A 144,179-nucleotide genomic window follows, 5' to 3' on the forward strand; every position below is an offset into this window, starting at 1 on the left:
TTCTCCCTAACCATGAAAGCAATGTCGCAGACCTTTCAATCAGCATAACTCTTCTGTCTAGACTGCGCTATGCGAAGCCGATCCTGAATCAATTTAACCTTGTCCAAAGCATCCTGAACTAAGTCAGTACCCAATAGCTTGGCCTCACCCGACTCAAACTAACCCACCAGAGACCGACACTGCCTCCCATACAAAGTCTCATATGGAGCCATCTGAATGCTCGATTGATAGTTGTTGTTGTAGGCAAACTTTGCAAGTGATAGAAATGGATCCCATAAACCCCCGAAATCTATGACACAAAAATGTGGCATATCCTCCAATATCTGAATAGTGCGCTTGAACTGTCCGTCTGTTTGAGGGTGGAATGTTGTACTCAACTCAACCTGTGTGCCCAACTCTCACTATACTTCTCTCCAAAACTGCGATGTAAAATGCGTGCCCCGATCTGAAATGATGGACACCAGCACACCGTGAATGCGAACAATCTCTTGGATGTAGATCTTATTCAACTGCTTCGAAGAATAAGTAGTCCCAACTGGAATGAAATGTGCGGACTTGGTCAGCTGATCCACAATCACCCAAATAATATCAAACTTCCTCAAAGTCCATGGGAGCCCAACTACGAAATCCATGGTGATACGCTCCCATTTTCACTCCGGAATCTCAAGACTCTGAAGCAATCTGCCCGGTCTCTGATGCTCATACTTCACCTGCTGACAATTTATGCACCGAGCTACAAAACTCACTATGTCTTTCTTTATCCTCTTCCACCAATAGTGCTGCCTCAAGTCCTGATACATCTTTGCGGTGCCCGGATGAATGGAATACCGCGAACTGTGGGCTTTTTCAAGAATCATATCATGTAGCCCATCCACATTGGGCACACAAATCCGACTCTGCATCAGCAACACCCCATCATCTTCAATAGTAACATCCTTGGCATCACCGTGTTGCACCATGTCCTTAAGGACAAATAAATGAGGATCATCATACTGACGCTCTCTGATGCGATCATATAAGGAAGACTGAGAAACCACACAAGCTAGAACTCGATTGGGCTCTGAAATATCTAATCTCACGAACTGGTTGGCCAAAGCCTGAACATCAGCTGCAAATGGTCTCTCACCAACATGAATAAATACAAGGCTACCTATACTTACCGCCTTCCTACTCAAGGCATCGGCCACCACATTGGCCTTCCCGGGATGATATAGAATGGTAATATCATAGTCCTTTAGCAACTCCAACCATCTCCGTTGCCTCAAACTTTTATCATTTTATTTGAATAAGTGTTGGAGACTCCGATGATTCGTAAATACTTCACAAGACACACCGCAGAGATAGTGCCTCCAAATCTTCAATGCATGAACGATGGCTGCCAACTCTAAATCATGAACATGGTAGTTCTTCTTATGGGGCTTCAACTAATGCGAAGAATAAGCAATCACTCTACCCTCCTGCATCAAGACACACCTAATAGCAATACGAGAAGCATCACAACGCTGTATAAGACCCAGAAGCTGAAGGCAAAAAATTGGAGTTGTGGTCAAGGAAGTCTTGAGCTTCTGAAAGCTCTCCTCACACTCATCTGACCCACTGCAAGAGACGAGAAATCATTCATAAAGCGATGACAATATCCGGCCAAGCCGAGAAAACTCTGAATCTCAGTAGCTGAAGACGGTCTAGGCCAACTCTGAACCGCCTCTATCTTCTTTGGATCCACCTTAATCCTCTCACTGGACACCATATGCCCCAAGAACGCCACCGAACTGAGCCAAAACTCACACTTAGAGAACTTGGCATAAAGTTTCTCCTCCCTCAACCGTTGTAGTACAATCCTCAAATGATGTGCATGCTCCTCTTAGCTCCGTGAGTACACCAGGATATCATCAATGAATACTATGACAAACGAATCAAGATATGGCTGAAATACACTATTCATCAGATAAATGAATGCTTTTGGGGCGTTGCCTTATTGGGGCATGTTGTATCTGCAAAAGGCATAAAGGTGGATCCTAAGAAGATTGAGGTTGTTTAGAATTGGCCTAGACCTACTTCAGTTACAGAGATCCGGAGTTTCCTAGGTTTAGCACGTTATTATCGTCGGTTCGTGGAAGGATTTTCATCTATAACAAGACCATTGACCAGATTGACCCAGAAAGGTGTCCCATTCAGATGGTCAGATGAGTGTGAGATGAGCTTTCAGAAGCTTAAGACCGCTTTGACTACGGCGCCAATGTTGGTATTACCCACAGGTTCAGGATCGTATACGGTATATTGTGACGCATCTCATATAGGGCTTGGTGCAGTATTAATACAAGATGGCAAGGTAATTGCATATGCGTCGGTGCAGTTGAAAGTTCACGAGAAGAATTATCTTGTTCATGACTTAGAATTGACAACCATTGTTCATGCGCTGAAGATTTGGAGGCATTACCTCTACAGTGTCTCGTGTGAGGTATTTACTGATCATCGCAGCCTTTAGTATATGTTCAAACAAAAAGATCTTAATTTGAGGCAGAGAAGATGGTTGGAGTTGTTGAAAGACTATGATATCACCATTTTGTATCATCCCGGAAAGGCCAATGTGGTGACCGATGCTTTGAGTAGAAAGGCTGTGAGTATGGGCAGTCTTGCATATATTTGGGTTGGTGAGAGGCCATTAGCTGCAAATGTTCAGACTTTGGCTAATCAGTTCGTGAGGTTAGATATTTCAGAACCCAGTCGGGTTCTAGCTTGCACAGTCGCTCGATCTTCTTTATATGAGCGCATCAGAGAGAGGCAATATGATGATCCTCATTTACTTGTTCTTAAGGACACGGTGCGGCACGGTGATGCCAAACAGGTTACTGTGGGGGAAGATGGGGTTCTGCGAATGCATGGGCGTATTTGTGTGCCTAATATGGATGGGCTTCGTGAATTAATTCATGAAGAAGCACACGGTTCCAGGTATTCTATTCATATAGGTACCGCCAAAATGTATCAAGATTTGCTGCAACATTATTGGTGGAGGAGAATAAAAAAGGATATAGTTGCATATGTAGCTCAGTGTCTAAATTGTCAATAAGTAAAGTACGAGCATCAGAGACCTGGTGGTTTGCTTCAGAAGTTAGAAATTCCTGAGTAGAAGTAGGAGCGTATCACTATGGATTTTGTTGTTGGGCTCCCACTAAATCAGAGAAAATTTGACGCAGTTTGGGTCATTGTGGATAGGTTGACCAAGTCAGCACATTTTATTCCAGTGGCAGTTACCTATTCTTCAGAGAGGTTAGCTGAAATTTACATTCGTGAGATTGTTCGCCTTCACGGTGTGCCCGTGTCTATTATTTCAGATCGAGGTACGCAGTTTATCTCACATTTCTGGAGGGTTGTACAACGTGAGTTCAGCACGCGGGTGGAGTCGAGTACAACATTTCATCCACAGTCAGACGGACAGTCAGAGCGCACTATCCAGATATTGGAAGATATTCTTCGCGCTTGTGTTATAAACTTTGGAGGTTATTGGGATCATTTCTTGCCACTTGTGGAGTTTGCTTATAATAATAGCTACCAGTCGAGCATTTAGATGGCTCCATAAAAGGAATTATACGGAAGGCGATGCCGATCGCCAGTTGGTTAGTTTGAACCGGGAGAGGCTCGGTTGTTGGGTACCGATTTGGCACAAGATGCCTGGGATATGGTCAAGATTATTCAGGATCGACTTCGCACAGCTCAGTCTAGGCAAAAGAATTATGCCGACCTTAAAGTTCGTGATATTGCATTCATGGTTGGAGAAAGAATATTGCTCCGGGTTTCACCTATGAAAGGTGTAATGAGGTTCGGAAAGAAGGGCAAGTTGAGCCCTAGGTATATCAGACCCTTTGAAATTCTTGAAAGGGTGGGTGAAGTAGCCTACAGGCTTGCATTACCACCTAATTTATCAGTGGTTCATCTGGTGTTCCATGTGTCTATGCTCCGAAAATACCATGGTGATCCATCCCATGTATTAGATTTCAGCTCAGTCCAATTGGACAAAGATTTGACTTACGAGGAGGAGCCGGTGGCTATTCTAGCACGGCAGGTTCGACAGTTGAAGTCTAAGAGTTATCCTTCAGTTCGGGTGCAATGGAGAGGTCAGCCAGTAGAGGCATCTACCTGGGAGTCCGAGTCGGACATGCAGAGTAAATATCCACACCTTTTCTCCAGCTCAGGTACTTTTTCTAACTCCGTTCGAGGACGAACGTTTGTTTTAGAGGTGGAGAATGTGATGACCCAAAATGTCATCTTTAAATTTAATAAGTAATTATGTGTTCTAAGACCTCGAAAAGCACCATTTTTCATTCCATAACTTGCGTGCGCAGTCCAAAAAAATTTCCGAAAAGTTTTTATGTGAAAAAAAATTAGATTAAAATGCGAAATAGAGCTTTAAAACTCAACTAAGTTGACTTTGGTCAACATTTTGAGAAAATAAACCCGGATCAGTGTTTTGACAGTTTCGGTAGCCGGTAGGTCCGTATCGTGATTTGGGACTTGGGCGGATGCCCGGAATCGAATTTCGAGGTCCCTATCCCGAGATATGGAATTTTGATGAAAAATTAAAAGCTTGAAAGCTTAATGATTTTTAAGAAATTATTGATGTTGGATTTATTGACATCGGGTTCGTATTTTGGTTCTAGAGCCCGGTAAAGGTCCACAATAATATTTATAACTTGTCTGCCGAATTTGGTAAGAATCAGAGTTGATTTGATGTGATTCGGACGTCCGGTTGTAAAAATATAAGTTTTAAAGTTTCTTGAAAACTTCTTTTGATTTGGTATCCGATTCGTAATTCTAGGTGTTATTTTGGCGATTTGATCGCGCGAGTAAGTTCGTATGATATTTTAGAACTTGTGTGCATGTTTGGTTTGGAGCCCCGAGGGCTCGGGTGAATTTCGGATAGGCTACGGGATGATTTTGAACTTAGAAAAATATGGTTTCTAGCTTCTGCTGTCATCTGGTGTTTTGTGCTTCGCGATCGCGAAGCCATTCCTGCTATCGCGAAGAGGAAATAAGGCAGAAGCTGGGGTACTCAAATTTGATCTTCGCGTTCGCATGAAACGTTCCGCGATCGCATAGGTCTATGGGGTTATGCTTCGCGTTCGCATGTGTGATGTCGCATTCGCGTAGAGCAAAGTGGCAGCATGTGCAAAAATGTGATTCGCGATCACGAAGCCATTCCCGCGATCGCGAAGAGTAAAATGAATCTGGGCAAAGTTGTTCTACGCGATCGCGAACGAATTTTCGCGATCGCGATGAATAAAAATCTGAAAAAACAGAACTTAAGTTATGTAAATGGGGTTTCGACCCATTTTCAATCATTTCCAATTTTTGAGCTCGGATAAGGCAATATTTGGGCGATTTTTACTGAAAAATATTGGGGTAAGTGTTCCTTATCCTATATTGATTATATTTCATGATTTCATACTCATTTATATCATGAATCCGTGAAAGTTTGGAAGAAAAATCAGATTTTTATAAAATTTTTCAAAAACGAAAATTTAAGATTTGAAGGTCCATTTGACATCGGAATTGGATAATTTTTATATGGTTGGACTCGTCTAGAAATGTGTGTTTGGATTTCGTAAGTTTTTTTCGGGATTTGAGATGTGGGTCCCATTGGCAGCCATTACCAAATATTTTAATGAAATTCGAATTTTTATCCGGAAAATTTATAAATTCATATGGAATTAATTCCTATGATTCGTATTGAGTATATCGAATTGTTTGTGAATAGATTTGAAACTTTTGGAGACAAATTTAAAAGGAAAAGATGTGGTCGAGTAATTGATTAGAATTTGCAAAGCGAGGTAAGTGTCGTGGTTAACCTTGATTTGAGAGAATAGAACCCTTAAATTATTTGTTATGTGAATTGCATGTGAACGACGTATAGGCGAGGTGACGAGTATCTATACGTAGTCTAATTAATTATTTGCATGCTTACTTGAAAAATCATAAATTATTTTAAATCATAAATTAATTATTATAATAATTATTTCTCTCCTATTCTTTGTTAAATATTAATTATTGAATTCCTGCATTAATTGTTACATGCTATTTGAATTATGTGTTTTAATTGTTATTTGACATTTAGCATATTAAATATTAAACTACCTATTTTTTCTATGATTTTCATAATAAATTTTTATTTGCCATTGTTTGGTTCATAAATAAATTATAATTATTGTGTGCCTTGATACTTAATAATTTCTCATTGGATGCATTATTTATTGGAGTAAGTTTTATTACATTTATGAGTTGTTTAAAATTATATTGGGGGAACGGGTTGCACGGCGCAACGGAAATAAAATCATATATATATATATATATATATATATATATATATATATATATATATATATATATATATATATATATTGGGGGATCGGGTTGCACAACGCAATAGACTTATTTAAAAGTCAATATTGGGGGATCGAATTGCACGCTGCAACATAGTTATTTAAAAGTCTATATATATACTTGATTGAAATAAAAATATGACAGACTTGATTAAAAGGATTATATTGTGAGAGCGGGTTGCACGCTGCAACAGAATTGAATGTGGATATATTGTGAGAGCGGGTAGCACGCTGCAACAAAATTGGTTGAAATAATAACGGATTATGACTGTTGAGTTGGCTTCAATTATTATAAATGAGTTACCTGATTTATTTCTATTATTTGTTGTTATTACTAATATTGCGTATATGTTAATGTAAGTGAACCGCCTTAGCCTCGTCACTACTTTGTCGAGGTTAGGCTCAGCACTTACCAGTACATGGGGTCGGTTGTACTGATACTACACTCTGCACTTCTTGTGCGAATTTTGGAGTTGGTAACGGCGTACCATAGACTTGCTCGGATTTTAGCTACCAGAGGAGACTTGAGGTATAACTGCATGGCGTCCGCAGTTCTGAAGTCTCTGTCTATTTTACATTAGCCGTGTGTTTATTTTCAGACAACTTTATTTTATTCAGACCTTTATTTGTATTTATTCTAGAAGCTCGTGCACTTGTGACACAAAATCTGAGATGGTATTTAGACACCGTTGTTTTTATAGGTTATTTTACTATATTTCAAACTTTGCTTCCGCATTTATTTCTTTGATTATTAATAATTTATTTAAAAATTGGTTAATATTATTCTAACGTTGGCTTGCCTAGCAAGTGAAATGTTAGGCGCCATCACGGTCCGAATATGGGAATTTCGGATCGTGACACATAAGTGAATAATATCCTGTGGAATATAATTAGTTGTTAATGTCGTATTCTAATTCAGCTAAAACACACGCAATACAAAGCATACATAGAGTAAAATTGATATCTAAATATTATATGTATTATGCCAGCAAAAGTTGTTCCTTGTTTAAAAGAAAATAGAAACCTCAACGATCAATAACTATCTCGAATACGAAAAAACAAATTGAGCTTATATTTCTTAGAGAATGCAACAACACTAATCCTTTTCAATTTTCACTTTTTTTTGTAAGTTATTGGGTTGTTGATGTCTTCAACTTTTTTGGTCTTCTTGATTCCTGTTTCCGTTTTTATCTCTTCATCTAGTATTTCAATTGCAGCAATTTTTTCAACTTCCTGGATCTCCTCCGCAATAAATCATCTTCCATCTCGATCGCCGCCATTTTTGGAATCAATTTTGACAAGAAAGGTGAACTCTTTTTCCCGACTCAACACCAATTTGCCAATAGTGGATTCCTTGTTGCTGGCCAGTAAAAATAGACTTGGGTGTTCGACTTTCAGGATCTCTGACCCTAACCATCTGGCTTTCCAGAAAAAAAATATGAGAATTCCCAAGCTTGAGTGATGACTTGAGTTGGAAGTCACCCCATAACTTTGAAATGTGTTTCCATGGCTTAGAACCATGTGGCAGTCTACTTTGTCTAGTACACCAGTTATTTGCTACCCCATATTTTGCTTGTATTACAACTTACAACAGCCCAGGGTTGTCCATGTTGTACCTCCGGTGCGATTTTATTAACAAACTCTTGTTGTGTAAAGTGAGATCTTTTATTCCTAGCCCTCCATGCACTCTGGGGAGGCCATTTAACCAAATGGAATTTGTGAGTTTAACTATTTTCTTCCCATAAAAAATCTCTACTTAATTGATCAAGTCTCCTCTGGACCTTTGCTGGGATTGAAAACAGGGACAAGAAGTAGGTAGGAATGCTATCCAACACACTGTTGATGAGTGTAATTCTACCACCCAAAGAGAGATACTGCATTTTCCAAGAAGCTAATTTTTTTCAAAATTTTCAATTACTTCATTCCAAATACCTAGAGCTTTGTGTCTAGCTCCCAGTGGAAGACCAAGATATGTTTTAGGGAAAGAGCCCACCTTACAACACATTACTTCCGCAAGCTCTTCCAAGTTTGGAACTGAATTGACCGGATAGATGATGCTCTTCAACATGTTCTACTAAAGATATTTGACTTGTCAAAGGAAAATGCCGGATGGGCCATGTCATATTCCTGTTCAAATGATGGTATAATATTTCTAGGATTCGAGTTATTGTCTCGTTATATTTTCTAGAAGTTGGCAGACAAAGAACTGTTGTAAATACGAGATCATATAAGATGAACATTGATCAAATACAGAGTAAAGTTTCTTTTTTGTCTATGTGGCGGTAAAACAAAATGAAAATCAGAGAGATGGTTTAATGCTTTTTCTAATACAAGTACGATCTTTGGTTGATCTCTGCTCAAGAATTGTGAACAATGTTGCTTGTCTCCCTGATTCGGAAAAGGATTAATTTTTTAATTATGAAACTTTTGATTCAACTATACTTCTTAACCTTACAGTTACGCTCAAATACTCTTTAATAATTGTAAATTGGCTAGTTCGTGGGCTGTGCTTATTGATACATCATTTAGCAAGTTCAATCTTTGATGTAGATCTGCTTAATTAAGTAGGTCGCATAGGTCGGAAATCTCCTAGTTTGCTTGAAATTAAACTGGTTAGATGATAGATAGACAATATCATGTTACTTAAAAAAAAGATGGAATCATGCAGGGTTTTGCTGCTTCGTTTCTTTCTTTTTTCTCTCTGAAATGTGTGCCATGATCTTTTTTATTGATAGATTCCCCCCCACCCCCCACCCCCCCCCTCTTTCTACTGAAAAACTAAAACTAACATCGGTAAATGATTTTTCAGGATCCTTATTTCCGAATGACTCGAGATGTCGCTCCCCGGATAGGTTATCACAAGCCTGCTTTGATTGAATCATCTTTCTTTCCTGCCCTTCAGGTTTTTTTCCTTTCTTATAGACCAGTGACTGAACAATATTAGTTCTGTTACAAATTTACAATGAAGTTTCACTACGACGATGCTTCTGTGACTTCGCCTTTTACAATTAATTAGTAATTTGTTCTATGACATTTATTTATCCGTCCTCAACTTCTTGTTGGTACAAGGTTTTAACTTTTCTGGCTGCAAGCTGGCCCAGACACTACTATAATTAAAAAAAGATATTGCGTCATCAATAATCAAACAGTTAGATAGAATCATTATCACCCATCATTCTCACATACCCATCATTCTGGAATCTAAAGCACCTGTCTGTGCCCTGTGGTATGATCTTTTTGAGCTGCGACAGTCTTTAGACCCTAATTTCTTACAAATGAAAGTTATGTTCTGCTTTGGTGCTTCATTCTGGTTATATATGAGTATTTCAGCGTCTAAGTTGGAACTGTTAACTTCTCATCTTTCTGATTGACAAAAAATTGAAGTTCACTGCATGTGCTTCGTCATAGCTTATAGACCAATAAATGTAGCATATTTTGGTCTTAGACCTGTAAAACATAAATCTAGTTTGTTAATTTATTCATTTAATTTTTGCATAGACCGAGTAATGCAGCATTCCTGAAAGCTTTATTCTCTCCCTGGAATTCTGCTTGTGCCTAGCGTCTGGATCATGATTCTTCATGCTAGAGAAGTATTTCTCGACTAGGAAAACTAGTTGCCTCCTGCATAGAATTGATGTGCAAAGAAGTTAAAAACATTTAAGCTTACCATAAGACATCAACTTCTCAATCGATATTAATCTTCTTCTTTTTTTGTTGATGAAGTAAGTAGATTCATTGCTGGCATCAAGAAGGTGCAAATTGTACAAAAGAGGTGTTGTTAGCTTCATTACATTTGTCTGTGCTATAGCAGGAAGCTAACAGTTACAAAATAAGAGAATAAGCTAATCTATTCAGAATGTTAGTTCTGGATTACAAAAAACTGTTTAATGAAAATTCCATAAAGCCTGTGTAAGACAGTCCCCAAGGAAACTCAAGAAAGAATTTCCTTGTTAGATGTTCAATTCAGTCGAGCAAAGCCCCACATCTTCAATAACCTTTTCACAAAGGACGAACACTGTTTGCTAGAACCACTGTTGTCCATATTGCAAATAGTCTCCATATAAATGTTTGTCTTCTACTAACAGATGGAAATGTGTGTTGACTAATAAATCATCTTTCACATTTCCAAAATGTCAAAATAAAATCTATATATTTTTTTTCATTTTTCCCTTTCTTTTTACCACTTTCACGCTCTTCTTAGTGGAATTTGGTTCTTAATTAGTGCAATTGTAGATGATTCTTGAGTTCCAACTTAAATGAAATGGATTACTAACTATATAACGGTTGTTTCATTTCATCTTTGTTCTTTTTCTGATGTGCCCACTTCCGTGCTTGTAATCTGTCTGATTCCAAATAAGTAGAAATACAACTGTTTCTCATCCTTGTTACTTGTCAAATTAGTTTGTGCACACATGTTTCAGCTTCTGATTTTTAATGTGTCTGCTTGTAAAAATTCTTCTGCATTGCCTTTCTGTTAATATTCTACATTTTGTTGAACATTTGCAGGGGGAGAATGGAAAAATGTCTGCTAGTGATCCAAATTCTGCCATTTATGTGACCGATTCAGCAAAAGAGATAACAAACAAGGTTGGGGTTTTTTTTTATGATGTGAACCATATTATTACACACCTTCTCAGAAAATAATTCCTTCCGAAAAAATATATTTTACACATCTCACATTCATCACCATATAATGAGTTAGCAGTTCTAGATTTGTTAGAACCCCTACATGCTTAGGAAGGATATGCTTTTTTGTGCTTTTGCTGCTCTCTTACTTTTGGTATCTAACACATTGTACAGATTTTTTTTATAAAGGTAAATAATTTCATTACAATTGGGGAAGCCCCATATACAAGCCGTATACCAAAAAGAAGAGAACCTACACCGAAATATGATCCTCAATAAAAGAGGCCCTATCCTCTATACAAGTTGGGATCTCATAAGTACCCCAAAAAAGAAACTAGAAACAAAAGACTACTTTGCAATTTTACAAAATCTTGTCCCACCCCTTCAAAAGCCCTCTTATTTCTCTCTTTCCAAATAACCCACATGATTGCTAATGGAGCAAGAATCCAAGCCCTCGGAGTTCTCTTTCCCCTCCTATGAGCCCAACTAAGCAATGCTTCCTTTACTGTGCCTGACATCACCCATTCCAGCCCAAACAAATTAAGGACCATCCTCCATAAACTAGTTGCCACTTGACAATGCAATAGGAGATGATCTGTATTTTTACCCGATCCTCTTCTTTCGCAGATTTTCCGCTGTTAAAATCACTCCCCTTGCTGCCAACCATGCCAAGAAACACACATTTCTCTATGTTGTAGGGATCCAACAGAGCAATGAGGAAAAATACATTCCTCTCTACCTAATAAACTAATAATCCACCTCTACTCTCTCGCCATCTCCATACACCCGATTAATAACCCATTTCAACGCGGGACCTTGTATAAGATGTAGATTCTCTAGTAGATTTCGTTGGTTCCTTGTAGCTGTTACAAGATTATTTTTGCAACTTTTTGGGTCTTGTAACACTGATTTCACTCCTTAGCACAATCTTTGTGCGAAGGACTTCCTTTTAATATAATGAAATCCGTTACCTTCTCAAAAGAAAATTAACCCATTTCAACATTTGGTTAGCTACTGATCAGGTTTCAGCTACCACTAATTAAACAAATAGATAAAATAAAATAATCTAAGATAGGGGAGAAGTTAAGAAGCTAGGGTGAGAACTCGGATTTAGTCAAGTTACTCTATGGTTCCAATCCTAGATGTTAAGAAGTCTCTCTGTAAATGCGAGCAATTGCTGTTGCTGTGCTTGATAGTGAATTTTGACCCTCGATGCCTTTTAGATGAAGAACCTGCACTATGTTGAGTAAAAAATGATATTTATGATGGGCACTCTTGAGAAGAATCTTGTTAGACAATTGATGATAAAGATACTTCTAAATAGTAGATGACTTTAAACAATAATTGTAATCAATGTGTTCTTTTTAAACTTCTTGTTTGTGGGGAGGTAAGAGCTGGGTTTTTTCTTCTTTTTTTGGGGGGGGGAGGGGGGGGAGGGGTGACTGTGCCCTAGCATAGGAGTCCAGTCCCACTACAGTACTTTTGAGCTAGGTAACACCGGAAACTGAGGCTACTGGAGTTTGCTTCCCTTTAGAAGTTCTTATATAGGTTTCCTAGATGGATATTATCCAGATTGATTACTCTATGCTAAATAACTTATCTCGACAAAGCAGAATAAATGATCCTTTAAATTGTAACTATGTGCAGATAAACAGATATGCATTCTCTGGTGGGCAAGACTCAATTGAGTTGCACAGAAAGTACGGAGCGAACTTGGAGGTAACCAAATTTATATGGGCCCACTAGCTAATTCCTAGGACTTGCATTTCTATCAAATAACTGTATGTGCCTGAATATAGCATCTTAAGACTGCGGGTTGTCTCTGCCTGTTCTCTTCTCGATTGGATCGCTATAATTTTGTATCATCTTTAGCCATGGGAAAAAAAGAAGAAAGCAAAGTAAAACCTCTCATCTTGGATATTGTCCAGGTTGATATACCATTTAAGTATCTTGGCTTTTTCCTGGACGATGATGCTGAGTTGGAACGCATTAGAGAGGTTAGTGTACATATTTTGTCATTTCATTTCTTTACAATTCAAAACTTTCATTGGTAGAACTCCAGCATTTGGTGTTTAATTTAGTTCACACAAGGACTAACCAGTAGTTGAAGTTACCAATAATGGTCGTATGCTCACTATCAGGAATATGGGTCTGGACGTATGCTAACATGTGAAGTGAAAAAGAGGCTTACTGAAGTTCTAACAGATCTAGTTGAAAGACATCGACGGGCTAGGGCGTTGGTGACTGATGAGGTAACTAACACTAACTTCTGGTGTAACCTGAAGTGAACTAGCTCTTCCAAATTTTAAAGTACTCATTCTCCATTTCAAATTCCCTTAGATTATCAAGTCAATTTGTCTTGACTATCTCAATTTCAAATGACATAATTTTCTCTTTAGGGGCCAAAAAATACAGCTTGGTCTGCTAGCTTAAGTGAACACAGAGATTGAAATTAGCGCCAGTTCTCCATTTTCTTTAACTACATAGGATCATTTACCTAACTCATTGTTGCTGAGTGGTGTTCACTGTTTACTCTTCCTCGGACAAGTCACTAGATATTTCAAGGGTGTGAATTGCTCCTCTTATGAGAGCATGACATTCCTTCACAGTTATTTCAACACTCAATTTGCTGCCTCTTCGATTATGTGCGCTCAGTGATAAAAAAACTAAGGGGGTTGTGAGGTTCTTCTTTTTCAAAGTGTTCTTCTTTAGTGCATCTTTTGCTGGTCCGAATTACTGTATCCCTTTTTCCTTTTTATGCTTCTCTCTCATTCGACGTGCTCTATGTTTTTCTTGCTATTTCTTTATGTTTTCAATTCCACTAATTTACTTGCTTGTTGAATGGTCTTTCCTGCAGATGGTAGATGCTTTCATGGCCGTTAGACCTCTTCCTAATATGTTCAACTGAATAGGGTAATTTTCGTCATGTCGATATGTTCTTTCTTGAGGCAACTAGTCATTGTTTCTCTCGATTTATTAAGAGGTGTTTCTTCTTTAATTGTAATTTCTTTTTTTTTGTGCATTTTTATAACTCGTAAATTTCAGTTATATTTGCAAAAACAAAGTCATGAAGGTTTCATTACTCTTCCTCTCGTTGAAATTTACACCATTTGAGGACCCTGATGGTTCAAGTTTGGTCAAGTACTATATTTTCTACCACAACCCAAGCTTGGTAGATGGATTTGTGGCAACTTTAACATGATTTATTTTCTTATCACTTGTATCTCTTTTTGTCTTGCATTTGTGGCCCTTTTCCCTATTTTTAATGAAGTCTCTTATTTTTCTGGCTAGTTTATTTAAACTCCGGAGAGCATTTTTCTGCCTTTACTTAAAGTTACTGCAATTATAAGATGCACGCCATGGGACTTCTTGAAAAATTCTTTAGCAATATAGCAAAAATAAAATATGCACAAGTTATGTGTGAATCGAGATATTATTTGGATGCAGTGTAAAATGGGGAATAATAATGAGTATTGGTAATACATGGGTTAAAATGCTAAAATGACAAAACTAACTCTCATAATGATAAAAAAAAAATTATTTTATTTGAAAGGTAACAGATATTTTAAACTAGACAAAGCATATAATGTAGATATCAAATTAGTTATTCAACTAGAATTAATTCATGCATTACTAATCCTTACAATTTATGTATTATTGATCTCTACAGTATTAATTCCTGCACAAAGACAACCCGACCCCTAAACACATTAAAATTAGATGCCCTAAAATGATCCCTTGATTATTTTAATCATTAAATCATAATACTGCATCGCAGAAATGAGAGAATATCAGTATTAATAAGAATATACACATGAAAGAAACTCCAACCATTGTATCAAATTACAAAAATATTAATACGGACTACAACTTTTTAGTTGACTGAAAAACAAAGGCAAACACTAGTTGTAAAAAAATATAAGATAAATAAAGAAGACGAATAAGATTGAAATGAATATAAAGGGGGACGATCGAGAATAACAATCTATGGGAGATTAGTAAAGGAACATTCATTTGTTGTTTCTTTTCCTCATTGTCTTTCCGGTGGCAATTTCTCTCTCTTTGGTTTTCTTCTATCGATAGCAGTAGGAGAATTACGTGAAATAATGGAAAAGTTGATCTCTGATAATGGGGTTATTGCTGGAGAGGTGTCTAACCTCAAAAGGTTGGATCAAAAAGTGCATTATTTATAGGAACAAATTGCAACTTTAGAAGAATATCGAAGTGATAAGACTTCATTGCAACAGGAGGATAAACCATTTGATGGAAACCTTAGACGGAAAAGAGCCCTGCCAGTTGCAATCACCATAATTCAAACTTCATTAGATGGTCTTGAATGGATTTTTGAGATTCTCATGTGAAGATTTAATGTCTTGGTTGTTCAAAATCGAACAATTCTTCTCCATGTAGAATGTTGCAACTGAAGAAAAAGTGGAAGTGGCTGCAATGAAGATGGAAGGAGAAGTCATTCAGTAGCATTTAGCATATATGAGGTACATATAATACCTCCAACCTGCTACATGGACTGGATATATGGTGGCTTTGGTTGAAAGGCCTTGAGTGGACTTTGATGATCCTATAGAAGAACTCAAGAAGGTTAGACATACAGGTAATGTCAAGGAGTATCAAGCTATATTTGAAAGGCATCTCACCATGGTCAATCTATCTGAAGGAAAGCCATCAGTTGTTTCCTTGATGGTTTGAAACACAAATTGAACATTGCAGTAAAAATCACACACCCCACCACATTGTCACGAGTCTATAAGAATGCCAGAACGCAAGAAGCTTATTTTGCTGCTATCAGACAACCATCACTTATGGAAAATTCACCGATAAATTTCTCCAGAAGAAGTGGAGACCAAAGGAATAGCAGTAGGGCCTTGTTACCAACTCCCAACTATAGTAACTCTACAAGCTCCAAGGGATTTAATAAGAGGACGTTGGGTTTGGAGGAAATGAATGAAAAAAGAACTAAGGGTCTCTACTACTTCTGTAATGAGAAGTATGTAGTTGGCCACAAATGTAAGAATCTGAAACAATTATACCTACTTGAATTATAAGAGTATGAGGGCGAGTAATTGCCAGTAGAAGAAGTGGTGGGTGAACTAGAGGAACAATGTTTGGAATTGAGTCAATCAAAGGAGCAAGTGGAGATATCCACCCATGCATTGAATACCACGGGGCAAGTGCCTTGAATTGAGTCAACCAAAGGAGCAAGTGCTTTAACCTGCTTCTATACAAAATAGACTTTAATAAATATCTATTATGAATTATGTTTTGTTCATGGGTTTGAATACCAAGAAAGTACCATACATTAATGTCGTAGTTGCCTTTGGCGATAGGCTTCAAGCAAGTGAGATCTACAGTTTATCTATGTGATTATCCTTATGACATGTACAAACTTTCCGTCTGCTTTCATATCATTTGTAAACAAGTTCCTATTTTGTTCAGTAGATCAGACACGAACAATTTGCTTCATCCTCTTGAGTTAGTCGTAACTTTGAAGTTAGTGTCTTATTTTCTATTTTTAGCAATTGCAGATACAAATAGCATACAAAAAATAATCACATGGTCCACAGATCAGGGGGAAAAAATCAGATGGTCCATGTAGACTTAGCTAAACATACGGCACAATGGAGACCTACAAATCCTTGGAAGTTGTCTTAAAAAACCTACAAATCTTTTGGAATCGGTGCAGACTTAGCTAGAGATAGGACACAAAGGAAGAAAAGATCTATATAGGTGATACTTACTAGTTAGGAATAGGCTTTAAATTTGTTAGAGAACTTTTAATGTTAGTACTATGTTTTATTTTTAATTCATTTATTATTATTATTTAGGTTAAAGGTTTCACCCCTAGGAGACGCACTTCCTAGTATGGGTCTTTCAGGATATACTTTTAGGAGACGCACTTCCTAAATTGAGATTTCATCCCTAGGAGACACACTTCATAGTTTGAGTCATTCAAGTTTTACCTATAGGAGATGCACTTCCTAGTTTGGTTCATTCAAGTTTTACCCCTAGGAGACGCACTTCCTGGTCTAGGTCTTTCAGGTTAATCTTTTAGGAGACGCACTTCCTAAATTGAGATTTCACCACTAGGAGACGCACTTACTAGTTTGGTCATTCAGGTTCATCCCTATGATACGCACTTCCTAGTTTGAGTCATTCAAGTTTCACCTCTAGGAGACGCACTTCCTAGTTTGGTTCAATTGAGATTTCACTCCTAGGAGACGCACTTCCTAGTATGGGTCGTTTGAGCTCATCCCTAGGAGACACACTTCCTAGTTCAGATCATTCAGGTTTTATTTTTAACAGACGCACTTGCTAGCCAAATTTTATTGGTTTTACTCACACGATACGCACATCCTAGTCGAGTCTTTAGTTTTACTCTCAACATTGCATCAATAGCATAGGAGATTTTCAGTTTTGTTAACAACGCACAAATCTTCCTAGTGTAAATTGAGGGAGAAAAATTTGTTTGTTGTGTTGTTTTGATTGCATGCACCCACCTGGAGAACGACGGGCAATATTTCAGAAATTGGTCCAAGTCAAGAAGCATCAAGAGCCCGCCTGAAGAACAGGGTCAGCATTCAGTTTTCAAGTTCAAGTTAGAGAGGCATCATGAGCCCGTCTGGAGAACACAGTCAACTTACAATTTCAAGTTCAAAGAAGCATCGGGAGACCGCTTGAAGAATAAGAAAACTTTCAATTTTCAAGTTCAAGTTAGAGAGACATCAGGAGCCCGCCTGAAGAACATGATCAACTTACAAATTCAAGTCAGGTCGGCATCAGGAGCCCGTCTGAAAAACAGGGTCAACTTTCAATTTTCAAGTTCAAGAAGCATCACAATCCCGCCAGAAGAATAGGGTCAACATTCAGTTTTCAAGTTCGAGTCTGAGAGGCACCAAGAGCCCGCCTGAAGAACATGGTCAACTTACAATTTCAAGTGAGAGAGGCATCAGGAGACCACTTGAAAAACATGGTCAACTTTCAATTTTCAAGTTCAAGAAACACAAGGATCCCGCCTGAAGAATAGGGTCAACATTCAGTTTTCGAGTTCGAGTTAGAGAAGTATCAGGAGCCCGCCTGAAGAACAAGGTCAACTTACAATTTCAAGTCAGAGAGGCATCAGGAGCTCGCCTGAAAAATAGGGTCAACTTTCAATTTACAAGTTCAAGAAGCATCAAGATCACGCCTGAAGAATAGGGTCAACATTCAGTTTTCAAGTTCGGGTAAGAAAGGCACCAGGAGCCCCGCCTGAAAAACAGGGTCAACTTTCAATTTTCAAGTTCAAGAAACATTAGGAACCCTCCTGAAAAACAGGGTCAACTTTCAATTTTCAAGTTCAAATCAGAGAGGCATAAGGAGCCCGCCTGAAGAACAGGGTCAACTTTCAATTTTCAAGATCAAGAAGCATTAGGATCCGCTTGAAAAACAGGGTCAACATTTAGTTTTCAAGTTCAAGTCATAGAAGAATCGGGAGCTCGCCTGAAGAACAGGGTCAACTTTCAGTTTTCAAGTTCAAGTTAGAAGTAGCACGATGCTCGCCTAAAGAACAGGGTCAACTTCTAGTTTTCTTCAAATTCAAGTGAGCATGATGCCCACCTGAAAAATAAGGTGAATTTTCAGTTTCATGTTGAATGATCAAGTGGAGATTCAAGGAATATTCGAGACAATAAGTAGATAGGATCTTTTATTTTTTCTTTTATTTTTGTTGTAATTTTCCCTTTTATTTTTGATGTAATGGCAGAAACCACGGATCGGAACCTCGAACGGTACCTCACTCGACTCTCTCATCATCTCCACATACTCCATCATTTTATTCACTTCTGAACTACACGTGACCTGATTCCTTTATAGCCAAGGATATGTAGGCAGCTCAAATACCAGGGCTCGGTCACAATCTATTTAGTCATCTTTATTTTCTTTTGAATAAGCGTCGGGTCATAAATCAATTACGTTGCTTATTGTTCTTTGCTCCGAAAACTCTTCGTGTTTCTAAGCAAAGAGGGGCAGTTGTAAGCACGTAATTTTTGACCCGCGCAACTTTTGGAAGCAGTATTTTAAAAATATTTACTTATCTTTATTTTAATCGGATTTCTGTCAACTTTTAATTTTAATTCTAAAACACAAGTTTAAAAACGCAAAAAATTGTTTTATAATATTTCTTCTCTTATTATATATCTTTTTATTTTATTATTTTTTATTTATTTAAGCTTATTAGTATTTTACAACGATAATATTTTAATTTTTACCATTACTTTAACATAGTTTTCTCTATCTTTTTATAACATTTAAAAACAATACCAAAAATATTTTTATTTTTATATATAGTTCACTTTAATAGTTTATTCTTATTAACTAAGATGTATATTTTAATAGTATTTTTAATTTTATTTTTGTTCATTGAGAATTGAGAGCTCATTTTTGAATTTTAGTGGCCCAACAAGACAAATACCCATTATTTATAACCCATTAGCCCACTCTTCACTTAAAATAGAAGATTTAATATTAGCCATTTATTTACTTCTAATACAATATGGCCATGGTACTTTCCCACTTCCATATAAAATACCCAATTATACCCAATTTTTCCTCCAACCTAGCAGAACTCCCCCTCGTGCCGCACACCATCAGCGCCGCACCCATCGCTCATCTTCTTCTGCGACTTTAAACTCTTCGCCTAACAAACTCACAAAGACAAAACCTTAGTTTTCTTCTTTGCAAATTCAGCAAGTTCAATTTTAGAAGAAAGAAACTCAGGAATCCCTAAATCATCACATGCATCATCACTGTTCAACAAAATGTCTAAGTCATTAATTGTAGTAGTTTCATCTACCACTTCATTTGGGACAGTACAAAGTTTTGCTTCAAAGGGGTCGAATACAGGGACACAATAAAGAAGTTGCTCTTCATTTTCATCCGCCGTGGTTGAGATGCGGTCGAGATCGAGGTTGTTCGTTGAGGTTCCAATCGCGGTCTAAAATTAGATCCGAGTTTCTGTTTGGCGAAAACCCGTGAAGATCAAATTTCTTACCTTCTTTCTTTTATTTTTTTAATATATATTTTGTGTGACTACATGATTTATTTTAATGAGTTGATGATTTCTTTTAATTTTTGTTTGCTCGAGATCAATTGAAATGAATGTTAAATGAGTTATTTGCAGATTGTACTCAACTCTTGATACTCTTCTGTTATAGTTCAAATTACATGAGTAGATAGTAAAAATTAGGAAATTAAGAATTAAAAAAGGAAGTAAGGTTTGATAAACTGGTTTGGATTACTAAACTAATTGGATCGTGGGGTTTGTAGGTAAAAATGAAAGTGTATTAGGCTAAAATGATATTGGGTTCAGTGACAATTTCAATTGGATTTTTGTTTGGTATGTGACGTTTTGAGTTGCATATTTGTTTGTTGATAGAATTTTTAAGACGCTAGGAGTATGTTTAGGTCGGCCACTTGGGTAGGCAAACCTTAGGTTTTTTATTTTATTTTTATTCGAGGTGAGAGGTTGTTCCTTTGGTTTATATTTAGGGTAATGCCTCGAAAAATCTGTAAATATTATTTTATTCAGGGAAATGGCCCGTAGTATATGTAAATAGAAGTAAAGGAGGACATCATCGAGGAAGCTTTGGTATGTGCTATTATAGAATTTGAGTATATTTTTTTTTTTATTTTTTTTTTTATTTAGGTGGGGACAACCTCGAGCCTCTTGTGTGTTTGTTTTCTCTTTTGTGCGTTTTTGCCTCAGTTTGAGTATTCTTTAAAACCAACTAGATTAAGTATGCAACCGTACTAGTTACGGGACTCGGGGAGTGCCTAACACATTCTCCCCGAGTCAAATGAATTCCCTTACTTGGAATTTCTGGTGCAGTCAGTTTTATAGTCAAATGTGTTTTGAAGGAGAATTATTTTTTTTTAAATGGTGACCCGGCACACCGAAACCAAATGTCAGGTGTCGACTCTGAAATATCTTTTAAAACACAACTTTGTCACTTTCAATTGGAAAACCCTTTTGAGCTTACAAATCTTTTTATCATTTCTAAGAGGGTTAAGTGAGGAAAAAAGGGGTGTGACAATGCCTCAACAACATGTTTTTTATCAATCATTTTTTGTAGCACTTGACCGTCTATCTCTGAGAAATCATTTCATAAGGTTACATTCTTTCTATCAACCCTGAGATTTACAATTAAATATATTAAACCATTAACATCTTAATTACGAAGAAACATTTAACATACTGAACTAAAACTTCCAACTTACATCTCGTTGATAATCACTATCTCCCTTCGTTTCTTTGAACCTTCTCCCATGAAGGGTTTAACATCCACTAAAATTTTAACTATATCTAGAAAGAATATCAAAACAAATATATGTATATTACCCAAAAATTAATAAGGCAAGTAGAAGTAATTTTTTTTTTTTGTATATTTAGTGAAAGATTACTGGATGAAATCTAAACAACTTACCAAAAATTGTTCCATTGGTGCACTTTGATGCCTCATCGAATGAAATAAAATTATTTGAAAAACCAATTGCTGAAAAGTGACTATTGCTTTCTTCAACTAAAGTATTTTCCTTAAATTCAATCTCAAGCTCCTTGTGCACTGATTGAAAATTAGGATTAGCACTATTGATGTGTCCGTTTATGATATAACAGATCTTGTTTTGTTGTAAATAATTTTTTCACAACTCAATATAACCATTGAAAAGTTTAGCGTGAATTTTTGTTCCCTGTAAAAAAGTTTCACTGTAAATTAATCTGATGGTTAAAACTATAATATGAAAAGACATGAAATAAAATATTGATATAAAATAATAATTACCTCTTCGTCAACTAATGTCACAATTTTTCGGGTGCCTTGATTTGTTTTATTGTTGAACTCTTTTACTATTCCACTCCCAAATACTAATACTCGTATTACCCAACATGAATCAGATACTCTTAGACTATTAATTGAGACACATTGGTCTAATAATTCCTTTTCACTTGCCATTGCAGGTGTACCTAAAATAAAGCATGCATAAGAGTTTTATAAGTTATCAAAGTGACTAATTCAATAATTGATTATTTTATGATATAAGGAAGATTGTTTACCTGAACGGATGTAATTGTTGAAATCTAAGTGATTCAAGCATGGCAATTGCAATAACGCAAATCATGTAGTATTAATATCACACAGAATTAAAGTAGACTATCTAATTTTTAATTCTTTTTAAAACAAGCAACTTGAGCTGGCGTAGAAATTATAAGTATTATTAATTATACAACAAAGGAAAAAATAATACTAATATTTAAGTAATAAGACTTAGATCGAATGTCTAACCGATTTTCAGTGATGAATTGCAATTGTTCAATAACCCGTATTAAATTTGTAAATTACGTGAGATGTGAAATTAGCCAAGTCCAAAACATGAAACAAAAACTATATAATAAAAATTTGTTGATGCAACAATAAAAATAAATTGTTGATGCAACACTAAAAACTGATGCATGCAAACGTGCTTGCAAAATACGAAATAGCAAAAGATGTTGCTATTAGTAAAAGAAACAACACTTGAAACACGATGTTGGAATATGACGAACTTTGACGATTAAATTGTGACATTGTAGCTTCATTTATAGAAGTATTATGGTACACAATTTGACACATGAAAGAAATTATATAAAGTAAATTTATGTGTAGGTCAAAGAGACAAGAAAAATTTACCAAATAATAAAAACTTCTACCAAAATATTTCCTTGTGTAACCACACAGAACCACTATTATGGCTTCTCACTGCATTAAAGGTCGTCCTCCTTGTCAAATTCTTTAAAAACCTTTCCTTGTGCAACGGAATCACAATTATGGCTTCCCACTGCATCGTTCTCCTAGTCAAATTCTCTAAAAAACATTCCTTGTGCAACAGTCGTGTAGAAAATATGTATTACCAAATAATTAAGGCAACATAATAACTCATTTAATACTCCAAAGAGTAAAGGGGATCTGTTACTTAATGAGAGTGAAAGTTTAGGAATTTTTTTTATTAAGTTTCCTTGTGTAAGAAACGTGAAGAAAATTTAACCAATTAATTAAGGCAAAGTTTACTAACAAATAATTGAAGAAATATTTACCAAAAAATCTCGAAAAACTAAATTAATTAAGTGAATATTTTTAAATATTTATGAAATACTTAAATTACTATATTGTCCTATGGGAACTCTATGTTTTAAAAGGCAAAAAAGACGAACGACATTTCGCTAAGGGCCTTCGTGCTTTTAATATAATATATAGACTAAAATAAAGAGAACAAAAGAACAAATATATTTATACACATACTAGTCTTAGAGTACGTGCGTTGCACGTGTTTGTTGCGTCAATAATAAAAAATTATTGATAAACTATATTCTTCTATCATATAAATAATATTAATGTCGTGTTTTAATCGAATTGAAATAGTTTTGATTAAAAATTTGAACTAAATGTTAAATAATGTGTCAGCACAAGTTGCTTCGTATTTACAAAAAATTGTAAATTTTTTGCAAAAAAAGAGTTAGAGCTTATACTATTTAAAGAATAATAATTTTACTTTCCAATTTTAATTTTTTATAAGTTATTAGGTCTTCATTGTTTCCTCTATTTTGGTCTACTTGATATGTTTTTTGCTTTCTTTCTTTTCAACTTCAATTTTTATTGCACCAACTTTTACAATTTCGTGTAACTCCTATACAATTAAACGTCTTCCAACATGATGCCCTCCATTTATTGTATTATGTTTGAAAAGAAAGATAGAAATTTTATCCACACATGACTATTTATCATATAATTTATTATTATTAAAGAAAAGCGGGTTAGGTAAAAGCAATAATATATATAACGAGGGGTATTCTTAGATCATTTTCGAGAGGCATATTTGACCCTTTGCCCGTTTATATTATAACAAAGTTTAATGACACTCCCCTTTCCCCCACAGGTTTCAGTTTGTGGCACTTAAAACCTTCTTAACTATCAGCCTTCAGCCATTCTAAGGTTTTTGCACTTTCTCTCTAAATCTCCGAACCCACTTTTGAACAACATTACAACAATGGAGAAAAGGGAGGAGGCGAAAGAGGTGGTGGAAGACGAGGAGCAAGTAGTGAACCCATGGGAAGTATCAGCAAAAGACGGCGGCAAGATTGACTACGACAAATTAATCGATAAATTCGGTTGCCAGAGGCTCGACGACTCCTTAATCCAGCGTGTTCAACGCCTCACGAATAGGCCGGCTCACGTTTTCCTCCGCCGCGGAGTTTTCTTCGCTCATCGTGATTTCAACGATATATTGGATGCTTATGAAAAAGGGCAAAAGTTCTATTTATACACAGGCAGAGGACCTTCTTCTGAAGCCTTGCATTTGGGTCACCTTATCCCCTTCATGTTCACCAAGTAATTAAATTAAACGGGAGGACGTGTTTGCAATTTTTTTTAGAAAGAAGTTTTTTTCTTTTTTTTGTGTGATTTTATTTTGTTTTTGTTGTGTTTAGATATTTGCAGGATGCATTTAAAGTGCCGCTAGTAATACAATTGACAGATGATGAGAAATGTATGTGGAAGAATTTGTCAGTGGAGGAAAGCCAAAGACTTGCTCGTGAGAATGCTAAAGATATTATAGCTTGTGGATTTGATGTTTCCAAGACTTTCATTTTCTCAGATTTCGATTATGTTGGTGGGTAAGTAACTTTGTTTTTTTCCCGATTGTGTTTGGTACTCTTACGGAAATTGTTTATCTTGAGAATCCTTTTTTGATATTTCTAAGTGTTTTGTAGGCAAGCAAGGATATATATGGTAATCATACAAGGAGTTGTATACATTATAAAGATACTGTTTTGGTGATATTTTGAGTTAAAAAGTTGAAAATAATGTCTAACAGATGATTGAAGCAATTGATAAAGCATGACATGAGAGTTGGGATGTTTTTTATGGAAAGTGTCCTCATTGTAACAATATTTTTTCTTTAGGGGGGCGGGGAGAGGAGGTGAATATGTTATTTGGTTATCATGTTTACATTTGTTGCTATGAAAGTGAATAGACTGAAAGTTGCCTTTTAGAATGATAATTTTAGCTTTACATGGTATGTCATAAGTAGAATTTAATCTTGAGCCGAGGGTCTATCGGAAACAGCCTCTCCACCTTCGTAAGGTAGAGATAAAGGTGTGCGTACATCTCCAGGAGTTGTATTTACATAGTTTTATGGTCCGTTTCTAACAAGAACTTTTTGCACAGTGCCTTTTACAAGAACATGGTGAAGGTTGCCAAATGTGTCACATACAATAAGGTGATTACTGCTTCCTTTACATCTACATGAGCATCTTATGTTAAAAGGCTATAACCTATTACGCTATGCGGTTTGTTTTTCAGGTGGTTGGCATTTTTGGTTTCACAGGTGAAGATCACATTGGGAAAGTTAGTTTTCCACCAGTTCAGGTAGCCTACTCCTCAATGTGATAGCCATAGTCTGTCTATTAACTTACTCTAACCCTTTTTTAGATTTTGTTATAATACCAAAGTTAGTGAAGTATCTGTGCCTTATGTTTCGTATTTGTTTTCTTATTTTCATGTCAAATAGATAAGTTGAGAGCCTGAAGAAGTTGGAATAGTATACCTTATCCCCCCCACCCCCACCCCAAACACGCACACCAACCCCCACCCCAAACATGCACACCAAAAAAGAAAAAGCTGAATAGTAGCCTTTGAATTTTATATGGACTTGTCCTCGGCTCAAAATTGAGGAATTTGAATTTGGTTTAGAATGATAGAGAAACTTAGACAGCTGAATTACAAAATTGCAGGCTGTTCCATCCTTCCCAAGTTCATTTCCTCATCTGTTTTCTGGCAATGATAACATTCGTTGCTTGATTCCATGTGCCATAGACCAGGTTTGTTCTTGCTCCTATATTTCTTTGTCGGATTTCTTCAATTTTTTTGACCTGTGGTTCCTTCAAATTTCTAATTATATTTGAATGATTAAGCAATTTGTTTTGCAATTATTATAAAGTGGAGCAATATGTTTTGTTGTTAATAAAATAGTTTTGGTTATATAGTCGGATGAGTGTCTTTTGTCTGAGAGTGATGGTTATTTCCCAATCATTAGAAGCAATCTTGATTGGCACAAGGATCTCCTCATAACATCCTAATTATAACCTCCACTATGAAATAAACCATTGAGCTCATGTAAAGAGTTCTTCTTTGATTTATGCGTTTTATTGAGAGGCTTTTATTGATTGTACTGTTAAGTTGGCAACATCTTTATGTGATATCTTTTTTTTTTTATGAAGTAGTAAGATAATTTCATTAAATGGCATCAAGAAGATGCATTGCAAAAAATATACAACAAAATTGTGGCTGCTCATATACAAAAACTTACTGCATAACTAAGGAGCAGACACAATCCCAAAAAAATTCAAAACTAGTTACATGGGCCTGTATGAACCAACTAAATAAATTAATTAGACAAGTTGCTTTAAGAGAGTGATTAGGAGTTGAAATCCCATCAAAATATTTACGATTTCTCTCATTGCAGATGCACCAAAAATTAGAAGCAGGCACCATGCTAAGTTTTCTTGATGGATTTCCCAACTCTCCATGAGTACCAACTCTCATAAGCATCCTTGATATTGTAAGGCATGACCCAATCAAGTCCAAAAACTGATAAAAACATGTTCCATATGTCAGCTGCTACTGTGCAATGAGAAACAGATGTCTCACACTCTCAAATTCCTCCTGGCACATAAAACATAATACATCCGTTCACTGTCGGAATGCTTCTTCTACTGAGGTTGTCTTGAGTGAGGCAGGCTTCATACAGGCTTGTCCAGATAAAACCAATTACTTTTATAGGGAGTTTGGTTCTCCATATATGCTTCCATGGCCATTTGTCAATCAGCTCTTTATTGGAGCATAGATTGTCATATCCTCTTTTGACAATATAAGTTTTATCTTTGGAATCCCCCCATTCCAGCTTGTCCTTCACCTGAGGGTTGACCTTATCATTTGATAATTTTGAAAGCAATCTCAGCAGGTCATTTTGTTCCCAGTCTTTGATATCTCTTCTGAACTGCAGTGCCCATGTGTTATCTTGCCAATACTGGATTCCTTGTTGCTGACCAGTAAAAATAGATTTGGGTGTTCGTTTTTCAGGATCTCTGTCCCTAACCATCTGGCTTTCCAGAAAGAAATATGAGACTTCCCAAGCTTGAGTGATGACTTGAGTTGGAAGTCACCCCATAACTTTGAAATGTGTTTCCATGGCTTAGAACCATGTGGCAGTCTACTCTGTCCAGTACACCAGTAAAAGACAAGAAGTAGGTAAGAATGCTATCCAACACACTGTTGATGAGTGTAATTCTACCACCCAAAGAGAGATACTGCATTTTCCAGGAAGCCAATTTTTTTCAAAATTTTCAATTACTTCATTCCAAATACCTAGAGCTTTGTGTCTAGCTCCCAGTGGAAGACCAAGATATGTTTTAGGGAAAGAGCCCACATTACAAAACATTTCTTCCGCAAGCTCTTCCAAGTTTGGAACTGAATTGACCGGATAGATGATGCTCTTCAACATGTTCTGCTAAAGATATTTGACTTGTCAAAGGAAAATGACGGATGGGCCATGTCATATTCCTGTTCAAATGATGGTATAATATTTCTAGGATTCGAGTTATTGTCTCGTTATATTTTCTTGAAGTTTGCAGACAAAGAACTGTTGTAAATACGAGATCATATAAGATGAACATTGATCAAATACAAAGTAACGTTCCTTTTCGGTCTATGTGGTGGTAAAACAAAATGAAAATCAGAGATATGGTTTAATGCTTTTTCTAATACCAGTACGATCTTTGGTTGATCTCTGCTCAAGAATTGTGAACTATGTTGCTTGTCTCCCTGATTCGGAAAAGAATTAATTTTTTAAGTATTAAACTGTTGATTCAACTATACTTCTTAACCTTACAGTTACGACCAAATACTCTTTAACAATTGTAAATTGGCTAGTTCGTGGGCTGTGCTTATTGATACATCATTTAGCAAGCTCAAGCTTTGATGTAGATCTGCTTAATTAAGTAGGTCGCATAGGTCGGAAATCTCCTAGTTTGCTTGAAATTAAACTGGTTAGATGCTAGATAGACAATATCATGTTACTTAAAAAGAAGATGGAATCATGCTGGGTTTTTGCTGCTTCATTTCTTTCTTTTTTTCTCTCTGCAATGTCTGCCATGATCTTTTTTATTGATAGATTCCCCCCCCCCCCCCCTCCTTTTCTACTGAAAAACTAAAACTAACATCGGTAAATGGTTTTTCAGGATCCTTATTTCCGAATGACTCGAGATGTCGCTCCCCGGATAGGTTATCACAAGCCTGCTTTGATTGAATCATCTTTCTTTCCTGCCCTTCAGGTTTTTTTCTTTTCTTATAGACCAGTGACTGAACAATATTAGTTCTGTTACAAATTTACAATGAAGTTTCACTACAACGATGCTTCTGTGACTTCGCCTTTTACAATTAATTAGTAATTTGTTCTATGACATTTATTTATCCGTCCTCAACTTCTTGTTGGTACAAGGTTTTAACTTTTCTGGCTGCAAGCTGGCCCAGACACTACTATAATTAAAAAAGATGTTGCGTCATCAATAATCAAACAGTTAGATAGAATCATTGTCGCCCATCATTCTCACATACCCATCATTCTGGAATCTAAAGCACCTGCCTGTGCACTGTGGTATGATCCTTTTGAGCTGCGACAGTCTTTAGACCCTAATTTCTTACAAATGAAAGTTATGTTCTGCTTTGGTGCTTCATTCTGGTTATGTATGAGTATTTCAGCGTCTAAGTTGGAACTGTTAACTTCTCATCTTTCTGATTGACAAAAAATTGAAAGTTCACTGCCTGTGCTTCGTCATAGCTTATAGACCAATAAATGTAGCATATTTTGGTCTTAGACCTGTAAAACATAAATCTAATTTGTTAATTTATTCATTTAATTTTTGTATAGACCGAGTAATGCAGCATTCCTGAAAGCTTTATTCTCTCCCTGGAATTCTGCTTGTGCCTAGCATCTGGATCATGATTCTTCATGCTAGAGAAGTAGTTCTCGACTAGGAAAACTAGTTGCCTCCTGTATAGAATTGATATGCAAAGAAGTTAAAAACATTTAAGCTTACCATAAGACATCAACTTCTCAATCAGTCAATCGATATTAATCTTCTTCTTTTTTTGTTGATGAAGTAAGTAGATTCATTGCTGGCATCAAGAAGGTGCCAATTGTACAAAAGAGGTGTTGTTAGCTTCATTACAGCTGTCTGTGCTATAGCAGGAAGCTAACAAGTTACAAAATAAATAAGAGACTAAGCTAATCTATTCAGAATGTTAGTTCTGGATTACAAAAAACTGTTTAATGAAAATTCCTTAAAGCCTGTGGAAGACAGTCCCCAAGGAAACTCAAGAAAGAATTTCCTTGTTAGATGTTCAATTCAATCGAGCAAAGCCCCACATCTTTAATAACTTTTTCACAAAGGATCCGTCCTAGTTGGAACACTGCTTGCTAGAACCATTGTTGTCCATATTGCAAATAGTCTCCATATAAATGTTTGTCTTCTACTAACAGATGGAAATGTGTGTTGACTAATAAATCATCTTTCACATTTCCAAAATGTCAAAATAAAATCTAGATATTTTTTTTCATTTTTCCCTTTCTTTTTACCACTGTCACGCTCTTCTTAGTGGAATTTGGTCTTCTTAGTGGAATTTGGTTCTTAATTAGTGCAATTGTAGATGATTCTTGAGTTCCAACTTAAATGAAATGGATTACTAACTATATAACGGTTGTTTCATTTCATCTTTGTTCTTTTTCTGATGTGCCCACTTCCGTGCTTTTAATCTGTCTGATTCCAAATAAGTAGAAATACAACTGTTTCTCATCCTTGTTACTTGTCAAATTAGTTTGTGCACACATGTTTCAGCTTCTGATTTTTAATGTGTCTTCTTGTAAAAAAAATTCTGCATTGCCTTTCTGTTAATATTCTACATTTTGCTGAACATTTGCAGGGGGAGAATGGGAAAATGTCTGCTAGTGATCCAAATTCTGCCATTTATGTAACCGATTCAGCAAAAGAGATAAAAAACAAGGTGGTTTTTTTTTATGATGTGAACTATATTATCACACACCTTCTCAGAAAATAATTCCTTCCGAAAAAATATACTTTACACATGTCACATTCATCACCATATAATGAGTTAGCAGTTCTAGATTTGTTAGAACCCCCACATGCTTAGGAAGGATATGCTTTTTTGTTCTTTTGCTGCTCTCTTATTTTTGGTGTCTAACACATTGTACAGATTTTTTTTATAAAGGTAAATAATTTCATTACAATTGGGGAAGCCCCATATACAAGCCGTATACCAAAAAGAAGAGAACCTACCGAAATATGATTCTCAATAAAAGAGGCCCTATCCTCTATACAAGTTGGGATCTCATTAGTACACCAAAAAGAAACTAGAAACAAAAGACTACTTTGCAATTTTACAAAATCTTGTTCCAAGCCCTCAGAGTTTTCTTTCCCCTCCTATGAGCCCAACTAAGCAATGCTTCCTTTACTGTGCCTGACATCTCCCATTCCAGCCCAAACAAATTAAGGACCACCCTCCATAAACGAGTTGCCACTTGACAGTGCAATAGGAGATGATCTACAATTTCACCCGAGCTTTTCCACGCGAAACACCAACTGATATATGTGATCCTCTTCTTTCGCAGATTTTCCGCTGTCAAAATCACTCCCCTTGCTGCCACACATTTCTCTGTGTTGTAGGGATCCAACAGAGCAATGAGGAAAAATACATTCCTCTCTACCTAATAAACTCTGTTAATAAGATTTAACAATTAATAATCCACCTCTACTCTCTCGCCATCTCCATACACCCGATTAATAACCCATTTCAACACGGGACCTTGTATAAGATGTAGATTCTCCAGTAGATTTCGTTGGTTCCTTGTAGCTGTTACAAGATTGTTTTTGCAACTTTTTGGGTCTTGTAACACTGATTTTACTCCTTAGCACAGTCTTTGTGCGAAGGACTACCTTTTAATATAATGAAATCCGTTACCTTCTCAAAATAAAATTAACCCATTTCAACATTTGGTTAGCTACTGATCAGGTTTCAGCTACCACTAATTAAACAAATAGATAAAATAAAATAAGCTAAGATAGGGGAGAAGTTAAGAAGCTAGAGTGAGAACTTGGATTTAGTCAAGTTACTCTATGGTTCCAATCCTAGATGTTAAGAAGTTTCCCTGTCTGTAAATGCGAGCAATTGCTGTTGCTGTGCTTGATAGTGAATTTTGACCCTCAATGCCTTTTAGATGAAGAGCCTGCACTATGTTGGAATTTTCGTTTCATTTAGCTGATACCTTGTGAGCAAATTGAAGAGATTTTGGGGAACTCACAATAGCTGTTGGACAGAGTGTGGAATGAGTGTTTTTTTTTCTGTTATTGTTATCATTGATAATTGTAATTGAGTTGCTTCCAACCTATAACAACAACAAAACAAAAAAACAGTGTAATCCCACAAGTGGGGATAAGCTTTCCAACCTATTGAGTAAAAAATGATATTTATGATGGGCACTCTTGAGAAGAATCTTGTCAGATAATTGATGATAAAGATACTTCTAAATAGTAGATGACTTTAAACAATAATTGTATTCTGTTTGCAGCCTCATATGATGTTTGAGATTATCCGATCAATATATGGGCTTTCTATTGCCGCCTTTTGCTTGTATTACTGGGACAACTGTAGCATTTTGCTGGACCATCTTGTTAAATCATCTTTGTTACCTTAGTGTCTTCAATACTTGCAGTAGTGAGAAAAAATTTCTCTAATTGCTTTTCCATACTTATTTTTCTCAGACTTCAATGTGTTCATTTTAAAATTCTTGTTTGTGGGGAGGGAAGAGCTGGGTTTTTTCTTTTTTTTTTTGGGGAGGGGGGGGGGGGGGGACTGTGCCCTAGCATAGGAGTCCAGTCCCACTACAGTACTTTTGAGCTAGGTAACACCGGAAACTGAGGCTACTGGAGTTTGCTTCCCTTTAGAAGTTCTTATATAGGTTTCCTAGATGGATATTATCCAGATTGATTACTCTATGCTAAATAACTTATCTCGACAAAGCAGAATAAATGACCCTTTAAATTGTAACTATGTGCAGATAAACAGATATGCATTCTCTGGTGGGCAAGACTCAATTGAGTTGCACAGAAAGTACGGAGCGAACTTGGAGGTAACCAAATTTATATGGGCCCACTAGCTAATTCCTAGGACTTGCATTTCTATCAAATAACTGTATGTGCCTGAATATAGCATCTTAAGACTGCGGGTTGTCTCTGCCTGTTCTCTTCTCGATTGGATCGCTATAATTTTGTATCATCTTTAGCCACGGGAAAAAAGAAGAAAGCAAAGTAAAACCTCTCATCTTGGATATTGTCCAGGTTGATATACCATTTAAGTATCTTGGCTTTTTCCTGGACGATGATGCTGAGCTGGAACGCATTAGAGAGGTTAGTGTACATATTTTGTCATCTCATTTCTTTACAATTCAAAACTTTCATTGGTAGAACTCCAGCATTTGGTGTTTAATTTAGTTCACACAAGGACTAACCAGTAGTTGAAGTTACCAATAATGGTCGTACGCTCGCTATCAGGAATATGGGTCTGGACGTATGCTAACAGGTGAAGTGAAAAAGAGGCTTATTGAAGTTCTAACAGATCTAGTTGAAAGACATCGACGGGCTAGGGCGTTGGTGACTGATGAGGTAACTAACACTAACTTCTGGTGTAACCTGAAGTGAACTAGCTCTTCCAAATTTTAAAGTACTCATTCTCCATTTCAAATTCCCTTAGATTATCAAGTCAATTTGTCCTGACTATCTCAATTTCAAATGACATAATTTTCTCTTTAGGGGCCAAAAAATACAGCTTGGTCTGCTAGCTTAAGTGAACACAGAGATTGAAATTAACGCCAGTTCTCCATTTTCTTTAACTACATAGGATCATTTACCTAACTCACTGTTTACTCTTCCTCGGACAAGTCACTAGATATTTCAAGGGTGTGAATTGCTCCTCTTATGAGAGCATGACATTCCTTCACAGTTATTTCAACACTCAATTTGCTGCCTCTTTGATTATGTGCGCTCAGGGATAAAAAACTAAGGGGGTTGTGAGGTTCTTCTTTTTCAAAGTGTTCTTCTTTAGTGCATCTTTTGCTGGTCCGAATTACTGTATCCCTTTTTCCTTTTTATGCTTCTCTCTCATTCGACGTGCTCTATGTTTTTCTTGCTATTTCTTTATGTTTTCAATTCCACTAATTTACTTGCTTGTTGAATGGTCTTTCCTGCAGATGGTAGATGCTTTCATGGCCGTTAGACCTCTTCCTAATATGTTCAACTGAATAGGGGAATTTTCGTCATGTCGATATGTTCTTTCTTGAGGCAACTAGTCATTGTTTCTCTCGATTTACTGAGAGGTGTTTCTTCTTTAATTGTAATTTCTTTTTTTCGTGCATTTTTATAACTCGTAAATTAAAAGTCATGAAGGTGTCATTACTCTTCCTCTCTCGTTGAAATTTACACCATTTGAGGACCCCTAATGGTTCAAGTTTGGTCAAGTACTAGATTTTCTACCACAACCCCAGCTTGGTAGATGTATTTGTTGTAACTTTAACATGATTTATTTTCTTATCACTTGTATCTCTTTTTGTCTTGCATTTGTGGCCCTTTTCCCTATTTTTAATGAAGTCTCTTATTTTTCTGGCTAGTTTATTTGAACTCCGGAGAGCATTTTTCTGCCTTTACTTAAAGTTACTGCAATTATAAGATGCACGCCCCGGGACTTCTTGAAAAATTCTTTAGCTATATAGCAAAAATAAAATATGCACAAGTTATGTGTGAATCCAGTTATTTTTTGGATGGGGTGTAAAATGGGGAATAATTATGAGTATTGGTAATATGTGGGTTAAAATGCTAAAATGACAAAACTAACTCATAATAGTAACAATTTTTTATTTTGTTTGAAAGGTAACATATATTTTAGACTAGACAAAGCAAATAATATAGATATCAAATTAGATATTCAACTAGAATTAATTTATGCATTACTAATCCTTACAATTTATGTATTATTGATCTCTATAGTATTAATTCCTGCACAACTTGTCTTTGGAACAGACGACCTGACCCGTAATCACATTAAAATTAGATGCCCTAAAATGATCCCCTGATTATTTTAATCATTAAATCATAATGTTGCATCGCAAAAAAGAGAGAATATCAGTGTTAATAAGAAGATACCCATGAAAGAAACTCCAACCATTGTATCAAATTACAAAAATATTAATACGGACTACAACTTCTTAGTTGACTGAAAAGCAGAGGCAAACACTGGTTGTAAAAAAAATAAATAAATAGAGAAGACGAATAAGATTGAAATGTATATGGGGGGGGGGGGGGGGGGGACGACCGAGAATAACAATCTATGAGAGGTTAGTAAAGGAACTCCTTTTCCTTTCACATATAGGAAATATATCAAGTACGAGACCAACCCCTACATCATCCAAAATAGTTTAATCTCTATAAGTAACGATTCATTCGTTGTTTCTTTCTCTATTTGTCTTTCAAGTGGCAGTTTCTCTGTCTTTGGTTTCTTCTATTCCCTTGCCATCCTCGACTACTAATTATAATAAGCAACCCAAACCTTAGCATAAAAATCGATATACTAATTACAACATGATCGCTGCCAGCTCAAGTTGGAAGCTCCAGCTCAGGAAATTCAGTTAGCAGTTAGTTAGTCTAGCTCAACTAACAGTTAGTTAGGAAGTTAGTTAGTTAGTTGGGAATAAGAATCTTCTAGAAGGAGTCGTGTATTCATTCATAAAAGGATTACAATGTATCATTTTATAATCATTAATGAAAATACAACTACAATTTCTCTCTCAATTCTTTCTTTCTTTCAATTACAATTTCTTCACTCCATATTCTGTAACGTTTGAGTTTCTCCGCAAAACTCCTAGCTTAGCTACTCAATTCTCAAATTCACTATTGAAATCTTACAATTGAGATATTAGTGATACGAGAGCAATCATTTTCTTGGCTAAAGAATGACGAAAGGAACACGATCGAACAAGAATCCTGGACATAAATAGGTGAATTACGTGAATTAATGGAGAAGTTGATCTCTGAAATTGGGGTTATTGCTGGAAAAGTGTCTAAGCTCAAAAGGTTGGATCAAAAAGTGCATGATTTACACGAACAAATTACAACTTTAGAAAAACATCGAAGAGATAAGACTTCATTGCAACAGGAGGATAAATCATTTGATGGAAGACCTCAGAGGAAAAAGAGCCATGCCAGTTGCAATCACCTTAATTCAAACTTCAATAGATGGTCTTGAATGGATTTTTGAGATTCTCAGGTGAAAATTTTATGTCTTGGTTATTCAAAATCGAACAATTCGTGTAGAATGTTGCAGCTGAAGAAAAAGTGGAAGTGGTTGCAATGCAGTTGGAAGGAGAAGTCATTTAGTAGCATTTTGCGTATATGAGGTACATATGATACCTCCAACCTGCTATTTGAGACTCTCGCATGAAGATTTAATGTCTCTACGTATTTGAATTATATTTCCAACCATATATTGTGGAGCCAAAATTGAGTTCTTAACGAAACGTTATGTTCATTTTACTAGAAAGTGCGCAATATGCCTACTCGATTCTTCGCTCGTTCTTAACTATCATCCGTTGATCCCCGAACACGATCCCGGCTTAATTCCTTGGGCTTTTACTCAGACTTCAAAGCTCCAAATCACTCGAATTCATTCCATAACATCTACATAGCTCGGAATTACTCCTACAAGGCATAAAACACACAATTAGTGCAAAACACTAGCTATTAAAGCTCAAACTCAATTAAAGTGCAGTAAATTAGAGTGTAATAAGGGACTAAAATACATAATTATAGTCTATCATCAATTATAAATTCAGCATGGCTCGATAGTTGGAGACTGATACTCCATACCAGCAGGTGGTAGAAATCACATGGAGATTGGAGGGTTTGCAAGGCTAGAAGACATGACAGGGAGGCCAAGAGTCCTCGAGATTCTGGTAGATATAGTGGTGTCCACCAGAAAGTTATATGTTGTGATATTGATACGCATGTGGTGGATTAAGGATTGGGGTCGAAATGCATATGGTGAGATAAGGTGGTCTTGATATGCTTGTTGGTAGTAGAGGAACTACTTGAAGCCACGCGGTGTGATAAGGTGGGCTAAAACACGGGAAGCTATTTCAAAAAAATAATTTTCAAAACTATACTTCCTTCCAATAAGGCATAGGAACCACCCCATATGAGGCCCTATGTAGAAGACCACCTCCTCTGCACTTACCCTATCTTCTAGGTGAATCAGCTTCAGCTGATGTAGGCAATGCTTTTATCAACAGAGAATTGAAACTACAATTGTTGCAATACCATTTGCTGAGAGCTCAGTTAAGGATGAAGCAGCATGCTAATTCTCATATGAGTGATAGAAACTTTGAAGTAGGTTATTGGGTTTACTTCAAGACTCAACTTACAAGCAAGTGAGCGTTATTGCTCAGCCATTCCATAAATTGGAACCTAAATACTATGGACCATTTCAAACTATCAATAAGGTGAGAGTTGTGGCCTACACTCTACTATTTCCTCTTTAAAGATATGCCCCATTGTACATGTGTCTCTACTAAAGAAATGCTATGAATTGCCCGAAACAATCACTTATCCTCCCAGTACTGATATTGCCAGTCCTCACTGTCCCAATCCAGAGTCTATTTTAGAGAGAGAATGGTGAAAAAAGGAAATAAAGATGTAGCTCAAGTCCAAGTTAAGTGAACAAGTTTACCTGCAGATTATACTACATGGGAATTTCTTAATGCACTAAAGATTAGGTTCCCTCGCTTTCATTCTTGCGGTCAAGGATCTACTGCAGGAGAGAGTCTTGATATACAAATTACAGCATGATCGCAGCCAGCTCAAGTTAAAAGCTCCAGCCCAGCAAATTTAGTTAGTAGTTAGTTAGTCCAAGTCAATTGAGAGTTAGCTAGAAAGTTAGTTAGTTAGTTGGGAATAAGAATCTTCCAGAATGAGCCATGTATTCATTCGTAAAAGGATTACAGTTATTTTACAATCATCAATGAAAATACAACTACAATTTCTCTCTCAATTCTCTCTTTCTCTTAATTATAGTTTCTTCACTCCGTAAGATGTGATCTACGAGTTTCTCCGCAAAACTCCTAGCTCAACTACTCAATTCTTGAATTCACTGCTCGATTCCTACAATTGAGATATCAAATATCTTGAAATTGTGTAGACCTATTCTAGTATTATAATAATGACTCATTTATTACTCTATGCTTGAGAGGTCATACACTTTTGCATACAAAAAATGTCATGGTGCGTCAATACGAGAATGTGAAAAATCTACTCGTTATGGACGAATCTACTCCTTTGTACAACTGGAAAGGACAAAAAACGAAATTGAAAAAAAGTTTCAAGATAAAAAGGAGTCGGTTGTTTTGCTAATAACCAAACCCGAAGTTTTACAACTATAGAAGCCGCGCATATTTTCCCAAAAGAAAACCCGGCAAACCATCGTCTCTCACACACCCAGAAAATCGAATTTGAGAATTTGGAACTGAGAAGAAGGAGGAGCCATGGGAGAAAGGAAAGTATTGAACAAGTATTATCCGCCGGATTTCGATCCGGCGAAGATTCCACGGCGGAGACAGCTCCCAAATCAGCTGGTGAGCTTTAATTTTTTTGTTCTGGTGCTATTTTGGTGATGCTTTTGTTTCATTAAGCTGATTTTTGAAGTGTCATGAGTATCAGATAAACCTATGCATGTCATGAGTATCAGATAAACCTATGTATGTAGTGGCAATTGGAGTTCTTGTTAGGTTTTAGAATGGATGACTGTTGGATAAAAATTGGATAATAATCATATTGCAAAACTCAATTGGATAATACATATATTGGGTGACTGTTGGTGAAAGATTCGGACTTGGCTTGGAAACGGATAGCTGAAGTAAATCAAATATGTATTGAGGTTTGGCAAATTGCTGTTAATTAGTACTAGTTTTGTCTGATTTGTTAAACACCAAGGCATTGCTTCTTCGTGCTGCTAATGCTCTTAAATTTGTATCACCACATAAGATAGAAAGCTTTGATGTGATGACATCTATGTTTTGGCCTAGAAATCCGCTGACTTCCCATCCTAGATCGCAAGCTATACGTTTCCTACCATACATTTTGATATGTTGGATGAACTTACGACTTAAAACCATAATAATATCCCCTTAAGATTACCTTAGTGTTCATACTCAGCGTCACTCTAATTAATACACCATCGGGGAGGAAATTGACCTACCCTGCACTGTGTTGTTGTTTTCCATTATCTTGGTAGCCATTTATATAGCTCTTTCCCTACACTTATCCATCATTTGGCTGAGAACCTCCATAGAGAAAATGTATAGGATAAGAGCAGATTATTTGCTGATTTAAATCTGCATTGTAATTTGAATACGTTTGGATGCAACACTATAATCAGAATCCGGAACATGAGAATGGAAATAAACAACCAGATCCCACCTTAAACTCATTTTCCCCAGCTGAATATTAAGAAAGGAGAAAAGTGCTTGGCACGTGCTTTTTACAAGTCAAGATTGCAGAGAAATTTAGAATTCCATCCTTCGCTCTTGAAAGCGGCTATTTTATCCCTTTATTTTGATAAAAATCAAAGATATTGATAGTGGCTAATTAACAATTAGAGAAGCATCTAAAATTTGTTTACAAAAAAGCAACAATAAAAATAAAGCATCTAGTGTCTGTCTTCTTGCAATGAAAACATGTTGTGTTGTGTATAAGTCCATAAGAGGCATCTTGTGAAGAAATTTATCTTTAGTTTAAGAGAGACTAGCTTGACATTAAACATACTAACTAGCCAGCCCGAAGTCCTTACTCAATATGCCCCTTTGTTTATAGAAATTTGAGCAGTAAGTTAGGCAGTGATAATTCTTTTTTTTTTGGAATGGTCAGGCAGTGATAATTCTTTCAAAAGTTACACTGTAGTAGAAACCAGTCAAATATATTCATATGTTTGTGTGGATATATATATATATCCATATGTATGTATGTTTATGTTGTTGATCTGAATTATAATCACGTCTCAAATTATGCAGACCTACTTAGGAATACAAATCTTCAGATTCTACTTCAAGTGCACAAAGTGCTCCGCAAAGATTACATATAAGACAGATCCAAAAAATTCCGATTATACTGTTGAATCAGGTGCGACTAGGAATTTTGAGCCTTGGCGTGGCCAAGATGAGGTAAGAATTTTATCAACTTAAAGTGCTATTCACCACTTTCTTCCGCAGTGGAAGGACTGCGGACCATATGTTTATATAAATTTCCAATTTTTAGGGTAGTAGGTTCCGTATCTTGTGCATTCATGTTTATATTTCTTTTTTTAAGGAGATGGAGAAGGAGAAACAAAAAAGAGATGCTGAAGAAATGGGTGATGCAATGAAGTCATTAGAAAATAGAACATTTGATGAACTGCCTTATTTGCCATATTAATGTTTGCCCTAACAGGCGAGGAAGCTGGAGGAAAAAGATGAAGCTCTCATAAGATCAGTTTTCCAGGTTGGTATATGATAGTCTAAATACCTGCTATTTGTTCATTGGTATTTCTAAGAGCTTTAATTTCTTAAGAAGTTCTGTTGGTCATGTGATTTCAAATCAGGGTTCAAGAGAGAGAATCAAAAGAATCCCTGATGAAGAGCTTGAGGAGGACGATGATGATCTAGTTATTTTTGCCCTTGAAAGTTTAGGGTCAGAAAACAACTCTCTTAAGGTACAAGTGCTTGGTCAGTTAATTCAGTTTTCCATCTTTTATGTTGCTTCAACCTGCTTCTATACAAAATAGACTTTAATAAATATCGTGTATGAATTATGCTTTGTTCATGGGTTTGAATACCAAGAAAGTACCATACATTAATGTCACAGTTGCCTTTGGCGATAGGCATCAAGCAAGTGAGATCTACAGTTTATCTATGTGATTATCCTTATGACATGTACAAATTTTCCGCCTGCTTTCATATCATTTGTAAACAAGTTCCTATTTTGTTTAGTAGATCAGACATGAACAATTTGCTACATCCTCTTGAGTTAGTCGTAACTTTGAAATTGGTGTCTTATTTTCTCTTTTTAGCATCTTGCAGATACAAATAGCATACAAACAATAATCACATGGTCCACAAATTAGAAAAAACTTAGGTGGTCCATGTAGACTTAGCTAAAAATAAGGCACAATGGAGACCTACAAATCCCTGGAAGTTGTCTTAAAAGACCTACAAATCTTTTGGAATCGGTGCAGACTTAGCTAAAGATAGGACACAAAGGAAGAAAAAGATCCATATAGGTGATACTTACTAGTTAGGAATAGGCTTTAAATTTGTTAGAGAACTTTTAATGTTAGTACTATGTTTTATTTTTAATTTATTTATTTTTTATTTTTATTATTATTATTATTATTATTATTATTATTATTATTATTATTATTATTATTATTATTATTATTATTATTATTTATCACTACTCCATCCGTTTAAAAAAGAATGAACCTATTTCCGTTTAAGGTGAGTCTTGAAGTTATTTTTTCACGTTTTTCGTGATAAATTATTTTGTGACCAAAATTTACACTTATGTATGTTTTTTTTTTTTGCACTATATTGCTGCATTTATTTATATTTTTCTGTTAGTTTCATACCTTTGATCTTCCATTTTTCCAGTCAAGACATGCAACTGTGAGTGTAGATGCAATGCTTGAAGCTTTGCAGCGGGCAGATGAGGCAATGCTATTTACTTCGGTACATATGATTTGTATGCACCTGCTTGAGGGGGGAGTGTTAGTTTACAGCATGTATATAGTGTACTATTGTCCCACATTGGTAGAATAGTAGTATGTCCTTGTATAGTATAGCTATAAATAAGGATCTCTTGTATTGTATTGTTCATCTAATATCAATAACATATTTTCTCCTGTCCTTGTATAGTATAGCTATATTATAGCTAAATCATATTAATTCAAATAAGGAACGCTTGAATAAGCAAAATTTTAGTTAGTTTTAAAGACTTAAGTATTTAATAAGTAATTTAAATTAAAATTTTGTCTATAATTATTTTTTTGGAAATATATAAAATTTATTTTTAAAGGATAAAAAAGGCACGTATCATCTTACGTATATCATTTTAAAAGAGTATATGCCAAGACAATGGATTTATAAATGCATATTACATTATAAGTACAAAAAATATATGATATTGTTTTTGTAAACGCTATACTAAAACTAAACTTATAACAGAGCGACCGCAAGGGATTTAAAAAAAATAAAATATATATATATATATATATATATATATATATATATATATATATATATATATATATATATATATATATATATATATATATATATATATATATTACTTTTTTTAGCACCAATAGTTCTGAGAAAATTTTAATTGACTTCAATGTCCAACGTATGTTGTAGTCCATTGGAAATTTAAATTTCTGTAACTTTAAAGAATGTAGGTCTTAAAGTAAATCTGTAATCGTTTCATAATAAAATATCAATTCTTCAGTGTTAAAGTACGAAAAAAAAATGTAGAAAATATTTTTATAAGTTGGTTGCTGAAAGATCTAGATAGAAATAGAGAAAATATGATGAAATCAATATTGTTAGAAACAAAAAATTTGCTACCAATTTGTCTCCTAAAGTTCTAGTTTTACAATTTTAAGGTTTTCTAATTACATCTAAATATGGTCTATATTATGTTTCATAAATCAATAGCATCCCCTTAAAATGTGATTCACATCCCTGAAGGTAACGTCCAAATTTAGCTATTTGTTCAAATAGGAACAAAATTTATACATGTAAATTTTTAATTAATTTAAACCTTAAAAATTAGAATTTTTGCATATATAATAGTTCAAATAAGGAAAGATTTAGTATGCATATTTAGTTAATTTCTACGTCCTAAATATTAGAGAAATAATTAAATAACTATACCTATATATTAGGAAAATAACTTAAATTACTATGTTGTCCAAACTGGAATTAGTTTTTCAAGGGTAAAAAAGCGAACGATATTTCGCTAAGGGCATTCATGATTTTAATATAATATGGATATAGATTAGGAGATATTTAGAATTGACCAACAAGACGATGACACGTGTCCCTCCGTTTAAATGAGGGGTATATTTGAACCCAAAGTATGATTGCAGGGTATAGATAACCCAATAGTATAACGAGGGTTATTCTTAGATTATTTTAGAAAGTAGAGGGGTATATTTGACCCTTTGCCATTTATATTATAACAAAGTTTAATGACACTCCCTTTTCCCTCCACAGGTTTCAGTTTGTGACACTTAAAACCTTCTTAACTATTAGCCTTCAGCCATTCTAAGGTTTTTCCACTTTCTCTCTAAATCTCCGAACCCACTCGAACAACATTACAACAATGGAGAAAAGGGAGGAGGCGAAAGAGGTGGTGGAAGACGAGGAGTAAGTAGTGAACCCATGGGAAGTATCAACAAAAGACGACGGCAAGATTGACTACGACAAATTAATCGATAAATTCGGTTTCCAAAGGCTCGACGACTCCTTAATCCAGCGTGTTCAACGCCTCACGAATCGACAGACTCACGTTTTCCTCCGCCGCGGAGTTTTCTTCGCTCATCGTGATTTCAACGATATATTGGATGCTTATGAAAAAAGGCAAAAGTTCTATTTATACACATGCAGAGGACCTTATTCTGAAGCCTTGCATTTGGGTCACCTTATCCCCTTCATGTTCACCAAGTAATTAAATTAAACGGGAGGACGTGTTAGCAGTTTTTTTTGGAAAGAATTTTTTTTCTTTTTTGTGTGAATTTATTTTGTTTTTGTTGTGTTTAGATATTTGCAGGATGCATTTAAAGTGCCGCTAGTAATACAATTGACAGATGATGAGAAATGTATGTGGAAAAATTTGTCAGTGGAAGAAAGCCAAAGACTTGCTCGTGAGAATGCTAAAGATATTATAGCTTGTGGATTTGATGTTTCCAAGACTTTCATTTTCTTTGATTTCGATTATGTTGGTGGGTAAGTAACTTTTGTTTTTTTCCCGATTGTGTTTGGTACTCATACAAAAATTGTTTATCTTGAGAATCCTTTTTTGATATTTCTAAGTGTTTATTAGGCAAGCAAGGATATATATGGTAATCATACAAGGAGTTGTATACAGTATAAAGATACTGGTTTGGTGATTTTTTGAGTTAAAAAAGTTGAAAATAATGTCCAACAGATGATTGAAGCAACTGATAAAGCATGACATGAGAGTTGGGATATTTTTTTTATGGAAAGTGTCCTCAATGTAACAATATTTTTTCTTTAGGGGGGCAGGGAGAGGAGGTGAATATGTTATTTGGTTATCATGTTTACATTTGTTGCTATGAAAGTGATTAGACTGAAAGTTGCCTTTTAGAATGATAATTTTAGCTTTGCATGGTATGTCATAAGTAGAATTTAATCTTGACTTACTCTAACCCTTTTTTAGATATTGTTATAATACCAAAGTTAGTGAAGTATATGTGCCTTATGTTTCGTATTTGTTTTCTTATTTTCATGTCAAATAGATAAGTTGAGAGCCTTAAGAAGTTGGAATAGTATACCTTATCCCTCCCCCCCCCAAACCCCCCCCCCCCCCCCCACACACACACACCCCACACCCCAAACACGTACACCAAAAAAGAAAAAGCTGAATAGTAGCCTTTGAATTTTATATGGACTTGTCCTTGCCTCATGATTGAGGAATTTGAATTTGGTTTAGAATGATAGAGAAACCTAGACAGCTGAATTACAAAATTGCAGGCTGTTCCATCCTTCCCAAGTTCATTTCCTCATCTGTTTTCTGGCAATGATAACTTTCGCTGCTTGATTCCATGTGCCATAGACCAGGTTTGTTCTTGCTCCTATATTTCTTTGTCGGATTTTTTCAATTTTTTTGACCTGCGGTTCCTTCAAATTTCTAATTATATTTGAATGATTAAGCATTTTGTTTTGCAATTATTATAAAGTGGAGCAATATGTTTTGTTGTCAACAAAATAGTTTTGGTTATATAGTCGGATGTGTGTCTTTTGTCTGAGAGTGATGGTTATTTCCCAATCATTAGAAGCAATCTTGATTGGCACAAGGATCTCCTCATAACATCCTAATTATAACCTCCACTATGAAATAAACCATTGAGTAACTGGTTACCGTTCTAAGAAGTCACTGCATATACTAGTGGACACTGACAGCTCTCATAATTTTATTGATTCAGAGTTAGTAGAAAAATTAAGGTGTCCTATTAAATCCACTACTCCTTAATTGGTAGTTGCAGCAAATGGAAACATAATTAGAGTTGATAAGGTGTGAAAAATCTCTTGAAGTGACAATTGAACAATTAGTCACTATTTGCAGTGACAATTGAACAATTAGTCGCTATTTGCAGTGACAATTGAACAATATTGCAGTGACAAATAGCGACTAATTGTTTAATATAATCCGGTCTAAGAGTCCGGAGTCGAATCCCACAGAGAGCTATGGTTTCGCCATAATTGTTCAATATCGCTAAGAGGACAAGCTCGAATAAATTTATAAGTTATAAAGATTAAGATTCTTATATCTAACTAAGAAACTAAGCAGTAAATTAACAACTAAAGATACTAAGGGTTGGAGAGTAAATTTAGGAGGTATAGAGATATGATTTCCCCAAATGTTGGAATCCTTCCCGCTATGTTCCCTACAATTTCGCCTATGTATTCTCTATTGATCGTGAGCACTTTAGGTGTCGTAATTCTCTCTCGAGCAACTACAACAATTTACTAGACATATTCTCTCGAACTACGCTAGTTGGCTTTATCTAACCGCTCATTATGACCACGCCAAAGCTTTGTTATTTCTAAACCTACCTTTAAACCCGTTGTATTGATTTCTCACATACGTTAGGAGTGAAGTTGTTCAACAACCACCTAAATATGTATCCTTTCTCAAGAAACACATAATAAATAGGCACAGTCAATCGATGGCCATTCAATCAACTGAAATAAGCACGTAGTTGAACAAATATAAAAATTCAAAGGTTAAATTATATTAAAACATAACAAGAATTCACCCTCCAAGAGGTTCCATCAAAACCCTAGATAACAAATTAGTTACTCATGCTAATGGATAAAAATTCACTATAACAATTCATAATCAACAATGGAAGTAAGATGAATAAGATGAAAACTCTTACGAAATTCTCCGTCTTCTCGCTCTTGTTCTTGCCTCCAAAATCTCCTAAAAACGACTCCCCTTACTTCTGGGCGAGTTTAGGTTTCATATAGGTTTAGGTTAGTCGCCTAAGAAATTACATAATTAACCCTGCGTGTTTGGCTTTCGTCCGCCCATCCGCGGCTGTGGATTTTGCCCAGTTCACTGCCTGATTTGCGCGGTCAATCCGCGGCCGCGCACTTGCCGCGCACTTTTCACCCTGTTGTGTTTGGAATTTGGAAAAACATAAGTCATGAAAGTTGTAGCCCTTTGAATTATATTTCCAACCATATATTGTGGAGCCAAAATTGAGTTCTTAACGAAACGTTATGTTCATTTTACTAGAAAGTGCGCAATATGCCTACTCGATTCTTCGCTCGTTCTTAACTATCATCCGTTGATCCCCGAACACGATCCCGGCTTAATTCCTTGGGCTTTTACTCAGACTTCAAAGCTCCAAATCACTCGAATTCATTCCATAACATCTACATAGCTCGGAATCACTCCTACAAGGCATAAAACACACAATTAGTGCAAAACACTAGCTATTAAAGCTCAAACTCAATTAAAGTGCAGTAAATTAGAGTGTAATAAGGGACTAAAATACATAATTATAGTCTATCATCAATTAGTATAATACTTCCTTCCAATAAGGCATAGGAACCACCCCATATGAGGCCCTATGTAGAAGACCACCTCCTCTGCACTTACCCTATCTTCTAGGTGAATCAGCTTCAGCTGATGTAGGCAACACTTTTATCAACAGAGAATTGAAACTACAATTGTTGCAATACCATTTGCTGAGAGCTCAGTTAAGGATGAAGCAGCATGCTAATTCTCATATGAGTGATAGAAACTTTGAAGTAGGTTATTGGGTTTACTTCAAGACTCAACTTACAAGCAAGTGAGCGTTATTGCTCAGCCATTCCATAAATTGGAACCTAAATACTATGGACCATTTCAAACTATCAATAAGGTGAGAGTTGTGGCCTACACTCTACTATTTCCTCCATCAGTAAAGATATGCCCCATTGTACATGTGTCTCTACTAAAGAAATGCTATGAATTGCCCAAAACAATCACTTATCCTCCCAGTACTGATATTGCCAGTCCTCACTGTCCCAATCCAGAGTCTATTTTAGAGAGGAGAATGGTGAAAAAAGGAAATAAAGATGTAGCTCAAGTCCAAGTTAAGTGAACAAGTTTACCTGCAGATTATACTACATGGGAATTTCTTAATGCACTAAAGATTAGGTTCCCTTGTTTTCATTCTTGCGGTCAAGGATCTACTGCAGGAGGGAGTCTTGATATACAAATTACAGCATGATCGCAGCCAGCTCAAGTTGGAAGCTCCAGCTCAGCAAATTCAGTTAGTAGTTAGTTAGTCCAAGTCAATTAACAGTTAGCTAGAAAGTTAGTTAGTTAGTTGGGAATAAGAATCTTCCAGAATGAGCCATGTATTCATTCATAAATGGATTACAGTTATTTTACAATCATCAATGAAAATACAACTACAATTTCTCTCTCAATTCTCTCTTTCTCTTAATCATAATTTCTTCACTCCATAAGATGTGATCTACGAGTTTCTCCGCAAAACTCCTAGCTCAACTACTCAATTCTTGAATTCACTGCTCGATTCCTACAATTGAGATATCAAAAATCTTGAAATTTTGTAGACCTATTCTAGTATTATAATAATGACTCATTTATTACTCTATCCTTGAGAGGTCATCCACTTTTGCCAGAGGCTCTTTACCCTAATACAAAAAATGTCATGGTGCGTCAATACGAGAATGTGAAAAATCTACTCGTTATGGACCAATCTACTCCTTTGTACAACTGGAAAGGACAAAAAACGAAATTGAAAAAAAGTTTCAAGATAAAAAGGAGCGGTTGTTTTGCTTATAACCAAACCCGAAGTTTTACAACTATAGAAGCCGCGCATATTTTCCCAAAAGAAAACCCGGCAAACCATCGTCTCTCACACACCCAGAAAATCGAATTTGAGAATTTGGGACTGAGAAGAAGGAGGAGCCATGGGAGAAAGGAAAGTATTGAACAAGTATTATCCGCCGGATTTCGATCCGGCGAAGATTCCACGGCGCAGACAGCTCCCAAATCAGCTGGCGAGCTTTAATTTTTTGTTCTGGTGCTATTTTGGTGATGCTTTTGTTTCATTAAGCTGATTTTTGAAGTGTCATGAGTATCAGATAAACCTATGCATGTCATGAGTATCAGATAAACCTATGTATGTAGTGGCAATTGGAGTTCTTGTTAGGTTTTAGAATGGATGACTGTTGGATAAAAATTGGATAATACTCATATTGCAAAACTCAATAGGATAATACATATATTGGGTGACTGTTGGTGAAAGATTCGGACTTGGCTTGGAAACGGATAGCTGAAGTAAATCAAATATGTATTGAGGTTTGGCAAATTACTGTTAATTAGTACTAGTTTTGTCTGATTTGTTAAACACCAAGGCATTGCTTCTTCGTGCTGCTAATGCTCTTAAATTTGTATCACCACATAAGATAGAAAGCTTTGATGTGATGGCATCTATGTTTTGGCCTAGAAATCCGCTGACTTCCCATCCTAGATCGCAAGCTATACGTTTCCTACCATACATTTTGATATGTTGGATGAACTTACGACTTAAAACCATAATAATATCCCCTTAAGATTACCTTAGTGTTCATACTCAGCGTCACTCTAATTAATTCACCATCGGGGAGGAAATTGACCTACCCTGCACTGTGTTGTTGTCTTCCATTATCTTGGTAGCCATTTATATAGCTCTTTCTCCGCATTTATCCATCATTTGGCTGAGAACCTCCATAGAGAAAATGTATAGGATAAGAGCAGATTATTTGCTGATTTAAATCTGCATTGTAATTTGAATACGTTTGGATGCAACACTATAATCAGAATCCGGAACATGAGAATGGAAATAAACAACCAGATCCCACCTTAAACTCATTTTCCCCAGCTGAATATTAAGAAAGGAGAAAAGTGCTTGGCACGTGCTTTTTACAAGTCAAGATTGCAGAGAAATTTAGAATTCCATCCTTTGCTCTTGAAAGCGGCTATTTTATCCCTTTATTTTGATAAAAATCAGAGATATTGATAGTGGCTCATTAACAATTAGAGAAGCATCTAAAATTTGTTTACAAAAAAGCAACAATAAAAATAAAGCATTGAGTGTCTGTCTTCTTGCAATGAAAACATGTTGTGTTGTGTATAAGTCTATAAGAGGCATCTTGTTAAGAAATTTATCTTTAGTTTAAGAGAGACTAGCTTGACATTAAACATACTAACTAGCCAGCCTGAAGTCCTTACTCAATATGCCCCTTTGTTTTTAGAAATTTGAGCAGTAAGTTAGGCAGTGATAATTCTTTCAAAAGTTACATTATAGTAGAAATCAGTCAAATATATTCATATGTTTGTGTATATATATATCTATCCATATGTATGTATGTATATGTTGATCTGAATTATAATCACGTCTCTAATTATGCAGACCTGCTTAGGAATACAAATCTTCAGATTCTACTTCAAGTGCACAAAGTGCTCCGCAGAGATTACATATAAGACAGATCCAAAAAATTCCGATTATACTGTTGAATCAGGTGCTACTAGGAATTTTGAGCCTTGGCGTGGCCAAGATGAGGTAAGAATTTTATCAACTTAAAGTGCTATTCACCTCTTTCTTCCCCAGTGGAAGGAGTGCGAACCCTATGTTTATATAAATTTCCAATTTTTAGGGTAGTAGGTTCCGTATCTTGTGCATTCATGTTTATATTTCTTTTTTTTAAGGAAATGGAGAAGGAGCAACAAAAAAGAGATGCTGAAGAAATGGGTGATGCAATGAAGTCATTAGAAAATAGAACATTGGATTCGAAGAGAGAAATGGATATTATGGCTGCATTAGACGAGATGAAATCCATGAAGGTGAGTCTTGAAGTTATTTTTTCACGTTTTTCGTGATAAATTATTTTGTTACCAAAATTTACACTTATGTATGTTTTTTTTGCATTATATTGCTGCATTTATTTATATTTTTCTGTTAGTTTCATACCTTTGATCTTCCATTTTTCCAGTCAAGACATGCAACTGTGAGTGTAGATGCAATGCTTGAAGCTTTGCAGCGGGCAGATGAGGCAAAGGTATGATTGTGTTTTATATTATTCTCCCATTTGAATAGGAGTGAAAATATTGTCCTTGATGACTAGTTTTCAGCATTATCACAATACTGTTGATTGATAAATATAGAGAACTTCAAGTTCATTCCTACGCAAAGTTGCTGTTGACACTTACTGTGGCTTTTGCTTGAGATCAGTTCTGAGTTGTGACCAAAGCTTTCAAAGGACATAATAGTTTATCAGATCAAATCAACGTGCTCTACTATTGGGATTCTGGACCTTTTTTGGGGATTCTATATGTTCAATTGATGATATAGCTCTTATAATTAAGAATCAAATCACACACTAAATTCTTCTATTTACTTCTTGAACACTATCTCGTATTAGATGTTGAGTGATTGCCTACCTCAAGCTCAAGACACATGTTCAAACTCTGGGAGGGAGGGGATAACCAAAATTAAAAGGAATGGGTGAAACCACACATTTCAAACTCCATGAGATCATTGGAGATGTTTAACCGGTAGTGAAGAATCACAGAGGTGTTTAGCACTGAAAGTATTTGTAGAAGGTTGAGTCCAGTAAGAAGTATGAAGAGTTGAAGGAGTTTAAAAGAAAGTGTTCACTTAAATTATTGGTTATTCAGGATGATGAAAACAATTATGTGATTAAGATCTTCTAACTAATAGGGGAGCCCCGGTAGTGCCACTCTTCACCGGATCGTGATGGTTTATGAAGATCTGTTGAAGAACATTTTTATAATTAGTTGATGAGTAGGTGAAACATTTGATGAACTGCCTTATTTGCCATATTAATGTTTGCCCTAACAGGCGAGGAAGCTGGAGGAAAAAGATGAAGCTCTCATAAGATCAGTTTTCCAGGTTGGTATATGATAGTCTAAATACCTGCTATTTGTTCATTGGTATTTCTAAGAGCTTTAATTTCTTAAGAAGTTTTGTTGGTCATGTGATTTCAAATCAGGGTTCAAGAGAGAGAATCAAAAGAATCCCTGATGAAGAGCTTGAGGAGGACGATGATGATCTAGCTATTTTTGCCCTTGAAAGTTTAGGGTCAGAAAACAACTCTCTTAAGGTACAAGTGCTTGGTCAGTTAATTCAGTTTTCCATCTTTTATGTTGCTTCAACCTGCTTCTATACAAAATAGTCTTTAATAAATATCGTGTATGAATTATGCTTTGTTCATGGGTTTGAATACCAAGAAAGTACCATACATTAATGTCGCAGTTGCCTTTGGCGATAGGCATCAAGCAAGTGAGATCTACAGTTTATCTATGTGATTATCCTTATGACATGTACAAATTTTCCGCCTGCTTTCATATCATTTGTAAACAAGTTCCTATTTTGTTTAGTAGATCAGACATGAACAATTTGCTACATCCTCTTGAGTTAGTCGTAACTTTGAAATTGGTGTCTTATTTTCTCTTTTTAGCATCTTGCAGATACAAATAGCATACAAACAATAATCACATGGTCCACAAATAAAAAAAAAATCAGACGGTCCATGTAGACTTAGCTAAAAATAAGGCACAATGGAGACCTACAAATCCCTGGAAGTTGTCTCAAAAGACCTACAAATCTTTTGGAATCGGTGCAGATTTAGCTAAAGATAGGACACAAAGGAAGAAAAAGATCCATATAGGTGATACTTACTAGTTAGGAATAGGCTTTAAATTTGTTAGAGAACTTTTAATGTTAGTACTATATTTTATTTTTAATTTATTTATTATTATTATTTATCACTACTCCCTCCATTTAAAAAAGAATGAACCTATTTCCTTTGTGGTCAGTTTCAAAAAGAATTACTCATTTTTAAATTTGAAAAGAATGTAACTTTAAACTCCCCATTTCACCCTCAATGCGATGATTTATAGTCATACAAATATCTATGGATTGTTTCGGACTACAAGTCTCAAAAGTCCTCTTTTCCCTTAAACTCCGTGCCCAGTCAAATTGGTTCAAACAAATTGAAACGGAAGGAGTATTATTTTTATATATATCTAACATGTTTTCACTACTATTATTTTATTTTGACATGATTATGATATGAGTTTGGCTTAAAGAAAGAAGTAGGATTCATATAGCCGACCCCAACTTTGTTTAGGACCGAGACATAATTGTTGATGTTATTGTCCATAAAACTAAGAGAATAATAAGGAGGATTGACGGAGTAATAATTAGAAATTATTCGGGGCTAGCTCTTAAGAGTCTAGATGTCACGCCCCGAAACCGGGGTGGGACATAATGACGCTCAACCTAATTGAGCAAGCCTGCTTTATCTAACTGTAATTGCTGATAAGGTTATTAAAGCAAATCAATTATGAATAACTTTTAATGATACCTATCTAAAAAAAACTAACAAGAGTTTAGCAAAACTTTATCAGAAAATCTGAACCCACCAATGACAAGTCATGAGCCTCTGAGGACTAAAACTAAGAACAATGTCTTCGGGCCATTCCCCTAGAATGACAAAAATATCTAAATGACTGAAGGTCTGGAAATAGCCAACTATCGCTGGAAAGAAATCAACATAGTCTGCTATTGGATCTAAGAAGTCTGAAAACTATCCACAAGCTTCGTCACCTGCACACTCAATGCCTGCCACACGACATGAACGCTCAAACTGGCTAAATATCTCCAAGGGTACTCAGTAAGTCTTGTTTACCACTCCATAAGCGGTGGACAAGACTTTTCTAGACTAAATAGTTATAATAAGGATGCAATAAATATAACTTAAGATAATATGCTGCTAATGGCTCTGACTTGGGAAGCGTGCCCAGCTTTTTTCTCTCTCCTTTTGAAACATGTTTCGCCGGCGACTCTGTACTCTGTTTCTCTCCTCTAATTTTCTTTACCATGGAAGCCAAGATATTTTTTATTTCAGGTGAGAAATCTTTCGAGATCATCGATTCCGGCGAGGGGTGGTTTACTTTAGTTGAAAGGGGAAGAAGATTTTTGTGTAATATTAACATAGATGAGGAAAGTCTCAGGCTAGTTTGCAACCAAAAGGGAAGGGAATTATTACAGACGTTGGGAGTGGAGTTCACAGTCATACTATTACAGAGCTTTCGTAAATTTCAATAGCTATGGTGGATTCATACGTATTGAAGCATGGTTGGGGAGCAGGAAGAAAGCAGTGATTATTCCTGAGGCAGATTACAACTTGGGATGGGAAGATATAGCAAACAAAATTTTCACTTTCTGGGGAAACAAAGTACAAGCAGATCTAGACTTCCTCCTACTCATCAGTCCTATGCGTCTACAACAAAAATTTTTGGTCGCCGGTAAAGAAGCTTCCAGCCAGGATGGTTAACACTGTCAATGCAGTTAACCCACGCGCAGATTACGGGAATCACTATTTTCTCTCAAGGTGCTTAGTCGACACTTTCAACGATCCCTTCAACTATAGCCCCAACCATGAGGTGATACAAAAATGATTTCTGAATAGGTGGAAGGTTTGCGAGGGCCTGAAAGTAACTCCAATGTCCCACAATCAATTCCTCTTTGAGTTTCCATCAAGAAAAGAAGCAGTGAGAGTCCATGCTGGAGATTGGTTCTGGAACGGTCGACGTCTTTCATTGGAGTGGTGGTCGCCGGTGGCGGGCACTGAGTTAGGCTCGTAGAGATCGGTCAAAAATGGATTAAGGCTTTCGGAATTCCCATTAATGCTTGGAAACTCGAGACATTCAGAATCATTGGCGACATGTGTGGTGGCTTCATAGACATTGACGAAGATACGAGGCACCAAAATCACTATCTCTGGGCAAGAATATGTGTTAACAATGTTAAATAATGAATGTCCAGATAAGATAAAGCTCGATGTGGAGTGTTCGAGTTTCGAAATATCAATTATGAAGGAGGTAGCAGCCTCGCCAAAACATTTCCGGCCAGCTGGTGCAAAAACAGAGGCCAAAACCTCAGCGATGTGTTTGGGGGAAAACGACGGGTGTTCTGTCAGTTCAAAGCACGTGGAGGGACAGCTGTCAAAGGGTCACTTTAATTCAAATCTTTTGGGCCCACTTCCATCCCTTCTAAATACACGGGCTAATAATAATATTAGCCAGTGCAGGCCCAGTAAAAAAAGCACCTCAGGAGTCATTAAAGAGACGATGGTGGGCCAAACTTTTAATTATTACAAAGCCCCAAAAAAGAAGGCCCAACAAAAGATCAAGGCAACTAAACCCACGATTATTCAGGAATGGCGTGCTAAAGGGCCTTTACTGGATCTACGACTTCATTCCAACATGGTTATTCCTTCTTCCTCTTTAACCTTCTATCAGCAAACCCAATCCATAGTGCCAATCTCTAGTCACGCATGCAACCCCTGTAACACACTCAGAAGCTGACGACGAAGCTGATGATGAACCGGAAAATTTTCTTTCTAATCTAAGGGGTCTTCCTCAACAACTGGGCTGGTCCGATGCTGCCTCTACTGCATTAGTGCGCTCAGAAACAGATTTATACACCGAGTCACTTTCTCTACCATAGCACGATGATGAACAACTGAAATTACAGGGATTCCAGCAAGGAATTCAACAACCTACAGTAGTATAAACCTCCAAATGGACCAAATTGGTGCTGGGTAAAGTATGCAAGGCTTTCGGGATCAATGGAGCTGGATTTGAGCACGGAATTTTTGATTTAATCATAAGAATGGACCAGAAAAGACAGATTCAATTACAACAAAGAGGATCACCCTCTTCAGCTAGTAAGAAGGGGAAGGGAGGAAAAAAAAGGGAAACTGAGGTTTAGAACTTAATCTGTGGTATCAACTATGAAGGAAGGAATAAAAAGGAAAGGGGCAGGCAAGGCAAGACTCTTTCCAGATGAAAGTTAAAATTCTAAGTTTGAACATTAGGGGCCTCAATGCCAGGGATAAAAGGAGCACTATCACATCACTAGTTAGGAAGTGGAAAGCTGACATTCTTTGTCTCCAAGAAACCAAAATGGAGAACATCCCAACCAATATGCTTTACCAAATTTGGGGGAATAGGTGGACTGAATGGGCAGAGTTGAAGGCTAGTGGCACTAGGGGTGGCATTCTTATTCTATGGGATAAGAGATTGTGGAGGTGTCTTGACTCTCACCAAGGGTGCTTTACTAATACTTGCTTTCTTGAAAGCCTTCATGAGGACTTCAGATGGGGTTTACAAGTGTTTATGGTCCTCACTCCAATGCTGAAAGGGAAGATTTTTGGCAGGATTTGGGATCAACCAGAGGCATTTAGGAGGAACAATGGGTTGTTGGAGGGGATTTCAATGTATGTATGTGTGAATATGAAAGATTGAACTGTTATAGAAGGACCAAAGCTGTGAGATGCTTCTCTGAAGCAATTGAGGATCTGCAGCTAATGGATTTGCCTTTACATGGAGCCCAATACACCTGGTCAAGAGGGAATGATATTTTCCAAGCCTCAAGAATTGACAGGTTCTTGGTCTCTACACAATGAAAGTTTTAGATCCATCAAGCAACTAGCATTCCCAAGAGTCATCTCAAATCACAAACCTTTATTGCTAGAAAGTGGAGAATGGGACTCAACAACATCTTACTTTAAATTTGAGAACATGTGGCTTCAAAGAGAGGGATTCATTGATATGGTGAAAGGGTGGTGGCAACATTACACAATAAGTGGCAACCCAGACTTTGTGCTAATTCAAAAGTTGAGGAGCTTGAAGAAAGACATCTCCAAATGGAACAAAGAAGTTTATGGCATGTTAGACACTAAGAGAAGCAGGGCTCTTGATGAACTCTTAGCCTTAGAACAAGCAACTGAAAGCAGAGCTCCAACTCAAGCAGAAAAACAAAGGTTTCTGACTTTAAGAATGGAGTTGGAAGAGATCGCTAAAGCTAAAGAAATCTCTTGGAGGCAAAAATCTAGATGCTTATGGTTAAAAGAAGGGGATAGGAACACTAAATACTTTCAGACTTTGGCCAACTCTCATAGGAGATGCAACTCAATTGACAAGCTCAAGATAAACGATGAGATTACAGAAGATAAATAATTTATCAAGGGGGAGATATTAAATTATTACCAATCTCTTTACACAGAGAATGAAGAGTGGAGGCCATCTTCCAACTTTGAAGATGTTGCCAGACTATCAGAGGAGGAAAGTGAGCTGCTTGAAAAAGGTTTTGAGGAAGATAAGTTTATGCTATCATTCAATCATGTGCCCCTGATAAAGCCCCAGGTCCAGATGGCTTTACTATGGCATTCTTTCAGAAGTCATGGGATTTCATCAAACCAGAGATTATGGCAACACTAAATTATTTCCACCAGCACTGTTACATGGAGAGATCATGCAATGCCTCTTTCATTGCCTTGATACCTAAGAAGAAGGGAGCTATTGAGCTTAGGGACTACAGACCAATAAGCGTTATTGGTAGTGTTTATAAGATTGTGGCCAAGGTGTTAGCAGAGATTGAAAAAGGTTATTGGGAAGCTGGTTTCTTCTCATCAAAATGCTTTCATTAAACACAGACAGATTACTGATGCAGCTCTCATTGCTAATGAAGTGCTGAACTAGAGGCTTAAAATTGATACACGTGGTGTTATGTGTAAACTGGATATAGAAAAGGCATTTGATCAATTAAACTGGTCTTGCTATCTATTTTGAGGAAAATGGGGTTTGGAGACAAATGGTTAAAGTGGATCAGATACAGTATCTCTACGGTCAAGTACTCAGTCTTGATCAATAGAGGTCCTGTTGGTTTCTTTTCACCTCAGAAAGGAATTAGGCAAGGGGATCCTCTTTCCCCCTTCCTATTCATACTAGCAATGGAGGGTTTAAGTAAAATGATGGAAAAAGCCAGACAAATGCAATGGATTCAAGGATTCAGTGTAGGCACAAACACTGAAAACTCAGTCACTATCTCCTATTTATTATATGCTGATGACACACTGATCTTCTGTGAGGCAGATAGATTCCAAATCTTGTACCTGAATCTTACACTCCAGCTATTCGAAGCATTATCAGGACTTCACATCAACAAGCAGAAAAGTATTATATATCCGGTCAATCAGGTGAGCAACATTGAGGAGTTGGCAGGGATCATCGGTTACAGCATAGGGTCATTGCCTACTACCTATTTGGGTCTTCCATTGGGAGCTAAATTCAAAAGCTGTGATATCTGGAATGGTGTAGTGGAGAATTTTGAGAAAAGACTGGCTTCATGGCAACGACAATACCTTTCTATGGGAGGAAGACTCACTCTCATCAGTAGTGTGCTTGACAGTATACCCACTTATTTCATGTCATTGTTTCCCAACCCTAAAAAGGTAGTTAAAAGGCTGGACAAGATCAGGAGGGACTTTCTATGGGAAGGAAACAATAGCTCTCACAAGTATCACTTGATTAAATGGGATAATGTCTTGCAACCTAAATGCAAAGGTGGACTGGGGGTCAGAGATCTAGACAAGCACAATAAAGGTTTGCTAATGAAATGGCTATGGAGATATGGCATATGTGAACCAAGTCTATGGAAAGAGGTGATCAATGCAAAACATGGGATTAAAGACAATTGGAGCACCAAAATTGTCAGTGCATCCCATGGAGTAGGGCCCTGGAAGTATATTAGCAAACTGGGGAATGAATTTTTTCAGAATATTCATTTCAAGCCAGGCAGTGGAAGTCATATTAAGTTTTGGAAGGATAAATGGCTAAACAACACTACTCTCATGGAGGACTATCCTAGCTTATTCAACATTGCCTTGGACAATAATTCTTCAATTGCTCATAACCGGGCAAATGATAATTGGGATGTGCATTTCAGGAGAGTTGTTCAAGACTGGGAGATAGAAGACTTGATGGAAATGCTAGCTGATTAGAGGCCTACAACATTGATGAGAATGTTCCAGACAATATGAGATGGGGCTGTAAAGGTCTTTATACTGTTAAAGATTGCTACATGCAACTTAACAATCAGAATCAGGTATTGCATTCATGGCCTTGGAAACTGATATGGAGAACAAAATTACCTGTGAAGGTGACATGCTTCAACTGGATTGCCCTTCACGAAGCCTGCTTAACACAAGATAACCTATGCAGAAGGGTATTTCAGTTGGTCAACAGATGTTACCTTTGCAGGAGACACCAGGAAACAGTTAATCACCTACTTCTACACTGCCTAGTAGCCACAGACCTATGGAACATGTTCTTTTGTATTTTTGGCTTAAGTTGGGTCATGCCACAGAGCCGCCTGAGAGAGGCACACATGAGCTGGAGTTTTTGGGAGGTTGATAAGGTCATCAAGAAGACATGAGCTGGAGTTTTTGGGAGGTTGATAAGGTCATCAAGAAGACATGAGCTGGAGTTTTTGGGAGGTTGATAAGGTCATCAAGAAGATCTGGCTTATGATCCCTGCAACTATTTTTTGGTGTTTATGGAACAAGAGGAATAGAAGATGCTTTGATGGCACCTCAACCCCAAACCACTTACTCAAATCTAAATGCCTGCTCAATCTTTTTTGCTGGACAAAGTTGTCCCCCGTAAATAGTACAGGACACCTGTTGGACTTTATTAGCTCTCTTGTCCTAAATTGAGACTTTGTTTTGGGGCAAACATTGTTCTCCTATAATATTTTTGTTTATTTAGCACATATGCCTCTTGTAACTTTGCATCTTCTTGATGCCTTCTTAATGAAACATATTACTTCATAAAAAAAATATATAACTTAAGAAATTAAATAAGTGAACATTGGAGTTTGAAAGCTGAGTTGTAACATGAAATTTGAAAGTTGAATTGTAGCATGGAGTTTGAGTTAAATTCTAATAATTGCATATGGATGAGTTTCTTTATTTTGAAAATTTCATCTAACAAATAATGGTGCCTATGAGTGGGGGATATATGGTCCAATCCCTGGCTCTACGACTTTTACACTTGGGGAGGTTAACTACTTCTCCCAAACACATAAATCTGATACTGAACATGGAACACCTACGAGTGTAGGGTAGCTAGCCCCAGGCAACCACGGCACACATACCCACTAGGCCCTTGCCGATAGGATGGCTAGACCAATTCACGCACCTTAAGCCTTCGTTGACAGAGTGTCCACTAGACCAACTCACGCACACTAGGTTCTCGTGGATAGGATGTCCGCTAGACCAACTCACACACGCTAGGCCCTCATGGATGGAGTGTTCACTAGACCATTTTCCCTTTCCATATGTGATCACATATATTAGAGTTGAATCTAAATAATGCAAGCAATGGCAAAACAATAATCAGATCAAACAAGAGATCAATTCTTCTGATATTCTGAGCTTAGCTGAGTTACCATGCAAGGCAATTCAATTTATGTAAGATAATCTGTATCATGAACTAGTGATACATTCATAGCATTTAGGCAATCAAGGATTTCCAAACCGATAGTCAAAGCATTTAGACCTACGGATCAAGCATGCACTTTCTTATCAACTTTTCCAACTTTCTCCACTTCAAGCCAAAATCATATACGAACCTTCAAATCAATATCCAGACACACTTCTAAGTACAAAATCACCATACGGAGCTATCAGAACCAACAAAACTCCATTTTGGGGTCATTTACAAATAAGTTAACATTTGATCAACTCTTTCAACTTAGGCTTCTAACCTTGGGACTAAGTATGCTAATCCATTTTGAAACATCCTCGAAACCAAACCAACTACCTTGGACATAATAACGAATGAGTATAGAATAAGCAATAAATGGGGGAACGGGGCTATAATACTCAAAACGACCAGCTGGGTTATTACAAGTACCTTGTGACATAGGAAGGCGAATTGCTCCATAGAGCATCATGGATAATGGACAAAGATCTTCGGCGATGCCAAGGCAAGGTGCGCGCGTACGTGTCGATGTTTGTGCCAAGGGCAGCACAAAATTGGGTGGGGGAGAGTGTCATGGCCCACCACATCATCATGCGACGTAGGTACCACTTGGCATACATTTTTTTTCCATATGAAAAGCTTACATATGAAATAGACTAGCCCATGCGGTAAGGTTCTAGAGAAATATAGAGGTTTCCCTAGGAAGACCCTAGACCCTATGGATTTTCTTGGAAAGTCCTTGAAAGATTCTAGTTATGTAGAGAATTCTAGAGAGGGGACTTACTTATAAATAATGAGGGACTTGTGTAATAATTAATATTTACACACTAGCCCCTGCAAGACTAGTATATAAATGGGGCCATTCATTTGCAAATTCTTCAAGCAACACAATCAAGTTCTCTACAATAAAAAGCTTCCTTTGGCAAATTTCTCTTGTCTTTCTTATCTAACATTCCCTTAGCAGTCTTGAGTATAGTATTTTAGGCTGATTTGGCATAGCAAGACCGTGAGCAAGTTATCAAGTATCGTACGTGTTCTTAGTTCAAGACTAAGGACGTGACACCGTGGTAGTTAATGGAGGAGTAAGGTCTTGTCCTCGGGTGAGGTAGGGGACGGGGGGCAAGGGTGGCAAGGGAACTTCGAGGCTGAGAGTTGGGTCGTAGAACATAGAAAGTTTGACGGGTAAATCTATAGAGTTAGCGAAGATCCTCTAGAAGAGGAAGATTAGTATAGATTGCATCCAAGAGACTAAGTGGGTGGGGTCTAAGGCACGGGATGCTGACAGGTACAAACTGTGGTACTCAGGAAGCGTAAGAGGCAAGAACGGGGTAGGTATTTTGGTGGATAGGGATCTCCAAAAACTAGTAGTAGAGGTTAGGAGGGTAGACGACAGGCTGATGGCTATTACGTTAGTTGTTGGAAGGTTTACCTTGAACATAATTAGTTCCTACATTCCTCAAGAGGGATTAGGCGAGGAGGTCAAAAGACATTTCTAGGATAAGCTAGACGAGGTTGTGCGTGGTATCCCGCTTAACGGGAAGCTTTTTGTAGGAGGGGACTTCAATGGACACATTGGGTTGACTTCCAAGGGTTATGATGATGTGCATGACGACTTCGGTTTTGGGGTTAGAAATAGAGGTGGTACTTCGCTGCTGGATGTTTCAAAGGCTTTTGATTGGTGATAGCTAACTCGGGTTTTCGGAAGAAGGAAGAGCACTTGGTTACCTTTCAGAGTATGGTGGCCAAGACCCCGATTGACTATCTACTCCTTAGGAAGTACGATAGAGGTCTTTGTACGGATTGCAAGGTTATTCCAAGTGAGAGTCTCTCAACCCAAGATAGGCTCTTGGTGATGGACTTGGAGATCAAGAGGAAGAAGAAGAAGAGGGTTGTGTACGATCTACCCAGGATCAAGTGGGGAGCCTTGACTACGGACAAAGCTTGGGATCTAGGAGAGAAGTTAGAGGCTATGGAGGCATGGAGGAGTAGTGGGGACGTGAGTGGTATGTGGACCTTGATAGCGAACCTGCATTAGGGAAGCTACTAGGGATCTCGAAAGGATACACTGGAGGACACAAGAGGGATTGCTAGTGGAATAGAGAAGTCCAAGAAAAGGTTAAAGTCAAGAAAACGGCATACTTGAATCTGGTGGAGAGAAAGGACAAGGAGGAGAAGAGGACGAATTAGGAGTGGTATGAGACGGCCATGAAAGAGGCAAAGTTAGCGGTTACGGTGGCTAAGACGACTTATTTGGACATTTGTACAAAGAAATTAGTGACAAGGGTAGAGATAAGAAGTTTTATAGGCTAGCCAAGGTGAGAGAAAGGAAGACCCGTGACCTGGATCAGGTGAAGTGCATCAAAGACAAGGATGACATAGTATTGATGGATGAGGCGCATATTAGACGTAGATAGGAGACATACTTCCATAAACTCCTAAATGAAAAGAGGGATAGGGATATTGTGTTGGATGATTTGATGCACTCTTAGAGTCATCGTGACTTTGGTTTTTGCAAGCGTAATAAAATAGGGGAGGCCGAGGGGGCTATGCGTAAGATGTGCAGGGGAAGAGTGATTGGGCCAGATGAAATTTCGGTAGAATTTTGGAAGAGCATGGGTAGAGCAGGCTTGGAATAACTCACTGAGTTGTTTAACATCATCTTTAGGACGAAGAAAATGTCTGAGGAATGGAGGTGGAGTATGATTATCTCGGGATAAAAGAATAAGGGGTATATCTAAAATTGCAATAAATATAAGGGTATCAAGCTGCTGATCCACACTATGAAAGTCTGGGAGAGAGTGGTGGAAGCGAGGGTGAGGAGAAACGTGTCTATTTTTGAAAAATAGTTCGGATTCATGATGGGTTATTCAACTACGAAAGCCATTTACCTTAAAATGAGGTTGGTGGAGCAGTATAGAGAGAGGAAGAGAGACTTATATATGGCGTTCATTGATTTAGAGAGAGCATGCGACAAAGTCCTGAGGGAGTTTCTATGGAGATATTTGGAGGCTAGGGGTGTTCTGGTGGCTTACACTAGGGCAATTAAGTACATGTATGATGGAGCTAAAACATGAGTGAGGACCGGGGGTGGGGGAGTCGAACCACTTTTCAGTTGTGATGGGGTTGCACCAGGGGTCGACTCTTAGCTTATTCTTATTTGCCTTGGCATTGGACACACTGACACGCAACATTCAAGGGGCGGTGCCATGGTGTATGTTATTTGCGGATTATATTGTACTGATTGACGAGACGCGAGGTGGTGTTAACGTGAGACTGGAGGTTTGGAGACAAAACCTGGAGTCTAAAGGTTTCAAGTTGAGTAAGACCAAGACTGAGTACTTAGATGCAAGTTTAGTGATGAGATCTATGGAGCGGACGTGGATGTGAGGCTTGATACACAAGTCATCCTTAAGAAAGATACTTTCAAGTACCTTGGACCTATTATCCAAGGAAATGGGGAGATTGATGAGGATGTTACTCATCGTATTGGAGCAGGGTGGGTGAAATGAAGACTCACATGCAGTGTTTTATGTGATAAGAATGTGCCACCTAAACTTAAGGGTAAGTCTTACAGAGTGGCTGTTAGACCTACCATGTTGTATGGAGCAGAGTGTTGGCCAGTCAAGAACTCTTCTAGAAGATGAAAGTAGCATAAATGAGGATGTTGAGATGGATGTGCGAACAAACCGGGATTGTTAAGATTAGAAATAAAGATATTCGGTACATGGTAGGAGTAGCCTCGGTGGAGGACAAGATGCGAGAAGCGAGGCTTAGGTGGTTTGGGCATGTGAAAAGGAGAAGCACAGATGCCCCAGTGTGGAGGTGTGATAGGTTAGACTCGGTTTCTCTGAAGAGAGGTAGAGGTAGGCCAAAGAAGTATTGGGGGTAAGGTAATTAGGAAGGATTTGGCATTGCTTCAGCTCACTGAGGACATGACCCTTTATAGGAAGGTGTGGAGGTCGAGATTTAGGGTAGAAGGTTAGTAGGTAGTCGAGTGTGTGTCTTTCCTATACCAGTAGTATAAGTAGTTAGCCTTGTATTTTGTTATTGATAATCTCTATTACTACATGTTTTCTTATTATCTTGTTGTTGTTACTGCATATTTTCTTATTATCTTGCTATTGTTACTGCTTTCTTTTTTCTTTCATTGAGCCAGAGGTCTATCAGAAACAACCTCTCTACCCTCAAGGTAGGGGTAAGGTCTGCGTACACACTACCCTCCCCAAACCCCACTCGTAGGATTATACTGAGTTTTTTATTGTTGTTGTTGTTATTATTGATAATTCATGAAATTCAACAGTAGTTTGGGTTTTGTTGTCTCTAATGTTTTACCTTAAAAGGTTTGGTCTCCTCATGCCTTGCACTTATTGCATGGTAATTTTTATAAATGGTTATATAAATATATTTTTTAACCAAAGTCATGTAACTATATTTTCTAACACCAAAATTACAAGACGTTTACCTATTCACATAAAAGTCACAACTGCCGGAAAATCTAATTTCTCGATGCAATTATGTTTATTTTTCTTTTCAAGATTTTTTCTAGTGGTATTGCTGAGTAAGTAAAATTATGACAAGTTATATATATATATATATATATATATATATATATATATATATATATGGAATTTGCTAACTTATTATATGGTTATAGTAGGTTAGTATTGTATACATCTTTTATTTTTCTTTTATGTCCTCAGCATACCTAAAAACACATTAGTAGAAGAGGCTTTATTGAAACTGAAGCCTACACAATCCTTCTTCTCCCTTTTTTCTTTTCTTCTCACGTCAATGGTGCTACCATAACAAGAAAAAAAAATTAAACTGATAAAATGGCCACAACCTAAAGACAAAAGAGAAACTAGAATATCATCTGGACAAATATCCATTACTTTCTCCTTGATTATTGTCATTCCCTTTGAGTTCTTTTAGAAGAAGCTTCAACAATAAGATTAATATATAATCAAATTCAGACGGAACTAAATCATCATTTTTTCAGATCTAAACATTTCAGATGGCATTCTTGTATCACAGATAAAGATGAAAACTGTATTTTGGGTTGTCTTACTGATATTGGTGGTGCACATTTGATAAATGATGAAAAGTGCATATTTTTGAGTATGTTTGCGTATTGTTACTTATGTGAGTTGCGGCAGATTACATAATTTTTCAATTAAAAATATGCTCATTACGGGTGTCTTATATATAGGAATAAACTTGCACGAAAAGGGACCAAATAGGAGAATATTTTGGTGAAAAAAGAGTTGAAGAGAAAAATTTTGGATAGCGAAGCGAGGTTCACTTTGCCAGACCGGGACCAGAGCAAAAGAGAACAACAACTGGGAGCGGTCTGGGTCGTGCGTCCAGACGCGCCCCAGCGTTTCCAATTCAAAATAGAAGTATTAAATCCGCACCATACAAATCCTAATGGATATAAATACATCCTAAAAACATCTTTTTGAGGGGAGACGCTACTTTGGAGGGGCAAGAACACGCCTGGAGTAAGGAGAATGATTCAACTTTACGTTTTTTCCCTTTCTTCCTATTTTCCATTGGTATGAATTCTAGTGTTGTATTTTTACATACTAGTATGAGTAGCTAATTTCTTAGTTTGATTGAACTTTTTGGAGGATGAATTCTTGTTACGTTTTTATATAATTTAGTCTTTGGATTTTTTACTTGTTTAACTACGTGTTTATTTCAGTTGGTTGAATGACCATCGATTGACTGTGCCTATTTATTATGTATTGCTTGGGAAAATGATACACATTTAGGTAGTTGTTAAACAACGTCACTCCTAACGTAGGTGTGGAATCAATATAACGTGTTTAAAGGTGGGTTTAAGAATAACAAAGCACTGGCGTGGTCATAGTGAGCGGTAAGATAGTTCTAACTAGCGTAGATTGGGAGAATATATTTAGTAAATTGTTGTAATTACTCAAGAAAGAATTACAACACCGGAAGCTCTCACGGTCAATAGAGAATAATTAGGTAAAATTATAGGAGATGTAGCGAAAAATATTAACTCTAGGCCTCCTTAATCTTGTCTCAAATCCTTAGTCTATTTTGTTGATAAAGTTTTAGTGCTTTTTAATAATCATTGGTTAATTAGTTTATAACAAGACTATTAATCTTTATGATTTAGAAGTTTTTTGAGCTTGCATTGTTAGTTATATTGAACAGTTATAGCAAAACCTTAGTTCTCTGTGGGATTCGACTCCGGACTTTTAGACCGAATTATATTTGGAGCGACCACATAGTCCTTTTTATAAAGCATAGTTGGACGTGATCAAATTTTGGCGCCGTTGCATGGGAATTAAGAGTGTAGCTATAGGTGTATATATTTCTTGAGTTCAAGTTTGGTAATTAATTTTATTTTGTTATATTTATATTTTTGTGATACGAGAAACATGACATCTTGGAATTATAGGAGTTTGGATGTTGGTAGTTCTTCTTTTGATATTCCTAATGCTTATTATGGAGGAAATCACCCATGAAAAAATTATCAAAATATTCCAAGGAGCGAGTTATGTGCACCAACTCAATCTTATGTGTGAAATTTATGTGATGTTTGTCATGGTCAAGATGATAACTTTTATGGTTGTGCTTGTATTTATTATCCTCCCCCAACCCCTTATTATGATGGTTTTACTTTTTCTTATGAGGTTAACCGAAACAAAGAACCCAGGGAAGCTGGCCTGAAGGAGATCAAAGATATGTTAAAGTGCTTCATGGAACAAAGTAATGAGAAACGACTACAAATACAAAGGCAATGGGATACTATCCAAAGGCAAGAGGCAACTACTCATAACCCGGAGGCACAAATGAGTCAATTGGTTGATGCTTTAAATACTCGACAAGCTAATATTGCGGATAATATCCAAAAAGAGCGTGAATTAGAGGCAGAAATTGAGGCGCTAATGGAGGAATTCAGAGTAGAACACCAATAAACTAACCAACTAGAATTTGATGATGCCGATGTTGAAGATGTGATACTAAAGTCAGCCAAGGATAGTGAGAATACAAATTTTGCTGACTCTAGTGTCATTGATGTTGAAGATGTTGAAAGTCCCGAAGTTCATGTTTTTGAGTGCATTGGTCCTCACTCCAAGCATTTTTCACATTGTGTTTGGATGATGATATGAAAATAGAATCATTCGAGCCAATTGAGGAGTCAAGGGATGAAGAACAAAGTGGCTACATTCTGACATTTTTGGTGCCAGAAAGACATGATTACACATCTCATCTAAAGGGAAAGAAGCATAGAAAAAATATAGTTGTTTCCTTATGCTAAATAGATTTGTTCCACCACCACTGGATCATAACAAAAAACTTGAAGCAAAACTTGGGGTTCGATTCATAAGCTCGAGGTGGAGGAAAAAGTGATTCATGTCGTGCCGTGATGTTAAATCAAGCGCTTGTTGGAAGGCAACCCAGCTTTACTTCTTTCTTTTATTTTTAATCTTTTTTATTTTTTTGTATTATTTTTGTAGTGTCGTTTTCTATTTCCTAGGAGCATGTGAAGCAAAGTCACTGGAAGAAGGAAAAATCAAGTGAGATGGTTGGAACTAAGTGTGAGGTGCCCGCATAAAAACCCAAGTCTGGGAGAAGTGTGAGTACCCCATGAGCTGTTAATACTTCGATCTTTGGCCTACCTGGGAATTTTTTTTACCCTCTTGTGATTTATGGGTGTGCATTGAGGATAATGTATAATTTTAACTGTGGGGTAAAGATACTGTTTGTGTGATTTCCTATGCTATTTTAGTTGTATTATTTTATGTGTGTTGAAAAAAATAAAAACAATTAGTAAAAATAATCTCCCTTGGTTTTTCTTATGGCCACGGTTCTTTTCCAAGGGATGACTCTTTGAACCGGGTAGTCATTTATTTTAGGTAGAATTTTCAAAAAATAAATTGGACTTTTCTTGACGATGGACTTCCTAGACAGTTTTCTTGAGGGTATTAAAGTCTAACGAAAAATACAAAAAGATTTTCTTTTCTTCTTTTTGAACTGATAATGGAATGAGAATAACTTGAGTATTTATGCCTTTTGACATGTTTTATATGGGGGCTTAGAGTTAGAGCATTTGCGATGAGCACTTTCTTCGTGATTCTTGTGATTATATGCCTTGATATATATGTGACTTTATTTTGACTTTTGGGCTCATCTTTTGACTCCTATTGTGTACTTTCTGTCACGACCCAAAACCTATAATAGGTCGCTATGACGCCTAACGCCGCCGTTAGGCAAGCCCACATGTGAACCTCGAATTTCATTATCCCGTTTTAACTTTTAAAAACAGAAGTTTCCTTAAATACACCCAATAAAAGTAAAATCTCATGGAACCGTACATACTTCTTTCCAAAAAAATATCAAGTGTGAATAATATATAAACTACGGTGATAGTAATGATAAGTACAACAATGCATAAACTCTAAATACCCAGAACCCGATGCCACAAGTGCATGAACAATCTAGAGAATATACAAAATTACTACAACTATTGTCCGAAGTAAAATAGACAGAAACAGTAAACAAGGTATAGGGAGACTCCGGTGCTGCAGATCAAAGCAAGGCAAATATCTTACCACTAAGTCTCTGTGGAAGTGCGGTTACACGTGCAGGAAACAACTGGAAGTACCTGTCTTAGTACCTACACATTCAATGCAGAAGTGTAGCGTGAGTACGTAAAATAACGTGTACCCAGTAAGTATCTAGTCTAACCTCGAAGAAGTAGCGATGAAGGGTATACTTGACACTTACTAGTGGTCAAACAATAATAAAAAACATACAGTAGACATGTAGGACATACAACAAGTAGCAACGAAACAGATAAAAATTAATAGTAAATTTCCAACATGGATCGGTATCAAACCACTAAAATATCATAACCGGCCATGAAGACGCTAAATCAGTTTTTACCAAAACCAAATTAAATCTCAAGTATTAAGCACAAGTCTGCCGAGGCGAACGACTCGATCCCATAGGAAAAGTGATACTCAGTACTGCCAAGGCGAACGACCTGATCCCATAAGAATAGTGATACACAGTAGCACCGAAGCGAACGACCAAATCCCATAAGAATAGTGTTACCATACTGCCGAGGCAAACAGACCGATCCCATAAGAGTAATTTACAATATTGCCGAGGCGAACGACCCGATCCCATAAGAGTAGAGAAATTACCTCTCTCGCAAAAGTACATGCGAGTAGAAAAGACACGGATCTAAAGTTTATCAAATATTTCCAATTTTCCAAAGTAAGAGGCTAAATCAATATTTTTATTCTAACCTCAATCTTAGTCATAAATTATGGAAATAAAATACATAGGATAAATACAAATAGCATAATTAAGGCATGATGTGAATCTAAGTCTACCCGGACATAACATAAATAAAGTTACGTACAGACTTTTGTCATCTCGTGCGTACGTAGCTCCCTACAACAAGTAGCATATAATAATTAATACACCTAAGGGGATAAATTACCTCTTACAAGGTTAGGCAAGAGACTTACCTCGCTTTCAAGTTCACTATCCGGTTCTTTAACCTCACTAAAACTCCTCAAAAGACACTGAACAATCAGAAACTAATCAAAAGTTGTATAAACTAATCAACATATGCTCAAAAATTCATAATATTACTATTAAACTAATTTCCAATCAAATTCGGAAGGTCAATGAAAGTCACCCCCGGGCCCACGTACCCGGATTTCAAAATATTTTGAAGATAAATGTTACCCATGACCTCCCAAACTCAAATATATAATTTATTTTCAATTCCATAATCAATTTCGTGGTCAAATCTCATTTTTACCAAACCCTAGGTTCCAACAAAAATTCCACAAATTTTCTCTAATTCCATGTTAAATCTACCCATAATCCGTATATTTAACTCAAGAATTGATAGGGATCACTTACCTCGTGATGTTGATGAAAATCCCTGACAAAATGCTCTCAAATTCGTCCATGACCAAGTGGAAAATAAGAGAAAAGAGACTAATTCCCGCAATAAATCCAAGTCTGCCCAGTGATTCCTTTTTCGCGATCGCGGAAAATGCCTCGCGATTTCGAAGGCCAAAATCTGCCACTGCGAAAAACACTCTTCGCGTTGCAGCACTTCCCATCCTTCTGCATTCGCGATCCCCAGGTCTCGTTCGCGAAGTCCAAATGCCTTCCTACCCAACTCAACCCTTTTCCTTCTTCGCGATCGCGGTTGGGCCTCCTTGTTAGCGAAGCACAGCCAGTCCACCTTCGCGTTCGTGTAGGGCAACTGCTGCCCTTCCAAAATTACTTCTTTGCGATTGCAAAGCATACGAGCACACTAGCAGTTTTCAGCCTACTCCAACTTGCTCTGGGTGGTCCAAAACACACCCGAGCCATCTGGGACCCCGTCCAAATGTGCTAACCAGTCGATAAACATATTGAGGACTTACTCGAAGACTTAGAATACATAAAACAACACCGGAATCAAGAATAACACCTCAAAAACTTATTAATCAACTTCTATGCTTTAAAATTCATTTCATCCAACTCTGAACGCAATGAAACGTACTTAGGCAACTCGGAATGACGCCAAATTTTACACACAAATCATAAATCACAATACGAACCTATTCCCAGGTTTGGAATCCTAAAGGAACATAGATAGCACAAAAATCCACTTTAAGTCAAACGTAGAACTAAAACTATCAAAAAGCCAACTTTCAACAATAAGCGCCGAAATGCTCTCGGCCAACCCAAAACTCAATCCGAACATACAACCAAGTCCAAATCATCATACAAACCTATTGGACCCCTCAAATCCCTATTCCGAGGTTGTTTACTAAAAGTGTTGACTCAAGTCAAAATTGGCCACTATTATGGAACTAAGTGTTCCGAATTCAACCCGAACCATTCCAAAACCAAACCAACCATCCCCGCAGGTCATAAAACAGTAAAAGCACATACGGAAAGTCTTAAATAAGATAACGAGTATCCATAAAGCAAAACAACCGGTCGGGTTGTTACATTCTCCGCCTCATAAACAAACGTTCGTCCTCGAACGAGTTTAGAATCATACCTGGAGTGCTGAGTAAGTGTGGATATCTGCTTTGCATGTCCTCATCGACTTCCCAAGTCGCCTCCTCGACTGGTTGGACCCTCCACTGTACCTTCACTTCTTAAATCTTCTTAGATCTCAACTAGTGAACCTGCTGGTCAACAATAGCAATTGGATCCTCTTCATAACCCAAGCTCTCATCAAGCTGCATTGTACTGTAATCTAACACATGCGACATTTCAGCATGGTACCTCCAGAGCATAGACAAGTGGAAAACTGAATGAACTCCCGATAGACTAGGAGGCAAATCAAGCTCATAAGCAACCTCCCCAACTCGCTTCAACACCTCAAATGGGCCAATAAATCTCGGACCCAGTTTACCCTTTTTTCTGAACCTCCTGATACCCTTCATCGACGAGACTTTCAAGAGAACTTTCTCTCCTACCATAAATGATAAATCATGCACTTTCTATTCTGCATAACTCTTCTGTCTGGACTGTGCCGTGTGAAGTCGCTCTTGAATCAACTTCACCTTCTCCAAAGCATCCTTTACCAAATCAGTACCATATAACCTAGCCTCGCTAGGCTTAAACCAACCAATGGGGGAACGATATCGCCGACCATATAAAGCCTCATATGGAGCCATCTCGATACTGGACTAATAACTGTTGTTATAAGCAAACTCGGCCAATGACAATAATCTATCCCACTGCCTTCCAAAGTCAATAACACATGCTCTAAGCATATCCTCCAGAATCTGAACTGTCCGCTCTGGCTGCCCGTCTATCTGCGGATGAAAGGCTGTGCTGAGCTTTGTACTGCTCTACAAAAATGTGAAGTGAATTAAGGGCCTCTATATGAAATGTTGGAAATAGGCACACTATGCAGCCGAACAATATTCTAAATGAAAATCTAGGCCAACCTCTCCGAAGAGTACGTAGGCACCACTGGAATAAAGTGTGCAAACTTGGTTAGCCTATTGACAATGACCCAAACCACATCAAATTTCCTTAACGTCCGTGGCAACCCAACTAAGAAGTCCATAGTGATGCACTACCCCTTCCACTCCGGTATAACCATCTGCTGAAGTAGGCCACCTGGCCTCTGATGCTCATACTTAAGCTACTAGCAATTAAGCCACCTCAACACATACTCAACTATGTACTTCTTCATCCGCCGCCACCAGTAATTCTGCCTCAGGTCACGATACATCTTCATAGCACCGGGATGAATAGTATACCGCAAACTGTGTGCCTCTTTTAGAATCATCTCCTTCAGACCATCAACATTAGGGATGCATAAACGACCCTGGAGTCGCAAAACACCATCATCACCAATAGTAACCTCCTTGGCATCACCCCGTAGCACTGTCTCTCTAAGGACCAGCAAGTGTGGATCATCATATTGGCGAGCCTTGATCCGCTCGAATAAAGAAGATTGATCCACAACACACGCAAGAACTCGACTGGGCTCAGAAATATCCAACCTCACAAGTCGGTTGGCTATGGACTGGATATCCAAAGCCAATGGCCTATCCTCTACTAAAATGAATACCAAACTACCCATACTCTCAGCTTTTCTGCTCAAGGTATCCTCAACCACATTCGCCTCGCCTGGATGATAAAGGATAGTAATATCATAATCCTTCAGTAACTCAACCCACCTGCATTGCCCTAGATTAAGATCCCTCTGCTTAAACAAATAATGCAAACTACGATGATCGGTGTAAACCTCGTAAGACACCCCATAAAGATAATGCCTCCAAATCTTGAGGGCATGAACTATCGTGGCCAACTCCAAGTCATGCACAGGATAATTCTTCTCGTGGGGTTTCAGCTAAAGTAAAGAATATGAAATAACTTGCCCCTCATACATCAATACACAACCCAAGCCAAAGCGCAAAGCGTCACAATACACAATATACATCCCTGATGCGGAGGGCAACACTAACACCGCCACTATAGTCAATGTGGTCTTGAGCTTCTAAAAGCTCACCTCGCACTCATCGGACCATCTGAACGGAGCACCCTTCTGGGTCAATCTAGTCAAAGGAGCTGCAATAGATGAGAAGCCCTCCATAAACCGACGATAATAACCTGCTAACCCTAAGAAACTCTTGATCTCGGTCGCTATGGTGGGACGAGGCCAACTTTGAACTACCTCGATCTTCCTGGTATCCACCTTAAAACCCTCACCTGATACAACATGCCCCAAGAAGGCCACAGAATCTAACCAAAACTCGAACTTGGAGAACTTAGCATATAGCTTCTGTTTCTGCAAGGTTTCACGCACTAACCTCAACTGTAGCTGATCAAACAAATCATCAATATGCGGTAGTGGGTACTTATTTTTGATGGTGACTTTGTTCAACTGGCGGTAATCAATGTACATCCGCATACTCCCATCCTTTTTCTTCACAAACAACACCGATGCACCCCAAGTCTAAATACTTGGCCCGATGAACCCCTTCTCAAGCAACTCTTGAGATAGGCTAGGTGTCTGGCACTAAATCAATTCCGAAATAGATATCTCAATCCAGTGGCATACCTGGTAGATCAGCAAGAAATACATCAGAAAACTCTCGTACCGGCGACACTGAATCTATCACGAGAGTCTCTGCAGTAGTATTTTAAACAAAGGCCAAATAGGCCAAACAACCCTTCTTGACCATTTGTCGAGCCTTCAAGAAAGAAATAATCTGACTGGAAGTACCAACAGATGAACCCCTCTACTCTAATATGGGGAACTCAGGCATCGCCAAGATAAAAGTATTGGCATGGCAATCAAGAATGGCATGGTACGGAGAAAATCAATCCATGCCCAAGATAACCTCAAAATCAACCATATCGAGTAACAAAAGATCCACTATGGTCTCATAAGCATAGAAAGTCATTACACAAGACCGGTAGACCCGATCCACAATAATAGAATCATCCATTGACATAGACACATATACAAGAACACCCAAGGACTCACGAAATACATCTAGATAAGGAGCAAATAGAGAAGAGACATAGGAATAAGTAGATACTAGATCAAATAGTACCACCTGACTGGACTACAGCTTTATGGCAGCCCCTACCTACCTTCCCTTTAACTCTGTCAGGCGGGCAAACGGTGTGGTAGCTGGTGCGGTAATCATGGGCTAATGGGCCTGCTGTACTACCTTGCACCGAAGTCTGGAACAAAACCTCTTCACGTGGACCAACTCCCTGCACTTAAAACAACCCCTCGAAGTCGTGAATTGCTGACCCAAAGTCTGACCTTGATGCCTTGAATACCCACTGGAGTAACCCTGAATAGCTGGCGGGCGGTAAGTACTCTCTGGAATAGAACTGAAGTAGGGTCATGCTGGAGCACTCCAAGTAGGCGATGGTGTTGAATGCATGGGCCTACTAGACTGACCCCTCATGAACTGACCTCTGCCCCCAGGTGGGTCGCCACTGAATCCACCAAAATGCCAGGGCCGCTCATCCTTCGGCACAAACTCTCCATTGCGGTTGCAGATACGCTTGATCCTCCGAGCTATATCCACAACCTAATGAAAGGAAGTCCCCATCTCTACCTCACGAGCCATAAAAACTTGAATCTCAAGGTGTAGATCTGCAATAAACCTTTACACCCTCTCTGCATACGTATGGAGTATAATAGCTACATGGAGAGACAAGTCAGTGAATCTCGGCTCATAGTCGGTCACAGACATATGACCCTGATGGAGCCGCTTGAACTGACCCCGAATCTCCTCTCTCTCTAAAGGTGGTATGTACTTCTCCAAGAAAAGATGCGTAAACTGATCCCAAGTCAAGGGAGGTGAATCGACTGGCCTACTATGATGGTAAGCCTCTCACCATCTACGCGCCTTGCCCTCAAGCTGAAATGTGGTGAAGTCCACCCCGTTAGACTCCAATATTCCCATGTTGCGTAGCCTCTCCTTGCACCGATCAATGAAATCCTGTGGGTCCTCTGACCACTCACTACCAAAAATAGGAGGACAAAGCCTAGTCTATCTGTCCAGCCGCTTCTGTTGCTCAACGGTCGCGACTGGTCTGGGCTCTGGCACAACCGCTGAAACTAGCTGGACCCTACCCGCAGGTATTGCACTTGGTGTCTAATAAACGGCAACAACGTGCCCTGGAGGCTGAGCGGTAGGGGTCTGTGCTCCCCTTCCCGCTTGAGATGTGGCTGGGTCCGCTAAAAATAAATTAGCCTCCATCATAGCGTCCATGAACCGCAACATGCGACCCATGACCTCCTGAAATCCCAGTGCAATCATGAAATCTACCGGGGCTGGCTCAGCTGCAGGTGCCTCATCCTGCTCCTCAATAACAGGATCCTCCACTGGATCCACTGGTGCTATAACAGGAGCAACTCTAGGACGCCCTCGCCCTTTAACAGACGCTGGAGCCCTCCGCTGGCCTCCGCCTCGACCTCTAGCAACGGGGGGAGCAACTCTTTTACCGCTAGGTACATCTGCCGCGCGCGTTCTTACCATTTGTGAGAGAATAAGGGAAAGGTACTTAGCACAATATCAACTGTACGATAGGAGATGAAGAAGGAGAGGTTTCCTAACACCCTATTGCCTCTCGAGGATAAGTACAGGCGTTTCCGTACCGATCCACAAGACTCTACTTGGCCTGCTCATGACTCGTGAGACCTACGTGAACCTAAAGCTCTGATACTAAACTGTCACGACCCAAAACCTATAATAGGTTACGATGGTGCCTAACGCCATCGTTAGTCAAGCTCACACGTGAACCTCCAATTTAATTATCCCTTTTTAACTTTTAAAAATAGAAGTTTCCTTAAAAACACCCAATAAAAGTAAAATCTCATGGAGCCATACAGACTTTCCAAAAAAATATCAAGTGTGAATAATACATAAACCACGGTGATAGTTATGATAAGTACAGCAGAACATAAATGCTAGAAGCCCCAAAACCCGGTGCCACAAGTGCATGAGCAATCTAGGGAATATACAAAACTATTACAACTCCCGTTTAAAGTAAAATAGATAGAACAGTAAACAAGGTAGAGGGAGACTCCGGTGCTGCAGATCGAAGCAAGGCAAGCAGCTCACCACTAAGTCTCCGTGGAAGTGCGGCCACGCGCCCGGGGGACCACTAGAAGTACCTATTTTAGTACCTGCACATTAAGTGCAGAAGTGTAGCATGAGTACGTAAAATAATGCGTACCCAGTAAGTATCTAGTCTAATCTCAAAGAAGTAGTGACGAGGGGTCAACTTGACACTTACTAGTGATAAAACAGTAATAGAATACATAAAGTATACATAGAGGACATACAACAAGTAGCAATGAAATAGATATAACATTAATAGTAAATTTCCAACATGGATCTATATCAAACCACTAAAATGTCATAACCGGCCTCGAAGGCGCTAACTCAACTGTTATCATAACCAAATCCATCTCAAGAATTAAGCATGAGTCTGCTGAGTCAAACAACCCGATCTTATAGGAAAAGTGATACTCAGTACTGCCGAGGCGAACGACCAGATCCCATAAGAATAGTGATACATAGTACCGCCGAGGCGAACGACCCGATCCCATAAGAATATTATTACCATACAGTCGAGGCTAACGACCCGATACCATGAGAGTAATTTACAACACTACCGAGGCAAACATACCGATACCATAAGAGTTGAGGAATTACCTCGCTCGTGGAAGGACATGCGAGTCGAGAAGACACAGATCTGTAGTTCATCAAATATTTCCTAGTTTTCCAAAGTAAGAGGGTAAATAAATATTTTTATTCTAACCTCAATCTCAGTCATAAATTAAGGAAATCAAATACACATGATAAATACAAATAGCATAATTAAGGTATGATGTGAATCTAAGTCTACCCGGACATAACATAAATAAAGCTACGTACAGACTCTCGTCACCTCGTGCGTATGTAGCTCCCCACAATAAGTAGCACACAAAAATTAATACACCTAAGGGGATAAATCCCCTCTTACAAGGTTAGGCAAGAGACTTACCTCACTTCCAAGTTCACTATCCGGCTCTTTAACCTCACAAAAATTCCTCATATGACACCGAGCAATCCGAAACTAATCAAAAGTCGTATAAACTAATCAACATATGCTCAAAATTTCATAATTTAACTATTAAACTAATTTTCCAACCAAATTCGGTAGGTCCATGAAAGTCACCCCCGGGCCCATGTGCCCGGATTCCGAAAATGTTTGAAGATAAATGTTACCCATGACCTCCCGAACCCAAATATATAATTTATTCCCATTTTCATAATCAATTTCGTGGTCAAATGCCCTTTTTACCAAACCTAGGTTCCAACAAAAATCACACAAATATTCTCTAGTTCATGTTAAATCTACCCATAGTTCGTGTATTTAACTCAAGAATTGATAGGGATCACTTACCTCGTGATGTTGATGAAAATCCCTCATAAAATTCTCTCAAATTCGCTAAGACCAAGTGGAAAATGATAGAAAAGAGACTAAGTCCCGTAATAAATCCAACTCTACCCAGTTATTCCTTCTTCGAGATCGCGGGAAATGCCTCGCTATCGCGAAGGCCAATTTCTGCCACATCCAAAAACACTCTTCACGTTCGTGACCAGATGGTCGTGTTGGCGATAAAGAACTTCCCAGCCTTCCACGTTCGCAATCCTCAGGTCGCGTTCGTGAAGGCCAAATGCCTTCCTACCCAGCTTCGTCCATTTCCTTTTTGCGATCGCGGTAGCCTCCGCGTTTTAGAAGCACAACCAGGTCCACCTTCGCGTTTGCTGACCCTTCTTCGCGTTCGCGTAGGGCAATCAGCTGCCCCTCCAAAATTCCTTCTTCGCGATCGCGGGACTACTTTCACGATCGCGAATTACACCAACACACCAACAATGTTCAGCTAACTCCAACTTGCTCCGGGTTGTCCGAAACACACCCGAGCCACCCGGAACTCCGTTCAAATGTGACAACTCGGAATGATGCCAAATTTTATGCACAAGTAATAAATCACAATACGAACCTATTCTCAGGCTCGGAATCCCAAACGGACATTGATAACACCAAAATCCACTTCAAGTAAAACTTAGGAAATTCTAAAACCTTCAAAATGCCAGCATACAACAATAAGCGCCGAAACACTCCCGACCTACTTGAAACTCAATCGGAACATACGTCCAAGTCCAAAATCATCATACAAATCTATTGGAACCCTCAAATCTTGGTTCTGAGGTCATTTACTAAAAGTGTTGAGTCAAGTCAATCTTGGCCACCTTAGGCCACTATTATGGAACTAAGTGTTCCGAATTCAACCCGAACCCTTCCAAAACCAAACCAGCCATCTCCGCAAAGCATAAAATAGTAAAAGTACATAAGGAACGTCTTAAATAAGGGAACAGGGATACATAAAGTAAAACAACCCGTCGGGTCATTACACTTTTTATGTGGTTGAATTTTATGATGTCTGCGCTAGCTGCATTAACTGGAGAGTCGGGTCCGAGCCGCCCTTAGTAAGTCATGTGCATTGTGTGAGGTGAGATATTTGGTTGTACTCTGTGTCATCCCTGGCTAGTCTATAACTTACCCCGTGTATGAGTCAAAGCGAAAAGGTTAAGTCCTGTAAGTTTGAAAAGTGATATAGGCTTTCTTTGATTGACCATTTAGCGTATATGCCTACGAGTGCTAATATTATTTGTAGTCACCCCTTTTGAGCTTGTAGACCTTTTCTTTGGCAACCACATTATAAGACGAATCCCCTTTGTTCTTAATCATATCTTGGTGAACTTTTACCTCCAAAATCACTTAAACTAGAAGAGTAAAGAAAGAGATTGGTAGCTTTTGAGTAGAACCATAGAAACACCGACAAGGTGAACTTGTGTTTAAACAAAAAAAAGGTACTAGCCAGAAATACCAAATTAAGGAGAGAGTGAATAAAAAGAAAAGAAAAAGAATAACACCTCTCATATCTTTGTCTGGGCTAGTGAGTATCTATATGTTAATGTGCGTAATAAAGAAGGGCTTAAATGTGTATTGTCACGACCCAATTTCTTCTATAGGCCGTGATGGCGCCCAACGTCGCCGCTGGGTAAGCCAACGGTGAACTAGTTCTCTGTTTATTCTTTTAATAATTTCAAAGCAGTTGATTTTTATTTATTAAGTAGATGAGAAGTGGAAAATTATTGTAAAGTAAGGTGTAAACTAATAAAAGAGAAAATACGGAGAATAAATACTCAAAACCATAAAGTGTCTACTAGCATGTTTCCAAGACCCGGTGTCACAAGTGTATGAGCAACTAGTAGAATATACAAAATACCTATGCTACTGTCTGAAATAAAATAAACAGAAGGTAAATACAAAAGAGAGACTGCAGGTGCTGTAGAATGCACTCTAAAAGCAACTCACCACTATGCCTCAAGGTAACGGGGGTGCGCGCCTGAATGAATGCCACATGCACCTGCCTCAGATCCTACGCGATTAGTGCAGAAGTGTAGCGTGAGTACATAAATAACATGTACCCAGTAAGTATCTAGTCTAACCTCGAAGAAGTAGTGATGAGGGGTCGACATCAACACTTACTATGGGCTAACAATTTAAAATACAGAAATTCTAAATAGGCATGGAATACGTGAATAATAATAATAACACAATAGCAAGCAGTGAATAAATGATTCCTTAACTGATAATCAATTTAAAAATCTCCAACTGACACGAACTAACTCCAACTAGTTTCGGGCCAATAAATAAGTTATAACCTCTCAAGTCATAAATATAATATCAAGTGTAATCGGGTTCCGAGCATTATCACGCAAGATTTATGCTGAGGTCGTACGACCTGATCCAGAATAATATGTACACTGCCGAGGGTCGAACAACACGAACCATAGATGCATCTATTATACTGCCGAGGCGTTCGGCCCGCTCCACAAGAAGAGAGAATACTCTACGAATATCCGATTTAAAAGCTATTACAAGATTAATACACAAAGGAGCACAATTTCTATTAATGGTCAAGTAACCCGCCAAAATTCAAAGTAAGTGAAATTCGGTCTTTACGAACCCTTTATCATATTTCAATATAATTTAAGCACTTAAATTAACAAGTAGAGTGCAAACAATACAAGTATTTCATGATTGGGGGTCCTAAAACTACCCCGGACTTAAGCATGGTTTGTAGCTTTGCAAGGACTCTCGTCACCTCGTGCTTACGTTGCCCCTACAATTAGAAGCAAATAGTAATTTAAAATATCTATGGGGTGAATTCTCTCTTACAAGGTTAGGCGGGAGACTTACCTCGCTCCAAAGCTCACTTTCTGGCCCACAAATTCACTCTAAGGCCTCAACTTGGTGCCGAACAATCCGAAGCTATCCAAATATTATATAAATTAATCAATATACACTCACGAGTTCATAATTTAGCTATTAGAGTGATTACCCAACCCAAATTGGAAGATTCCTAAATTTACCCCCGGACCCACGTGCTCGGATTCCGGAAATCTTTGAAGATAAGTGTTACCCATAACCTCACGAACTCAAATATATAATTTCTACTCAATTTCATAATCATTTTTGTGGTTAAATCTCATTTTTATCAAAATCTAGGTTTTTCAACTAAACCCATAATTTCTTCAATTTATATGTTAAGAATCTACCCAAAATGCATGTATTAAATTCATATTATTTAGCAATTCCTTAACTCAAAGTGCTAGGTGAAAACCACTCTTCATAGAGCTCTAAAATCGTCCAACAAGTGAAAGAAATGAAACAAAAAGCCTAAGTCCCGACATTTTTAAAAGACACTGCCCAAGCGTCCTTTCTTTGCGATCACGGAAAAGCATCGCGATCATGAAGGCAATCTGCCCAGGGTCCAGGAAAGAGATCATCGCGAACGCGAGGATCCACACGCGAACGCGAACCAAATTGAATCAAGTTATGAACTTCAAACTTCTCAACTAGCTCTGAACGCACCGAATCATACTTAGACTACTCGGAATGACGCCAATTTTGCATGCAAGTCTAAAATCCCCATACGGGACTATTCCCAGGCTCGGAATCCCACTCGAACCTCGATAACACCAAAACCTACTCCCAATCAAACTTAAAGAACTTGAAAACCTTCAATGCGCCAACTTCAATAGTAAGCGCTAAAATGCTCCCGGGTCATCCGAAACCCGATCCGAGCATACGTCCAAGTCCAAAATTATCATACGAACCTATTGGGACCATCAAATCCCAGTTCCGAGGCTGTTTACTCAAAATGTTGACTCAAGAAAAACTTGACCATTTTAAGCTGCTATTAAGGAACTAAGTATTTCGATTGCAACCCGAACCCTTCCGAACCCAAACTAACCATCCTCGCAAGTCATAAAACAGTAAAAGCACATACGAGGAGTCTTAATTAGGGGAATGGGGATCTAGAGAGCAAAATGACCAGTCGGGTCGTTATATTCTCCACCTCTTAAACAAACGTTCGTCCTCGAACGGGTCTAGGTCATAGCTGAAGTGCTGAATAGGTGTGGATATCTGCTCCGCATATCCTCTTTGGTCTCCCGTTCCACTTGGACCTCAACAGGCGAACCTGTCTATCAACAATAGCCACTGGCTCCTCCTCATAACCAGACTCTCATCTAGCTGAACTGTGTTGTAGTCTAACACATGTGACCTGTCGGCACGATACTTCTGAAGCATAGACACGTGGAAAACTCGATGAATTTCCGATAGATTGAGAGGCAAAGCAATCTCATAAGCAACCTACCCAACTCGTCTCAACACCTCAAATGGGCCTATAAACCTTGGGATCAACTTGCCTTTATTCCCGAACCTCATGATTCCCGTCATCGGCGAGACTTTCAAGAGAACCTTCTCGCCCACCATGAATGATAAATATGTGCCTTTCGATTCACGTAACTCTTCTGTCTGGACTGTGCTGTGCTGTGCGAAGTCGCTATTGAATCAACTTCACTTTCTCCAAGACATCCTTCACTAAATCAGTACTATATAACCTAGCCTCGCCCGGCTCAAACCATCCGATGGGCGAACGACATCGCCGACCATACAAAGCCTCAAATGGAGCCATCTTGATGTTGGATTGATAATTGTTGGTATAAGTAAACTCGGCCAAAAGAAAGAATCGATTCCGCTACCCTCTGAAGTCAATCACACATGCTCTGAGCATATTCTCCAAGATCTGAACCGTCCGCTCCGACTGCCCGTCTATCTATGGATGAAAGGCTGTGCTGAGCTCTACCCGGGTCCCCAACTCGCTCTGTACTGCCCTCTAGAAGTGCAAAGTAAACTGAGGGCCTCTATCTGATATGATGGAAATAGGCCCACCATGCAACCAAACAATCTCATGAATGTAAATCTGGGTCTCTCTGAAGAATACATAGTCACAACCGGAACGAAGTGTGATGACTTAGTCAACCTGTCGACAATGACCCAAACTGCATCAAACTTCCTCAAGGTTCGCGGTAACCCGACTAGGAAGTCCATAATGATGCGCTCCTATTTCCACTCAGGTATAACCATCTGCTAAAGTAGTCCACCTGGCCTCTGGTGCTCATACTTGACCTCTTGCCAATTTAGACATCTCGACACATACTCAACTATGTCCTTCTTCATCCACCACCACCAACTTCGTAGCCCCTGGATGAATAAAATACCGAGAACTGTGTGCCTCCTCTAGAGTCATCTCCCTCAAGCCATCAACATTAGGAACACATAGGCGACCCTGGAGCCGCAGAATACCATCCTCACCGATAGTAACCTCCTTGGTACCACCCTATAGTACTGTTTCTCTGAGTACTAGCAGGTGCAGATCATCTTACTGACGAGCCTTGATCCGCTCGAGTAAGGAAGACTGAGCCACCATGCACGCAAGAAATCAACTGGGCTTAGAAATATACAACCTCACAAGTCTATTAGCTAAGGACTGAATATCCAAAGCCAATGGCCTCTCCTCTGCTGAAATGAATGGCAAATTGCCCATACTTTCGGCCTTTCTGCTCAAGGCATCCCCAACCACATTTGCCTTGCCCGGATGATAAAGGATGATAATATTATAGTCCTTTAGTAACTCAAGCCACCTGTGTTGCCTCAAATTAAAATCCCTCTGTTTGAACAAATGCTGCAAGTTGCGATGATCGGCGTAAACCTCACAGGACACCCCATAAAGATAATGCCTCCAGATCTAAGAGCATGAACTATTGCAGCCAACTCCAAATCATGTAGGGGATAATTCTTCTCGTGGGGCTTCAGCTGACGTGAAGCATATGCAATAACTCGCCCCTTCTGCATTAATACATAACCCAGACTAATGCGCGAAGCGTCGCAATATACCGTATACATCCCTGAACTAGAAGGCAACACTAACACCGGTGCTGTAGTCAATGCGGTCTTGAGATTCTGAAAGCTCGCCTCGCAATCATCGGACTATCGGAACGGAGCACTCTTCTGGGTCAAAGGTGCTACGAGAAGCCCTACACAAATCGGCGATAGAAACCTGCTAACCCCAAGAAGCTCCTGATCTCGATCGCTGTGGTAGGACGAGGCTAACTCTAACCTTCCTCGATCTTCCTAGGATCTACCTTAATACCCTCGCCTGACACAACATGCCCCAAGAATACCACATATTCTAATCAAAACTCGTACTTGGAGAACTTAGCATATAGCTTCTATTCCCGCAAGGTCAGAAGCACCACTCTCAAATGCTGCTCGTGCTCCTCCATGGTATGCGAGTAGATCAATATGTCATCAATGAAGACAATGACAAACGAGTAAATATATGGCCCGAACACCCGATTCATCAAATCTATAATGCTGCCGGGGTTTGGTCAAGCTGAAGGACATCACTAGAAACTCATAGTGGCCATATCTAGTCCGGAAAGCCGTCTTCGGAACATCCGAATCACGAATCTTCAACTGATGATACCCCAATCTCAAGTCGATTTTAAAGAACACCCTGGCACCTTGCAACTGGTTAAACAAATCATCAATACGCGGCAACGGGTATTTGTTCTTAATGGTAACTTTGTTCAACTGGCGGTAATCAATGCACATCCGCATAGTCCCATCCTTCTTCTTCACGAACAACACCGGTGCACCCCAAGGTGACACACTCAGTCTGACAAACCCCTTTGCTAGAAACTCCTCAAGCTGTTCTTTCAACTCCTTCAACTCTTTTTAGGCCATGAGGTACGGTGGAATGGAGATAGGCTGGGTACCTGGAGCCAAATCAATACAGAAATCGATATCACGATCTGGTGGCATGCCTGGTAGATCAGAAGGAAACACATCAGAGAACTCCCGAACCACAAGCACTAAATCAATCCCCATAGTCTCTGCAATCATATCCCGAACATAAGCTAGATTAGCCAAACAACCCTTCTTGACCATGTGTCGAGCCTTCAGAAAAGAGATAACCTGACTAGATGCACTGAAAGATGAACCCTTCCACTTCAATATAGGCAACTCTGGCATTGCCAAGGTAACAGTTTTGGCATGGTAATAAAGGATGACATGATATGGAGACAGCCAGTCCATGCCTAGGATGACCTCAAAATTGATCATATCGAGCAACAAAAGATCCGCTCTAATCTCATAACCACAGAAAGTCACGATACAAGACCGGTAGATCCGATCCACAACAACAGAATAGCCCACTAGTGTGGACACATATACAGGAGTACCCAAGGACTCGCGAGGAACACCCAGTAAATGAGCAAATAGAGATGAAACATACGAATACATAGACCCTGGATCAAATAGTACCGAAGCATCCCTACCGTAGACAAAAATAATACCCGTGATCACGACATCCGAGGCTACTGCATCTAGTATGGCTGGAAAATCATAGAACCTAGCTGGAGCACCACCTGACTGGCCTCTACCTCTAGGACGGCCTCTACCCACCTGCCCTCTGCCTCTGGGTGGTCGGACAACTGGTGTGGCAACTGGTGCTATAATTATAGGCTGATGACCCTGCTGTACTGCCTTGCCTCAAAGCCTGGGGCAGAATCTCCTCACATGACCAAGATCCCCGCACTCAAAACAACCCCTCAGTGCAGAGAATGACTGACCTTGAGTTTGACTCTTGGGACCTGAACTCCCACTGGAAAAACCCTGACTGGCCGGTGGATGGTAGGAGCTCTCTGGGATGGCGCTCAAATAGGGCCGCACTGGAGCATCCCAAGGAGGCGGCAATGCTGAATATGTGGGCCTGCTAGACTGACCCCTCACAAACTGACCTCTGCCCCCAGACGGAGCACCACTGAACCCTCCATAAAATTGAAACCGCTTGTCCCTCAGCATCTTCTCTTGGCCCTGCTGACGAACACCCTTGATCCTCCGAGCTATCTCCACAACCTGCCCGTAAGGAGTCCCCATCTCAACCTCTCAGGCCATAGTGGCCTGGATACCAGAGTGCAAACCCGTAACAAACCTCTGCACCCTCTCTGCATCAGTGGGGAGTATCATAAGTGCATGGCGAGACAACTCAGAGAATCTCGCCTCATAGTCAGTCACCAACATCTGACCCTGCTGAAGCTACTCAAACTGACCCCGAAACTCTTCCCTCTAATAGGGTGGAATATATCTCTTTAGAAAGAGACTTCTGAACTGGTCCCAAGTCAAGGGAGGAGAACTTGCCGGTTCACTGGGAAGATAGGACTTCCACCATCTACGGGCCCTGCCCTCTAGCTGAAAGATGGTAAAGTCCACACCGTGGGACTCCAATATCCTCATGTTGTACAGTTTGTCCCTGCAATGATCAATAAAGTCTTGGGGTCCTCATGTCCCTCACCTCCAAAGGCAGGAGGATGTAGCCTGGTTCATCTATCCAATAGCTTCTGCGGCTCGCCGACCGCAGCTGGTCTGGGCTCTGGTATAACTACTGCAACTGGTTGAGCTCCGACGACGGGTAGTGTGCCCGGGGTCTGATATATGGCAGTTGCATGCCCTGGAGACTGAGTGGTAGGGGTTTGTGCTCCCCCTCCCGCCTGAGATGTGGCTGGATCTGCTGGAAATAAACCAGCATGCGTCTTAGAATCCATGAACCGTATCATATAGCCGATGACCTCCTGGAATCCTGAGCCGGACATGAAATCCAATGGGCCTGGCTCCGTGACAGGCACCTCTCCCTTCTCCTAAATAATAAGATCCTTCACTAGATCCACTGGTGGCACGACTGGAGCAACTATAGGACACCCTCGTCCTCTAGCACGAGCTAGAGCCCCCCTCGGCCTCCACCTCGGCCTCTAGCAACAGGGGGAGCAGTTCTTCCACGGTCGGGTACATCTTCCACGCGTGTTCTCACCATCTATGAGAGAATAAGAAAAAGATACTTAACACAACATCAAATACATGATAAGATATGAAAAAAGAGTAGTTTCCTAACACCCTATAGCCTTTCGAAGATAAGTACGGATGTCTCCGCACCGATCCGCAAGACTCTATTAGGCTTGATCATGATTTGTGAGACCTACGTGAACCTAGTGCTCTGATACCATGTTGTCATGACCTAATTTCTCCTATAGGCCGTGATGGCGCCCAACGTCACCGCTGGGCAAGCCAACGGTTAATTAGTTCTGTGTTTATTCGTTAAATAATTTCATAATAATTGATTTTTATTATTAAGTAGATGAGAAGTGGAAAATTATAGTAAAGTAAGGATTAAACTAATGAAAGAGCAAATACGGAGAATAAATACTCAAAACCATATTATGTCTACTAGCATGTTTCCAAGACCGGTGTCATAAGTATATGAGAGACTGCGGGTGCTGCATAACGGACTCAAAGAGCAGCTCACTACTATGGCTTAGGGTAATGGGGGTGCGCGCCTGAATGAATGCTAGATGCACCTACCTCAGATCCTGCACGATTAGTGCAGAAGTGTAGTATGAGGACATAAACAATATGTACCCAGTAGGTATCTAGTCTAACCTCAAAGAAGTAGTGACGAGGGGTTGACATCGACACTTACTATGGGCCAACAATTTAAAATACAGAAATTCTAAATAGGCATGGAATACATGAATAATAATAATAACATAATAGTAAGCAGTGAATAAATGATTCCTTAACGAATAATCAATTTAAAAATCTCCAGCTGACACGTACTAACTCCAACAAGTTTCGAGCAAATAAATAAATTATAACCTCTCAAGTCATAAATATAATATCAAGTGCAATCGAGCTCCGAGCATTATCATGCACAATTTATGTCGAGGTCGTACGGCCCGATCTAGAATAATGTGTACTCTGCTAGGGTCCAACGGCAAGAACCATAGATGCATCTATTATATTGCCGAGGCATTCGGCCCACTCCACAAAAAGAGAAAATACTCTACGAATATCCGATTTAAAAGCTATTACAAGATAAATACACAAGGGAGCACAATTTCTATTAACGGTCAAGTAACCCGCCAAAATTCAAAGTAAGTGAAATTCGGTCTTTACGAACCCTTTATCAAGTTTCAATATAATTTAAGCACTTAAATTAACAAGTAGAGTGCAAACAATACCAGTATTTCATGATTAGGTCCTAAAACTACCCGGACATAAGCATGATTTGTAGCTACGCACGGACTCTCGTCACCTCGTGCGTACGTAGCCCTCACAATTAGAAGGAAATAGTAATTTAAAATACCTATGGGGTGAATTATCTCATACAAGGTTAGGCGGGAGATTTGCCTCGTCCCAAAACTCACTTTCCGGCCCACAAATTCACTCTAAGGCCTCAACTTGGTGCCGAACAATCCGAAGCTAGCCAAATATCGGATAAATTAATCAAAATACACTCACAAGTTCATAATTTAGCTATTAGAGTAATTATCCAACCCAAATTGGAAGATTCCTAAAATTTACCCCCAGACCCACATGCTCGGATTTCGAATATTTTCAAAGATAAATGTTACCCATAACCTCACAAATTCAAATATATAATTTCTACCCAATTCCATAATTATTTTTTTAAAATTTTATTTTTTTAAAATTTTATTTTTATCAAAACCTAGGTTTTTCAACTAAACCCATAATTTCTTCAATTTATATATTACGAATCTACCCAAAATGCATGTATTAAACTCATATTATTTAGAAATTACTTACCTCAAAGTTCTAGGTGAAAACCTCTCTTAAAGAGCACTAAAATCGTCCAACAAGTGAAATAAATGAACCAAAAAGTCTAAGTCCCGACATGGGCCCCTTCACGCGAACTCGGAGGCCACATGTCCCAGACCTTCGCGAACGCGGGCAAGGGGTCACAAACGCGTTGAGCAAATCTCAACCCATCACCTTTTCTTTCTCCGCGGACGCGACACAGCCCTCGCGATCGCGAAGAAGGAAACTAGAACCAGCACACCAGATTTTTGGGACTTAGCTCTGAGCGGTCCGAAACTCACACGAGCCACCCGGGACCCCGTCCAAATGCATCAATAAGTCCATAACCATAATACGGTACTGCTCAAACTCTCGAAACACGTAAAACAATATCAAAAATAAGAATCGCACCCCAAAACCAAATTGAATCAAGTTATGAACTTCAAACTTCTAAACTAGCTCCGAACGTGAAGAATCATACTTAGACTACTCAGAATGATGCTAAATTTTGTGTGCAAGTATTAAATCATCATACGAGACTATTCACAGGCTCATAATTCCAAACGGACCTAGATAACACCGAAACCTACTCCAAACTAAACTTTAAGAACTTGAAAACCTTCAATGCGCCAACTTCAATATTAAGCGCCGAAACGCTCCCTGGTCATCCGAAACCCGATCCGAGCATATGCCCAAGTCTAAAATCATCATACAAACTTATTAGAATCGTCAAATCCCAGTTTTGAGGTCATTTACTCAAAATGTTGACTCAAGTCGAACTTGACCATTTTAAGCCACTATTAAGGAACTAAGTGTTCCGATTGTAACCCGAACCCTTCTGAACTCGAACTAACCATCCTCTTTATTACTAAAAGCACATACGGGGAGTCTTAATTAGGGGAACAAAGATCTAGAAATTAAAACAACCTGTCGGGTAGTTACATGTATGGTTTCATGGCAAGACATTGAATTGATCATGACAAGAAGGTACTTGGAAGTGAAGTATAGTGTATTGAAGTACTTAGGAGGGTTAGTCACTATTTTATTAAGTATATCCTACCCATACTTTAGCCTACATTACAAGCTTTAAAGTCCTACTTGATCCTAGATTTTGCAAGCTTAAATTAGTCAAGTCTTACACTACGGGCAAGCCTTTGGTATGAACTTGGGTGGCATAAGAGTTTTCTTTGCGAGAGTGAGCAAACTCTTCTGATTTGAGAGTCCTTAAATATACTTAAGCTTATATTGAGTATGTGGACTACTTTCTCTATGGTTTTTTGGTGAGGGCACATGATTTGAAAAGAATTGATAGAGACCTTAATTTTTAAGTTGGCACAAGGATTGAGTCATAGTGTGGAATGCATTGGAGTCAAGTTTTGAGTCGAGGATGTTAGAAAGAGTCACATGAATATTTTAAATAATCTTGGCATTAGTTAAAACTTGAGGAAAGGTATGAATAGTCCTTATGCTGGATTTTAAGCATTGATATAAACCATTGTTGTTGGTATGATGCTTGAGTATGTTTTGAAATTGTTTTACTTGCCTATGTGCTTCATTTTAAGTTGCTCAAGGACGAGAGATAATTTGAGAGCGAGGTGATAATAACTGATAAAAAGGGCATGTTTTTAGTATGTTTTCATATTATTACTTATGTGAGTTGCTGGAGATCGCACGGTTTTTTGAGTAAAAATATGCTCATTACGTGTGTCTTATGTGTAGGAATAAACTTGCACGAAAAGGGATCAAAACGGAGAAAAATTGGTGAAAAAGAGCTGAAGAGAAAAATTTTGGACAACGAAGCGAGGGTCACTTCGCCAGACCGGGACCGGAGCAGAAGAAAACAACAAGTGGGAGCGGTTTGGGTCGCGCGTCTAGACGTGCCCCAGTGTTTCTAATTTGAAATACAAGTGTTAAATCCGCCTCATACAATCCCTGATGGATATAAATACATCATAAAAACATCCTTTGCAGGGGAGACATTATTTTGGAGGAAAAAAAAGACTTTGAAGAGGCAAGAACACGCTTGGAGCAAGGAGAAGGATTCAACTTCACGTTTTTTTTTTCCTCTTTCTTCCTATTTTCCATTGTTATAAATGCTAGTGTTATATTTTTATATACTAGCATGAGTAGCTAATTTCTTATCTAGGATTTTGATTGAACTTTTTGGAGGATGAATTCTTGTTATGTTTTTATATAATTTAGTGTTTGGATTTTCAACTTCGTTTAACTACGTGCTTATTTTAGTTGATTGAATGACAATCGATTGACTGTACCTATTTATTATGTATTGCTTGGGAAAGAGTACATTTTTAGATAGTTGTTGGACAACGTCACTCCTAACATATGTGAGGAATCAATATGACATGTTTAAAGGTGGGTTTAGGAATAACAAAGCCTTGACGTGGTCATAGTGAGCGGTAAGATAGTGTGAACTAGCATAGTTCGGGAGAATATGTCTAGTAAATTATTGTAGTTACTTGGGAGAGAATTACAATACCTGAAGTGCTCACGATCAGTAGAGAATAATTAGGTGAATTTATAGGAGATGTAGTAGGAAAGATTCTGAAAATTAGGGAAATCATAACTCTAGGCCTCCTTAATCTTGTCTCCAACCCTTAGTCTCTTTTGTTGATAAATATTTACTACTTTTTAATAATCATTGGTTAATTAATTTATAACAAGACTCTTAATCTTTATAACTTTGAAGTTGTTTGAGCTTGCCTTCTTAGTGATATTTAACAATTATAGCGAAACCTTAGTTCTCTGTTGGATTCGACTCCGGACTTTTAGACCGGATTATATTTGCAGCAACCACTTAGTTAGTTTTTATTAAGCATAATTGGGCGTGATCAATAATCTTAAATTTCAGTTGACACATCGCATAATGAGAGAAGGAGAGACAGAAAGCTTAACAAGTTCAAATTCTTGAGTGTCTATGGCGTTGGGGAAAGGAGGGAGAATGAGAGTTTCTGAAGAGAAGAGAGAGAAGTTGGAATATTGGGGAGAGAGGGATGGGGGATAGGGTAAGAAAGACAAAAAGGTCTCTCTTATTAACGCATGTCAATTAACTATTAGAGGTATTTAAGGAAAATAAAAGATATATACAATGCTAACCTACTAGTCTTAAGTACGCGCTTTGCGCGTGTATCTCTATCAGTGAGTATATAATTTTAAAGAATTAGATAAGTATTATCCATATTTTTCAGTTCATATTGCGTAGTTTGACTGGATACAATATTTAACAAAGTAGAAAAGGAAGACTTTTGAAACTTCTGATCATAGTGATGTTTGGCATATTTCGATATGTGTTGATGTTACTTTACCCATGTTTTAACCGCTTCTTGATGTTATTTGATCTTTAAAATGCCCAACATGGTTTAATTATTGGTTTTATGACTAATTGAGTTGTGTGTGGTGAATTAGGGTATTTGGAGTGCAAAAATATGAATAAAAGGTGCTCTAGGTAGAGGAAGAGAGATTGGATGCGTCGCATCCAATCTAGAAAAAGATCAGATTTCGTGCACCCTTAGCAGTGAAGTCGGCCCATAGCGTCCACCGTAGCATCCGAAGCTGAGAAGTGGAGGACGAGGTGGATGCGAAGCATCCACCGTAGCATCCGAAGCTGAGAAGTGGAGGACGAGGTGGATGCGACGCATCCACCCTAGCATCAATCCCTGAAGCTGATTTGGATTAGAAATAGGAGAACTTTGGCCCACGACTTTGGTACGCAATATATAAGCCAAAAACGCCTCTTTTAGGTCATCTAACATATTGGGAAGAGGGAAAAAGCCACGACAAAGCTGTGGAGGCCGGAATTCATCAAGTTTCTTCTTTCTCCCACCAAACTTAGTAATTTTTATGTTTCTTTATATGATTTGTTGTTTGGCTACCATGTCTATGTGGAGCTAAACTTCACGTTCTAGGGTTGTGGTTCTTTCATGACTATTGTTATTCGGATATTGATTTTGACTTCTTGATTTATCATATTAGTTTATTTATTCAATCTTGCACTTAATTATTTAATTGCTTGATCACCAATTGAATATTATCTACGAATCTAGAATTGAACTCGAAAGTGGGAATTCTATATTGCATATAGGATTGAGTAGGGCAAGTTCTTGAACTCGGGCATCGGGGAACGGATTCGTGGTTAGGATAGACATATACCTAATTGCCTTGCTTGGTTGATTTACAGGAATTATAAATGCGTTCTTGTTGATTCTAACTCCATAGACATATAGGCGTTAGGTTAGCTTGAATAGGCGAGTAAGAACTCGACAGATTCTTATGAGCAATATTAACCCTGTCAACCAATAAGCTAGATAAATTAGTCGGTCAATTCAATTGAAGAATACAATAGGATTGTTAGATAGCCCATAACCCTAGATCATTTTCATTATATTGATATCATAAAAATCTGCTCTTTCTCTGTTCAAAGTTTATTATTTATATTTTTTTATTTAATTAGTTGGAATAAAATATTTTTAGATTTAATTCTTGTTTAGATAATAAGGATAGTCTAATTTAGTTAATAGTTAATCATAAGTCCTCGTGGGTTCGATATCCGACTTTTAGTCACTTTATTACTTGACGACCGCGTATACTTGCGTGAGTGTGTTTGGTCGCAACAAGTTTTTGGCGCCGTTGCCGGGGACTTAGAAATTTGCTATTTTTCTAGATTAGACATTTTTTTTATCTATTCATGTTTTTTTTATTATTTTATTTTAGTTAGTATTTTTTATTTATTTTAGCATGGCATCTTGGAATAAAAATTGTTCGAATGATGGTTATTCTTATTTTGATGATCCTTGTCCATATTGTGGAGGACCCCACTGGTGGAAAAATTGTCAGAATGTTCCCAGGAGCGAGTTGTGCGCACAATCTCAATCCTTTGAGTGGAATATTTGTAATATGTGTGGTGGTCAAGATGGCCATTGGGATGGTTGTCCTAATTTTGTTCATCCTTCTCTGAGCCCTTATTATGATCTTTCTAATGATATTTCTGAGTTTGATAGGGGCAATGAAGTGCAGGATATGGAGCCTGATGCATATATTAGGGATATTCTGAGGCAAGTAGCAGAGCAACAGGATGAACTCAAAAAAGATATGAAAAGAATGAGGGCAGCAATCACAAGAATGAAGGCCAATATGGAAGAATTGAATGAAGAGAGCGAGTACCAGCAAGAGAAAATTTTTGAAAAAGAGGAGATTTTGAGCCAAACTTGGCTGGCAGAACAGGCTGAAAAGTTAGAAATATATGAAGCTCAACATGAGGAACTTACTGATGGGATGAGACACTTTATAGAGGGAAGATCTAAACTGGGACAAGGGATCTATAAATTTGTCACTACTATTCACGACTTGCAAGATAAATTAAATGCAAAGGTTGTTACGTCTATCGCCCAACAAAATAGTAATGAGTTGTCAGAAGCTGAAAAGGAGCTTATACGCCAAATTGAGGAGCTAAAAGTGGAGAGCCAATCATTCGAGCATATTTCTGTTGATGATGCCCATGTTGAGAAAAGTACACTAGAGCCATGCGAGGTAGCAGATAATATTATATTTGAAGACTCTAATGTGTGCACATATGAGGATATAAATAGTAATATAATTCTAAAGTTGGGGCGTGTTGGTCCTCATTCTAAATATTTTTCGACATTGTATTTGGATGATGACATGGAAATCGAGTCATCTAAGCCTTTGGAGGAGTCAATGGAAGAGGAACATGATGCCTATATTTTTGAATTTGTCATGCCAAAAAGCAAAAAATACATTCCTCATCTAAAGGCCGAGAAGTGTAGAGTGAAAAATTTATTACTTGGCCTGGTTATCTTTGTAGCCCCACCACTGGAGCATAGCCGCAAACTGGATGCCATGTTAGGGGCTCAATTCATAAGTTCGAGGTGGAGGCAAAAAGTGATTCACGTCGTGCCGCTACGTTAAATCAGGCGCTTGTTGGGAGGCAACCCAGCGTTACTGCTTTCTTCTATTTTTGTTTACTTTTTATTTTATTTTATTTTTATTATTTTGTAGTATTTATTTTTGTTTTGTAGGATTATGAGCATAGGAAGCAAAGCCATTAGAAGAGTGCAAAAGCGAGCTAGATGGTGAGGACTAAGTGTGGGGTGCCCACACAAAGGACGATGCCTGGGGAAGTCTGAGTACCTCGTGAGCCGCTATTGCTTCGGCCTTTGGCCTACCAGGGAGTCTCGTTTACCCTCTTATTATTTATAATGTGCATTGAGGACATTGTAAAATTTTAAGTGTGGGGTGAGGAGATCGTTTGGATAAGTTTCTGTGCTATTTTAGCTTAGTTGTAGTACTCATTCTTAAGTGTAGTAGCTTTTGTAAAAAAAAAAAAAAACGAAAAAGTAGAAAAATTGGACTTTTCCCGACGATTGATCTCCTAGACAGTTTTCTTGAGGGATTAAAGTCTAAACAAAAATTCAAAATATGTCTTTTAGCTTTCTTTAGGTAGTAATAATCCCCTGTGGTTTTTCTTTGTGCCTCGGTTCTTTTCCATGGGATGTAGTTTGAACCGGGTAGTTTTTTTCTTTCCGAGTAGATTAGGAATTTAGGGAATAAAAGGAGCAAGAATGATGAACCTAGGCGCCCTTGACTTGTTTGATAGTAACATATTTATACTTTCGCATGTGTAGTATCTTCTGTATGATTTGAATTTATTGATGATGCCTTGTTAAATTGGATAGCATGTTTTGTGGCGCCTATGTCTCGTTTACATGACTTATGTTCACCTTGTGTTTAATACTTAATATCTCGTGGCTCCGTGAATACTTGCATTGCTTGAGAGTCGGAATGTGATCGTCCTTAGTGAGTCATGTGCCATGTGTGGTGAGGTTTTTGTGTAGTCCATGTAGTGTACTTGTGTCTAGAACTTGCCCGGTATGTGAGTTGAAGCGAAATTTTAGGTGATGCTCGGTTTGAAAAATAATTTTAGGCTTTCTTTGATCTTTTTGAGCTTATTGCTTATCACAAATAAAATCTATCCCTAGTTAAACCTTTTGAGCCTGTAGACCTTTTATTTGGTACCCACATTACAAGCCTACACCCTTTTTATTCTTAATTGACATTATTTTGATCCTTTTACCTCTTAAAGCACTTTAAGTGTTAGATGAGCGCTAAAAGAAGTAAGAAGGGACTAAGTGTGGGGTGACTTTTGAATGGAACCAATGAAAGAAAGAAGGGTGCACTTATTTTGTAAAATAATACACCACTAGCGAAAATTGAAAGAAAAAAAAAGAGAAAAATCTGGAAAAAAAAGAAAGAAAAATATAAATGAATAAATTGTTATCTTGTTCTTGCTAGTGGGTATGAACTAAAGTAGTGCTTAAAGAAAAAGGGACTGTTTTGGGGGTGATATTGTTTGTGAAATTGAAGTGGGGTTGAAGAAAAAAAATGCTTAAAGTAATTTTGTGATGTATTAAAGTGCTTAGGAGGGTGAGTCACTATTCCTTAAATATATCCTACCCGTCCCTTAGCCCACATTACAACCATGAAAAAGTCCTAATTGATTTTAGATCGAGCGAGCTTACATTAGTAGAGATTTACATTAAGGGCAAGCCTATGGTACTAATTTCATGCATGTGACTTCTTTGTGAGAGTGAGCGATTTTCTTTGATATATGTGAGTCATTAAAATATATTTGATCATGAGATTCGAATGTGTGGATTGAACTCGCTCTCTTGTTCTTGTTGTGAGGGCACATGGTTTCACGAGGGATAGGTAACGTTATTAGACTTCTCTATGATGTTGGGTGTTCAAGCCATGAGTGCATAGTGACATTGAGTCGGTTTTTGAGGTTAGGATTGTTGTGAGCATGTTGTCTTTGTTCGAATATGTTTAAAGAAGGGCATAAGTAAAGGGAAGTGTATGTGATGCATAGTCTAGAGCCTAATTGTTACAAATAACCATGGTCATAGGTGCAGTGTGCTTTGAATGATAAGAGCTTAATTTTGTTTCGTCTACTATATGATGGTTTGTTCGAGGACGAACAAAGGTTTAAGTGTGGGGTAGTGATGTTTGGCATATTTCGATATGTGTTGATGTTACTTTACCCATGTTTTAACCGCTTCTTGATGTTATTTGATCTTTAAAATGCCCAACATGGTTTAATTATTGGTTTTATGACTAATTGAGTTGTGTGTGGTGAATTAGGGTGTTTGGAGTGCAAAAATATGAATAAAAGGTGCTCTAGGTAGAGGAAGAGAGATTGGATGCGTCGCATCCAATCTAGAAAAAGATCAGATTTCGTGCACCCTTAGCAGTGAAGTCGGCCCAAAGCATCCACCGTAGCATCCGAAGCTGAGAAGTGGAGGACGAGGTGGATGCGACGCATCCACCCTAGCATCAATCCCTGAAGCTGATTTGGATTAGAAATAGGAGAACTTTGGCCCACGACTTTGGTACGCAATATATAAGCCAAAAACGCCTCTTTTAGGTCATCTAACATATTGGGAAGAGGGAAAAAGCCACGACAAAGCTGTGGAGGCCGGAATTCATCAAGTTTCTTCTTTCTCCCACCAAACTTAGTAATTTTTATGTTTCTTTATATGATTTGTTGTTTGGCTACCATGTCTATGTGGAGCTAAACTTCACGTTCTAGGGTTGTGGTTCTTTCATGACTATTGTTATTCGGATATTGATTTTGACTTCTTGATTTATCATATTAGTTTATTTATTCAATCTTGCACTTAATTATTTAATTGCTTGATCACCAATTGAATATTATCTACGAATCTAGAATTGAACTCGAAAGTGGGAATTCTATATTGCATATAGGATTGAGTAGGGCAAGTTCTTGAACTCGGGCATCGGGGAACGGATTCGTGGTTAGGATAGACATATACCTAATTGCCTTGCTTGGTTGATTTACAGGAATTATAAATGCGTTCTTGTTGATTCTAACTCCATAGACATATAGGCGTTAGGTTAGCTTGAATAGGCGAGTAAGAACTCGACAGATTCTTATGAGCAATATTAACCCTGTCAACCAATAAGCTAGATAAATTAGTCGGTCAATTCAATTGAAGAATACAATAGGATTGTTAGATAGCCCATAACCCTAGATCATTTTCATTATATTGATATCATAAAAATCTGCTCTTTCTCTGTTCAAAGTTTATTATTTATATTTTTTTATTTAATTAGTTGGAATAAAATATTTTTAGATTTAATTCTTGTTTAGATAATAAGGATAGTCTAATTTAGTTAATAGTTAATCATAAGTCCTCGTGGGTTCGATATCCGACTTTTAGTCACTTTATTACTTGACGACCGCGTATACTTGCGTGAGTGTGTTTGGTCGCAACACATAGATATACTATAATATTTGAGTGACTAGTTTGTCATTAAATATAATGAAATGTTCATGCTGAATAATTTTCAAACTAAAAAAGGCTTTATTAATTTTTTGAACGTACTAAAAAAGAAATAGTGTCATTATTTTGCAATAAATGGTGTGTTAAATAATGTATTTGAGCTTGATAAATAAAAAAATCTGACACCACAAAAGTCATCTGATGTCTAGTTATAATTTCTGAGAACTTTTGCGGGAACACCCATACAAATTGTTGTTATTTTTAAAATCTAATCCTAACAAAACAATAACATAAAAAATACTGTTATCACGACTCTTCAAAAAACTACCAAATAGAACAAATTAAAAAACTTAATATTTTGATTCTTTAGAAATTTGAAAATGACGATGTTGCCTTCTGGCTCATAAAAAAATTGATAAGTGATAATATAAAATGACTAAAATTTAGTTACTAATATTTTACAATAAATAACTTAATATAAAAAAAAATAGGAAGGTGTCATTTGTTAGGACAAATGTAAAATATATAAAAAATTATAATTAGTAGCAACTAATTTAGAATATATTGTCTTCTTCTATTTCATCCTTTTTTATTCAAGTTTGTTTTGTCAATTTGATTCTCAATCCTATACTATAACCAAGTTTGTTGTATTTTCTCACATCTTTATCATCAATACTCTTCTTATGAAAATAAATTTATGTATCATAAGAGTTCCGTTAATTGAAAAATTATCTTACTTATGAATTTGGAAAAGAATTAATGTCACGATCTAATTCCCACTATAGGCCGTGATGGTGCCCAACATCTTCACCAGGCAAGTCAACGGTGAACTATCCATGTAATTGTTTATTTTAATATTTTCAAAGTCATTGATTTTATTTAATAAGATAACGATTAGTAGGTGATTGTAATAATGTAAAACATGAAATAAACGAAAGAGCGAAGTAGTGAATTTAATAATCAAAACCATAAAAATATCTACTAAATTCTACCAAAATTCGGTGTCACAAGTGCACGAGCAAATTTGTAGAATATACAAAACCCCTATACTACTGTCTGGAGTATGATAGACAGAAAAATAAATACAACAAGAAGAGACTCCGGGCGCTGCAGAATAGCATAGAGAGCAGATCACCACTGAGTCTTCGGGTAGAGAGGGTACGCGCCTGAATGGCCGCCAGATGCACCTGCCTCAGATCTTGCACGTTTAGTGCAGAAGTGTAGCGTAAGTACATAAATAAAGTGTACCCAGTAAGTATCTAGTCTAACCTCGAAGAAATAGTGACGAGGGGTCGACATCGACACTTACTAAGGGTCAATAAATAAAGTGCACAAATTATAAATAGGCATGGAATACATTAGTAGTAACGAATTAATCAACAATAAATAAGTGGTTCTTTAACTAAGTATCAATTAAAATCTCCAACTATCATATACTAATCTCATCAAATAAGTGCCATCAAGTAAATATAAATTCTCAAGCCATGGAAGAGATATCGAGTATAATCAGACTCAGAGTAATATCACGTACGATTTATGCCGAGGTCGTACAGCCCGATCCAGAATAATGTGTACACTGACGAGGGTCGACCGATGCGAACCATAGTGTACTGACCCGGCCGATCATTTTGAGGGCATTAGCCCAATACCCTAATTATCGCTCCCTCTACTTTATTTTGTGGTTATGCGACTTGCTGGGGCGCTTGGTGTCGGGTTCGGGAGAGTTTTGGAGTGATATGGGATACATAGTCCCTAAATTGAAAGTTTAAGTTGTAGGAGTTGACCGTAGTTTGACTTGTGTGAAGATGACTCCGGAATGGAGTTTTGGTGGTTCAAATAGCTTCGTGATGTGATTTTGGTCTTAGGAGCGTGTCCGTATGTTAATTTGGAGATCCGTATGTCATTTCGGCGTTAATTGGTGAAAGTTGGAAAGTTGGAAGAATTTTAGGAAATTTTACCGGAAGTGGACTTTTTGATATCAGGGTCGGATTTTGATTCCGGAAGTTAGAATAGGTCCGTAATATCAATTATGACTTGTGTGCAAAATTTGGTGTCAATCGGGGTTGTTTCGATATGAATTGGCGTCGGTTCTGGAATTTGGGAGTTCATAGTTGCTAAGCTTTAATCTGGGTTGCGACTCGTTGAATTCGTGTTGTTTGATGTATTTTTGGGCCTTGAGTAGGTCCGTTAGGTGTTCTGGAACTAGTTGGTATACTCAGATGAGGTCCCGGGGGGCCCCGAGAGTGATTTTGATCGATATCGGAACAATTGTTGGACCAGCTGATCAAATAGGTCATCAATGCGTGGAAATGGATACATGTTCTTCACTGTAACCTTGTTCAACTGGCGATAATCAATACACATGCGCATAGAACCATTCTTCTTCTTTACAAACAAGACCGGAGCATCCCAAGACGATACACTAGGCAGAATGAAACCCTTATCAAGCAACTCTTGCAAATGCTCCTTTAACTCCTTCAACTCTGCTGGGGCCATATGATATGGTGGAATAGAAATGGACTGAGTGCGCGGTAACAAATCAATACCAAAATCGATATCCCTCTCGGGCGGCATGCCCAGGAAGATCCGCCAAAAATATATCTGGATAATCCCTCACTACCGGAACTGACTCAATGGTAGGAGTATCAATACTAAGATCCCTCACATATGCTAGATACACATCACATCCCTTTCCAACCATCCGATGTGCCTTAAGGAAAGACACCACTCTGCTAGGAACATAATCTAAAGTACCTCTCCACTCTAACCGCGACAAACCTGGCATATCCAACATCGCCGTCTTGGAGTGATAATCAAGGATAGCATGATAAGGCGACAACCAGCCTATGCCCAAAATAACATCAAAATCTACCATACTGAGCAACAATAGATTGACTCTAGTCTCAAACCACCAAGAAAAACTAAACACGACTGATACACACGGTCAACAATAATGGAATCTCCCACAGGCGTGGACACATAGACAGAAGAACTCAAAGAATCATGGGATTTACCCAAATACGGAGCAAAATAAGATGATACATAGGAATAAGTGGAGCCTGGATCAAATAGGAATGATGCATCTCTATGACAAACTGGAACAATACCTGTGATAACTGAGTCAGATGCAACCACCTTCGTCCTAGCAGGAAGAGCATAATATATGGCCTGGCCTCCCTCTCTAGGGAGACCTCTACCTACCCGACCTCCACCCCTGGCTGGCTGTGTAGGTGGAGTGGCAACTGGTGCGGTAACCACAACCTGAGAAGCCTGAGGACCAGGTGGAATACGTGGAGCCTAAGTAGTCTGTGGAGGTGCACCCCTCCTAAGTCTGGTACAGTCCCTTACCATATGATGAGGGTCACCATACTCAAAACAAGCTCTCGGAGTACGTGACTGCTGAGACTGACTCGGGCTTGGTCGGGTGGACTGACCACTAAAATCACCCCATACATGAGGTGCACTAGACTATGGAGGTGCATAATGGAGAACCTGAGGCCTGGGAGTGGCTGGAATACCGCTAGAAGCTGGAAGTGCTGAATAAACAGGGCGGCTCACACAGATCCTACCAGGACGGGTTGCAACTGGGGCACGAGCACCACATATCACTACGTATCACAAATCGCACCCCAAGTGACCAATATCACAACTTGCTAGAGAAACCAGACAATAATAGTATTTTCACATTAAAGAGCCTGTGGCCCAACCACAATGTACACAAGAATCTCAACAATAACAACCGAAAATCAACAACTCAATATAATGGTATTTCACAGCTTAACACTTTGCCTCAATGTGAATCACTACCTTTATATCTCAATACCAATTTCAACAACCAGATATTCCATAATTTAACAACTTCAAGTAAAGGGTTCAACTATTAAATAATGAATACGGAATAAAGGAAACAGGAACTTCAACTAAACATGTTGAGCAATTTAGCAAGTAAGAGATAAGACAAGTAGACACGTGAAAATTGACTAGAAATAATGACTATAACATACTAAGGTTACCCAATTAAGGCATGAAAGGAACTCTACATAGTTAAAACCGGTAATTTCCACATTTAACCCGTGTACATACTCGTCACCTTGCGTACACGGCTTTCACATATCACAATTATCATAACCATCACAAATCCTAAGGGGTAATTCTCCCACACAAGGTTAGGCAAGCCACTTACCTCAAATCACGGTAAATCAATCCACTAGTAGGCCTTTCCCTAGATTATTACACTTCGAACGGCTCGAATCTAGCAAAAATAACTTTATACCATAAATATAAACTATAGGAAACTAATTCGAATAATAAAATCACGTTCTTTGCAAAGAAATAAAAAGTCAACTTAAAAGTCAACCTAGGCCCGCATCTTGGAACCCGACCAAAATTACAAAATCCGAATACCCATTCGATAACGAGTCCAACCATACAAGATTTACTCAAACCCGACCTCTAATTGCCTTTCAAATCCCCAAATTTTTGCTAAGGAGTTTTACAAATTTTTTCCCAAATTTTCAACTCAAATCTCTAATTAGATGATAAAAACAACAATAGATTCATGTAATTTAACCAAAACTAAGTTAGGAATTCTTACCCTAATAATCTCTCTGAAACTCTCCCAAAGCTTCTCCTCACACCGAGCTCTCTAAGTCCAAATTATGCAATATGAGATAGAACCCTCATTTTAAAATTTAAGTTCTGCTGCAAGTGATTTCTTCTTCGCGAACGTAGAAAATGCCTCACTTTCACGAAGCACAAAAATGCTGCTGCCCAAATTTCGTCTTACGCGAACACGAGAACCCACTCGCGAACGCGACGCCCAAAGCTCCCAAGCTTCGCGATCGCGAAGCCTTACTCGCGAATGCGTAGACCAACCGTCGCGTGAGGTCCCCCCAGCCCGCTTTTTCTCTTCGCGAACGCGGTTCCCTGTTAACTTATGAGAGAGAACTCAATCCTCGCAATAAGAGAATCCAGAATATCAGACCTCAAAATATCACATAAAAGGCTGAAAACTAACACAATCACAACAATGAGTACAACATACACAATCTGTTGTGGCGCGCAACCTTATCCCACCTTACACACACAATCCCCCCTTATTTCACCATAGCACCATTTATCAATATCAAGAATCACATATAAAATCCGTTGCGGCGCGCAATCCGATCCCACCATAACATCATAATCAAAGTCTTAATCCTCCCTTATTTCACCATATCACAATCTATCAATAACAAGTACTACGTACATAACTGTTGCGGCGCGTAACCCGATACCACCATATCATTATAATCAACATCAAAATCCTTCCTTATTCCACCATATCACAACTATTACGGCGTGCAACCCGATCCATAAATAATTTTAATAAATGTAACCAATCCAATAGCTCAATTTACAAGAATCTCTACAATTTAGAATATGAAGGCAAAGCAATAAAGGAACCACGTAGTAATCAAAAGAATGCTACAAATAATACAAAAGCAACAAAATAAGTCAAGTACACGACAATTAATGTGTGCAAGTAAGATAATTAAGGCAAGTAGCAATTAATCACTGAGTCATGGAAGGAACGAACAATTCATTACAAGAATAATTGATAACAAGTAACAAGTTACGACATAGAAAGCAATTAAAGCATGTAACAGTTAAGGCAAAGAGTGAGATAATTCATGAAATACGAGAAAATTTGGAAACAATCATTTTGATGGCGTATATACACTCGTCACCTTGCATATACGCCGTTACAAACATAATTCACATAACATATAGTTCAGGGTTCCTAATTTCCTCAAATCAAGGTTAAACCCAATACTTACCTTGCTCCACAACCAAATCAAAGCTCAACCAGGGCGTTTCCTTTCAAATTTGCTTCCAAACCAATCGAATCTAACCAAAATCGACATAACATTAACAAACAATTCTAGGGAAATCAATTACAATATATAAAGCTAAGATCTTTACACTTTTTCCAAAAAGTCAACAAAATTCAACTCGGGATTCGCCCGATCAAAATCCAGGTCCAATGGTAGATTCCGATTACCCATGACCCCACGAGTTCATATATGTGATTAGTTTCAAAATCCGAGTCCAAATCGACTCACAAACCTCAATTTCTTATTTTTCAAAAACTTAACATGGTTTCACAAATTTTCACTTTGATTCACATGATTTTGATGTTAAAATCTAAGATAAGTTGATGGAATATGATTAGAAATGAATTAGAATCAATCATCCAAATTTTTTAGATGAAGTCCCCTCTTCAAATCCACCTCACCGAGCCTAGGGTTCCAAAATATGAAAATGAGGCTAAAAATTTCGTTCCCCAGCTTTTTGTCTAGTCGCAGATGTCGCAAATGCAAATGCGAATCCCGCAAATGTGAAGAATTCCTCGCAAAAGTGAACTCTCCACACCTCTGTTGTCATCGCAAATGCGATGATTTGTTCGCAAATGCGAACATAGGACATTCCGCAAATGCAACCACTTTGATCGCAAATACGAACCAGCTCATTTCAGTACCCCACTGCAAATGCGAATAATCTGTTCGCAAATGTGAACCTGACATATATCATCCTACTATCGCAAATGCAATCCTAAACTCGCAATTGCGAGAACTAAGACCTGTGCAAAAAAACCCAGCAAAATCCTAACTCTATCAAACACTCCGCTACGCGTCTGAAACTCACCCGAGCCCCTTGGGCTCCTAACCAAACATGCACACAAGTCCAAAAATAACATACGAACTTGATCGCGTGATCAGAACACCAAAATAACACCTAGAAATATGAATCGGACAACAAAATGAATGAAATTTTCAAAGAAACTCAAGAACATATAAATTTACAATCGGGCGTCCGAATCACATCAAATCCACTCCGTTTTGCACCAAAATTTTGCAGACAAGACATGAATGGTGAAATGAACCTATTCCAAGTTCCGGAATCGAAATCCGAACCCGGTACCAACAAAGTCGACCTACGGTCAAACTTAGGAATTCTTTAAATCTTCAAATTGTTAGTTTTCAACAAATCAAGTTAATTCAAGTTAGGGACTTCCGAATTTAATTACGGGCATACACCCAAGTCCCAAATCACGATACGGATGCACCGGGACCGTCAAAACATAGATCCGAGTTCGTTTACATAAAATATTGACCGTAGTCAACTCGAATGAGTTTAAGGCAAAATTTCACATTATTTTTTAATTTTTCACATAAAAACTTTCCAAAACAAGACACGAATTATGCACGCAAATCGAGGATTACTAAACGGAGCAAGTCGAGGTCTCAGAACACGGAAATAAAGGCTAAAACTCAAAATGACCTATCGGTTCATCACATTCTCCACCTCTAAAACAAACGTTCGTCCCTGAACGGACATAAAAAGGTACTTGGACTGGTGAAACAGTGTGGATATCTACTTTGCATGTCAGACTCAGACTCCCACATGGCTGCCTTGATCGGCGGACCTCTCCACTACACTCTAACTAAAGGATATTTCTTAGGCCTCAACTTTCGGACCCGCCAGGCTAGAATGGCCACCGGCTCCTCCTCATAAGTCAAATCTTTGTCCAATTGGACTGAGCTGAAATCTAACACATGGTATGGATCACCGTGATACTTCCGGAGCATGGACACATGGAACACCGAATGGACTGCTGATAAACTAGGTGGTAATGCCAGTTTATAGTCCACCTCACCCACTCTCTCAAGAATCTCAAAGGGTCCGATATACTTAGGGCTTGAGTTTCCCTTCTTTTCGAACCTCATCACCCCCTTCATGGATGAAACCCAGAGCAATACCCTTTCTCCAACCATGAATGCAACATCACGAACTCTATGGTTGGCATAACTCTTCTTCCTAGACTGAGCTGTGCGAAGTCGATCTTGAATTATATTGACATTTTCCAAGCATCCTGAACCAAATCGGTACCCAACAATCGAGCCTCTCCCGGCTCAAACCAACCAACTGGAGAACGACACCGTTTCCCGTACAATGCCTCATAGGGAGCCATCTGAATACTAGATTGGTAGCTGTTGTTGTAGGCAAACTCTGCAAGTGGCAAGAACTGATCCCAAGAACCCCTGAAATCCATAACGCAAGCGCGAAGCATATCCTCCATTATCTAAATGAAGCGCTCAGACTGCCCGTCCGTCTGGGGTGAAATGTTGTACTCACCTCAACACATGTGCCTAACTCATGCTCTACGGCCCTCTAGAAGTGCGATGTGAACTGTGTACCTCAATCAGAAATGATGAACACATGCATGCTGTGAAGACAGATGTAGATGTCAGCTAACCACTCTGAAGAATATGTAACGACCACTGGAATGAAATGTGCCGACTTGGTGAATCTGTCCACAATGACCCATATCGCATCGAACTTCTTCTAAGTCTATGGGAGTCTTACAACAAAATCCATGGTAATACGCTCCCACTTCCACTCAGGAATCTCCAGCCTTTGAAGCAAACCACCAGGCCTATGATGCTCGTACTTTACTTTCTTGACAATTCAGACACCGAGCTACATATGTAACTATATAATTCTTCATTCTTCTCCACCAATAATGTTTTCGCAAGTCTCGATACATCTTGGCGGCACCCAGATGAATGGAATACCAGGAACTATGGGCCTTCTCAAGAATCAACACACAAAGCCTATCCACACTGGGCACACAAATCCAGCCCTACATCCGCAACGCCTCATCATTTCCAATAGTAACCTGCTTGGCACCACCGTGCCGCACCGTGTCCTTAAGGACAAGTAAATTGGGGTCATCATACTGATGCTCTCTGATGCGCTCAAACAAGAAAGATCGAGAAACCGTGAAAGCTAGAACCCGGCTAGGCTCCTAAACTTCTAACCTCACAAACTGGTTGGCCAAATCCTGAACATCTGATACTAGCGGCCTCTCCCAACTGGAATATATGCTAGGCCACCCATACACACATCCTTTCTACTCAAGGCATCAGTCACCACATTGGCCTTCCCGGGATGATATAAAATGGTGATATAATAGTCTTTTAACAGCTCCAACCACCTCCTTTGCCTCAAGTTGAGATCATTTTGCTTGAACAAATACTATAGACTCTGATGATCCACGAACACCTTACATGACACGCCGTAGAGATAAGGCCTCCAAATCTTCAGTGCAAGAACAAAGGCTACTAACTCTAAGTCATGAACAAGGTAATTCTTCTCATGAACCTTCAACTTCCGAGATGCGTATGCAATCACCCTGACATCCTGCATCAATACTGCACTGAGCCCAATATGTGATGCATCATAATACACCGTGTAGGATCCTGAACCTGTGGGCAATACCAACATTGGCACCGTAGTCAAAGCAGTCTTGAGCTTCTGAAAGCTCAACTCGGACTCATCCGACCACCTGAATAGAGCACGATTCTGGGTCAATCTAGTCAATGGGGCTGCTATGGATGAAAATTCCTCCACAAACAAGCGATAATAACCCGCCAAACCTAGGAAACTCTGAATCTCTATAGCTGAAGTAGGTCTAGGCCAATTCTGAACCGCCTCAATCTTCTTAGAATCCACTTTTATGCCCTCGGCTAATATAACATGCCCCAAAAAGGTGACCAAGTCTAACCAAAACTCACACTTTGAAAGCTTGGCATATAACTATCTCTCAGAGTAGATAGTACAATTCGAAGATGCTGCCCATGCTCCTCTTGACTGCGGGAGTAGATCAAGATATCATCAATAAATATGATCACAAAAGAATTCAAATATGGGTTGAATACCCAGTTCATCAAATCCATAAATGCTGCTGGGGCATTTGTCAACCCAAGTGACATCACTAGGAACTCATAATGCCCATACCAAGTCCGAAAAGCAATCTTAGGGACGTCCGATGCCCTAATCTTCAACTGATGGTAGCCAGGCCTCAAATAAAATTCGAAAACACTTTGGCACCTTGAAGATGATCAAATAAGTCATCAATCCTTTGCGACGGATACTTATTCTTGATAGTGACTTTGTTCAACTACCAATAGTCTATACTTCTTCACGAACAACACAGGAACACCACAAGGCGAGACACTAGGTATAATGAATCTCTTATCAAGAAAATATTGCAACTGCTCCTTCAATTCCTTCAACTCCGGCGGGGCCATACAGTATGTTGGAGTGGGAATGGGCTGAGTGCCAGGAGCCAAATCAATACAGAAGTCAATATATCTGTCGGGTGGCATCCCCGGCAGATCTGCAGGAAACACCTCTGGAAACTCGTGCAAAATCGGTACTGAATCCATGGAAAGAACCTCCGCACTTGAATCATGAACATTGGCCAAATATGCTAGACATCCCTTCTTGACCATACGCCGAGGCTTCACATAAGAAATAACCCTGCTGGTAGAATGGCAAGGAGTCCTTCTCCACTCTAATCGAGGCAACCCTGACATGGATAAGGTCACCCTCTTGGCATGACAATCCAATATAGCATGATAAGGTGACAACCATTCCATGCCCAAAATGACATCAAAGTCTACCATATCAAGAAGCGGGAGATCTACACTAGTCTCAAGACTCCCAATAGTAATCATACACGAGCGATAGACACGGTCTACAATAATAGTATCTCCCATAGGCATGGACACATACATAGGAGCACTCAAAGAATCATGAGGCACAACCAGATATAAAGCAAAATAGGATGTCACATAGGAATAAGTATAGCCCGGATCAAATAGAACTGAAGCCTCTCTATGGAAAATCGGAACAATACATGTGATAATGGCGTTAGATGACTCGGCCTCAGGTCTATATAGGAATGCATAAAATTGGGGTTGGGCCCCACTACTCTGACCTCCATATGTCAGACGACCTCTAACGGTTTGACCTCTACCTCTAATGGCCTGACCTCCACCTCTAACGGCCCGACCTCTACTTCTGGCTGCCTGACCCTTACCTCTAGCTGGCTGCGTGGGCAATGGAGCAACCGGTGCCGGGACCATGGCACAAGAACTCCACTGTGGAATGCTGCTCAACAATCTCAGACAGAACCTCCTAATGTAACCAGTACCTCCATACTCAAAACACCCATCCTGCTGCTGTGGCTGCTGAAACTGAAGCTGACCCGAACGGGCAGGATAACCACGGTGGTAGCTTTGGATCGGAGACACACTAATAGGAGATGATGGTGCATTGTAGGTTGGCTATCCAGAATGAGATACTTAAGGGCCATGACTACCCGAAGCACTGTGGGATGCCAGAAGCGCTGACTGAAATGGCTTGGGAGGACGGCCTCTACCAAAAGTACCCCTACCTCTAGATGAAGCACCACTGAAACTACCGGAATAACGAGGCCTCTTATTAGACACCAGCCCCCTCTCTTGTCCATGAACCATCTCGATCCGTCTAGCAATATCTACGGCCCTCTAGAAAGAAATATCATCTCCAGTCTCCTTGGCCATCTGTAGCCTGATAGTGAAAGTGAGCCCATCAATGAATCTCCTGACTCTCTCCCTCTCAGTTGGGAGCAATATAATGGTGTGGCGAGCTAGGTCCACAAATCGAGTCTCATACTGGGTAATAGTCATACTACCCTGCTAAAGACTCTCAAACTGCCTGTGGTAATCCTCTCTCAGAGTGACACGAATGAACTTCTCTAAATATTGTTGTGAAATATGATTCCAGGTAAGTGTAGGCGAACCAGCTAGTCTAGTCAACATATAATATCTCCACCATCTCTTGGCGGAACCAGTCATCTAAAACACTGCAAAGTCGACCTCATTGGTCTTAACTATACCCATGTTTTGCAACACCTCATGGAAACGGTCCAGGTAATCATGTGGGTCCTTATAAGGTGCACCACTAAAATGAACATGAGAGAACTTGGTAAACTTATCCAACCTCAACAAGGCCTCATAAGACATAACGTGCCTATCACCGGCCTGTGCCGCAACAACCGGCTGAACCACCCTAACTGGCTGGGCTGCTGGAGTCTGATACAAGGGAGCCGCCTGCTCCGGGGTATGATAGCAGGAGTTTGTGCCCCTAGCCCGAGAGACGTATGGTGCTACCGAAATTGCACTAGTCTGAGCCACACTCTCCATAAGGCCCACCTAGCGGACTAGAGCGTCCTGAAGCACTTGAGTGGCTATGAATCCCTCCGGGACCTGGTCTGGTCTGATGGGTACGGTCTGAGATGTGACCTCCTCCTCAAGATCCACCTGACACTCCACTGCGGGTGCTGCTGCTTGAGCTCTTGGCTAAGCTCTACCTCTGGCTCAACCTCAGTCTCGGCCTCTACCCCGGGTTGTAGTTGTCATAGGGGGCTCCGACTCCTGTCTGAATGCAGATGCTGTGCGTGTCCTCGCCATCTATGAGAGACAAGAATAAAATGGTTCAATCATCAATGATAGAATAAAATTGCACGATAGATAAGGAAAGAAGTGAAATTTTTCCTAAACTCCATAGCCTCTGGAAGATAAGTATAGACATCTCCGTACCGATCCTCCGGACTCTACTAAGCTTGCTCATGACTCGTGAGACCTAGGCAACCTAGTGCTCTGATACCAACTTGTCATGACCCGAAATTCCCACCCTCGGGATCGTGATGGGGCACAAGAAGTGTAGAGTGTAGTATGAGTACAACCGACCCCATGTACTCTATAAGCACCGAGCCTAACCTCCACAAAGTAGTGACGAGGCTAAGGCGGGTCACTTACAATAACCTGTACGCAGTAATAATAATAACAACATGGAAGGAAAAATAGGAAAATGAAAGTAATGCAGTTAACTTATGAAAGAGGACTCAATCCTCGCAATCAGATAATCCAGAATATCAGACCTCAAAATATCACATAAAAGGCTGAAAACTAACAAAATAGCAACAATGAGTACAACATACACAATCTGTTGCAGTGTGCAACCCGATCCCACTGTACACACACAATCCTCCCTTATTTCACCATAGCATCATTTATCAATATCAAGAATCACATATAAAATCTATTACGGCGCGCAAGCCGATCCCAACATATCATCATAATCATGTCTTAATAATCCCTTATTTCACCATATCACAATCTATCAATAACAAGTATTACGTACACAACCGTTGCGGCGCCCAACCCGATCCCACCATATCATTATAATCAATATCAAAATCCTCACTTTTTCCACCATATCACAACCGTTGCAGCGTGCAACCCGGTCCATAAACAATTTCAATAAATGTAACCAATCAAATAGCTCAATTTATAAGAATCTCTACAATTTAAGAATAGGAAAGCAAAGCAATAAAGGAAGCACGTAGTAATCAAAAGAATGCTACAAATAATACAAAAGCAACAAAACAAGTCAAGTACGCGACAATTAAGGTGTGCAAGTAAGACAATTAAGGCAAGTAGCAGTTAATCACGGAGCCATGAAAGGAACGAACAATTCAATACAAGAATAATTGATGACAAGTAAAAAGTTACGGCATAGAAAGCAATTAAAGCATGTAACAGTTAAGGCAAGGAGTGAGATAATTCATGAAATACGAGAAAGACATGGAAACAATCATTTTGACGACGTATATACACTCGTCACCTCACATATATACCGTTACACATGTAATTCACATAACATATAGTTCTAGGGTTCCTTATTCCCTAACATCAAGGTTAGATCCAACACTTACCTCGCTCCGCAACCAAGTCAAAGCTCAACTGGGGACTTTCCTCTAAAATCCGCCTCCAAACCAATCGAATCTAACTGAAAGCGACTTAATATCAACAAACAATGCTAGGAAATTCAATTACAATAATAAAGCTAAGATCTTTACACTTTTCCTACAATGTCAACAAAAGTCAACTCGGACCCCCACCGGTCTAAACCCGGGTTCAATTGTAGATTTCGACTATCCATGACCCCACGAGTTCATATATGTGATTAATTTCAAAATCTGAGTCCAAATCGACTCTCAAAACTCAATTTCTTATTTTTTAAAAACTTAACAAGGTTTCACAAATTTTCACTTTGATTCACATGATTTTGATGTTAAAATCTAAGATAAGTTGATGGAATATGATTAGAAATGGATTAGAATAATTCACCCAAAGTTTGTAGATGAAATTCCCTTTTCAAAATCGACTCCTACCGAGCCTAGGGTTTCAAAATATGAAAATAAGGCTAAAACCCCCGTCCCTCAACTTTTTCTCCGGTCGCAGATGTCGCAAATGCGAAATGGGGTTTGCAAATAGGGACCCCGCAAATGCGAAGAATTCCTCGCTGAAGCGAATTCCCCACACCTCTGCTGTCTTCGCAAATGCGATGATTTGTTCGTAAATGCGGACATGGGACATTACGCAAATGCGATAACTTTGATTGCAAATGCGAACCAGCTCACCCTAACACTCCATCACAAATACAAATAATCTGTTCGCAAATGCAAACCTGAAAGAGCTCATCCTACTATCGCAAATGTGATCTAAAACTCACAATTGCGAGAACTGAGACCTGTGCAAAAAAAAAAAACCCAGCAAAATCCTAACTCTATCAAACACTCCGCTACGCGTCCGAAACTCACTCGAGTCCCTCGGGATCCAAACTGAACATGCACACAATTCCAAAAATATCATACGAACTTGCTCGTGTGATCAAAACACATAAAATAATACCTAGAACTATGAATCAGACATCAAAATGAATGAAATTTTCAAAGAAACTCAAGAACATGCAAATTTACAACCGGACGTCCGAATCACGTCAATTCCACTTTGTTTTGCACCAAATTTTGCAGAAAAGTCATGAATGGTGAAATGAACCTATTCCAAGTTCTGGAACCGAAATCCGAAGCCGGTAGCAACAAAGTCGACCTACGGTCAAATTGTTGAATATTTTAAATATTCAAATTGCCAGTTTTCAACAAATCACGTTAATTCAAGATATGGACTTCTAAATTCGATTCCGGGCTTACACACAAGTCTCAAATCACTATACGGACCTATCGGGACTGTCAAAATATATATCCGAGTCCGTTTACATAAAATGTTGACTGTAGTCAACTTGAATGAGTTTAAGGAAAAATTTCACATTTTTATGACTCCCCTAAATAAGACTCCCCTTATGAGCTTTTACTATTTTATGACTTGCAGGGATAGTTAGTTCGGGATTTGAAAGGGTTCAGGGTGAAATCGGAACACTTGATTCCTTAAGGTTGGCCAAAAAGGCTAAGTTTGAATTCGGTCAACGTTTTGAGTAAACAACCTTGGAATAGGGTTTGATGGTTCCAATAGGTTCACATGATGATTTTGGACTTGGACGTATGTTCGGATCGGGTTTTAGATGACCCAGAAGTGTTTCGGCGCCTAATAGTGAAAGTTGGCTCTTTGAAGGTTTTAAAGTTCTTTAAATTTGGTTTGGAGTAGATATTGGTGTTATCGATGTCCAATTGGGATTCTGAGACCGAGAATAGTTATGTTTGGTGATTTAATACTTGCCCGCAAAATTTGATGTCATTCTGAGTAGTCTAAGTATGATTCGGCGCGTTCAGAGCGATTTAGAAATTTAAAGTTCATAACTTGATTCGATTTGGTTTTGGGGTGTGATTCTTAGTTTTGTTGTTGTTTTATGCATTTTGAGAGTTTGAGCAGGTTCGTATCATATTTATGGACTTGTTGGTGTATTTGGATGGGGTCCCGAGTGGCTCGGGGGTGTTTCAGACTGCCCAGAGTTGAGTTAGAAAAACCAGAAATTCCAGTTCTGGTTTTCGTCTTCGCGGACGCGGAAGGACCCACGTGTTCGCGATGAAGGATTTGGGCAGTGGGGCAATTTTCCCTTCGCGTTCGCGATAAAGGGGTCATGTTTGCGGAGCCTTAAGGTCCCAGGCCTACACGTTCGCGAAGGCCCCATCGCGTTCGCATAGCGGGAAGGGACCTGGGGAGGGTAAGTGCCAATTGCTCTTCGCGTTCGCGAAGGTGCCCTCGCATTCACGTAGGGCTGGGCTGGTAAGACTCCGTGTTCACGTTGCCCTGGTCGTGTTCGAGTAAGCCAAGCTTTTCTGGTCCTGGCCATTTGCCTTCACGAACGCGAGGCCTGTTTCGCGTTCGCGAAGAAGAGGGCAGTTGGGCATTGTGTTTTAAAAATCGGGACTTAGCCATTTTTGGGTTCATTTATTGCACTCTTGGGCGATTTTGGAGCTTCAAAAAGGGGCATTTCAACCTAGCTATTGAAGATAGGTAATTTCTACCTAATGTGAGTTTAATACATAGATTACGGGTAGATTTTAACATGTAAATTTATAAAAATCATGGGTTTAGATGAAAAACTTAGGTTTTTGATAAAAAATAGATTTAACCACGAAAATGGTTATGGAATTTAGTAAAAAATATATATTTGAGTTCATGATGTTATGGGTAACAACTTTCTTTAAAATTTTCGGAATCCGGGCGCGTGTGGGCCCGGGGGTAAATTTTAGAAATTCTTCAATTAGGATTGGGAAAATCACTTTAATAGCTAGGATATAAACTTTTGAATATGTATTGATTATTTTATATAACATTTGACTAGTTTCGATTCATTTGGCACCGAATTGAGGGTTTAAAGCATAATTCTGGACCGGAAAGTAAGCTTTGAGATGAGGTAAATCACTTTTCTAACCTTGTAAGAGGGAACTCATCCCCTTAGGTGTGTTTTGTTGTAAGTTATTTGTGTGGGGAGCTACGTACGCACTAGGTGACAAGAGTTCGTGTGTAGCTACATTCCATGTGATGTCTGGGTAGTCTTAGATTTACATCATGCTTTGTTGACACCATTATTTGATCATGCTTTTTAATTGCATTGAATAAGAGCTGAGATTGAGGATTTCAAGATTTAAAATTTCATTTTAGATTCCTTATTTTTGGAAAGGATTGAAGAATATTATGATAACTTTGAGAAATCTATGTTTACTCGCATCGCAAGTATTTTTCGCGAGCGTGGTAAAATTTCACTACTCTCATGGGAGCGGGCCGTTCGCCTTGGCAGATTAATAGATGCATCTATAGTTCGCGTCGTTCGACCCTTGGCAGTGCACAGTTTATATATTTGTATGTTGGATCCGGCCGTACGACCTCGTCATAATTCGTGCGTAATAATTCTTGGAGCCCAATTATAATTGATATTGTTTCATTGGCTTGAGAGATTAATTTGTTAAATGATGAAAATTAATTTGGGATTTATTATTAGTGAAAGAATTGTTCATTTATTTCTTGTTATTGAGTTTTCAGCTGTATTTATATAGTCCATGCTTAATTATAATTTCAGTATTTTATTGTTAGCCCATAGTAAGTGTTGTAGTCGACCCCTCATCACTACTTCTTCGAGGTTAGACTAGATACTTACTGGACACATGTTGTTTATGTATTCACGCTACACTTCTGCACTAATTGTGCAAGATATTAGACAGGTGCATCTGGTTATCAGTCCGGCATGCATTCTTAATTTTATCGAGACTTTGTGGTGAGCTGCCTTCCGAGCCCGTTCTACAGCACCCGAAGTCTTCCTTTTGCTTTTATTTTCTGTCTATTTCACTTCAGACAGTGGTGTAGTATTTTTGTATATTCTACTAGTAGCTCATACACTTGTGACACCAGGTCTTGAAAATTATGCTAGTAGACACATGATGATTTTTGGGTTATTTTGCTTATCTCATTTGCTCTAAAAAAATAAATTATTTTCCTCTCATCTTAGTACACTTTTACTTTCTATTTATGCTCTAATTAAAAATCAGCTATTTTTAAAATATTAAAAGAAACAATCATGTGGTTAGTTCACTATTGGCTTGCCTAGCGGTAATGTTGGGCGCTATCACGACCTATAGGAGTATTTGGATCGTGACACCGATAGTCTATCGAAAATAATTTTTATACCTGCACAAAGCAAGGGTAAGGTCTGCGTATATTTTACATGAAATTGGTCTGTTTTTGAATATTTCATCGACAATGCTCTTTCTATGAAAATAAATTTATGTATCCTAAAAGTTTCGTCAACTTAAAAAATAAATTTTCTCATATGATTGATTTGAAAAAAATAATAATTTGGATTTTTTTGCATATTAGTTTAAAATTAAAAATATTATCGTTAACATTAAGGAAATAATTTATTTTTATTCAAAATTTTAGTATCCTAAGTAAATATTTAGCTGTAATAATTATTTCACTTTGAATCTTTGGGTTTACAAAATTATTAATGTTATTGACTCTTGCCAACTAGTTTTCTTTCTAAATATTTTTAAGCTATTCGTTTTACAAATATTGAGTGTAGTTAACTACAATTCAAATATAATACCAGTGAAGGATGAATAAAAAAGGAACATATTATTTTACAATGAGCAAGTTACTCACTGAGCACCCGAAGAATAGCCGCTACGAATTTCCCAGAAAATTTTACTTGTGACGCTTCCCGTTGTGACAAAGAAGTTGCAAGTCCATTCACCAAAATAAAATAAACAATGGGTTAATAACCTTATATGACGTTGTACACGAAGAAAGATCGATTGTCTATTCATATTAGGAAATAATTTATATCAGGTCCTAAATATTAGGGCATCATATATATTTAAAGCAAATAGATATTTAATAATAAAAATTTTGTTGATCTCAATGTACCAATAGGAAAATAATTAGTTAATTTACCATGTAATTAGAGGAAGTTGATTTTACATGAGAAAATTGTTACGACCCAAAATCCATTAAAGGTCGTGATGGCGCCGGACACCGCTGTCAGGCATGCCAAAAATAAATACTTAATTTGGTTCTCATTTTAATATTTTGAAGTAATATTTTCCTTCAATTAAATAGTAAAAGGTGGAATTCACAGTGTAAATAATAATATTCTTAACAATTTCAATACAGATCAACCCATAATCACCCCAAAACCCGGTGTCACAAGTGCATGAGTATCAACTAGGAATGTAAAATAAAATACAACATCTGTCCGAAATACAAATTTGGACAGGAGAAATATAAATATTCTGCAGGAGACTCTGCCGGCTTCGGTTCGTAATGTGGAATGCAACTCACGTAAGTCCCCGCATGCATACATGCCTATGCTCTCACATGGCCACTAGTCACATATGTACCTACACAAAAAAATATGCGGCAAGTGTAGTATGAGTACGTAATCAACGTGTACCCAGTAAGTATCTAGTCTAACCCCGGAGAAGTAGTGACGAGGGTCGACATCGACACTCACTAGAGGTCCAATAACATCATGTACAGTAAAGAGGTAAGTAAGTATGAAGCAGAGTAAATAAATGAGATAAACAAGTATAAATCATGTGGTACAAATACCCCCTCTTTACGAGGAAATCAAGATCTCCATTAGAAATTCTCTCCTTAACTGGAGCATATATATAGATATAGTGAATCTCATCAGATAGATTTGTCATAACTCAAATCGGGAAAACTCACAGATACACTGGCTTCTTGCCAAATATTAGCACGATTCCATGAGGATATGATATAGAAAATGCTGAGGCGTACGACCCGATCCAACATAAATATTTAAACTGTGTACTGCCGAGGGTTGAATGGAACGAACCATAGATACATCTTTCAAACTGCCGAGGCGAACGACATGAGAGTGTGGTACATAAATCCTGAACCCACTTACGAATAAACGTGTGAGTTGTAATTAACAAAACCCCTCAATGAAGTATATATATATCACGGAAACATGCCATAAGAGGAGTAAAGTTATTCGGGGACTAATCGTGAAATCGCGAAGTCTCTATAATAGCAAGTCTAGTCTCAAGTAAAAAGGTAAAATAAAGAATTAAACAAGCAAGGATAATCCCTATAGTACAAGTACAGCATGGTGTGAACCTAAGTCTACCCGGACAATAATATGAATCTAACTATGTACGAACTCTCGTCACCTGGTGCGTATGTAGCCCTCGCAACAAGTTGTACACATCAATATATCACTTAGGGGTAAATCCTCCCTCATAGAGTTAGACAGGAGACTTACCTTGCTCCGAAATTCCATAACCGGGTCCAAAACCTCTCTAACACCTCAAAACGATGCTCGTCGCTCCAAAACTAGTCAAATAAGATGCAACCCAATTAAAATATACTCTAATACTAACAATTAATCAATTTATAATAATTTCAAACTCCGCTTGAAAATCAATAAAGCAACCCTCGGGTCTACGTGCTCGGATTCCGAACATTTTCGAAGACTAACACTACCCATAGCACTACGAACTCAAATATATAATTTATTCTCAATTTCATCCCCAAATTCGTGATAAAAATCAAGAATACCAATTTCTAGGTTTTTCTTCAACGTCCCAAATTTCTACAAATTTTTATGCTTGAATCCATGTATAAATCTTGTATTTAACTCACAATAAGCGGGAATCACTTACCTTGGCGTAGATGATGAAAATCCCTCCTTGAAGCTCTCCAAAATCGCCCCAACCAAGTGAAAAATGAGAGAAGAAGAACCAAATCCCGCACTTAAAATGATTCTGTCCAGCGATTTTTTTCGCACCTGCAGTGCCTTGGCCGTATCTGCGGTCCTGCACCTGCGGCAGAAATTCTCGCAGGTGCGCATTTCCCTTACCTGGCCAAGTTCCGCATCTGCGGACAAAAAGGACCGCTTCTGCGAGCCCATCCGCTCCTGCGATCACTATTCTCGCACCTGTAGTCACGCAGGTGTGCTAAAACTTCTGCACCTGCGGTGGCTGGGCTGCAATCACTCTTTTGCTTCTGCGGCTCGTAGCTCGCACCTGCGGCTGGCCAAGCGCAGGTGCGATTATGACATCAACTGGGAGTTTCAGCTGTTGCTCCCAATTTCCATCTTGGTCCGAGCCTCGTCCGATTTCCACACGGGACCCCCGGGACCCCGTCCGAACATACCAACAAGTTTAGAATCATAAAACGGACTCGTTCGAAACCTCGGAACGCCCGAAATAATATTAAAACTAAGAATCTCACCCCAATTCAAGCTTAATAAACTTTAGAACTTCAAACCTCTACCCTCGATGCCGAAACCTATCAAATCACGTCCGATTGACTTCAAATTCTGCACACAAGTCATAATTGACATTACAGACCTACTCCAACTTCTGAAATCGGAATCCGACCCCGATATCAAAAAGTCCACTCCCGGTCAAACCCTCCAAAAACCTTCCAATTTCTAACTTTCACCAAATGACCCCGAAATGACCTACGGACCTCCAAATCCACTTCCGGACGCGCTCCCAATACCAGAATCACCATACAGAGCTATTCCCAGACTCGGAATCTCAAACGGACATCGATAACATTGAAATACACTTCAACTCAAATTTATGAAATTCTTCCAAAATGTCAACTTCCATAATAGGCGCCGAAACGTTCCCGGGTCATCCAAAACCCGATCCGGATATACGCCCAAGTCCAAAATCATCATACGAACCTGTTGGAACCTTTAAATCCCGATTCCGAAGTCGTTTACTTAAAATCACACTTTAATCAATTCCACCAACTTAATGCTTCCGAAATTAGAATTTTCTTTCCAATTCAACTCCGAACTTCCCGAAATTAAATTCCGACCACGCGTACAAGTCACAATACCTGAAGTGAAGCTGCTCAGGGCCTCAAACCGCTGAACGGCGCGCTAGAGCTCAAAACGACCGATCGGGTCGTTACAAAAATACCGTAATCTATCTATCTATATCATATCTCTATAATGTATGTATATTTGCTACAAACAAAAAATTTCATCCCAACAAAGTTTATAAATCATTTGTAGACTAAAGTAATGAAACTACCGCTCTATTGAAAATTCGGCCAAAATCGACCGCGGTCAATCTACCGACTTCGGTCGGTCAAAAACCTGGCCGAGAAACCGATCGAAGTCGGTCGATTTTTTAAAATATTTTATTTGTTTAATTTTTTGTTTATGAAATTGACCAACTTTGATTGGTTTCTTTTGGTGTAAAAATGCGAAAAATAATTTTTGTGTCCCACGAAATTTATTTTTCAAGAAAATGACCAACTTTTGTCGGATTTTCATTTAAAATAAGTTAAAATTAATATTTAAAAAACCAACTGAAATCGATCGGTTATTTCGGCCGGTTATTAAAAAATCGACCGATTTCGGTCGGTAATTTTATTTTTTAATAAAACCGACCGAAGTCGGTCGGTTGGTTCTATCGACCATACGATTACCGACCACCACAAATCGGTCAGTTTCTGATCGACTTTTGCCAATTACCGACCAATATCGATCGGTTTTGGCAATCAATTTTTCCTTTTTTTTTTAGTAGTGCCGCATGCGAAGATTTTTTCCATAACTTCGGTTGAACATTTATGCTATATATAAAGTTTTGTCAAAGTACGTGACCTTACCGAAAACAATAGTTTTTTCTCTTCGTGCGATATCTTTCATATAGCAATTGAAATATATAATTAAATAGCAGAATACATGAAAAAGATCTATACAAGGTAAAATCTTAATAGATTTTAAAATACTAAATATTAGGACTTTGTACTTTGTTTAAATAAGGAAATATTTTATAATCAAAATTTTAGTTGATTGAAAAGTGCTAAATATTGGAAAATTAATTAAATGACTATTTTGTCTGATGCGAACTCTATTTTTAAAGGGTAAACAAAGCGAACGACATTCTGTTAAGGGCCTTCGTACTTTTAATATAGTACTAGTCTCTACGAACTTGTATGACACGTTATTCCCTATCATCATCGTCACAAAGGGAAATTGTTAGGCAATATTATTGTAATTACTTATATTTGTTTTATGAGGTACAAAGATGTTAGTAGACATTAATTTTCAATAGTGAGGTAAGAAAATATAATTGTAAAATCTTACATTCCCAATTTTATATTTATAAGACGAACTTTTCAACAGTGAGTAACACCTACTCGTTACAAAATATTAAAATAGAAATAATATACATTCGAGAACGTATCAAGCTACCCAGCAAGATCAAGCCATTAAAGTTTAGAAATGCAATAATAGATAAATATATTTAGTGTATGCAGGTGTGTTTATCTTTTTATACTTAGCTTGTGCACTGTAGGTAGGGAAAAACAATTAAATACATAAATAGTCCTACAAGAGAGCTAAGTGAAATTTTTGAGAGTTTCATAATGCTTAAATCCTTAACAAAGATGAACTCTCATGCGACATTGCAAAATCAAATGGACAATCTAGGTAGTACATTAATTGCATAGAAGACGCTCTGAAGATATTTTTTCACCAAAACAAAAAGAAGAAAAAGGTGAAGTTACCTCGATAAAAATAAGCTTTTCGAACTATCTTTTGGTGATGGGCTCTTTTCTTTTCTTGGTTTGATTGAACTATATATTTTCAAAAAGTTATTAAATTATTAAATTAAAGGGAAGATATCTTTTAGACAGAACCAATTATGTTTAGTTATACCCGTATAATAGGAAAGCTCCTAAATTAATATAGGAGGCCCCACTTACAAACACTAAGATATGAACACCACAAATCAAACTATACGCTTATACTACAATGTTGATGGTTTAAGAAACCAAATGCTATCTCTGTTTACCCTAAAGATCGGATAACAATTGAATTTATACGCGATTTTGAGGATACGTGATATAACTTGATACAAATTAAGGAAACAGATTAAAATTGAAATTGACAATAAAAGAATTAATGCAAACCACACGAATCAAACAGCCTTACGCCAAACTATTTACCAAATCGAACAGCCTTAGCTCTCGAGTTCGATCACCCTTGATCCAAGAGATGCCTCAACTGATGTATGAATAGAATAACAAGATGATAAAAGCTAGAAAATGACAGTATATTGCTTTATGTTGCGTAATGTGTTCCTCATTACAAATGATCAGACCCATTTTATATAGTAGGGGAGTCCTACTCTTGATACAGTTCTAAACAAGGTAAGAAATCTCATGATTTGCTAATCAATCGGCCTATCCATGATACGTGCCGAACTTTTCGCCGTGATCTACAATCGATCGCGGATATTTCGTCCTTATGTTATTCGGCTTGGAAACTTTTTCTCGATCTCGTCTGATCTCGATGTTGTTCGATGACATGGTCTAGAGTTTAACGATATAGCTTCGCACCTCGGTTCGATATAATTCGAGGTTGAACATTAACCTACCATATTTTAGTCTCGATTAGTCACACAAGAGGCGAACCCGATTTTGACCGTATAAAGATAATCCCCTCATTTGTCGGAGAGAAGATGACGAGAAACGATATGAACTTCTGAATCCCCTCTTGATGGGCCATGACGTAAGCGACAAACGGATATCGAAATGTACCGTCCGTCCAGTTACCAAGGCATTAAATGCCTGTCAGTTGCTGGTCGGCCACTACGGGTTCTGAACCATCATCAGCAAGCTATAAATACTCTATCTTTCATTTATTCATACTTTACGTTCAAAGATCCTCCAATTCTTGTTCTTCAAAAATCCCTTTGCTCCCCAACTCTTGCACCCAAATTTCTTGAACTTTTAGCAAACCGCTAAACATACCTTCCTAATTTCCTTTTCTTCTGTTCTACAATGGTGAAAACTTCTAAGACTGTCCTGCAAAAGGAGGCTGCCTCTTCATCCTTTTCTTCTATTCCACACCCTAAGGAGTTCGTTCCTGTAGGGTGCCCGACCGTTGCCGATTTTAAGATTGCAAAAACTTCCTCGGTACCGAGTCGATGCGAGCCAGTCTCGAGGTACAAATGTACAATCACCGATGATCTCCTTACCAAGGTTAAAAAAGATTGCAACTGGGCCAATAAACATGTGGTGGTGCCTTTACTCGAGGAGTCAATCACTACCCACGTGGAGGTATTTTTAAGTGTTTACACATACCCCTTCACGTTGGGTCCCTTAGATCCGATCATTATTGCCTTCTGCAAGAAGTACGACGTGACTCTTGGCCAGATTCATCCTTCATTCTGGAGAATAGTGATTCTCATTTGATTCTTCATAAGCAAAATCGAAGGGTGTTCCTTCACCCTCGATCACCTTATGCGTCTCTACCGTCCTCTACTTTATCGAGGGGGCTAATCAAGCCTGCTCGCTGGGCCAGTAGGGCCCCGTTCTCGAGTATAGATGAGGCTCAGGACCGAAGTTGGATGGGCAATTTTGTTCGAATAAAGACTTCAGATTTGAACCCTGCCGAGGACCTGCCATTTTCCGAGAAATGGAACATAAAACGTAAGTATTACTTTGCCTTGAAGATTTAATCTATTATTTCTCATTTTATCTCCTTTTTATGGGTGTTTTTGGTGTTGCAGCTGTAGCCCAGATGCCAGTTATAGTTCCTCAACTCAAGGAATAAGTCGAGGACCTTGTGTCATAGAGACCATACTCCGAGCGTGCTTGGATGGAATTATTGAAGGGTCGATGGGAGGCCCGTAATCATGGTAAGTTTCCTTTTCTAGTTCGATAAGGTTTTGACTTTTTCCTTGTGTTGTCGAATTCTTATCGGCTCTATTTTTTTTGTAAGTCTCCACAAGGACGTTGCTATGAGGCCTGTATCCGAGGGTGAGGATGTGCCTCTCGATTCCCCTACTCCGAGCCAAGGTGACGAGAATAAGAGGAAAATGGCCCCGAGCTCTCTGGACTCGGAGAAGAAAAAACCAAAGAAGAGGCTGGCACGTAAAGCTAAGGAAAGTACCAGCACCCTCTCATCGGACTCGATCCGCCGACTGAGGGATGAGTCCGAAGAAGAAGAAGAAGATAACTTTGAGCTAGTGGCTCGGGTGCAGACCGCTTTGCCTTGAACTGAGGAGGCCGTTAAGAAGGCATTGGCCGGTACCTGCGAACCGGAATGGGGTGCGGCTGCTTTGCCCCAGGCCAGGGAGGTCGAGATAGAGACCGAGACCGACACTTTTTGGGCAGAGGGAGGTGCCCCGAGGGACGAGCTTGGGGCGATTGACCTTACCGGGTCCCCTCAGATCTCAAATGCCATGATACGCGGGGCCGATATGCTAGAAGGTCATTCTTACCACTGCCTAAGAAGATGTTATCGGGCTTGGTGACTTGCCGGTGCCAAGGAAGGTACCATCATCGGGTGCCAGTGGGTCTTCATCGAGCCCAAAGCTGGTAGATCGGTTCCCAACCCTAAGTGTTAACCCTGACCGCAGGCAGTCGATAGTTTTCTCTGTCCCGGAGGATGCTCGAGTTTTCTCTTCCCCTGTGGGGGTTGCTAGCTACCTTAGTTACTTGATGACCGAATAGGACCAAGTCGTTATGGACGCGGTAAAAGCGCCTTGCCTATTCAATGAGGCCCAACATGCTTTGAATCGGGTAACTTCGAGCGTCACTCCATTATTTCTTTTATATTTGAAGTTGTAAATAATTCTAACACCTTTCTTTACGCTTGCATGCCTCGGTATTTCACCATGAGGCTTTCCTCTGAATCTGGGAGGAGTTAACGCAGCACGAGGCTGAGGTTTGGGAGCTCACCAACAAGAGGGATACTTATAAGCTTCTGAGTGAGAAGCTTCATACCGAGTTAGAAGTGGCTCGGAAGGAGCATACCGAGTGGGACGAACAGGTAAATTGAGTACTTGAAGATAGTGATGACGAACTGGACTCAGTGACTAACAATCCGATTCTGCAGGTTCGACAAAGGCTTGAACAAATCGGGCAGCTCCAGGTGCAGGTAGATGCGATACAAACTGAGGCCGATGAGTTCAATAAAAATAAGGACCTCATAACCTCGCAAAAGGAAACTGTCCAAGCACAACTGGCGTCGGTCGAGGCTCAACTTCGGGCTGCAAAGGAGAAGACCTCGGTGCAGGCCAAGAGGATCGAGGAGCTCCAATCTAAGCTTTACTCGGCTATTTCTGGCCAAGAGAGCCTGGCCACAGAGCTCGAGGCGGCCAAATCTGAGGTGGCCGTGGCCAGTACCAAGGACGATGCTAAAGTGGCCCAATTCAAGGTTGACGTCGAGGCTATTCAGGCACATTCCAAGAGCATGGTGGATCATGCAAGGTGGGAAGCTCTAAGGGAAGCCCTCGAGGGAGTCCTTGCTCAGGGCTTTGACATACTGGAAAAAATTGAGAATTCCAAGGTAGAAGAAGCCAGGGCACGGAAGCTGGCTTTTCCGGAGGAAGGCTTCGAGAGCTTAACTGAATCTGAAGGTGGGGAAGACCCCGAGGGTGAAGACGCTGCCCCCCATGAGGACCAGGCCACTTAGGCCTTTAAATGTTTTTATCTTTTGCTTTTTTCATCTTTTTGAGGCCGCTTTGGACATTGTACATTTCTATATCGGGTCATTCTGGCCTTTGTAAAAAGATCATATATACAAGGCTTTCTTTCCCCTTTGGCTTTTAAATTTTTCCTTTGCTTTATTAATTGTATTCATAAGGGCCGAAACGCCTTAACATAAAGTAATTTAGGCTGTGTTCAAAATTCAAACAAACCTTGCCTTTTCCCTACTTTGTTTTAAGGCGTCTTGGGGGTTCGGTGTTACTTGAACCTTTTCCCTAAGTATGTAGCTGATATTGTAGTTTGCCGAGGGTAGCCTTTAGAACTGGTTGTGAAAAATTTTCTTTTTTGAAGGCCTAGTTTTTGTTACGGATTTCGGACGTCTCCGAGCCGTGTTAATTTGGCCGTAGCCTTTTAGTTCGGGAGCTTCCCATTAGACTTATTTTCCTGAGCTATCCGGGCTTGCCCAAGATAACGGTCCCCAAGTGGGGTGGCCGTGGCCTTTAAAAACCGGAGATTTGCCTAATAGGTCTTATGCCCCTGAGGCCTAGTGACTTAGGCATGTTCGAGTTTTTCGGACGGCGGTCCCAGAGTGAGGGAGTGGTCATTCGTATTCCGGTTATAGACTGCCCTTGGGCTCTTTATTTTTAGGAGATCGGAAGTACGAAACTCTTTAAGGGATGTAAAGAGGAATTTTTTTAAAATATAAGATGATTGCAAGGAAAGTACTTCTCTTTATTCTTGTGCAAAGCAGTCATACATGCGTACATATTTTATGCCAAGGCTCGAGTAATCTATGTGGGCATGGTTCATTTGATCGTTTGGCCCTTACAATAAATCTTACCTATCGAGACCCTTCCGTTACGAAGTAATTTCCTCGTTAAATTTGATATCCAAAGGTAATGCATATCCAAGGGTAATACCCCCAGTATTTGAGGTTGATTGTAAAGGGACCTCAGATATTGTTGAATTGATCTTTGATACCGATTCATAATTGGACTTGATTCTAAGTTAGCACGATCCACTGTTGCCTCGTTAAAAACCTCACCAAAAAAACCATTTGGGACAAAACCCGGTCTAAGAAAAAAAGAGTGCAACGCGTGCTTTCATACCTAAAAACTTCATGCCGCTTCTTGTTGATCACCTGCAAGTGTTAGTCCGAAATAAAAAGGAAATAAAATGGGGTCGTACCTTAGCAGTAATATCATTTTAGGTGGGAAATATTCCAGTTACTCGGTAGTTGTTCTCTGTTTATCATTCCGAGCTTATAGGATCCTTTCCCGGTGACCTCGAGAATCTGGTACGGTCCTTCCCAGTTCGGACCTAATTTCCCTTCGTTCAGATTCCGGGTGTTTAAGGTGACTTTCCTTAGCACTAAGACCCCAACATTAAAGTATTGAAGGTTGGCCCTTCGATTGTAATACCTCTCAATCCGTTATTTTTGGGCAGCCAATCGAACAAGGGCGGCGACCTCACACCTTTAATCCAATAGTTCCAAGCTCGTATTCATGGCCTCGTCATTTGACTCCTTTGTTGCATATCGGTATTTGATACTTGGTTCCTCAACTTCGACCAATATTAAGGCTTCGATGCCATAAACCAATGAAAAGGAGTAGCCCCAGTACTGGATTTTGCAGTCGTGCAGTATGCCCAAAGGACTTCGGGTAGGATCTCCTTCCATTTCCCTTTGGCGTCGGTTAACATCTTCTTAAGGTTTTGGATTATGGTTTTGTTGGTCGATTCGGCTTTCCCGTTCCCGCTAGGGTGATGAGGTGTCGATAATATTCTTCTGATCTTCGAGAAACTTGATCACTTTGTTGCTGATAAACTGTTTTCCGTTATCACACACAATTTCGGATGGCATCCTGAACCGATATATGATGTGGTCCCAAATGAAGTCGATGACTTCCTTCTCCCTAACCTTATCGTATGCCTGTTCTTCAACCCACTTAGAAAAATAGTCAGTCATAAATAAGATAAATTGTGCCTTACCTGGTGCCCATGGATGAGGGCCAACAATGTCCATTCCCCACTTTATGAATGGCCATGGTGACAAGACTGAATGCAACAGTTCCTCGGCTTCGTGAATCATTGGAGCATATATTTGGAATTTATCACATTTTTGAACAAACTCCTTCGCATCTTTTTCCATGTCGATCCAGTAATAGCCGGCTCTGATTACCATTTGAACCAATGATTCAGCGCCTGAATGATTTCTGCAAGTTCCCTCGTGAACTTCCCTCAGAACATACTCGGTATCTCCCTGTCCCAGACATTTTGCTAGTGGGCCATCAAACATTCTTCTGAACAAGGTTCCGTCTTCGGACAAGGTGAATCGGGCTGCCTTTTTGCGCCGGGCCCTCGATTCTTTTGGATCTGAGGGAAGTTTTACCGTTTTCAAATATTCTACGTATTTATTTCTCCAATCCCAAGTTAAGCTTGTAGAATTTATCTCGGCATGACCTTCATCGACTATGGACCTCGTGAGTTGCACAACAACCCTTGAGTTGAGCTCGTCATCCTTGACCGACAACCCTAAGTTTGCGAGGGCATCGACCTCGCTATTTTGATCTTGAGGCACGTGCTGCAAAGTCCATTCTTTAAACCTATGTAATTTTACTTGTAATTTATCTAGGTACCTTTGCATTCGTTCTTCTCTGACTTGGAACGTTCCGTTAACCTGATTCACCACAAGGAGGGATTCGCACTTAGCTTCGATCACCTCCGCCCCAAGCTTTGGCTAGTTCGTGACCTGCAATCATGGCCTCATATTCGGCCTCGTTGTTAGTCAACTTCACAGTTGTAATGGATTGTTTAAATTTGCCCGTGGGTGGCTTCAGTACGATGCCAAGTCCGGACCCCTTTGTGTTCGATGCACCATCTGTAAAGAGGGTCCAGATTCCCGAGGACGTTCCCAAGTTTACCAACAACTCTCTTTTGACCTCGGGTATTTGGGCCGGCGTGAAGTTGGCCACGAAATCTGCCAAGATTTGAGACTTAATGGCTATTCGGGGTCGATATTCGATATTGTACCCGCTGATTTTCATGGCCCATTTGGCCAATCATCCCGAGAGTTTGGATTTATGCATTATATTTCGCAATGGGTAAGTTGTCACAACATATATAGGGTGGCATTGAAAGTACGGTTTCAGTTTCCTAGAGGCGCTTAACAAAGCGAGCGCCAATATTTCTAGGTGGGGATATCTTGTTTCGCCCTCGCCCAAGGTCCGACTAACATAATAAATCAGAAATTGCGTACCTTGTTCTTCCCGAACTAGGAATCCACTTACTGTTATCTCTGATACTGCCATATATAAGTACAGTTGTTCATCTTTCCTCAGTGTGTGAAGTAGTGGCAGGCTCGACAAGTATCGCTTAAGTTCTGCCAGGTACCGTTGGCATACCATAGTCCATGTGAAGTTATTTGTTTTCTTCAGCAACGAGAAAAATCGATGACTCTTATCGGAGGACCTCACGATGAATCGCCCCAGGGCGGCTATGCGCCCGGTTAGCCTCTGCACGACCTTCACGTTGTCTACTACCATGATATCCTCAATAGCTTTGATCTTGTCGGGGTTGATATTGATTCCTCGGTTGGATAACATGAATTCGAGAAATTTACCTAGACCGACTTCGAATGCGCATTTTTCTGGATTCAATTTCATGTTGCACTTCCTCAATATACTGAATGTTTCCTGCAAATGCTTAAAATGGTCCTCTGCTCGCAGGGACTTAACTAACTTGTCATCAATTTAAACTTCCATAGATTTCCCAATTTGTTCTTCGAACATCCGGTTTACTTGGCGTTGGTAAGTGGCACCAGCATTTTTTAATCCAAATAGCATTACATTATAGCAGTATGTGCCATAATTAGTGATGAAGGATGTCTTTTCCTGATCATCCAGGTTCATTTGTATTTGGTTATACCGGGAATAGGTATCAAGAAAACTTAGGATCTCGTGGTCGGCCATGGCATCGATCATGCGATCGATGTTAGGCAAAGGAAAAGAGTCCTTGGGTAATGCCTTATTTAAATCTTTGTAATCCACACACATTATTAGTTTGTTCCCTTTCTTAGGGACCACTACTACGTTTGCTAGCCATTCGAGGTATTTGACTTCCCAGATGGACCTTTTTTTTTAAAAATCTTAGTTACCTCGTCTTTGATGAAGGCATGCTTGATCTCGGACTAGGGTATCCATTTATGCTTCATCGGATGGAATTTCGGGTCCAAGCTCAGTTTATGAGTGGTGATCTATGGTGGGATTCTTGTCATGTCAAGATGGGACCAAGCAAAACAATCCATGCTAGCTATAAGAAATTGAATAAGTTTTTTTTCGAGCTCGGGAGTTAACCCCGTGCCCAGGTATACCTTTCGATCGGGCAGATGTTCGATCAGTATGACCTTCTCCAGCTCTTCGACCGTTGATTTGGTAGCGTCGGAATCATCGGGGACTATGAAGGATCGAGGAACCCCATAATCATCGTCTTCATCAGTCCCATGTTTATCTATTTGGGTCGAGGCCGTCGTCTGTGATTTCTCTTTGGCTCCATGTTTTGCTTTCGAATCTGACTTATTTGTTGATGAGAGTGTCGATATTGGAATCACTTCATCGACTGAAAACATTTCCTTCGCGGCGGGCTGCTCCCCGTAGATTGTTTTAATTCCTTTTAGTGTTGTGAATTTTAGCACATGGTGAAGGGTCGAGGGCACAACCCTCATATTGTGGATCTATGGTCTTCCGAACAAGGCGTTATATCTCATGTCCCCTTCGATCACATAAAACTTGGTCTCCTAGATGGTCCCGACTACGTTCACTGGTAATGTTATTTATCCCTTAGTAGTTTCACAAGCCATGTTGAATCCGTTTAGCACTCGAGTCACGGGCACAATTTTGTCCTGTAGGCCGAGTTGTTCTACGACCCTCGATCGAATGATGTTGGCCGAACTACCTGGATCAATTAACACACATTTAACTCGAGTTTTATTCATCAGTACAGATTCTACCAGTGCATCATTATGGGGCTATATGATTCCTTCTACATCCCCGTCGTTGAAAGATAAAGTTCCTTCTGGTATGTAGTCCCGAGTTCGTTTCTCCCTCGTGATTGACACCTTGGTGCGTTTTAATATCGGACCTAGGGGAACTCCGATAATCATATGAATGATGTGTTGAGGTTCTTCTTGCTCATTTTGTTTGTTGGAATCCCTGTTTTTGAAATGATTCTTGGCTCGATCACTTAGAAACTCCTACAGGTGCCCGTCGTTGAACAACCTGGCTACTTCTTCTCTCAACTGTAGACAATCTTCCGTTCTGTGGCCATGGGTGCCATGATATTTGCACATTTGGTTGGGATTTCTCTGGGTTGGATCAGTTTGTAAAGGTCTAGGACATTTGGTATCTTTGATGTGTCCGATAGCCGATACGATGGAGGTTGCGTCATTATTAAAGTTATATTCTGATAATCGTGGTGCCTCTTTAGGTCCGATAGGCCTGTCGAAGCCGTTCTTCCTCATAAGCCCTCGACAGCTTTGGCCTCGATCACTCCTCCTTTCATTTCGTACAAGATTTCGCCTAGATTCGTTGCTCTTACGATCTCCATTATATGACTGGTACCGATCCATGTTCAACCTCGGTCAATGTCCCTCTTGATTCTATCAACGGGCCTGATAGGATAAACGGACCTGGAAGGAGACCCAAGCTAGTCGTCTTCGACCCTGATCTTTGATTGATACCGATTGTGCACATGAGCCCAAGTAACAACCGTGTATTCTATCAAATTTTGCTTTAACTGCTGTGAAGCCACTGAACTTCGAACACTGAGTCCTTGGGTGAAAGCTTGAACAACCCAATCATCGGCGACCTGTGGCAGATCCATTCGTTCCATTTGGAATCGAGACACGAATTCTCTGAGCATTTTGTTGTCCTTCTGCCTAACCTTGAAAAGGTCTGACTTCCTGGTTTTGACCTTGATGACTCCAGCGTGTGCCTTTACAAAAGAATCTGCAAGCATAGCAAATGAATCAATAAAGTTAGGTGGTAAATTGTGGTACCATATCATGGATCCCTTTGACAGGGTTTCCCCAAATTTCTTTAGCAAGATAGATTAGATCTCATCATCCTCTAGATCATTCCCTTTGATAGTACATGTGTAAGAGGTGACATGCTCGTTTGGGTCGGTCGTTCCATTGTATTTAGGAATATCGGGCATGCAGAACTTCTTGGGAATCGGTTTGGGAGCCGCGTTCAGGGGGAAGGGTTTTTGCACAAACTTTTTGGACTCCAGACCCTTCAATATTTGTGGTGCCCCCGGGATTTGATCAACCTTGGAGTTATAGGTTTCCACCTTCTTGTCGTTTTCCTCGATCTGTTTTTCCTCCGACTCAACTCGTTTTGTCAGTTCTTCGAGAATCTTCATGATTGCAGGATCGGCCCCCTATTCCTTCTCATTCGATTTCCTTGAAACCAATTCGAACCTATGGAAAACTTCCTGGGACGGATCGGGCTCGATCCTGCTCGGTGGGTGATTCTAGTTTTGGAGTTGGGCTATCGCTGCTTGTTGAGCCTACAACATTTTGAAGATCACCCACAGGCTGATCCCGCCCTCTTCGCCACCATGTGTGCTTTGAGCAGCTGATCTAATGTCTTTACGGATGCTGCTCTCGGGATCGACGACCAAAAGTGCATTAATGGCTACATGCGAGCTGGCGTCGATTGGATCTATAACCAAAACTCCATCTAGGCCAACTGGAGGTATGCGTTCCCTAGTGCTATGTTATCATTTTTGTCGTGGTGACCGAGATCATTGTCCACGTGTAGGGGTGCTGACTGAGAGTTCCACATTTTGGTCCTGGAATCAAAGATACTCCAAAGAACAAGTGTAAAATAGTGTATGTTATGAAAGTTTGTACCAGGTAATCACTATTATCCTTAGCCCCCCGATGGGTGCCAAACTGTTTACCCTAAAAATCGGATAACAATTGAATTTATATGTGGTTTTAAGGATACGTGATATAACTTGATACAAATTAAGAAAACAGATTAAAATTGAAATTGACGATAAAAGAATTAATGCAAACCACACGAATCGAACAACCTTACGCCAAACTGTTTACCAAATCGAACAGCCTTAGCTCTCGAGTTGGATCACCCTTGATCCAAGAGATGTCTCAACTGATGTATGAATAGAATAACAGGATGATAAAAGCTAGAAAATGACAGTATATTGCTTTATGTTGCGTAATGTGTTCCTCCTTAGAAATGATCAGACCCCCTTTATATAGTAGGGGAGTCCTACTCTTGATACAATTCTATACAAGGTAAGAAATCTCATGATTTGCTAATCAATCGGCCTATCCTTGATACATGCCGAGATTTTCGCCGTGATCTACAATCGATCGCGGATATTTCGTCCTTCTGTTATTCGGCTTGGAAACTTTTTCTCGATCTCGTCTGATCTCGATTTTGTTCGATGACATGGTCTAGAGTTTAACGATATAGCTTCGCACCTCGGTTCGATATAATTCGGTGTTGAACTTTAAGGTACCATATTTCAGTCTCGATTAGTCACATAAAAGGCGAACCTGATTTTGACTGTATACAATCTCAAAGTACAGTAGAACCTATGGAATTAGTATCAAGATTATGAATTATATGAACATTTTGAATCCAGAAAAGGCGACACTGCACATTTTGTTTTTTCATACTTCTCCTAAATATATGAAAAGGCCGAGTAAAGGTCCAAGTCCTCTAAGCATTACTGCTATTTTCCTAGTAGACTCCATCTCATGATTAAGTATATCAGCAAACATTCTTGGTGAAACAGACTGTTGGATCTTTTTCATCTCTAATTCATGATCTGTACACAACTTTGTGTCTTCATCCAGTAGTTGATTGGGTCCATCTTATTCAAAAGCCAAAGTAATAGGCATGTGCCAAAAGAAAATTTCTTTGGTTTGGTAGCCAACTTTGTTGAATTTCTTTGGTTTGGTAGCCAACTTTTTTGAATTGTCAACATTGAAGAAAAAGATGGAAATGTATGTGCAAATTATCAAATATAGTAGGCTTTAGAGAGTGAAGCTTTGGCTATAAAAGGAGAGCTTCAGCTCTCATTTCCACATATCAACAAAGAGAGAAAGAAAGAGTGAGGTTTCACAGACAAGGTATAAGAAAATAGTATGTGAGAAAAAATAGAGAGTGAGCTATATTGTTGTGAGGTGGGAATATCAAAAGAGGATTATTTATTTTGAGTGTTGTAGTGGTCTTTGGAGTATTTTACTCAAACCTACAAAGTGTAAAATTCCTTGCTATAGTGATATCAATTGCTCCTCTCGGGGCCGTGATTTTTTCCCTTATTCAAAAGGGTTTTTCACATAAAAATCTTGGTGTCGTTGTTACTCTTTAATTCTTGTTAATTACCGTATCTCGGTGCTACGTTATTATTCTGCTTTTATCACCGTGAATATTATTTTTGTAGGGGATTTATTCCCAACAACTAGTATCAGAACATAGGTTCTGCTCGCTCACAGAAGTACTATTCACTGTCGGTAGTACTATACTCGGTGAAAAAAACATGTCCGGAGTAAAGTACGAGGTAGCAAAATTCAATGGAGATAACGGTTTCTCAACATGGCAAAGAAGGATGAGGGATCAGCTCATCCAACAGGGATTACACAAGGTACTAGATGGTAATGCCAAAAAGCCTGATACCATGAAAGCTGAGGATTTGGCTGACATGGATGAAAGGGCTGCTAGTGCAATCAGGTTGCACTTATCAGATGATGTGGTAAATAACATCATTGATGAAGATACCGCACGTGGCATTTGGACAAAGTTGGAAAGCCTATACATGTCCAAAATGCTAACAAATACATTGTACCTGAAGAAGCAGCTATACGCCTTACACATGGGTGAAGGTAAAATTTTTTTGTCACACTTAAATGTGTTTAACGGACTAATCACACAGCTCGCCAATCTCGGAGTGAAAATCGAGGAAGAAGATAAATCCATCTTGTTGTTGAACTCGTTGCCATCTTCGTACGATAATCTGGAAACAACCATCCAGTACGGTAAGACTACCACTGAGTTGTAAGATGTCACATCGGCTCTTCTACTCAATGAGAAGATGAGAAAGAAGCCTAAAAATTAAGGATATGCTCTCATCACAGAAGGTAGAGGCAGGAGTTATCAAAAGAGTTCGAGCAACTATGGTAGATTCGGAGCTCATGGGAAGTCTAAAAACCTATCCAAATCAAGAGCTAGAAATTGCTACAATTGTGATTAACAAGGTCACTTCAAAAGAGATTTCCCAAATCCAAGGAAGGGTAAAGGTGAAACTAGTGGCCAGAAGAATGACGACAACACAGCCTCCATGGTACAAAACAATGATAATGTTGTCCTCTTTATAAACGAGGAAGAGGAATGCATGGACTTATCAGGTCTAGAGTCAGAATGGGTGGTTGATACAACAACATCTTACCATGCCACACCGGTAAGAGATCTTTTTTGCAGATATGTAGCAGGTGATTTCGGCCTTGTGATAATGGGTAACACAAGTTACTCAAAGATTGCAGGGATTGGTGACATTTGTATCAAGACAAATGTCGGATGCACATTGGTTCTGAAGGACGTGCGACATGTACCCGATTTGCGGATGAACTTGATCTCGGGAATTACTTTAGACCGAGATGGATACGAGAACTATTTTGTAAATCAAAAGTGGAGACTCACCAAGGGATCATTGGTGATTGCAAAGGGAGTTGCTCGTGGCACGTTGTACATGACAAATGCAGAAATATGTCAAGGTGAATGAAATGCGGTACAAGATGAAATTTTTGTAGATTTGTGGCACAAAAGGATGGGTCATATGACCGAGAAGGGATTGCAGATTCTTGCCAGGAAAACACTCATTTATTATGCCAAAGGTACAATGGTAAAACCTTGTGATTACTGTTTATTTGGTAAGCAGCATAGAGTCTCATTTCAGACATCGTCTGAAAGAAAATTGAATATACTTGATTTGGTATATTCTGATGTCTGTGGTCCAATGGAAATTGAATCGATGGGCAGTAACAAATATTTTATTACTTTTATTGATGATGCTTCACGAAAATTATGGGTTTATATTTTGAAAACCAAAGATCAGGTGTTTCAATTTTTCTAGAAGTTTTATGCTATGGTAGAAAGGGAGACAGACCAAAAGCTAAAGCGTCTCTGAAGTGACAATGGAGGTGAGTACACTTCAAGGGAATTTGATGAGTACTGTTCGAGCCATGGGATCAGACATGAAAAGACAGTTTCTGGAACCCCACAACACAATGGCGTAGCCGAAAGGAAGAACCGCACCATTGTGGAGAAGGTGAGAAGCTTGCTCAGAATGGCTAAACTGCCTAAGTCATTCTAGGTTGAAGCAGATCAGACAGCCTGTTACCTGATCAATAAGAGCCCATCAGTTTCGTTGGCGTTTAACATCCCAGAGAGAGTTTGGACCAACGAAGAAGTGTCCTACTCGCATCTGAAGGTGTTCGGTTGCAGAGCATTTGCACATGTACCAAAGGAGAAGAGAACAAAGCTGGATGATAAATCTGTTCCCTACATATTCATCAGATATGGAGATGAAGAGTTCGGATACAGATTGTGGGATCTTGTAAAGAAGAAGGTCATCAGAAGCAGAGATGTAGTCTTTCGAGAAAGTGAAGTTGGAACTAATAACGATATGCCAGAGAAGGCCAATAATGGTATAATTACTAACCTTGTTACTATTCCTTCTACTTCTAACAATCCCACAAGTGCAGAAAGTAGGACCGACGAGGTTGCCGAGTGGGGGGAGCAACCTGGTGAGGGTTATTGAGTAGGGGGAGCAACTTGATTATGATGTCGAGCAAGTGGAGCACCCCACTCAGGGAGAAGAACAACCTCAAACTCAGAAGAGATCAGAAAGGTCAAGGGTAGAGTCATGCCGGTACCCTGCCACAGAGTATGTCCTCATCAGTGATGAGGGGGAGCCAGAAAGTCTTAAGGAGGTGATGTCCCATCCAGAAAAGGACCAGTGGATGAAAGCCATGCAAGAAGAGATGGAATCTCTACAGAAAAATGGCACTTACAAGCTGGTTGAACTTCCAAAGGGTAAAAGACCACTCAAATGTAAGTGGGTCTTTAAAATCAAGAAAGATGGAAATGGAAAGCTGGTAAGATACAAAGCTCGATTGGTAGTTAAAGGCTTCGAACAGAAAAAAGGTATTGATTTTGACAAACTTTTCTCACCTGTTGTCAAAATGACTTATATTCAAACAATCTTGAGCTTAGCAGGTAGCCTAGATGTTGAAATGGAGTAGGCAGATGGATTTGAAGTAGCTGAAAGGAAACACATGGTGTGCAAACTGAATAAGAGTCTTTATGGGTTGAAGCAGGTACCAAGGCAGTGGTACAAAGAGTTTGACTCATTCATGAAAAGATTTTTTGAAAATAACTTTATTATATTGTTGTTGTATGTGGATGATATGTTAATTGTAGGAAAAGACAAGGGGCTGATCGCAAAGTTGAAGGGAGATTTGTCCAAGTCATTTGATATGAAGGACTTGGGTCCAGCACAACAAATTCTGGGTATGAAGATAGTTTGAGAGCGAACAAGCAGAAAGTTGTGGCTGTCTCAGGAGAAGTATATTGAACGTGTACTGGAACGCTTCAACATGAAGAATACTAAGCCAGTCAGCACACCTCTTGCTAGTCATCTAAAGTTGAGCAAGAATATGTATCCTACAACAGTGGAGGAGAAAGGGAACATGGCTAGAGTTCCTTATTTTTCAGCAGTTGGAAGCTTGATGTATGCAATGGTATGCACCAGACCTGATATTTCTCATGCAATTGGTGTTGTTAGCAGATTCCTTGAAAATCCTGGAAAAGAACATTGGGAAGCAGTCAAGTGGATACTCAGGTACCTGAGAGGTACCATGGGAGATTTTTTGTGCTTTGGAGGATCTCATCCAATCTTGAAGGGCTATACAGATGTTGATATGGCAGGTGACATTGATAACAGAAAATCCACTACTGAATATTTATTTATATTTTCAGGGGGAGCTATATCATGGAAGTCTAAATTGCAGAAGTGTGTTGCACTTTCAACAACTAAAGCAGAGTAAATTGCCGCTACAGAAGCTGGCAAAGAGATGGTATGGCTCAAGCGGTTTCTTCAAGAGCTGGAATTGCATCTAAAGGAGTATGCCGTCTATTGTGACAGTCAAAGTGCAATAGACTTGAGCAAGAACTCCATGTACCATGCTAGAACAAAGCATATAGATGTGAGATATCATTGGATTCGTGAGAAGGTGGAGAACGAATCTTTACAGGTCAAATTGATTCATATGAGTGAAAGTCCTGTTGATATGTTGACCAAGGTGGTACCAAGAGACAAGTTCTACTGCATCACCTATGAAGACAGTGCTACCTCCTCTAGATGAATGAAACTGGTGGGGGAGATTGATGGGGTCCATCTCATTCAAAAGCCAAAGTAATAGGCATGTGCCTAAAGAAAATTTCTTTGGTTTGGTAGCCAACTTTGTTGAATTTCTTTGGTTTAGTAGCCAACTTTGTTGAATTGTTAATATTGAAGAAAAAGAAGGAAATGTATGTGCAAATTGTCAAATATAGTAGGCTTTAGAGAGTGAGGTTACGGCTATAAAAGGAGAGCTTCAACTCTCATTTTCACACACCAACAAAGAGAGAAAAAAAGAGTGAGGTTTCACAGGCAAGGTATAAGAAAATAGTATGTGAAAAAAATAGAGAGTGAGCTATATTATAGTAAGGTGGGAATATCAAAAGAGGGTTATTTCTTTTGAGTGTTGTAATGGTCTTTGGAATATTATACTCGGACCTACAAAGTGTAAAATTCCTTGCTATATTGATATCAGTTGCTCTTCTTGGGGCCGTGGTTTTTCCCCTTATTCAAAAAGGTATTTCACGTAAAAATTTTGGTGTCGTTGTTACTCTTTTATTCTTGTCAATTACCGTATCTCGGTGCTACATTATTATTCCGTTTTTATTACCGTGAATATTATTTCTGTAGGGGATTTATTGCCAACAGTAGTCACTCTTCTACTATTATTCTTCATCTTAAAAAATTCTACTACTTATTGACTTCAAAATCCTATATATTAAAGTAAGTCCTGAATGTTATAATTTTATCTTATGTGAAATTATTTTTTTGTGAAGAATATTTTCTGTGCCAATCATTATAAAGTTCTATATAAAAATAATAAAATTTTAACTTCCGACAAATTTAAAAACATTTGATTGAACCATAAAATAGAAATTGAAGTAGGAAAAAGTACTACTGCCGACTATTTGAATGCAAATCTTGTCTAATATGATACAAAGTGAATTGGTAGAACGATTTCAGTATGTAGTTAACAATGTAATTTGGAAGACCACGAGTCAAGGGTCAGATGAATTCATATAGAAGAAAGGATCGCCGACTTCTAGTAACTACTAAGAACTTAATAAAACTTTTCACTTAGATGACACTTAGAATGGATTTTTACAATTGAATAAACGGAAGCAAGTTATTTCAAGATACAAATGAAGGACAGAATCTGTCTCGAGATCTGCCCATACCTAATTAGCTTCTTGATTCAAAAAGAAGAAGAGGTAGAAGAACGTAACTTGATAGACATACTGTCTAAAGTATACAATATACAATATGCAAAAAATAGAAGTCAATTTTGAAAACTTATCTCAATTGACCACAAGGATTCTGTAACGATCCGGCAGGTCGTTTTGAGTATTTTAGCCCCGATCCCTTATTTATTGCTTTCTCAATGTTATATTGTGGTTATGTCACTTGTCAGGGGTGTTTGGTTTTGGTTTCAGGTGAGTTCCAGAGTGAAATGGGACACATAGTCCCTAAGTTGGAGGTTTAAGTTGTAAAAGTTGATCGTAATTTAACTTGTATGAAGACGACTCAGGAATGGAGTTTTGATAGTTCCAATAGATTCATATAGTGATTTTGGTCTTAGGAGCGTGTCCAGATGTTGATTTGGAGGTCCGTAGGTCGTTTCGGCATGAATTGGCGAAAGTTGAAAAATGAAAGATTTTGAAAAGTTTGACCGGGAGTTGACTTTATTAATATCGGAGTCGGATCCCGATTTTGAAAATTAAAATAGGTCCATAATGTCATTTATGTGTGCGAATTTTGAATTCAATCAGAGTTGGTTTGGTATGAATCGACATTAATTTCAGAATTTGGAAGTTCATAGTTCATAGGCTTGAATTTGGGTTGCGATTGGTAAAATTTATGTTGTTTGATGTGATTTTTGTCCTCGCGTAGGTCCATTATGTATTTTGAAACTAGTTGGTATATTCGGACGGGGTTGGGGGGGAGGGGGGTCCTGGTATGATTCAGATCGAATCCGGAATAAAATTGGACTTGTTGGATTGCTGAAGATTTCTAGCTTCTGGTGTCATCGCACCTGTGGAGGGCCTGACCACAAGTGCAGACTCGCAAAAGCGAGCTGTGGATCACAAAAGAGGAGCCGGCCATACCTAGCTGGGATTGCAGAAGCGGGTTGGTCTCCACAGAAGCGAGGTCGCTTCTGCGATGGAAGGAAGCGCATGTGCGAGCTGGTTCACAGGTCGAGGTATTCGCCACAGGTGCGCATGAGCAAATGTGGCCTTGTTCTCGTAGAAGCGGAGGGTGCTGAGTTAAGTCATGGCCGCACCTTCGATGGGAATTCCGCAGGTGCGGAGCCGCATATGCTGCAGTTGGGTCGGATGTGCGAATTACTTGGGGAGAAAAGGGGAAATTCCGAGGGTTTGATTCATAATTCATTTTTGGCCGTTGGGAGCTCGGTGAGAGGCGATTTTTCGAGGGTTCTTCAAGAAAAATTTTGGGGGTAAGAAATCCTTACTTGGATTTGGTTAATTTACATGAATCTATTATTAATTTTATCATTTAAATTAGTGTTTTGGAGTTGGATGTTGAAAACAAATGGTAGAAACTTCTTAGACTAAATTTTTGAGTTTTGAAAGGCGAATTGAGGTCGGATTGTCATAATTCTTGTAAGGTTGGACTCTATATCGAATGGGTGTTCGAATTTTATAATTTTGGTCAGGTTCCGAGATGCGAGCCCGGGTTGACTTTTTGGGTTTACTTTTTCAATTCTTTGCAAAGATCATAATTTCATTGTTTGAATTAGTTTCCTATAGTTATATTTATAGTATGAAATTGTTTTGGCTAGATTCGAGCCGTTTGGAGTCGGATAATCAAGGGAAAGGCCTTCTAGTTGATTGATTTAGCATGGTTTGAGGTAAGTGACTTGTCTAACCTTGTGTGGGAGAATTACCCCTTAGGATTTGGTGTTGTTTGTGATAATTGTGATATGTGAAAGCTGAGTACGCAAGGTGATGAGTGTGTATACGGGCTAAATTTAGAAATTCCCGATTTTAGCTATGTAGACCCCTTCCATGCCTTAATTGAGTTGCCTTAATATGTTATAGTCATCATTTTTAGTCTAATTTTACATGTCTACTTGTCTTATCTCTTACTTGCTAATTGCTCTACATGTTTAGTTGAAGTTATTATTTCCTTTATTACATATTCATTATTTAACTGTTGAATTCTTTACTTGAAATTGCTATTCTTGGAATATCTTGTTGTTAAAATTGGTATTGTATTGCAAAGACCGTGATTCCTATTAAGGCCAAGTGTTAAGTTGTGAAATATCAGTCTATTGAGTTATTCTTCCGGTTGTTATTATTGAGATCTTGTGTACATTCTGGTTGGGACGAGGGCTCCTTATTGTGAAATTTTGTTATTGTTTGGTTTCTCTGGCAAGTCGTGATATTGGGCACTTGAGGTGCGATTTGTGATACGTTATGATATTGATATGCATGCGGTGGTATAAGGTCTAGAGGTTGAAACACATGAGGTGAGATAAGGTGGGCTTGATACGCATGGCTAGTAGGGGAACTACTAGAATCCATGCGGTGTGATAAGATGGGATAAAACGCGGGATGCTATTTCAGGAAAAATAATTTTCAAAATAAAATGTAAAGGCTCCCGCGGTGATATAAGGAAAGACTGTGAGTTACTTTTGTGATTTGGGACTACGAGGCGCTACCTCGGTAGTGGCCCTTGTTGATCCTTCTCTATTTGCTGTACTTGTCTTGGTGGTTTGTTTCCTTAACATGTTAATCCTTGTTTCCTTCCGTGTACTATTATCTGCCTTGATTATGTGTAGTTAACTTTTGGTAAATTCCTTATTTGTTTCATTTCCATTGTCATTACCATTGTATTGTTATATATTTCGTCTTGTTTCTTATTATTTCCAGTAGGGCCTTGACCTGACCTCGTCACTACTACCGAGGTTAGACTTGGCATTTACTAGGTACCGTTGTAGTGTACTTATGCTACGTTTCTGTACATCTTTTTGTGTAGATCCAGGTACTTCCTACTAGTCCCGGCACTAGCAAGCTGAGTTTGCATTTGGAGACTTCAAGGTACACCTGCCCATCGTCCGCAAGCCTCGGTGTCCCCTTCTATCCCTTTTTATATTTTTCCTTCTTTACTAGACACAGTTGTATAGGAATAATTTTGGTATTGTCATAGAGCTAGTGACTTATATTACGCCAGGTTTTGGGCTATTGTATACACATTGAGCTGTAGAGATTTCCCTTTTATTATATGTTGTTGAATTTTGAGATTTTTAAATTATTGTTTCATTCACTTCCGTATGTTTGTTAGGCTTACCTAGTCTTAGAGACTAGGTTTTGTCACGACATCCTACGGCGTGAAATTGTGGTCGTGACAAGTTGGTATTAGAGTTCTAGGTATATAGATGTTACGAGTCACAAGCTGGTTTAGTAGAGTCTCACGGATCGGTACAGAGACGTCTGCACTTATCTTCGGGAGGCTATGAAACTGTTAGAAAAAGCTTCACTTCTTTGATTCCTTATCATGCGGACTTGTTGACTTCGAGATTCTAAAATTCTGTCTTTCTATTCTCTCACAGATGGTGAGGACACGCACAGTCGGATAAGATAACCAGACACCCGCGCCCCCTGCTAGAGCCACGAAAGGCTGGGGCCGGGGTAGAGGCCGAGGACATCCACGTGGTGCAGCCAGAGCACCTGCACAAGCTTTTACAGAGGAGCCACTAGTAGCTCCAGTTGGAGAGTAGGCACCTGAGATGCCTGTTACTGCCCCAACACTTCAGGAGACCTTCGCCCAGTTTCTGAGCATGTTTGGCACTCTGGCTCAGGCAGGGTTGATCCCACTTGCTCCTGCCATATCTCAGGCTGGGGGAGGAGCACACACTCCTGCAACCAGTACCCCAGAGCAATGGGTCCAGGTTGACTAGGTCCCAGAGGTCATACCAGTACAACCGATCGCCCCAGTTCAGCCCGAGGTTAGGGCAACAACTTCTGAGGGGGAACAACTCAGGCTCGAGAGGTATAAGAAGTACCACCCTCCTGCTTTCAGCGGTTTGGCGTCAGAGGATGCCCAGGGTTTTCTTGAGGAGTGCTACCGTATCCTCCATACTATGGGTATTGTAAAGTCTAGTGGGGTTGCTTTCACTACGTTCCAACTTAAGGAAACGACTTATCAGTGGTGGCAAGCGTATGAGCTGGGTAGTCTGGCTGAAGCAGCTTCGCTCACTTGGGATCAGTTCTTAGATATGTTCTTGAGGGAGTTTGTTACTCAGAGTCTGAAGGATACATGGGGCACAGAGTTTGAGCAGTTGCGCCAGGGTTCTATGACCGTATCGAAGTATGTAGTCCAATGCAGTGATTTGTCCAGACATGCACTAGCCTTGGTTGCTACCATTAGAGAGAGAGTTTCGATTTATCGAGGGGCTCAACCCTGGTATCAGATTCAGCATGGTCCCAGAGTTGGAGATGGACATCCTATACCAGCAGGTAGTGAAGATCGCTAGGAGGTTGGAGGGTATGTGGGCCTGGGAGAGAGAGGAGAGGGAGACCAAGAGGCCTCGAGATTCTGGCACATACAATGGTGCCCATTCCCCAATTGCTGCCCGTCATTGTAGGGGCTATGTGAGCCACCCTGTTCATTCAGCACTCCCAGCTTCCAGTAGTATTCTGGCCATTCCTAGTCCTCAGGTTCCCCATTATGCACCACCATTATCTAGTGCACCTCCTGCACGGGGTGCTTTCAGCAGTCAGGCCAGCCGATCAGGCCCAAGCTAGTCCCAACAGCCACGTCCTCTGAGAGATTTTTTTGAGTGTGGTGACACTCGTCATATGGTGAGGGATTTCCCCAGACTCAGGAGGGGTGAACCTCCACAGACTACTGAGGCTCCGCGTGTTCCACCGGGTCCTCAGGCCATGGTTACCGCACCAGTTGCCACTCCACCTGCACAGCCAGCTAGAGGTGGAAGTCGGGCAGGTAGAGGTCGCCCTATAGAGGGAGGCCATGCTAGATATTATGCTCTTCCTGCTAGAATGGAGGCGACTGTATCATCTTACTTTGCTCCATATTTGGGTGTATCCCATGATTCTTTGAGTTCTCCTATCTATTTTTCCACACAAGTTGGAGATTCCCTTATTGTTGACCGTATATATCGGTCGTGTTTAGTTGTTTTTGGTGGTTTTGAAACTAGAGCCGATATATTGTTGCTCAATATGGTAGATTTTGATGTTATTTTGGGCATGGACTGGTTGTCACCCTATCATTCTATCCTTGATTGCCACGCCAAGATGGTGATGTTGGCTATGCCAGGTTTGCCGCGGTTAGAGTGGATATGTACTTTAAATTATGTTCCTAGTAGGCTGGTGTCTTTCCTTAAGGAACAATGGATGGTTGGAAAGGGATATGATGCGTATCTAGCATATATGAGAGATGTCAGTGTTGATATTCCTACCATTGAGTCAGTTCCGATAGTGAGGGATTATCCAGATGTATTCCTGGCAAATCTTCCGGGCATACCGCCCGATAGGGATTTCTATTTTGGTATTGATTTTTTACTGGGCACTCAGCCCCTTTCTATTCCTCCATATCGTATGTCCCTACTAGAGTTGAAGGAGTTAAATGAGCAATTGCAGGAGCTGCTCGATAAGGGTTTCATTCGTCCAAGTGTATCACCTTTGGGTGCTCTAGTATTGTTTATAAAGAAGAAGGATGGTTCTATGAACATGTGTATTGATTATCACCAATTGAACAGGGTTACGGTGAAGAACATGTATCCATTGCCATGAATTGATGACCTATTTGATTAGCTACAGGGTGACAGAGTGTTCTCCAAGATTGACTTGCGTTTAGGCTATCATCCATTGAAGATTCAGGAGCCAGATATCCCGAAGACTGCCTTTAGGACTCGGTATGGTCATTACGAGTTCCTTGTGATGTCATTTGGGCTAACATACAGCCCAACAACATTCATGCACTTGATGAATAATGTATTTTAGCCATATCTTGACTCATTCATCATTGTGTTTATTGACTACATCTTGGTGTACTCCCGGAGCCGGGAGGATCATGAGCAGCACTTAAAGACTATGCTTCACACCTTGAGAGAAAAGAAGTTGTATGCAAAATTTTCAAAGCGTGAATTCTGGCTTGATTCGGTGGCAGTTTTTGGTCATGTAGTGTCAAGTGAGTGGATCAAGGTAGATCCAAATAAGATTGAAGCAGTGCAGAGTTGGCCTAGACCATCTTCAGCTACAGAGATTAGAAGTTTTTTTTGGTTTGGCAGGGTATTATCGCCGATTCGTAGAGGGTTTCTCATCTATTGCTGCACCTATAACCATATTGACCCAGAAGGGTGCTCCGTTCAGGTGGACCGAGGAGTGTGAGGAGAGCTTTCAAAAGCTCAAGACTGCTTTGATAACAGCCCCAGTGTTGGTGTTGCCTACGAGTTCAAGGTCTTAGACTATGTACTGTGATGCGTCATGTATTGGTCTCGGTGCGGTGTTGATGCAGGATAGTAGGGTGATTGCCTACACATCTAGACAACTGACAGTACATGAAAAGAACTATCATGTCCACGACCTTGAGTTAGCAGCAATTGTTCATGCCTTGAAGATTTGGCAGCAATATTTGTACGGTGTCCCTTGTGAGGTCTATGCCGACCACCGGAGTCTACAATATATGTTCAAAAAGAAGGATCTTAACTTGCGGCAGCGAAGGTGGTTAGAGTTGCTTAAGGACTATGATGTCACCATTCTATATCATCCCAGGAAGGCCAATGTGGTGGCCAATGACTTGAGTCACGAGGCTGAGAGCTTGGGCAGTTTAGCATATCTTCCGGTAGCAGAGAGGCCATTAGCACTGGATGTTCAGGCCTTGGCCAACCAGTTTGTTAGATTGGATGTTTCTGAGTCAAGTCTAGTTTTGTCTTGTGTGGTTTCTTGGTCTTATCTATATGATTGTATCAAAGAGCGTCAGTATGAGGACCTCATCTGCTTGTTCTCAAGGACATGGTTCAGCCCGGCGATGCCAAAAAGGTCACTATCGGGGATGACGGTGTATTACATATGTAGGGCAGGCTATGTGTACCCAATGTAGATGGTATACGTGAGCTGATTCTTCAGAAGGCTCATAGTTTGCGGTACTCCATTTATCCAAGAGCGAGTTACTATGGATTTTGTTATTGGGCTCCCACAGACTCGGGGGAAGTTCGATGCAGTATGGGTAATAATGGATAGATTGACTAAGTCAACTC

At 39.1% G+C, this 144,179-nt stretch overlaps 6 protein-coding genes and 1 pseudogene across 8 annotated transcripts; 6 read left to right on the plus strand and 1 right to left on the minus strand.

Moving 5' to 3' along the window:
* Positions 1–7,505: 7,505 nt before the first annotated feature.
* Positions 7,506–14,290, plus strand: LOC104088386 (tryptophan--tRNA ligase, cytoplasmic-like). 3 transcript variants are annotated; one of them, XM_070182436.1, is made up of 8 exons: positions 7,506–7,680; positions 9,184–9,276; positions 10,881–10,961; positions 12,648–12,719; positions 12,929–12,997; positions 13,142–13,252; positions 13,656–13,698; positions 13,858–14,290. In XM_070182436.1, exons 1-7 carry the CDS (start codon positions 7,519–7,521, stop codon positions 13,656–13,658), a joined length of 591 nt encoding a protein of 196 aa, XP_070038537.1. In that variant the 5' UTR covers positions 7,506–7,518; the 3' UTR covers positions 13,659–13,698; positions 13,858–14,290. The 3 variants fall into 3 exon arrangements, with proteins under 3 accessions (XP_070038537.1, XP_070038536.1, XP_070038538.1); XM_070182435.1 differs by lacking the exon at positions 13,656–13,698; XM_070182437.1 differs by lacking the exons at positions 7,506–7,680; positions 13,656–13,698 and adding an exon at positions 7,803–8,515.
* A 9,602-nt stretch (positions 14,291–23,892) lies between these two features.
* LOC104088385 (tryptophan--tRNA ligase, cytoplasmic) lies at positions 23,893–33,814 on the plus strand. Its single transcript, XM_070182438.1, has 11 exons — positions 23,893–24,409; positions 24,508–24,693; positions 25,247–25,298; positions 25,382–25,447; positions 25,813–25,899; positions 28,318–28,410; positions 30,059–30,139; positions 32,211–32,282; positions 32,491–32,559; positions 32,704–32,814; positions 33,399–33,814. The coding sequence occupies exons 1-11, from the start codon at positions 24,069–24,071 to the stop codon at positions 33,447–33,449; spliced, it is 1,209 nt and encodes a 402-aa protein (XP_070038539.1). The 5' UTR covers positions 23,893–24,068; the 3' UTR covers positions 33,450–33,814.
* Positions 33,815–37,451: 3,637 nt separating this feature from the next.
* On the plus strand, positions 37,452–41,125 carry LOC104093273 (uncharacterized). Its single transcript, XM_070182439.1, has 5 exons — positions 37,452–37,826; positions 39,261–39,410; positions 39,676–39,726; positions 39,827–39,937; positions 40,875–41,125. Exons 1-5 carry the CDS (start codon positions 37,737–37,739, stop codon positions 41,040–41,042), a joined length of 570 nt encoding a protein of 189 aa, XP_070038540.1. The 5' UTR covers positions 37,452–37,736; the 3' UTR covers positions 41,043–41,125.
* Positions 41,126–42,517: 1,392 nt separating this feature from the next.
* LOC138896889 (tryptophan--tRNA ligase, cytoplasmic-like) lies at positions 42,518–48,995 on the plus strand (annotated as a pseudogene).
* On the plus strand, positions 47,324–64,117 carry LOC104087037 (uncharacterized). The gene is made up of 7 exons (XM_070183708.1): positions 47,324–47,606; positions 48,944–49,093; positions 49,240–49,374; positions 49,524–49,589; positions 50,393–50,443; positions 50,544–50,654; positions 64,097–64,117. The coding sequence occupies exons 1-7, from the start codon at positions 47,460–47,462 to the stop codon at positions 64,100–64,102; spliced, it is 666 nt and encodes a 221-aa protein (XP_070039809.1). The 5' UTR covers positions 47,324–47,459; the 3' UTR covers positions 64,103–64,117.
* A 42,204-nt stretch (positions 64,118–106,321) lies between these two features.
* LOC138897703 (uncharacterized) lies at positions 106,322–106,855 on the minus strand. Its single transcript, XM_070183709.1, has one exon. It carries the CDS (start codon positions 106,853–106,855, stop codon positions 106,322–106,324), a length of 534 nt encoding a protein of 177 aa, XP_070039810.1.
* Positions 106,856–121,815: 14,960 nt separating this feature from the next.
* LOC104087039 (uncharacterized) lies at positions 121,816–123,494 on the plus strand. The gene is made up of 3 exons (XM_009591429.1): positions 121,816–122,052; positions 122,733–122,849; positions 122,916–123,494. Exons 1-3 carry the CDS (start codon positions 121,816–121,818, stop codon positions 123,492–123,494), a joined length of 933 nt encoding a protein of 310 aa, XP_009589724.1.
* Positions 123,495–144,179: the final 20,685 nt, after the last annotated feature.

Source organism: Nicotiana tomentosiformis, chromosome 8 (genome assembly GCF_000390325.3).
Source record: "Nicotiana tomentosiformis chromosome 8, ASM39032v3, whole genome shotgun sequence".
NCBI classification, from domain to species: domain Eukaryota; kingdom Viridiplantae; phylum Streptophyta; class Magnoliopsida; order Solanales; family Solanaceae; genus Nicotiana; species Nicotiana tomentosiformis.

Bases quoted from the DNA above. Each gene is read 5' to 3' on its own strand.
- LOC104088385 (XM_070182438.1), top strand. From the start codon at position 24,069: ATGGAGAAAAGGGAGGAGGCGAAAGAGGTGGTGGAAGACGAGGAGCAA. The intron at 24,410-24,507 runs GTAATTAAATTA...TGTTGTGTTTAG, and splicing joins ATCCCCTTCATGTTCACCAA to ATATTTGCAGGATGCATTTA. The intron at 25,448-25,812 runs GTAGCCTACTCC...ACAAAATTGCAG, and splicing joins TTAGTTTTCCACCAGTTCAG to GCTGTTCCATCCTTCCCAAG.
- LOC104087039 (XM_009591429.1), top strand. From the start codon at position 121,816: ATGAGGCCTGTATCCGAGGGTGAGGATGTGCCTCTCGATTCCCCTACT. The intron at 122,053-122,732 runs GTGCAGACCGCT...GAGTTAACGCAG, and splicing joins ACTTTGAGCTAGTGGCTCGG to CACGAGGCTGAGGTTTGGGA. The intron at 122,850-122,915 runs GTAAATTGAGTA...CCGATTCTGCAG, and splicing joins ATACCGAGTGGGACGAACAG to GTTCGACAAAGGCTTGAACA.
- LOC104087037 (XM_070183708.1), top strand. From the start codon at position 47,460: ATGGGAGAAAGGAAAGTATTGAACAAGTATTATCCGCCGGATTTCGAT. The intron at 47,607-48,943 runs TGATTTTTGAAG...CTAATTATGCAG, and splicing joins ATGCTTTTGTTTCATTAAGC to ACCTGCTTAGGAATACAAAT. The intron at 49,094-49,239 runs GTAAGAATTTTA...CTTTTTTTTAAG, and splicing joins CTTGGCGTGGCCAAGATGAG to GAAATGGAGAAGGAGCAACA.
- LOC104093273 (XM_070182439.1), top strand. From the start codon at position 37,737: ATGGGAGAAAGGAAAGTATTGAACAAGTATTATCCGCCGGATTTCGAT. The intron at 39,727-39,826 runs GTTGGTATATGA...ATTTCAAATCAG, and splicing joins TCATAAGATCAGTTTTCCAG to GGTTCAAGAGAGAGAATCAA. The intron at 39,938-40,874 runs GTACAAGTGCTT...CCATTTTTCCAG, and splicing joins CAGAAAACAACTCTCTTAAG to TCAAGACATGCAACTGTGAG.
- LOC138897703 (XM_070183709.1), bottom strand. From the start codon at position 106,855: ATGGTAGACTTTGATGTCATTTTGGGCATGGAATGGTTGTCACCTTAT.
- LOC104088386 (XM_070182435.1), top strand. From the start codon at position 7,519: ATGTCTTCAACTTTTTTGGTCTTCTTGATTCCTGTTTCCGTTTTTATC. The intron at 10,962-12,647 runs GTTGGGGTTTTT...AACTATGTGCAG, and splicing joins CAAAAGAGATAACAAACAAG to ATAAACAGATATGCATTCTC. The intron at 13,253-13,857 runs GTAACTAACACT...TCTTTCCTGCAG, and splicing joins GGGCGTTGGTGACTGATGAG to ATGGTAGATGCTTTCATGGC.